The 121896-nt window shown below is 41.2% G+C and overlaps 1 protein-coding gene and 1 pseudogene across 1 annotated transcript; one reads left to right on the top strand and one right to left on the bottom strand.

Moving 5' to 3' along the window:
* Window positions 1-213: 213 nt before the first annotated feature.
* On the bottom strand, window positions 214-65071 carry iqck (IQ motif containing K). Its single transcript, XM_067377490.1, has 8 exons — window positions 64941-65071; window positions 64661-64739; window positions 64358-64484; window positions 63759-63811; window positions 63565-63642; window positions 19633-19717; window positions 9899-10013; window positions 214-554 (listed from the first exon to the last, which is right to left on the bottom strand). The coding sequence occupies exons 2-8, from the start codon at window positions 64729-64731 to the stop codon at window positions 382-384; spliced, it is 702 nt and encodes a 233-aa protein (XP_067233591.1). The 5' UTR covers window positions 64732-64739; window positions 64941-65071; the 3' UTR covers window positions 214-381.
* Window positions 65072-73643: 8572 nt separating this feature from the next.
* On the top strand, window positions 73644-78731 carry LOC137004941 (putative nuclease HARBI1; annotated as a pseudogene).
* Window positions 78732-121896: the final 43165 nt, after the last annotated feature.

Below are 121896 nucleotides of genomic sequence, written 5' to 3'. Positions count from 1 at the left end.
TACTGCCTTTAGTTATTACTTAGGAATAAATGTAATGTGTAAAAACACAACAAAAAAAAAACAACAACCTGGCAATAAGAAGAAATCTGGAAACACCAAGATATATGCATGCGAGGATCCATTTTCATTTCCCATCTAATGCAGGCGTGTCCAGTCCTGCTCCTGAAGCACCACTGTGCCACAGTTGAGCTCCAGCAGATCTGCCTGGACATTATAGTGATTCTGAAGCCCATGGTTCAGGTGTGTTTAATCAATGCTGGAAAGTGGCCCTCCAGAAGCAGGATTGGACAGACCTGATCTAATGCAAAATAACGTTAATAACAAATAGAGCAATGACAGTGAGTTCTCTCCGTCACTCTGCACTTATACTGTGCTTGGGAATCAAATCTGGGACGAGAGGTTCGGTGTGAGTAGCTCTTTTCTCTCTGCGGTGCTCTGAGGAGCCGGTGTATACAGGACCCTGCTCTGGGGTGTGGGAGGGACCACCTCAATGGACACACCAGCCACCACATGCTGCTCAGCATCGCCATCAAGCTCAACCAGCTCTGACCAAACTGAAAAAAACAAACAACGATAGGAGATAATTCAGAATTTGACTGTTTGTGACTGTAGAGCTGCACAAACACAAATGAGACTTCTCAAAAAGAGAAAAGTTCTAAACTATACAAAGTGAAAAAATGGAGATAAAAAAATAAATATTTATTGTGTAAAGACATGTCAGATTTTTTATAAAACTGATTATGTCAGATTATGGGTTGATGAAAGATCATGGAAAGTCAGTCGGGCTGCCACAGAATTTACTAGCAGAACTTTGGTTCTGCTTACAAGCACTTCTGCGTTACTCAGGCACAAGGTAATCAAGGTAGTTTCAGGTAATCGAGCAAGGAACAACCGAGAAACACCAATTAAAGTAAATTTGTTGGTACTTAAATGTTTCCTAAAGTAACAAATAGAAAGTTAGAAATCCAGCATGACTAAGCATCTGCAGATGACCAAGGGAAGACTTTAAACCTTATAAACTCCTGTGGTGAAGGCTGCAGGATATAATTAAAAGTAAATTTAATTAGTTTATTTATTTAATTATCAATTAATATTTAATTAATAATTAAACAAAATATTATTTATGCCACCATATATTTCAGCAAAATTATAAAACCATACAGTTTTAAAGACTCTCAAGGTAAAACAAGGTAATTAAACAAGGTAATTTATATGCATGTGTTTGATCTTGAATAATAAAATGAAACTGAGTTTTTGAGATCTTGGAGTTCTAAGTTCTACATTTATGCATTAAATTCACATTAATGCATTTAGCTGTCACTTTTATCTAAAGTGACTTACAGTAATATACAATATTCGCATTATACAATGCCACTAATCTAGCTTTCTAATAAAAGTGGCATTGTGAATATTGTATATTATTAGATAAAAGTGCCTGCTAAATGCAATGTTAATGTAATGCATAAATGTATTATTACAATACAGACAAATACCTGTAGATAAACAGATAGATAACCCTGTTATATACCTCTAGTGTGTACTATATTCTACTTGTAACCCATGTAACATTCAAAAAATGTCATCATGGGCACATTAAGCTGCAGTTATTTATTTGTACCTAAATGCTCTACTATTACTTTTTTTAGCTGTCATGCACTGAGGTAGTGTTGTAGACTTGTTTTAGATGTAGATTTTGTGTGCTGCTAGGATGAACAAGGTATTTTGTCTGTCTATTTAGAAATAAAATGATTCACTTATATTGTATATCGCAATAAGCATTTATTTCTGAAATATCTCTCCAATACTGGTTTTCCCTGTTGTGCATGACTCTCTCCATCTTCATGCCACTGTTTGAGCTGCTGTTGTAGTAAATGTGGCATGACGGCTCATGTGACAACATAATAAACACGGTAAGTTCAGTAAAAACCGATGCATTTTTTCCTGAAAAATCTAACATTAATCTTTTCTGTTATTTCTGTATGTGACTGTCACCATCTACATGCCACTGTTTGAGCTCCTGTACCAGTAGAAGAAGAGTCACGTGACAGCAATCAAATCAAAGGTAGCCTCATTGTTGCTGTTTACTTGAACTGAAGCTTTAAAGACTTAAATGGAGCGCTGAAATTAACTCTGCACAATGTGTTGGACATCTAATGATGTCATTGTGGGTCATGTGACAACAGTAAATTGACACGGTAATTTCAGTAACCCACATTTGTACAGAGTAAGGGCAGAAGGTAAGCTACCGGATGTTTTATTATTACAGCTCTAATTAATTACACTGGTTAGGTTCTATACAGAAAAGAACATGGCGATTTTCTCATTGGTCTGCAGAAAAACAGCAATTAACTGAATTAAAATGTAATCGACTCTCTGACAGTAGGTGGTGCTGGAACAGCAGAAATAAAGAGTTTCCTCTGTAACTTCTGTACACAAAGCAGCTGTGCTTATCTAATAGCAGTCTAATAGCTCAAAAGACTTTTTTAGCCTACTTCCCTTATCAGAATTAACTTCTAGGTTACTAATGTAACCCCCGTTCCCAGGGAACGGAGACGTTACGTCGATACTGACGTAATGGGGTCTCGCTAGGGAGCCCAATCACCTCCAAGGATACAAAACAAGCCAATGGGAATTGGCCTGTGAGATTTACATGCCGGGCCCCTCCCCCGGCATCCAGGTATAAATAGGGCCGGCATACTCACCTTCATTCATATTTTTGCTGAGGAACCGAGATAGGTATCTGGCCGCTCAGCGGTGGCACAAAGCTATGGCAAGGGAATGTAACGTCTCCGTTCCCTCCTGGGAATGGGGGTTACATTAGTAACCTAGACGTTCCCATTCAGTCAGTCACGTTCGACGTTACGTCGATACTGACGTAATGGGGTCCCGCGGAAAACGCCATAGCAACTGAACCACATTACGAGTGTTAGGGAGGCAGGTGCTGGCAGGCTGAGGCGTGCCAAATGCAAATGCGGCCCATACTCGCAACCCTCCAGCGCCCAGAGTAAGCCCAGGAATGTCTTCCATACCGGTGGGATGGAGAGGACAGGGCGTTACCGTGGAGAAGTCGAAGCTGCTGTTCCTACCCCACGGGGGAGAGTGCTTCAGAACTCAATCCCTCGTTTTCCAGCAACGAAAGGAGGGAAATGGCACAGCAAGCGAACACCCATGGCTACCTACGAGTAGAAAGCACACGGGTGGACACCGGTTCCACTCGGAGGTTATAATACCTCGCGAATGGAACAGCAGAAATAAAGAGTTTCCTCTGTAACTTCTGTACACAAAGCAGCTGTGCTTATCTAATAGCAGTCTAATAGCTCAAAAGACTTTTTTAGCCTACTTCCCTTATCAGAATTAACTTCTAGGTTACTAATGTAACCCCCGTTCCCAGGGAACGGAGACGTTACGTCGATACTGACGTAATGGGGTCTCGCTAGGGAGCCCAATCACCTCCAAGGATACAAAACAAGCCAATGGGAATTGGCCTGTGAGATTTACATGCCGGTCCCCTCCCCCGGCATCCAGGTATAAATAGGGCCGGCATACTCACCTTCATTCATATTTTTGCTGAGGAACCGAGATAGGTATCTGGCCGCTCAGCGGTGGCACAAAGCTATGGCAAGGGAATGTAACGTCTCCGTTCCCTCCTGGGAATGGGGGTTACATTAGTAACCTAGACGTTCCCATTCAGTCAGTCACGTTCGACGTTACGTCGATACTGACGTAATGGGGTCCCGTGGAAAACGCCATAGCAACTGAACCACATTACGAGTGTTAGGGAGGCAGGTGCTGGCAGGCTGAGGCGTGCCAAATGCAAATGCGGCCCATACTCGCAACCCTCCAGCGCCCAGAGTAAGCCCAGGAATGTCTTCCATACAGGTGGGATGGAGAGGACAGGGCGTTACCGTGGAGAAGTCGAAGCTGCTGTTCCTACCCCACGGGGGAGAGTGCTTCAGAACTCAATCCCTCGTTTTCCAGCAACGAAAGGAGGGAAATGGCACAGCAAGCGAACACCCATGGCTACCTACGAGTAGAAAGCACACGGGTGGACACCGGTTCCACTCGGAGGTTATAATACCTCGCGAATGTGTGTGGTGTCGCCCAGCCTGCAGCTCTGCAGATGTCTGCAACAGAGGCGCCGTGCGCCAACGCCCACGAGGAAGCAACACCCCGAGTGGAGTGAGCTCGCAACCCGAGAGGGCACGGCTCGCCTTGGGACTGGTACGCCAAGGCGACGGCATCCACTATCCAGTGGGCCAACCTCTGTTTGGAGACAGCCTTTCCCTTCTGCTGACCTCCAAAACAGACAAAGAGCTGCTCAGAGCTTCTGACGCTCTGCATGCGGTCCACGTAAACGCGCAGAGCACGAACGGGACACAGCAACGCAAGGGCTGGGTCTGCCTCCTCCGGGGGCAGTGCTTGCAGGTTCACCACCAGGTCCCTGAAGGGAGTGGTGGGAACCTTGGGCACATATCCAGGCCGGGGTCTCAAGATGACTTGAGAGTAGTCCGGCCCGAAATCCAGGCACGAATCGCTGACCGAAAATGCTTGCAGGTCCCCAACCCTCTTGAAGGAGGCGAGCGCGGTCAGGAGCACTGTCTTAAGAGACAGATGTTTCAGCTCGACTGACTCAAGGGGCTCGAAGGGAGCTCCCCGAAGGCCCAAGAGGGCGATGGAGAGATCCCAGGAGGGAATGAGGCGAGGCCTAGGGGGATTCAACCTCCTGGCGCCTCTGAGGAACCTGATGATCAGGTCGTGCTTCCCTAGTGACTTGCCGTCGAGCACATCGTGATGTGCTGCGATGGCGGCCACATAGACCTTCAGGGTGGAAGGGGACAGCCTCCGTTCCAAACCCTCTTGAAGGAAGGAAAGCACAACACCGACGGGCATTTCCGGGGGTCCTCCCTGCAGGAGGAACACCACTCAGCAAACAGACTCCACTTCAAGGCGTAAGCGCGCCTCGTTGAGGGGGCTCGGGCTCGGGCCGAAGTGATGGTGTCGACTACCGCGGGCGGTAGGTCACTCAAGTCTGCCGCGTCCCGTCCAGGAACCACACGTGGAGGTTCCACAGGTCGGGACGCGGGTGCCATATGGTGCCCTGCCCCTGAGAGAGGAGATCCTGCCTCAGGGGGATGCGCCAGGGATGGGCTGTCGCGAGGAGCATGAGTTCCGGGAACCAGGTCCGGTAGGGCCAGTACGGCGCAACTAGCAGGACCTGCTCCTCGTCCTCCCTGATCTTGCACAGTGTCTGTGCAAGGAGGCTCACTGGGGGAAACGCATACTTGCGTAGGCCCCGGGGCCAGCTGTGTGCCAGTGCATCCGTGCCGAGGGTCCCCTCGGTCAGTGAATAAAACAACTGGCAATGGGCGGATTCCAGAGAAGCGAACAGGTCCACCTGTGCTTCCCCGAACCGGCTCCATATCAGCTGGACCGCCTGGGGGTGGAGTCTCCATTCCCCCGGGAGCGTGAGCTGTCGTGAGAGCGCGTCGGCCGCACGATTGAGCTCGCCCGGGATGTAGGAGGCGCGCAGCGACCTGAGTCGGCGCTGACTCCACAGAAGGAGATGGTGGGCGAGTTGCGACATGCGACGGGAGCGTAGACCACGCTACCGCCGATGTGTTGTCCGTCCGGACCAGTACATGCTTGCCCTGCAGCAGCGGTCGAAACCGGCGCAGCGCAAGGAGTACTGCCAGCAACTCGAGGCAGTTGATATGCAAATGGCGATGGGGTCCCGTCCAGGACCCCGACGCCGACTGGCCACTGCATATGGCACCCCAGCCAGTGGCAGAGGCATCTGTTGTGACAACAACATGACTGGACACTTGCACTAGGGGCACCCCGGCCCCTAGTGGCGCGATCACACCCACCGCTGAGCGTGCCTTCCCAACCAGCTAGAGAGATTCGAGCAGCCACCAGAGAGAAACAGGAAGAGCAATTAAAATTGCTGTTGAAGGAACTTGTCCTTAGCAATTAAAATTGCTGTTTGCTCTCTCAATTCAGGAAATTCACTCTTGAAGAGGTGAAGGATGATCAGCCGATCGGCTCCGAAGCAAAAGTATGAATGAAGGTGAGTATGCCGGCCCTATTTATACCCGGATGCCGGGGGAGGGGCCGGCATGTAAATCTCACAGGCCAATTCCCATTGGCTTGTTTTGTATCCTTGGAGGTGATTGGGCTCCCTAGCGAGACCCCATTACGTCAGTATCGACGTAACGTCGAACGTGACTGACTGAATGGGAACCATGGTTTTATTACAAATAAAACTAAAAACATGGTTATTGTAGTTAACCATGGTAACCACAAATTAACCATGGTTTTGCTACACTATAGTTTATGGTATTTGTAGTAAAACTATTGTTATACAAGTAAATTAATTTTCGTAAGTGTTCACGATAGCTTGTAATGCAAGCTAGTTGCAATGTGTTATTTAGCTACATTTTTTTTTACATGCAAATAAAACTAGCGAATACAAATTTAGAAAATAATTTCAGTGTAATATGTTTTATACAACTTTGTGTAACATTTAAAGGTGCCCTAGAACTTTTAAAAAAAAAAGATGTAATATAAGTCTAAGGTGTCCCCTGAATGTGTCTGTGAAGTTTCAGCTCAAAATACCACATACATTTTTTTTATTCATTTTTTTAACTGCCTATTTTGGGACATCATTATAAATGAGCCGATTCAGGGCTACTGGCCCTTTAATTCTCGTGCTCCACGCCCATGGAGCTCGTGCTTGCCTTGAACAGTGCATAAACAAAGTTTACACAGCTCATATAGCCCTCAAATGGATCTTTACAAAGTGTTCGTCATGCATGCGTCGGATTATGTGAGTATTGTATACTATTATATTTTTTACATTGATTCTGAATGAATTTGAGGCTGTGCTCCGTGGCTAATGGCTAATGCTACACTGTTGGAGAGATTTATAAACAATGAAGTTGTGTTTATGAATTATACAGACTGCAAGTGTTTAATAATGAAAATAGCGACGCCTCTTGTCTCCGTGAATACAGTAAGAAACGATGGTAACTTTAAACACATTTAACAGTACATTAGCAACATGCTAACGAAACATTTAGAAAGACAGATTACAAATATCACTAAAAATATCATGATAACATGGATCATGTCAGTTATTATTGCTCCATCTGCCATTTTTCGCTATTGTTCTTGCTTGCTTAGCTAGTCTGTTGATTCAGCTCTGCACATTCAGACGTTAATCTAAATCAACTGGCACGGTGCTAAAAGTTCGGAAGACCGAATTCATGTTTCACATGGTGTATTCGGAGAATTTTTTGTCCTGAATTACCGCTGGGTGTGACTAGTGCTAAAAAAAAATCACCTCATCTTCTCTGACAGGCATTATGCACATGCAGCTGACATAAACCAGTTTCAATAAACAGAAAAAAAAATCCTATTCAGTGATAAGGTGTTTTCTGTGTTGACAAATCTTTTGCAATGTTCTGACAGCCGGGATTCGCACAAATAGCGTCCACATCCGTTAATGTCCGCTTCACAACCTAATGACTCATTTGAAACGATTCATTTTAATGAATGGTTAAAACAACTGATCTGTCCAACACCGACACTGAACTCACGGGGCGTCTGTCTAAATCAGTGTATAACAAATTATTTACTCAGAACACCTTTGAAATGAGAACGTAAGTGAACTTACCCCGAGAGTGGTTAGTAAGATTTAGCCTTAATAATCCACAGTATTAACAGGTTATTTATTTGACAACATGCAGTAAATTACCTATAAAATAGGGCTGTAAGATTAACTGAAAAGTAATCAAAACCGAAATTCAGAACCTTTAACCGACGTAATTTTCCCATGTCGGTTATTTCGTTTTTTTTAAACCTGTAAATACTTCCCCCTTAAAAACATACAACCGCATGTAGCCACGTGACTATGCCCCGTCCAGTCAGCAGCATGGAAGCAACTGGGAGGTGAACGGCAAGTTAACACACAAGGCTTGTTCGAGATGCAGCGGCGCTGCGCAAACTGATCGGTGTATGACATCAAAGTACCACAAGAGCGTTTGGAGAGCATACCACTCCTTATGCTTTTGAAACATTCTCACGGTACTTTGATGTCATACACCGATCGGTCTGCGCAGCGCCGATGCATCTCGAACATGCCTACAGAGACGCCGCGCAAGCGGTGAACCTAGAGATTACTTTCACTTGCATGTGTTTTAAGGTTTGCCAATTTGGACATTCAAGTGATTTTAGAAGAATCGGATGTGCATTATTATATCAAGCTACCGTGTTTGCGCAGCTATATTGTGGCATGAACACTCATACAAACAGTAGCTGCACAAAACGTGAAGATCGCGTAGAAAGGCATACTATAAATAAAATGTATTATTATTATTATTATTATTATGAAAATCATACAGAATTTATTTGCAAGACACCAGTAAACAGAAGCACTGCAGATTGCAAATTTTGCAAAACAACAATTACTGATGTGCAGTGTTGGGGTAAGTTATTTTTAAAAGTAATGCATTACAATATTGTGTTACTCCCTAAAAAAGTAACTAATTGTATTAGTTAATTTTTATAGAAAGTAATGTTACATTACTTTTGCGTTACTTTTTCTCATCTGGGCTGTTTGTTTGTTTTTGTAACTATTCTATTTTTTATTCTATTTCTGGCAAATGTAAAGGTCCTTTCACACCAAAAGTGAAATAAATAAGCCTCAGGCTGAAAGAAATGCCTTTCAGTAGAGGGTGCAGTTCAAACAAACAAGCCTTTCAACTGTGCTGCCATTCCGGAATACAGAAGAATAGGACGTGGGAGAAGAAGTACATGAGTAAATGTATGCTCACATTTAGTTTAAAACTTGTCTAGTTAATGTTCACACAGCACACACAACACCTCTGCGTTATTCCGGATTTCTCTCAACACGGGGACAGGAGAGGTGTCAGTCAAAGAATGGCAAAACAAAGTAACTTGTGTAACTTGACTGAAAAATTAACTCAGATATTTTGTTGTAAATTTAAATGTGCTCATTTACTTGAAAAAAGTAATCTGATTACATAACTCATGTTACTTGTAATGCGTTACCCCCAACATTGCTGATGTGTCTGGCACAACTTCAAATTGTTGAAATGTTGAAATAAAACAAAGAAATGCTTATAATAACATAACATTCTCCTCATTTCCAGTTTACACTCTTGATGTTTGGTGTCAGTATAATAATAATAATAATAGCATGGAGTTTAAAAATAATAACACTAGAATACCAAGGTTTTTGTGAATATAAAAGTTTGCAGTATTGATTCGGACAGGAGGGGAGGCCTTGGAGTAAAAAAGGTTGAGAACAACATCTTTAGATTGTATCACCAGTATATGATTTGAATGGCTGATATCAGTAGATAACAATATTTTAATTATTTGTTTACTGTGGAATAAAGTTATTCACCTTATTAGTTTCAGAGAAACAACAGTTTATATTTTTATATGGAAATATGATAACTTCACCTCTTCCATAGCAAGACTTAATTAATCACTTACATTTTATGCATCTGATGCACTATTTCTTTACATTCATTTAGTAGTTGTGTTAGTTACTTGTTTATATTTTTGTTAATAAAGGATATTTTATCACAATTGTGACTTCCTTGTGCTGATAACATGGTAACGAGCTCTACCAGTTATCTGATATCTCACAAATAGTTCAGAATAGTCAGCTGAGAAACTCACTCCATTTTTTTTTTATTCAACATTTCCTCCTCGATTGTTTTTTACAGTCCTCACTGGTGATAAAACAAGGACACAGCAATCCCAATGCATTTGGCTTTATCAGTCAGTCTTAAATGTGTGTTTGTGCATTTGAATAATGGAGTTTAGTTGTGGATTTTCAGAGAGAGCATTAGCATGTGTTTTTGACCTCTGTTCTCCTGGCGTGCCCAAAAGTCTTGAACTGTTTTGTTGATGTCACAATTCTCTTCCCGCAGTTCCCTCTGCCACTGCCTCAACTCTTGCACATCTGGACGCACACGCACCTGAAGATAAATATGTTGGCATAATTCAGTATTCAGGGATATGATTATTCAAAATATCTTTATTTGATTACTCAAAACAGATGTGGCCATTGAGAATGTGCATCAAAGGAAAAGGGATCTTACAAGATCAAGCAGTACCACATAGAAAGACAAGGGATGATCTGGCACAGCAAAGACATGATAAGCAGGGGACAGTCATGTCACATACTGAATGATCTGCTTGGCCAGCAGATGTGAATCTTTCTCAGAACTGCATTAAGGGTGGCAGAGCACATTAAGCATGGGTGAACCATATGCAAGTTTATTGTGCACAAATGCTGGTAAAGTTATTAATTGTATTTTACATGTTGGTCGTGCACATTTTACGTCAAGGTTTTTCTCCCCCTCAGAAATCTCGGTCTGTCATGGAAGACAAAGTTAAGAATCCATAATCGAAAAACACCAAAAACACCAAATATGAGGTCAAAGGAAACGGGTTTCCAGAAAGCAACAACTTTACTTTAAATAATTTACTTTAAATAATTTTATCATTAGAAGGTGTTCTTTCTGGCACTAGAAGAGGAGAATCATCAGGGCTGGACTGGAGCTAAAATTTGGCCTGCTTTGCCAATTGGCTTAACATCTAGTGGCTTGACTTATGTCTGACTGGGCTAGCGAATGTGTCCCTGCCATACCCTTAGGTTTGATTAACTATAGACCTAAACCTGCTATGTGCCTGAGCCAATATGGCTCAAACTTATCCAATTAGAATGCACATTTTTTGTTTAGTGTTTTGAAATAAAAAACAGGGTTCACTTTTTTTAAGTGGTTGAATTTCAAAGGAACTGTGATAACATACTGCTTTTTTGTATGAGGGATCATACAAAATGCATATCATTTTTCACTTAGTACTGTCCTGAATAAGATATTTTACATAAACGATGTTTACATAAAGTCCACAAGACAAAAAATATAGCTGAATTTATAAATATGACCCCACTCCAAAGTTGCATTCAAGGGTTAGTTAACCCATATTTAAAATTCTGTCATTAATTACTCACCTTCGTGCCATTTTACACCCATAAAACCTTTGTTGATCTTCGGAACACAAATTAAGATATTTTGGTTGAAATCCGATGACTCAGTGAGGCCTCCATAGCCAGCAGTGACATTTCCTCTCTCAAGATCCATTAATGTACTAAAAACATATTTAAATCAGTTCACGTGAGTACAGTTGTTCAATATTAATATTATAAAGTGACGAGAATATTTTTGGTGCACCAAAAAAAAACAAAATAACGACATAGTGAATCATGATGATTCTGATCGCGTGTCAAACCACAAACTGCTGAAATCACGTGACTTTGGAGCTCCGACACACTGATTCATTATGCTCCAAAGCTTCCTTAAGGTGTGTTTTGAAATCGGCCATCACTATATATTTCATTATTTTGTTTTTTTTGGCACACCAAAAATATTCTCGTAGCTTTATAATATTAATTTTGAACCACTGTACATACATGAACTGATTTAAATATGTTTTTAGTACATTAATGGATCTTGAGAGAGGAAATGTCATTGCTCCCTATGAAGGCCTCAAAGAGCCATCGGATTTCAACAAAAATATCTCAATTTGCGTTCCGAAGATTAACGAAGGTCTTACGAAGCTCTAGAACGGCATGAGCATGAGTAATAAATGACAGAATTTTCATTTTTGGGTGAACTAACCCTTTAAGTTTTCACCCCTACAATGCATTTAGTTTCATTAAAATGGTTATTTGTGCTAATTTGTTTAATTTTTTATTTTCTCGTTTACTTACTTATTTTTTTCAATTAATTTCAAAGACTAAAATAAAGCTCTACTCCACCGCACAACTTCAGGCCCATTATAGGATGCATGAACACACGCACAGACCCCCCCTTTCTTTCCACTTCCAGGTATCAAAAATGAAAACAAACTAGCAAAATAAAGAAAACTGAAGAGCTGACTAAGAAGCAACATGAAAAGAAAAAAAGACAGTGGCAGGAAAGCTCAAAGCATTGTTAAAAAAGAAAGAAACAGCTTAAAGCTGTACACAACACCATCTAGTGAGGAAAGATGATTCACTTCAGCTTATTCAAGTTATTGAAGAAGCAAATGAAGTTCAAGAAAATCTTCAAGAAGCTGACCCAAAAGAACAGCCATTCTTGTCTCAGCAGGTAAATGTCCCAGTAAAAAAAAAAAAAATCCAGTTTCCAATTTTGTCAAATCTATTTTAAAGGTTGACCGTAGAAGTCAACATTAAAAAGATGTAAATTTATAGTTAATTTATTTGGAACAACTTATATTATTAAAATATTAAAAAGCAAGAGCTTAAAATGTCAGGTTTTATGGTCAGGTGCAACTAATACAGTTGTGGCCAGAATTATTAGACCCCTTCATAAATATGATCAAAGGTGACTCTAAAAATAAATCTGCATTGTTTATCCTTTTGATCTTTAATTTATAAAATTAGCAAAAATCTAACCTTTCATTGAAGGAAAAGAATTGAAAGTAGGGGGGAAATAACATTATGAAATAAATGTTTTTCTCCAAAACACGTTGCCCACAATTATTAGCACCCTTTTATTCAATTCTTTTTGCAACCTCCTTTTGCCAAGATAACAGCTCTGAGTCTTCTTCTATAATGCCTGATGAGTTTGGAGAACACCTGAGAAGAGATCAGAGACCATTCCTCCATACAGAATCTCTCCAGAACCTTCAGATTCCCAGATCCATGCTGGTGCTTCTTCTCTTCAGTTCCCTCCACTCATTTCTTTAGGGTTCAGGTCAGGGAACTGGGAAGACAATGGCAGAAGCTTCATTTTGTGCTCAGTGACCCATTTTTGTGCTGGTTTTGATGTTTGTTTTGGATCATTGTCCCGACAGATGATCCAACCACAGCCCATTATAAGATTTCTAGCAGAAGTGGTCAGGTTTTGATTTTTTATCTGTTGGTATTTGATAGAATCCATGATACGATATATCTGAACAAGTTGTCCAGGACCTCCAGCACAAAAATAGGCCCACAACATTAAAGATCCAGCAGTATATTTAACCGTGGACATGGGGCACTTTTTATCCATGTGTGCACCAAAACCATCTGGTGGGTTTGCTGCCAAGAAGCTCTTGTTTTAGTTTCATCTGACCATAGAAGCCGGTCCCGTTTGAAGTTCCAGTCTTGTCTGACAACTGAATATGCTGGAGATTGTTTCTGGATGAGAGCAGAGGATTTTTCTTGAAACCCTCCCGAACAACTTGTGGGGGATGTAGGTGCTTTTGATAAAAAAATTTTAGGCTTTCTGAGACTCAAGACTCAACTAATCTCTGCAATTCTCCAGCTGTGATCCTTGGAGAGTCTTTGGCCACTCAAACTTTCCTCCTCACCACACATTAGGACGATTTAGACACATGTCCTCTTTCAGTCAGATTTGTAACATCTTTAGTTGATTGGAACTTCTCAATTTTTGCCCTGATGGTGGAAATGGGGATTTTCAATGCTTCAGCTATTTTCTTACAGCCACTTTCTATTTTGTGAAGCTCGACAATCATTTGCTACACATCAGAACTATATTCTTTGTTTTTTCTCATTGTGATGAATGATTAAGGGAATTTGGCCTTTGTGTTTCCTCATGTTTATACTCCTGTGGAACAGGAAGTCATGGCTGGCCAATTTCATGTTCATGATCACCAGATTGATCAGCAGATTGATCACAGATGATGCTCCTGAATAACTTTTTTTTTTTTTTTGTCAAAGTATTCAGAGTTATGATGACATGATGCTTTTTTTATAATTGTGTTTTGTTTCAAGTCACTTAATAGTGAATAAGGTTATTTTCAGTTAAGTTTCCATTTCACATAACTGTATGGTGGTCTACACAAGGTAGAGTAACTAAGGAAGTTTCACATCATTTGTATTAATGTAAGATTACTGAACTTAAACATTATTTTTAAAGCCAAAACAACAGTTAAACGTTAAAATAACTGTATAATTATAATTTTAATGTAATTAAGTTCAACTAACACAACATACACTATTCTCAAAAGTCTTTTTGAGTTTCCAACTTGTATAAATATATATATTTTTTTTTTTACAACGTAATGACATCAACTTAACTCCCCCCAAAAATGAGATACAGACACCAAGAGAAATAAAAACATCTACCCCAAAAGAATCACCCAAAACGAAGAAATGAAAAATAACATTGTCAAAATTGAGGGCAAAGTTGCACAACACAGAAGAGAAGCTTTTGGACAGGACTAAAGAGACTTTAAACCTAAGGAAAAGACTGAGAAGACTTGAGAAGAGGGAGAGAAAGCAGGGACTTATGAACATGGAAGGCAGAGAGGCCAAAAAAAAGATAGAAAGAGAGACCAGAGAATATTACCCAACAGCCAAAGAAAATTAATGCGCAGAATTGTTAGCCGCTTCTTCCACCAAGATGAAGTTTCTACTGTAATTAATGGCAAATCTGGTGAAATTCGAAAAAAGGGCCAGATATTTCACCAGAGAGCCTTGACAAACAACATGGCAAATCTTCATAGAAGATTTCAGACTGAGAATCCCAGGCACAAACTTTCTATGTCTCAGTTCTGTAAACTTAAGCCATTTTGGATCATCCACCGTAGAGTAACAGACAGATAAACATGTGCTTGTAAAACACATGAAAATTTTGGCCTGAAGATAAAAAGCTGGGAATCGTAGCCACATCCTCTCCAAGGGACATTGTGCAGGCCAGTGTGTGTTGCGACAACGACATGTCCTGCATGTACAGGACATGCAGCAATTGCAAACATTTCCCAAAACATAGGATCCTTCACTGAAAGAAAACATCATAGTATGGGAAGAGTGGGTTACAAAATCTGTACCAAAAAAAGATAGAGTTGGGCCCACTGAAGAGAAGGAAGTGAGGAAGTCTTTCCTTGAGAAGTGACATACCTCCATCGAAAAGCTTGTAGAACTGACACAGGACCACCTCTCAAACTTCTCAAGACACATATAAAACATCAAGCATCAGTCTGAAAGACTGAGGAAATTGAGAGAGTCCCTTACTCAGAGTGAAGTAGTAATTCATGTTGACTACAGTGAGAACTACGCTTGTAAATACAGCAGAGAAATAAAAGAAACTCACTTTGGAGGTGGCAACCAGCAGGTTCTCCATATTGGAGATATTTATCTCAGTGGGGGGAAGGTGAAGCCCTTTGCATCGCTTTCGGAGTGTCTTCAGCACAATGCCATAGCCACATGGGCTCACCTTGACCCAGTACCAAGGAGCATACCAAGAGGAGCATCCAAATGCAAGGGACATCCACTTTATTTCAGATGGGTCCACATCTCAATACCGGAACAAAACCAACTTTTATCTAGCCTCGACAGTGCCATTCATTAGAGGATTTAATCGTGTAACATGGAACTTCACAGAAGCATCCCATGGAAAGGGTGCTCCTGATGGAGTGGGTAGTGCTTTGAAAAACCTGGCTGACAGAATTGTGTCCTATGGTACCAGCATACCAGATGCCAACACTCTTTTTGAGTAGCTAAATCTCAATTTATCTGTAAGGCTCTTTAAAATTACGGAGGAAGATGTCAAAACAATTGCCGAATTAGTACCACCAGACCTGAAGACAGTACCTGGGAATGAGAATACATCAGGTGAGTAAACATGTTGAACAACATCTTCAAACTCAAAGCAAATAGACTAAAGTAACTATACCTAAAAAGAGAAAATGTTGTTTTTATGTTGAGTTGCTGGATGAAACATCCTTAAAGTTGTAAATAAGAGATGGTTTAAAACTAAAGTAAACTGAGTACTAAAATGTAGTTAATTACTGTGTAAAGGTCATTTTGTCCAAAATTTTCACACAAAAAAATAAATACGACCTCATGTTGTGTCAATCGAGTTTACACACTGCCTCCGAAACTTTCATCCGTCATAAAAAAAAAATTCTGATCAGGTTTGATTTTCTCCATTTTTGCATCCATAGCAAGCATTTTGATAGGAAAGGATAAAAAAAAAAAAACATGAAAAAAAATGCATACGATAATTTTGGACCCAGTGTACAAGGACCTTAAAGGGTTACTCCACTCCAAAATGAAAATTTTGTTATTGATCACTTACCCCCATGTCGTTCAAAACCCGTAAAAGTTTTATTCATCTTCGGATCACAAATTAAGATATTTTGGATGAAAACTGGGAGGCTTGTGACTGTCCCATTGACTATCAAGTAAATAACACTGTCAAAGCCCAGATGTATGAAGTATGAAAGACATCCTCAAAATAGTCCATCTGCCATCAGTGGTTCAATCTGAATTTTATGAAGCAACAAGAACACTTTTTGTGTGCAAAGAAAACAAAATATATCGACTTTATCACATGCGTACAGACCAAACATGCCAGACGAGCGTGTATTTTGTTTTCTTTGTGCACAAAAAGAGTTCTTGTCACTTCGTAAAATACAGATTGAACCACTGATGGCAGATGGACTATTTTGAGGATGTCTTTCATACTTTTCTGGGCCTTGACAGTGTTAATTACTTGCCACAGTTAATGGAGCAGTTACAAGCCTCCCGGTTTTCATCCAAAATATCTTAAATTGTGTTCCGAAGACGAACAAAGCTTTTACGGGTTTGGAACGACATGGGGGTAAGTGATTAAGTCATAGCTGTCAACCCTCCCGTTTTTTCTGGGTTTCTCACGTATTTTAGCTCTTTTCCCGCTGTCTTCCCGTTTTAGTATTTTCCCGTAAAATATCCCATATTTTTACACTCTGATTGTGTTAACTCAGAACACGCAACTATCTGTGTCTGTGAAGTGGTTTGCACTTGGGTTGCTAGACCTCTAGTCAAGCAAGTGGCAGTATATATACAGACAGTAGCTTAGGCTACTATCGCAGAAGAAGAAGACAGTTGCAGTGGTGGGCGGGAGGAAGAGGGAAAAAGTAGCGGGAAGTGAACTTCAAGGAGAGTAGAGTAGATGAGTGTGATGTGCGATGATGAATCAGGACGCCGACGTCCAAAATCACAGAATTACCCACCAACCAAAACCGAGGACATTATGCCGATATTTGACTAAATGGGAGACCACCTTCCACTACCTGACAAGCAGCCATGTAGGTCCAAATTATCATTGGTCTGTCATTCTTTAATATATATTGTGTAGTTATAAACTCTTTAGACTGTTAATGATTAGTGTTTTTTTTTTTAAAGTTTGTGGGTAATAATAATCATGTAAAAAAAAATCCCTTATTTTGGGGATGGATTCCGGGAAATCTCCCTTATTTTCAGTGTTCAATGTTGACAGCATAGGATTAATGACAATTTTCATTTTGAGGTGGTATGAGTATGGTCGGAACTAAGCAGTTATGTGGGTCCATTGATGTAATTACCTACAAACTCTAAAAGAGAGAAGTTTAAGATGAAAAGATATGTTATTTATCTGTTATTTGACATTAGTATTGATATTATTTGATATCCTGCTCTTGTGATTTTGCCTGTGGATGTTTCAGTCCAAAAGAGTTTGACTTCCGAGACAATGTGGAGCCAGAAAAGGAGAACACAGAGTCAGTTTTGGAAGCAGGAAAGTGGGTCCTTGTACAATATGATGGAGAACAGTTCCCTGGCACAATCACACAGGTATGAAGAAGTATATGGTGTTATGGATATTTGTTGTCGTTGATGAAAAATCCTTACATTTATTTATGTATTATTTGTTTATTTATTTTTACTCTCTAGATTGTAGATTACTCTCTAGATTGTGATCAGTATGAAGTTGTGCTTGACTGAACAAATTTTTCATTCCATCCATAAGATTTGAGGAAGAAAAAGTGTGGTACTACTTTGATGACATAAAAGCAATCATTCCAGAGCCACAACCTGCCACATCCTCAGCTCGACACTTCTGTGTGTTGCCTGAGATCTGGGCAAAGTAACAAACAAACATGTTCTGGACAAACAAACATGTGTAAAACACTCAATTGGTAAAGATGGTGGCAAAAGATGTTGGGGTGGTGATAGAACCACACCATAAAATGTTTGTTTGCAAGCTACCTCCAAGATGATCCCAATACATTAAACCAGAGTGTCATTTAACCTCCTGATGTATAGTTAACTGATTTTCTTCTATTAAATTTTCCTGTTTGCACCACAGCCAAATACCTTGCCAATATAATTAACTCATATTTGTTTTGAAACAACCACTAATCTACATTGAAAGTAAAATGTTTTTAGGCACACGCTGATATGTTGCCCTGTTTATTCCTGTTGTAATGTTTTTCTTTAATATATTTTTTTTTTTTTGTTTGGCATATGTATTTTTCAAACACTTCACAATAAAATTGTTTTGAACTTGAGTGCATGATTGTGCAAATATTATCTGTTTTTTCTACTTTAAAATTAGTTTTTAACAAAATCTCAGACTAGTATACATATGATCATTACCGAAATAATTAACCTATTAACCTATAAAAAACCTATGTATCATTACCGCAACAGATGTTCATTAAATGTTAATTGAATTGATGTAAACATAGTTCTTTGATTTTAAATGCATGTGCAGAATCTACAAACTTTCAGGTTTGTCATGTCATTTTGAAAATATTTCAGGTTTCATCTAAATATTTTTACAAAAATGGTTGTAAGTTGTGGAAGGTGTTGCGGCAATGAGAGAAATGAATCAAAATAAAAAAACTGTTAAATTAAAAATAAATATTATTTCAGAATTTCAAGTAACTGTGCATGACTATTAATAATCCATTTTTAAAAATGTGAAAATATATTAGCTTTTCTAACAATGCTGATGTTTTCAGACTGTTGCGGTAATGAGATTTTTTAGGACTTATTTTCGAAATGTTTAAAAAAATGTTCAATGATAAGTAAAAGTTTTTAAATTAATTTTCAGAAATACTCCAGACTTTGTTTCTAATGTCTGAAAAAAAAGTAAATTTAAGCATTTTTTACATTTTCATGCTTGACATTTTTAAAACGAAGTTTTCGTGAGAATCACCATACACTTGCAAGTAAAAGTATGTGAACCACTTGCAGAATCTGTGAAAATGTGCAAAATTTTTACAAAATAAGAGAGATTATACAAAATGCATGTTATATTTTATTTAGTACTGTCCTGAGTAAAATATTTTACATAAAAGATGTTTACATATAATCCATAAGACAAAAAAATAGCTGAATTTATTAAAATGACCCAGTTCAAAAGTTTGTGAACCATTGATTCTTAATACTGTGTGTGGTTACCTGGATGATCTACGACTGTTTTTTAGTTGTGTGATGGTTGTTCATGAGTCCCTTGTTAATTCTGAGCAGTTAAACTGAGCTCAGTTCTTCAGAAAAATTCTATAAATGTATGTTAATAAATAAATGTGGTTATTTTAATAAATTCAGCTATTTTTTTGTCTTGTGGATTATATGTAAACATATTTTATGTAAAATATCTTACTCAGTACTAAATAGTAAATAACATGCATTTTGTATTATCTCCCTTATTTTGTTAAAATTATTAACATTTTCACAGATTCTGCAAGTGGTTCACATACTTTTTCTTGCAACTGTATATAGCATCTCTGCATCCTTTCAGCCTCAAGAGCTCTCAGTTTTTGTATTATTCTTACCTTATATCCCCTCCAGAATGCCTGGATCAAAACTGCAGCTTGCTCATCTGTTAAAAGTAAAGAAACCGGATGCTGCTTCCTGGGGCTGACAAAGAAAAAAAAATTTAATTATTAAAAACAAACTTTATTTCACACAATCAATTTTCACAAATAATTAAAAAATTACAGTACATTAGGAGTCATAACACCACTGAATTTTAAACGGTCACATAATTTTTTTTTTTTTTTCATTACTTTAAAATATTTAAATATATGCTTTAAACAGAGACATAATATCATGGCCAAGTCTATTCTCTATCGTATTATTCGTACTTGTATAGATTGTAAGTTTTGCTTGACCAATTAAAGTTGTTTAGCTGCTATTTTACCCAGTTTTTGACTGTACACTGCCCCCCAAAATAAAAGCATTATGTGTTTGAAGAATCTAAATACTTGACTCAGCAAAACAAAAAGTCTCACACATTCTAAAAACAATGAAAAACCATAAACACAAAACACACTTGACATAACACTTGGATCAATAACAGAAATAAATGCAAGGAAATTGCTGTAAAGAATACAGCACCTGAAATAACCGTTTACCAGATCATTAATAATTTTAAGAAGAGAAGTTCAACTGCAGTGAAGAAGGCTTTAGGACGTTCCAGAGTCTCAAGCAGTTGAGTGCCAAATTAGGGGTCTGCTGTTGTAAGGATTTTGAAATAGTCCTGAAGAGGGCGCTTATGGACTGCTTTAGCATATGACTGCTAAAAAAACGTTCACATTCGAGGTCATCCTAGTTTTTAGTGAAGCAACTGGCATAAAGACCTGTATTTTGAGTGTTGCTAATGTAGTTATTTTTGTATTGGTGGATTTGTGCATGCAAAAAAATTAACCACATATCTATCTACTTGTCATATATGAGAAGTAAGTGTGGAATAAAATAAACTGTCGATGAAGAACAACAGACTCATGCCTAATAACAGTGATGACAACATTAAACTGGCAACACAGTTAAATCCTTCATTACAACCAACATGTCCACTGCTTCTGTTTCTACTACCAACCTGGCTGAAATATCTCTCTTAAAACAGTCTGCAACTCTCTAGTCTAATTCCCAAATGTCATTTGACAAGTTTTCAACCATTTCCTGTCTTTCTGGACAGGTGAGAATCAGATGTCCAGTTTCGCCGCAACCAAAACAACACAAATGCTCAAATTACATAGTTACAATTGTCACAGTTTATGTCAAAATTGTCAAGATCATGTAGACATAACGCCTAAATGATACATGTTTGATAGGACTGGGACAATACATCGATTCTCGATCGATACAATGAATCTGGATCAATCCTGATATTTCTCTCTCGAGTCGATTCTGAGCTTAGTTTTAACAGCAGATGGCGCTCCAGGCTAGTTTAACTGCACACCCTACAGCGCTCATGCGTTCGGTCACGTAAGTAGTTAAAGGTGCCCTAGATTCAAAAATTGAATTTACCTCGGCATAGTTAAATAACAAGAGTTCAGTACATGGAAATGACATACAGAGAGTCTTAAACTCCATTGTTTTCTCCTTCTTATATAAATCTAATTTGTTTAAAAGACCTCCGAAGAACAGGCGAATCTCAACATAACACCGACTGTTACGTAACAGTCTGGGCAGCCAGTAACGTCTGGATGTGCAGAGCTGAATCAACAGACTAGGTAAGCCAGCAAGAACAATAGCAAAAAATGGCAGATGGAGCAATAATAACTAACACGATCCATGATTACATGATATTTTTAGTGATATTTGTGAATTGTCTTTCTAAATGTTTTGTTAGCATGTTGCTAATGTACTGTTAAATGTGGTTAAAGTTACCATCATTTATTACTGTATTCATGGAGACAAGAGCCGTCGCTATTTTCATTTTTAAACACTTGCAGTCTGTATAATTCATAAACACAATTTCATTCTTTATAAATCTCTCCAACAGTGTAGCAATAGCCGTGAGCCACGGAGCACAGCTTCAAACTCATTCAGAATCAAATGTAAACATCAAAATAAACACTGTACTTGCGCAATTAGATATGCTGCATGACGAACACTTTGTAAAGATCCATTTTGAGGGTTATATTAACTGTGTGAACTTTTTTTATGTTGTTTAAGGCAAGCGCGAGCTCCGTGAGCGTGGAGCACGAGAATTAAAGGGCCACACACCCTGAATCGGCTCATTTCTAATTATGCCTCAAAATAAATGAATTTAAAAAAATCTATGGGGTATTTTGAGCTGAAACTTCACAGACACATTCAGGGGACACCTTAGACTTATATTACATCTTTTAAAAAAAACTTCTAGGGCACCTTTAAAATATACTTGCACCTCAGCTCAGAATGCTTTTATGATGCGAGATTTGTAATTCGCTTGAACCTTTTTGAACTTTATGAATGATTACTTTAGGTTTAACTGGTGTGTGTAAAGGAACTGGAAGCAGGCAGTGCATGAGTGTTTTCTAAGGCACGTATAGTAGTGCCATCTCCTGTTAAAAAACTAAGCTCAGAATCGACTCGAAAGAGAGTAGTACGGTACAGAGTCTGGCACGTCAACTATAGGAGAAAAATAAACAATCCGTGCACACGAATTCTTAAACTGTTCCCTCGGTTTAACAAATCATGCCCATGGATTAATAAACCATACCCACGAATTTCCAATCCGTGCGGTTTTTAAATTCGTTGCCACAAATTCATAATCCGTGCGCACGCTTTCGCAGTCCGTTCCCACGGTTTTGTAAAAACTGTACTCACAGATTTGTGGCCCCGCCTCCAATCCTTGCCGGCAGATTCAACCAGGCTATGGGCTATTATAAATAAAAAAAACTTTATTTTACAAAATGGAGAATTCCCTGAACTTCCATTAAGAATTCATTTGAGAATTTCCATTATTTTTATCTTTTAAAATCCATTTTGGGCAAAAAGCTTAGTATAATAAAATCAACAAAACAAGTCTTCCTGTTAAGAATGAATAGTAGCCTAGGCCTACACATTTCTAAAACTGTAAAAAGTTTTTTTTTTTTTTTTTTAAATAAAGCATTCATTAATTTATGATAAACATACGTCGGATTCTCCGTCTTAAGTGCACTCATTTATAGTCATATTATAGTCATAAAAATAATTGATAAATAAATAAATTTAAAAATAAATACAATAAATAATAATAATTGTTGTTGTTGTTGTTATTATTAGCTTATTGTTGCATTTAGGCTACATGCATTTAGAAGAAGAAAAGAGGAACAAAGAAATTAAAAGTCAGTCATAATACACAATGCCAGGTTTATTAGGCAATAATAATAAAGTGCTAAGATTATCACAAATAAACACAAGATTTTGACGCACATAATTCTTATTAAATCGTTGTATTCTGCTACCCGTTGATGGAGAATCACTGCAGTTAATATAATTTGATGAATGTTCCGTCAGCATAGTGGAATACTAGCGCGACTCGAATTAAGTGCACTCAATAGTTGTACATATGCCACAAATGTGGTTAAAGGATGACTGTAGTCGCCTGATTTCATGTAAATTCAAGGTGAGGTATTTGGCAGCTGCAGATCTCAAACGAACTTACCGATCGGCGTGATTTGCTGCTTGAAGTCGAATGGAGTCGAGGAGTTGAATACATACTTAAGCCATACATACACTTTCTGCTGCCCGTATCTTGCAAACTTTGTTGTCTTTATTGCAGATGAAGCTGTTTATATATATTTGTGAAATAAACGCATGTTTCCAACATTTAAGTGCAGTAAAAAACTTCTCATTCAAAGCTTAATGTACTAGGCCTACTTATTTAAGTGCACAGGCCTATGTACAATGAAGATCAAGCTTATTTTTTTTAATATCAAAGTCTATTTTTCCACTTTTATTTCGATAAATATGACATACAGGTGCTGTTCATATAATTAGAATATCCTCAAAAAGTTGATTTATTTCACTAATTCCATTCAAAAAGTGAAACTTGTATATTATATTCATTCATTACACACAGACTGATATATTTCAAATGTTTATTTCTTTTAATTTTGATGATTATAACTGACAACTAAGGAAAATCCCAAATTCAGTATCTCAGAAAATTAGAATATTACTTAAGACCAATACAAAGAAAGGATTTTTAGAAATCTTGGCCAACTAAAAAGTATGAACATGAAAAGTATGAGCATGTACTGCACTCAATACTTAGTTGGGGCTCCTTTTGCCTAAATTACTGCAGCAATGCAGCGTGGCATGGAGTCGATCAGTCTGTGGCACTGCTCAGGTGTTATGAGAGCCCAGGTTGCTCTGATAGTGGCCTTCAGCTCTTCTGCATTGTTGGGTCTGGCATATCGCATCTTCCTCTTCACAATACTCCATAGATTTTCTATGGGGTTAAGGTCAGACGAGTTTGCTGGCCAATTAAGAACAGGGATACCATGGTCCTTAAACCAGGTACTGGTAGTTTTGGCAATGTGTGCAGGTGCCAAGTCCTGTTGGAAAATGAAATCTGCATCTCCATAAAGTTGGTCAGCAGCAGGAAGCATGAAGTGCTCTAAAACTTCCTGGTATACGGCTGCGTTGACCTTGGACCTCAGAAAACACAGTGGACCAACACCAGCAGATGACATCACACCATCACTGACTGTGGAAACTTTACACTGGACCTCAAGCAATGTGAATTGTGTGCCTCCCCTCTCTTCCTCCAGACTCTGGGACCCTGATTTCAAAAGGAAATGCAAAATTTACTTTCATCAGAGAACATGACTTTGGACCACTCAGCAGCAGTCCAGTGCTTTTTGTCTTTAGACGCTTCTGACGCTGTCGGTTGTTCAAGAGTGGCTTGACACAAGGAATGCGACAGCTGAAACCAATGTCTTGTATATGTCTGTGTGTAGTGGTTCTTGAAGCACTGACTCCAGCTGCAGTCCACTCTTTGTGAATCTCCCCCACATTTCTGAATGGGTTTTGTTTCACAATCCTCTCCAGGGTGCGGTTATCCCTATTGCTTGTACACTTTTTTCTACCACATCTTTTCCTTCCCTTCGCCTCTCTATTAATGTGCTTGGACACAGAGCTCTGTGAACAGACAGCCTTTTTTACAATGACCTTTTGTGTCTTGCCCTCCTTGTGCAAGGTGTCAGTGGTCGTCTTTTGGACAACTGTCAAGTCAGCAGTCTTCCCCATGATTGTGTAGCCTACAGAACTAGAATGAGAGACCATTTAAAGGCCTTTGCATGTGTTTTTAGTTAATTAGCTGATTAGAGTGTGGCACCAGGTGTCTTCAATATTGAACCTTATCACAAAATTTGGGATTTTCCTTAGTTGTCTTAGTTATGAAAAGAAATAAACATTTGAAATATATCAGTCTGTGTGTAATGAATGAATATAATATACTTGATAAATTGATTTATTTCACTAATTCCATTCAAAAAGTGAAACTTGTATAGACTTCCATTCAAAACTTTTTTTTCAAACTGCAGGCACTGCAATGCAATCTCTATGGGTTCCGGGAGGGCTAGCACTAATGTGCCTTCGTCATCATACGTAGCCTTAACTTGTGCAGAGATTGGTGGGAACATATTTATAATCTTTAAGCTAAAGTGACATCCAGTCATTTCCTCAGTGCATAACTTCCTTTTCAGACATTTTCTGTAAATGTAAATCTGTAAATGTTAGAAAGTCAAGAAAATGTTTCCATTTTGCTGTCCAGGAGTCAGAAGTAGAAGCACAAACTTCCGTGAACGCGCACCACCGTGCGAATGCGCGCCAAACAGACTGAGCACAATAATTCTGACTAAAGTATACATTTAGCTAAAATATTTGTTGTTGATTATTTGTTTGTGTTTGCGAACATACAACTAAGTGTATTTTTATGATAGCAGTAACTGTAAAGTGACTATTGTAGGGTAATCAAATAATAATTAGTCTGTGCTTTTGTTTTTATTTTCATTTTTAGTTTAGTGAATTTAACTTCTGCTTTAAAAAACATTTTGTTTTTAGATTGTAGTGTTACATTGTTAGAATGTAGGCCTAATGTAATTTGTAGGAAAATAATTAAATACAGATTTAAAAAAAAAAAAATTTAGTTCAAATAGAAAAATGTACAAAATACAGAGATTATACATCATCATTCCGCCCAAAAATAGAGATATGAGTATTTGGCCATATCGCCCAGCCCTATGGCAAGCTTTAAATACTGAATTTTCCATGTTTTAGATAAGCAGTAATGATACATTACATCACTTGTTAAATTGTTATTTAACAATTTGCCTATTCATTCCTAAAAATGTAATTTTTTTTTTTTTTTGCCCCCCCCCAAAAAAAATATTAGCACAAGCCGCCACTGCAGTCAAAACATTATCCTTGATAAATGGAGACAGAATGACTCTTTTAGACGGCGTTGATAATAGGGTATATGTCGAACGTCACATGACCAAACCGGAAAACTGGTCTCATTGCATCCGCTTGTCAGAGAAAGTGTTAACAGCAGTGAACTCACAGCATATCTATGGACTTTTAAGGTAATCAGCGATTGATTACATTGGTATAGGTGTTTTATTCTATTAAATATCTAAAAGTTAGTGTGAAGAAGAAAAATGAAAAAAACGTTTAAATATCAATCTGCATATGCAGGGCAGGCCCGTGCTGGAGGTCCTGGACAACTTGTTCAGATATATCGTATCATGGATTCTATCAAATACCAACAGATAAAAAATCAAAACCTGACCACTTCTGCTAGAAATCTTATAATGGGCTGTGGTTGGATCATCTGTCGGGACAATGATCCAAAACAAACATCAAAACCAGCACAAAAATGGGTCACTGAGCACAAAATGAAGCTTCTGCCATTGTCTTCCCAGTTCCCTGACCTGAACCCTAAAGAAATGAGTGGAGGGAACTGAAGAGAAGAAGCACCAGCATGGAGCTGGGAATCTGAAGGTTCTGGAGAGATTCTGTATGGAGGAATGGTCTCTGATCTCTTCTCAGGTGTTCTCCAAACTCATCAGGCATTATTGAAGAAGACTCAGAGCTGTTATCTTGGCAAAAGGAGGTTGCAAAAAGAATTGAATAAAAGGGTGCTAATAATTGTGGGCAACGTGTTTTGGAGAAAAACATTTATTTCATAATGTTATTTCCCCCCTACTTTCAATTCTTTTCCTTCAATGAAAGGTTAGATTTTTGCTAATTTTATAAATTAAAGATCAAAAGGATAAACAATGCAGATTTATTTTTAGAGTCACCTTTGATCATATTTATGAAGGGGTCTAATAATTCTGGCCACAACTGTAAAATGAACAGTGGTTTGTGAACGTAGACACTTTATTACCAAATAATTTATCAGCAGTGTTTACTTGCAGTGGCAAGTAACTTAAAACTATTTCAAGGAAATTTATTTAAAAGTGCTTTTAAATGCGAATCGCATCTGTTTACCCTAGAGTTGGTTTACCCTTCGCCTATGATCAGAATAGTTAATGCACAACGCATAGTTAACAAACAAAAATCATAGTTATTACACAAAACGTAACTTGAATCATAATTAGGCTATATTTATAAATGCCTATCACTTGAGACCCATCACCTTCAATTATTTTAATGGTGAGTATTCCTACACTCAAGCCTTTGTTGCACATCAATATGCTACAAATGCAAGACGTTTATTGTGTGGTGTAAATATAACTTATTCTGAAGCAATATTTCATCAGTGTTTTATCAACTTTAACATTTAAATCTGCAGTTTTGTGATATTTACCCCGAAGGCTTTTTTTTTTTTTTTTTTTTACCTTTATAAAGGGTATTTCCCCCTAACCATATTAAAAGTATGCTGCATCTGTTTTGTTTTTTTATCAATAAATTCAATTAGAATAATTAGACACACAGGACTATTATCAATCAAATCAAATCATTGACACTTATAAATGACAGCTGAAAATACAAATAAGAAATATTGGGGAGAAAATGATGACTTTTAAACATGAAACTAAAACGGCAGTAGGTGGCAGCATTTGACCACCTTAATGATTGAGTCATTCATTCAAACGATTCATTCGAACGGTCGATTCATTCAAGAATGAGGCAGTTGTTTATGAATGGGTCATTGAATCTTTGATTCAACCGATTCGTTCAAAACACTGAATCATTCAGTAAAGAAAGATGGCTGAGTGTTGCTGTGAGGTACGTGCACAATGGTTCTGCTGTGATCTTTGTTTAGAACTGTTTTCGCTGCTGAAATAGAACAAAAACAGTCAATATTGCGTCTTTATGTAAGTGACTTAATATTAACTACTTGTTTATTGAACTGTCGTGAAAAAAAAATTGCATTTTCAATCGTGATGGTAACATAATTAGGAGGACAGCACTCTTGGTCGTGTGAAATAATACAATGTTTTAAAAATGGGGGAAAACAATATCTGTGTAAATAGGCGTCAACAAATAATATTAAAAAAAACACAATGTAAGGATGTTGCATGGGGAAAAATGTGTTAACATTTTAAGAGGAACACTATCTAAACACTAGTGTATATCATTTGAAACTGCTACAACAGCGGGGAAGATGCATGGGCATTAATTTGCATTTGTCTAACTCATTCAGATGGTGACACACAACTGAGGACATGTCCACATTTGAGTATTTCAGCTTCCCCTTTCACATCAAATTTAGTTCACAAATAACTGACATTCATGACCTATATATGATTTCATTTAAAATTGTCAATACTAAATTTCATTAGTAACTTACATTTTGCAGCATCAGTTGCATGCACATCCAAGATCTGATGATATCCCTGTTTATGGCTTATTTTTGACCAGATCATTCATTGAATCAGTGATTTCTTGATTCATGAACAGCAGCAAATGGATCAGTCCATTTCACTAATTAATCCTATAGGCTGCATCTAAAATCGCATACTTCCCTACAACAGGTATATAGTAGGTGAAAAATAGTGTGTGACAAAAGTAGTATGTCTGAATTCACAGTACTCAAAAGAGTAGGCAAAATGTCTCCGGATGACCTCTACGAGGTCTACGAGTGTGCATACGATGCACACTCGTCTTCTAAAGTGTGCACACGATGGACACTTTACTATCCCATGAGGCCACTATAGAGGATTTGTGACTGTCTCATTTCACAGGCTGCGTCCTCCGGAGGTCACATTTGAAGACTGCGTACGTCATCAAGGATGACTTATTTAAGAAAAGTAACCATAATAAAATTGACTGTTATTCCTTGTGAGGTTTAAAATATTGTAATTTCTTTCTTAAAACAATTGACACTGGTCCGAATTACATTCATACTACACACAGTACATAGTATGCGATTACGGACGCAGCCATAGTGTTATTTGTGAACCAAATCAGCAGGTTCATTGGTTCAACTCGTTCACAAATCAGATATCTCTTGTATCTCAGAGAGGGTGGCAATTTCTTTAGTTTGAAATAACAAGGAATAATATGTCTTTATGGAACGTAGTTGAGTAAAAAGTATGATATATGCTTTGAAATGTTGTAAAGTAAAAGTTTCTCAAAATAGAAATACTCTAAAATACGGACATTATAAAGTATAGAAACTTGAAAAATGTACTTAAAGGCATAGTTCTTGTCATTTTTACGTCTAACACTGTACATTTAACTTAGTTGGAAAATAACCCTTTCGCACGTAAGTGAGTTTTTCAAGGCGACCATTATTTAGAATGTATCACTTTTTTGTTTCCATGGTGACGCATCATTGCTTGTCATGTCACACACCGTGGCGCTGTATGACTGATAATCTGCTTTTATTTCAGTTTTCCTTTTTTATTCAAAATATTTACAAATTTGTTAATTATAACATGAAATATCTGATATTCCGATTGTCAAATATGAGCAAGTGGGTGTGTTTTGCTGTTTAAACACCTTTATAATGATCGCGTTTGTTGAGCTATACATGTTATGGGCGCTGCCATGTTAGTTTGCACCGCAGGTTCTGTTGGATTTACAACATGTGAATTCATCCAATTCTCCCGAAATACATGAAAGTAAGTAAGCTGGTGAACTGGGGAAGAATAGAGTCAACTTTAAAGGTACTTACACAATGTGTATCTGATATGAATAAAACGTGTCCTCTAATTATAATGGAAAGAATTGTTATTGCCGTTCTATATACATCAGTGTGTATTTTACAAACTCTAAATGTATTGTTTTGTTTGTACTTACATGTATTTAAACATCCGAAACCTAAAATAAACATTATGTGGTTGAAAACACTGCATATTTGTGATATATGAAAAGTGCTGCGCGCGTCTGTCTCTGGGTAAGCACCAGCCAAAGCGCACAAGCACATTTGAATTGCACTGAAAAAAAAAGGCCTTCTGAATTGAAGTGATGTAACATCTGCATCCGTCATCCATTCCTCCAATCTCCAGAGGGAGCCATCTCCCGAATACTGAACACTGCCGGTTCTTCTCTCTTCACTTCCTGTCTCCACCTGTTATAAGCCATGTTGTGAAGTATTACCAGTTTACCCTGTAGAGACAAGGTCATAAACGGGCAGAGAGACATACACGTGGCAAACAAACAGGAGACATACACGTTTGCCACGTGTATGTCTCTCTGCCTGTTTATGACCTTGACTTTTGGATTACTGTTTTGGATTAGTTTGCTGTCTGGACTGCCGCTATTGTTACTGACCCTTCGGTTGTTTGTTGACCATGCTTCCTGCTCTGCATCTAACCTCGTTTGTGCTGTTGTGCTGAAAAAAACTCCGTACATGGATTCAAATACTCAACTGAGTCAGTCATTGTTACAGAATACTTCGCCTGACCAGAATTCAACAGAGTTAATGCAACTACAGGCCACGTTTGCTGACCAGAATGAAATTATCAAGGATTTTCAAGGCCAACTCTCTTCACTACGAGCTGCAAACGAACTCGCGCGCTACATTCAATCTCTCCCACTGACCAGGCCTGATCCAGTAAGATTCTTTTTCCTGACAAGTTTGATGGTACAGCTGAATAATGCAGTTTTTTTGCGTCAGTGCACAATCTATTTTGATAACCAGCCTGAAGCTTTTCTTAGATTCAACTAAGTGCTCTTTCATGATGTCACTCTTAACGGGAAAAGCTCTCGAGTGCGCATCAGCTGTGTAGCAAATTAGCTCAAAATAAATATGAATAATTAATCATAACTAGTTATGATTAATTATTAATATTGGGATCAGTTAATAAAATTAACTTAATGTAATAAAATTAATATTACAATCAATTAACCCGTTGTCCAATGAACACACAGTGTTAATTGTTTATTAATTCTAAGAAATGTTCATTTCCAGGTTATGGGAAATAACAATCTTATTGTACAGTACTACTAAGAGACTGTAAGTCAGGATCGACATGAATAGGGACTCCAGCATATGAGCGCAAAACACAGACAACTTTACATGTGACATGAACGAGACATTATTAATTAGATTAAACACTTAAATTACTCTAACATTCACACACATACATACAGTTTACCAAGAGAGGGAGAGCTAAAGCAGAGTACAGGAAGCAAGAAGTTACAGCATTGTTTGACATTCAGCAGATCAACAGCCTTGAGCAAACCATCATTTTAGTTTTAACAGGCCCTTCTTTAAAAGGGGAAAGGATACACAATGTATCCGATAATGAGACTAAGTTTGATACTTGCATGTCTCTCCACGTTGAATTAAAACTGTCCTGATGCAATTTGTGGAGGCTTCCGTTGAATCTTTGCTGATATTGTCTTGACGAAAGAAAACCAGTTGGATTCAGAGGATCTTTGGTGAATGGAAGGTCTAGGCCGAGACCTGGCACAAGCTTGGGGTTCCTTAGAAGCTTCTAGCTTCTTACAGCGTCATCTTGACATCAGCATTTGTCAGTAAAAGAGAAGAAGAGAGGGTTTGATCTTGTGATCAGTGAATGTAAGGGGTGAAGATGTCACACCCTCTTAAGGTGTCTGAGCCAATAAGGAGTTGCCCCCTCGGAGGGAAGTTTTACGAGTCTTTGGCCCCGTCCACACGGAGACGCGTTTCAGTGAAACCGCACAAATTTTTTATCGGATAGGCGTTTCGTCCACACAGATCCGGCGTTTTCGAAAGGTGAAACCGGAATTTTTTGAAACCGGGTCCCAGAGTGGAAAAATTTGAAAACGCCGGCTTGGCGTTGTCGTGTGGACTGGGCAACAATGATGTCATCACCCCACGTGTCGACCCTCGTCAGACGCGCTAACGCCACAAAACGGCACCAACAACAGCAATAGCATATGCCTGAAACGCGTCTCCGTGTGGACGGGGCCAAAGACTCGTAAATCTTCCCTCCGAGGGGGCAACTCCTTACTCGTGCTGCAGAACCAAAATAAAGTGTTATTTCTAAGCTTTGCTAAAGTTTGTATTCAGCGCGCAAGGTTTATGCGCATGCTCCAAGTCTTCTTCGCTGCTTTAAGTGCATTTCTGCGGCAGAATTACAGCGCCACATAATGGCCTGGCATGTATACTACATTGTTTTGAGTCATTTCAGTGGTTTCGTGTGGACGCAGATATTTTTTGAGACGAGGAAAAAAAATATCGGTTTAGGGTAAGCTCCTGCTTCGTGTGGATGTAAGCCTTTGTTCTTTAGCAAGATATTAGCATAAGACACTGGATTGGATGAATGAGAAAAGAACCTTCTAGATTCTTATGATACTAATGTGTCACAGAGTTAGTAACATGTAACATAAATTGCCAAATAGGAAACGAAAGTTGGAGTCCGTAGATACCAAACATGCTACCAGTGTAATTTCGGTTAACTATACATTTGGAAACAACTATGGAACATTAATTAATTACCAAAATAGTTCAAAAGAGAGAATTAATACATAGAATAAAGCCTATAAAAGGAAAGTCATGAGATGGGAAAATTGGATACATGTTTATACATTTGCCAAGTGGTTATATAGAGAATGCCTAGGATAAGAGAGTTTATTTGTCCTTCTCAGAAAGAATGAAGTCAGAGTCACTAGTCTCTGCAAAATTCTTCCTGATCGTAAAAGGACCAAGTATCTGTAAAAGGGCACCTAGTTCTGCCTGTGGTTTAGCTACGTTTGGGATGTTAGTTGTAGTCTTAGGGGGATGGGTTCACAGTTTATGGGTAATTCATTAAATACAATGAATAATTGTGTGGCTGATTGATCCAGATGCTACAGCTGTTTGGGATCAGGATGACTGTTTAAGAAACTTGTTTGATTATTTCTCCAAGCAAATACGTGAAGTTTTTGAATATCCCACAGGAGGGAGAGATGTTTCGTTGCAGCCGTTACAGTTACGGCAAGGAAATCGCACAGCAGCCGATTATGCCGTTGAATTTCGCACCCTAGCAGCGCAAAGTGGCTGAAATGAGGTAGCGTTGAAAAAAGTGTTCAAGCAGGGCCTCAGTCAGACGTTACAGGCTGAACTTGCATGCAATGGATGTGGGCACAGATCTTCACCAATTGATTTCAATGGCTATAAAAATTGATAACCTTCTACGTAATAACCCACCAAGTTTGTTTGCAACCTCAACTTCTACCCCAGCCACCAATTTTCAGGAACCAGCTGAACCCATGCAGATCGTATATACTAAAGTGTCTGTAGAGGAACGTGAACGACGCCGAGTTAACCATCTTTGTTTCTAATGTGGTCAACCAGGTCATCAGTGACGTTCATGCCCTAATAAGCCCACCCAGACCAAAGTGAGTACTTTTTTAACTACAATGATGACTAAATGTTTTACTCTTCTCATAACACTCACCTATGCTAATTCTGCTCAATGTGTTCCAGTGCTAATTGATTCCGGCTCTGCACTGAATTTGATTCATCATGAGCTGGTCCATGAACTCAATATACCTGTTATCCCGTGCATACCACCTATTAATATAACCGCCATTAATAGCCAACCTATTGGTAGATGAATTACTCATCAAACTGTTCCAGTTACAGTCAGGATAGGCCTGTTCCACTCAGAAACCATCTCCTTGTATGTGACATCAACACCCCATCATCCTGTAGTCTTAGGGAATCCATGGCTAACTATTCATGATCCACAGTTTTCCTGGAATTTCCAAAGAGCTTACAGAATGGTCACCACATTGCTACAGCCATTGCCTCCAACTCCAGTTACAACTCCCCTGTTTAACCACAAGCATTGACAACCCGGTGACTAATCAGTTTTCAGCAAAACCAGTTACCTCCACATTGCCCCTGGGACAGCGCAATTGAACTATTACCAAACTTCTGTGAAATTCTGAACCACTATGTTATTGCTTACATAGATGACATTCTGATCTACTCAAAGACGCGTAAGTAACATATATATCATGTAAGAAACATCCTGTCTCGATTACTGGCAAACCATTTATATGTCAAAGCTGAGAAATGTGAATTTCACGTCTCAAGTACCACCTCCCTTGGCTACAAGATCAGTCAAAGGAGTGGAGATGGACACTGGAAAAGTCAAGGCAGTCACAGAGTGGCCAAGTCCTACCACGGTAAAGGAATTGCAAAGGTTATTGGGATTTGCTAATTTTTATAGGAGGTTTATCCATAATTACAGTTCCATTGCAGCCCCTCTATCCTCATTGCTTAAGGGTAAGCCAAATAAACTATCTTGGACTCAGCCTGCTCAGACAGCCTTTGAGGCCCTGAAAACCAGCTTCATTACTGCCCCAATCCTGAAACATCCAGATCCTACCTTACCATTCATTGTGGAAGTAGATGCTTCTGACTTTGGCATTGGAGCAGTTTTATCTCAGAGGCATGGAAACCCCGGTAAAATATTTCTGCAGAAAGCTATCCACTGCAAAGAAACTATGATGTAGGTAACAAGGAACTGTTGGCTATCAAAGCACCGCTGGCAGAATGGAGACACTGGTTGGAAGGAGCTCGCTATTGTTATTACTGACCACAAAAATTTGGAATCAAGTGTGCAAAGCGTCTCAACCCAAGACAAGCCCACTGGTCATCGTTCTTCACAAGGTTTCAGTTCATAGTCACTTATCACCCAGGAAGCAAGAACGGTAAAGCTGATGCTCTTCCCAAAGATTTGACTCAAATGAAACTTCTTGCTGCCAAGGGCCAATTCTACCTCTTTCAGTCATTGTGGCACCTGTGGGATTACAAATTTGTTCTATGTTATATCTAGGTTCCAATGTAATAGTATATGAACTGAAAACTTTATGTATATTGTGTCAAGGCAGGCAGACCAGGTGTCTGAGACACTAACCTTTTGTCTCATGCACTTCCTGACCATGTGGCATGACCAGCTCAAGATACAGCTGTGCTTTTGTCTCTATGATAATGTAAAGGTATAGGTGATACTGCCAGACTGATTGGATTAGCACCTATGCATTTGAATGACACAGTTATGTTGATTAGATCATGGCTGGGAAATGTAGGGAATGATCTGATTCCTGTACTGCATTTGCATCCTTTGTTTAGATTGTCTCCACCCCTACTCTATGTATCCCTCCCCCTTGAATGTATATGAACTGCCAAGTACAATGCCTTAGTCAGACTTGGATGCAGCGACACAACAGCACGTTTCTCAATAAAGAGTAACTTCTGTTGAAAGATATCCCAAAGTCTCCTGCTCTCCGCTTCAACGAGGGAAAAGGTTTCCAACAGTTTTGGTGCCGTGACCCGGATAGAGCTTCTCACCTCAATCCAGATTGAAACTTCAAGCACAACAAAGATTTGATCGAAAAGAAGATCCAGGCTGAATTTTCCTGTGCACCCAAGTGTTGGTGAGTGATACTCTATCCAAAAGAACCATTAAGACCAGTACAAATATGTTATCCTCTGCGCCATCAGAGAAGAGTTAACAGACAGCTGTAGGGTGTGGTTAACTAAGTTATCCTCTAAAAATGTTCTTTTAGAGATGAAGTTTATCCTCTGTTCAAGCAGGGAAGATTAGCATTAAGTGCTAATATTGGTAACCTCTGTTCAGGCAGGGAAGTTTGGCATCACGTGCTAATATTGGTTTATCCTCTGTGAAGTTAGGGAAGTTTTATCCTCTGCTTTATAAGGAAAGGTTGTTTATCCTCTGTTTAGGCAGGGAAGATTAGCATTAAGTGCTAATATTGGTAACCTCTGTTCAGGCAGGGAAGATTGGCATCAGGTGCTAATATTGGTTTATCCTCTGTAAAGTTAGGGAAGTTTTATCCTCTGCTTTATAAGGGAAGGTTGTTTATTCTCTGTTTAGACAGAGAAGATTTAGCATTACATGTTTTTACATCCTTTGTTCAGACAGGGAAGAATTAGTGTAAAGTGCTAATAATTTGTGTTGTCCTCTGTTCAACGAAGGTTGACAATAGTTGATCTGTATTAACAAGTGTACCCTCTGCTGATCAGAGAAGTTTTAGTGTTTTGATTGTGTGGTAACCAAGGAACTCACAAAATGTTTAGAAAAAATGCTAGACTGATCCCCACAACTGATAAAGGTGGTCTTGCGACTCCTTTGTGGTCAGATAGTGAATTCAAATCACAGTTAGGAGTGCAAATGAACCTAATAGTCACTGAGAAAGTTAGACAAGAACTCACTCAGAAATATGAAATACATCCAGACAAGATTTGGTCTGTAGATGAGTGTAAGAAGGTACTAGGAGCATGTATTCGCAAGAACAATGTGAAAGGCATTATCTGCTGCCATAGAGAATTTGATTTAGCGCTAGCTACACAACAGTCTCAGCGTAACTCAGAGCTAGAGGAACAGAACAAAGAACTCTGTGCTAGAGTAACTTCTTTGACTAAGAAATTGAACCGCTACAAAGCTGCAGCAAAAACTGATGTGGATGAAGTTAGTCAGTCTGATAACAATTATCCTGATTTACAAGCTTTCTTTGAAAAAGATGTAGCCATCCAATCAGTAACTGATGTGCCACTAAATTCAGTGAAGGTATGTGGTGCTAGGAGAAGATCTCAGGGAATTGAGGGAATTGACAGTGTTCCTCCAAATTCTTCTGTTGTCCAAGTACAAACTGTTGCCAAGGCGCTAAGACCTAAAGATGTAGAGAGACTATCCCAGAGCTTACCCTCAGCACACACAAATTTTCCTGAATTTAGAAGTGCATTGATAAGCAAAATGCGTCTCTATGACATGTCGTTGACAGAAGTCACACAGCTGATGTCACAAATTCTAAATGAAACTGAATTCAACAGTTTTGAGTCTGCTGTTACTTCTGAACTACAACATGTCAGTAAAGGCAATTTGAGAGAAGGTGTTTTGAAAATTATGAAGAATATCATGGGACCCAAAATAGACTGGTCCAGAATCACTAACTGTGTGCAAAGGAAAGAAGAACCTGTGAGTAAATACACTGAAAGGTTTTGTCAGTCAGCTGTGACTTACAGTGGAATAGTTGATGATTCTGAATGTGTGCTACATGACAAGGGACCCTTAGTCCCCATCTGGTCAGATGGCCTTTTAGTCGAGTACAGAAAAGCCTTGCCATTCCTAGACCTAACTTGGTCTAACAAAACCATCAGAACTAACCTAGACAGCTACATGCGAAAGAGATGCTGATGTTAAGGCAAAAGTGAAAGTAGCAGCAGCTACGTTTAGCACAACAAATCAAGACAATAGATGGCATAGAAAAGAAGGCAAATGCTACTACTGTGAAAAAGCAGGTCACTGGGAGAAAGAGTGTAGGAAGAAGTTGCAAGATAGTAAAAGAAACAATATGCATAACTCTGCTCCTTTTTAGCCCGCCTACAACCCTGAAGTAGTGCAGCCAAGTTACACTGAAACTTTAGGACAGCTCGCTCAGGCTCTTCTAAAAGCACATAAAGAAAAGGAAAAAAACTAATTGTTGGGGCTGTGAGTATCTACCTTTCCCCTGTAATCCACCACAATGACCAAAGAATTTTTGTGAAAGGTAGCATACAAGAGAAAGAGATTGACTTTTTGCTTGATACAGGTGCAGAAATTACAGTAATTCCTACAAAATTGGCTGAAGGTTTAAACATCCCATACAAGAAAACTGTTTGACTGGTGAAGATTCTGTTTTGTATGAAACCCCGTCCCTAGAGGTACAGTTAGGCCCAAAGACTCTGACTACGAAATTGCTATGGGCTCCATTAAATACAGGTGCAATTCTAGGCATGGATCTACTGAGACATGTGCATCTAACTTTAGACCTGTCCTCAGAATCTGCTAGCATAAAAATTTCCTCAGCACAAGTTTCTACTAATAATGCAACCACTCCTGAGTATGCTTTCTTACAGAAGCATCCAATTTGGGCTAAAGACAAGGATGATTGTGGGTTTTGACAGGTGTAGAACCAGTCAAATTGACAGGAACTCCACCTCCTGTTACCAAACAATATCCTATACAGGGAAGCTATACAGGGAATCAAACCTATTGTAGAAAAAATTGCTAAAGCAAGGAGTGCTAGTTAAGACTAACAGTCCCTGTAACTCACCCATATGGCCCATCAAGAAATCCAATGGGACATGGAGACTCACCATAGACTACAGAGTAGCCAATAAACATATTGATAAAATCGCCCCCCTAGTAGCAGATCCATCTACAATTTGTAATGGCCTACCATTAGATTGCAAGGTTTTTTCAGTAATTGATATGTCTAATGGATTATTTTCTGTACCATTGCACTCTGAAAGCCAGGCATGGTTAGCTTTCACAGTTGACTATGAGCAATACCAGTGGACATGGTTACCACAGGGATTTCAGAATTCCCCAACTATATACCATCAGGCTGTCAGACGTGACTTGTGTGACCCAGAATGTCCAGTCAAACAGTCCACTATGATTCAATATGTTGATGATATTTTGATTGCCTCTACAGATCACGAGGTGCATCAAACTGAATTGGCAGCATTGTTGGACTATTTGCAGAAAAGAGGACACAAATGCAGCTTTCACAAAGCTCAAATAGCTAAAATCCAAGTCACATTTCTGGGTCAAACAATTGGTGCAGGAAATAGATCCATTACACAGGATCGAGCTGCTTCAGTCAAAGCCATAACTCCACCTACTAACATTAAAACACTCCGGTCATTTTTAGGAACAGCAGATTACTGTAGACCTTGGATTGAAGACTATGCCTCGATTGCTCAGCCACTCTATGACTTGTTGAAAGGCCAGGTTAAAGATTCTGATACTGTTTGTATGGAAGAAATTCATCTCAAAGCTTTCAATGATTTGAAGAGAGCACTGTGTCAAGCACCAGCATTAGGAATTGCCCAATCTAATAGGCCCTTTGTGCTTTATGTCCATGAACACTTAGGCTTTATGACTGCATGTCTAATGCAGGATCATGGGGGCAGTTTATGCCCCATTCATTATTATTCTGGTTAGTCCGCACTAATGAATCAAGCAAAAGTCACTTCTGTCACCTCCTCTCGTTGGGGAAATTGGTTAACAACTCTCACAGCCCCGAACATTGTTTTACAGCATGCGCCAGTCACAAACCCATCCTCATGTATGATGTATGCAATGACTGAAGTTGTGTAAGAGGATGAAGGAGAAATGACTCACGATTGTGTTACGCTTACATTTGCAGCTACAAGTGAAATAAAAGAAACTCCTATAGAGAATGCAGAATTGGAGTTGTTTGTTGATGGTTCAGCTCAAGTTATTAAGGTTAACAGACGAGCAGGCTATGCAGTAACTTCCATCACTGAAGTGATAGCTTCAGTTCGACTTCCAGATAATTTTTCAGCTCAAGCTGCAGAACTAGTAGCCTTAACTAGAGCATGCACGCTAGCTTCAGGATCGGTAGCAAATATCTACACTGATTCCAGGTATTCTTTTGGGATAGCTCATGATTTTGGTGTCATTTGGCAGAGTAGACAGTTTCTAACTTCTGCTGGATCCCCCATTAAGCATGCTGGATTAGTGAAAGATCTAATGTTTGCCATGAAACTTCCAAAGAAATTAGCGGTGATCAAAGTGAAAGCACATCTCACAACTAATACTACGGAAGCTAAAGGAAATGCTCTTGCTGATGTAGCTGCTAAACAGGCTTGTTATTATGCAACAGTACAAGTGTGTTCAGGTAGTACAGCACAGAAAACAATTCTGCCTCCTGAATCAATAATTGATCAGTACAAAGACGTTCCTCTATATGAAGCATGGACATGGTTAGACAAAGGAGCCACAGCGGATTCATCTGGTTGCTGGAACAAAGGGGGAAAGTATGTTGCTCCCGAATCACTGCTGCCATATTTGGCTCAACAAATACACAATTTGGGTCACAGTGGTCCAGCAACGATGAATCACAGGTTCTCAAATCAATGGTGGAATCCAAAATTCAGAAATGTAGCTACCGAAAAAGTCAAAAGATGCATTACATGTCAGAAAAATAATGATGTGCCAGCAGCAACTACAGCAGCAACACATACCCCAGCTCCACCAGGACCATTTCATCACCTGCAAATTGATTACATATCGTTGCCTCCTTGTAAGGGAAAAACTGATGTTTTGGTAGTAATAGACAAGTTCTCAAGATGGATAGAAGCTTATCCAACAGGGCGTGCTACAGCTACACATACTGCTAAATGTCTTGTCACTGATTTTATTCCCAGGTGGGGATTACCAGATTACATTGACTCAGATCAAGGTACACACTTTCAGGACAGGTAGTCAAGGAAGTGTCTAAAATGATGAAAATTAAGTGGAATCTTCACTGCCCCTACAGGCCACAAGCATCAGGACAGGTTGAGAGAGCTAACAGAACAATCAAAACCAGGCTAAGCAAAATGCATCAGGAAGGAGTACCATGGGTCGAGGCACTGCCAGCGGTACTGTGTAGCATGAGAGCATCACCTAACAGATCAGTAGGACTGAGCCCTCATGAGATTATTACAGGACGCCCAATGCAGGCCAGGTGTGATTGATCTTAGAAATGCTGATGTACACATTGCCTCAGATGCTCTGATCTCTTACTGTGAAAACCTCACAAAGGCAGTACAGAGTGCCAGAGAGAGAGTTGAGTCTTGTTGGCAGACTCCACCAGAAGGTGGACACACAATCATCCCAGGTCAGTGGGTCATCATAAAGTCATTCAGAAACAAGCCGTTAGAGCCTAAGTGGCAAGGACCACATCAAGTGATGCTGATTACAGCTGCTGTCAGGGAAGGAAAACCTGGACTCATGTGTCACACTGTAAAGTTGTTCCCCCACCTACAGGGATAGGATAGGACACACGGACCAGTGAGGAGCACGGGAAAGAACCGAATGCAATAGGCATCGGGGGCCAATCCTGCGGTGAAGAATACCTCATAGGCCTTCCCCCACTCACTAGTCCATCCTTACCTCATTGTTCTTTAGGTGTCACAGGAATTAAGAAATAGGGAAAGAAGGAACAACAATAGCAGACTTAGATTGAACAGAGGATACAACCCTAGTGTTTGCGGACTTTTACAACACATACTGCTCTGTTGTCTTTTGTTTTCTTTCTTACTCTGTGCAGATACCACTTGATAGCTGTCCCGAGACCCATACGCATCGCCCTCCTGACCTGCGTATGAAGACAACTAGACCCACTACCGAGCCAACTGTCAAGGAAGAAAAAAATAAAATAAAATAAAATAAATATATACACAACGCAGAGAATCACATACGGGAACTTCAGTCATCCATCAACATGATCAAGATTGCCATACTAGTAATCATCATAGACATCGCACAAAGTGTAGACTCCAGAAACAACATATTCTTAGAGTTGATGAATATGTCAAGAAATGCCTTGTTTGCTGGAAAGAACATTTGCATGCCACACCCACATTCAGTAGGAGCAGGAATTGTATGGGTGGCACACCCCATCTCCAACTGTGACACATGTACCTTATTCGAAGTTCATACTAGTGGAATATACAACAAGAATTCATGTCACAACATCACAACTTCTCCAGCTTCTCCATGTTGCATTCCTGGATTTACCATCCTGCAACCTAACTTCAGCTACTCCCATCTACTCTTGCCAATTATTTTTCCTTGGTGCGTGGAAAATTATGTTCCAGCCTCGACTCCATTGGGTGAAATTCCCCGTGAACGTTGCAACCTTGTGGTCGAAAAGAGAACAGAGATGGTAAGATGGACATTACTCCATCAGCAGGGAGAGAGGAAAAGGACTCCAGGGTGTCTCCAACAGACACCATCTCTCCCAAAACTCTTTGCAATAAATCAGTGGTGTATGATTCCTTCACCTTCATTTATATAGCGCTTTTTACAATGCAGATTGTGTCAAAGCAGCTTTACATTGATAATTGGTATATAATTTTTCCTTTAAAAGAATAGTGTCGATGCAGGCAGATCAAAAGCACTGTTGAATAAATGTCAAGGATACTGTTGAATATCAAATGTCAAGTCAAATTAAATTAAATTAGGGCTGCACGATTAATCATATTTTATCACGATAACGATATCTGCTTCTCTCGATTGATTTTAAATAATCGTCACAATATTGGCCCGCTCTATGAAAATGGACATAATTTGGAAATATTTGAAGTAATATTAGGAATTTCGCTGTTTTATCTTTTGAAGTTCCTAAAGGTTTTACCAGTTTTCATAATGTTGATCAGCTAGAAATGATTTTTCTTTGCTTTACGAATTTGCCGGGCAATTTGAATCTGATTTGTCTTATTGCAAACGATTTGTGTTGCTTTAAAATGTAATGTGAATACATATTACAAAGCGCTCACCAAAACTATGTTTTTTATTGATTTACCATCTAACGAACTTATCATAGTTGGTTAAATTTAAGTCTTTGTGTCACCTACAGGCCTTTTGGGTGAAGTGTAGGTTGGTAAAGAACTTGCAAAATAGCCATAGTTACATTACTCTTTTGATAGAATAAACATGATTAATAATCGTGATTATAATTTTGAGGAAACTGTGGCACTGGCTGTTGATGTGTCTTCACAATGGATGATCTAGTCGACTCGACCTCTGCTGATACTTCAGGGCTGCGTTGTGACTACGGTAAACCTCGGGATAAACAGAAAGACTAATATTAGCGTAGATGCCATTCTTTTTCTGATGTAACAAGTACATCTGGTGTTATATATAGTTGCGGTACTCCATATTTAACTTGTGATCGATATGATTTCTCATCGTTTACTACTACAAACTGATAACGGTCAGATAAGTATGATTTGAACCATGCCAATGCAATTCCACTAATGCCAACATAATTTTCAAGTCTATTTAAGAGAATATTGTGATCGATAGCGTCAAATGCAGCACTAAGATCCAATAACACTAATGAGAGATACAACCACGATCTGATGATAAGAGCAAATCATTAGTAACTCTAATGAGAGCAGTCTCAGTACTATGGTACGGACTAAATCCTGACTGGAAATCCTCACAGATATTATTTCTTTCTAAAAAGGAACATGTAACGAGGTTAGTAGATGTGGGAAGAAGGAGGCGGGAACCAGCGAACGTTGAACCAAAATTTAATATAAAATAAACAAAGAACAAAACGAAAGTAATGGTGCGCCTCCCAGGTGAAGCTCATTAACACTCGCGCCACCGGCCTCGCGCCGTTCCCTCACGGCTCTCGCCCGCCCTGCTCGTCACATACCCCCAACGCCCCTCGCAGGCCGGAGGGTACTCCTGCGACTGGGCTTCATCCCCCCCCCGGGGCCTATCTCGGCGGCCGCAGCACCTGGGGGTGAAGACAGACGAGACGAGAGAAAGGAGACGGAAGCAAGTGGAGCGACAGGACGAGAGAGGGGAGAGAGGAAAAAGAAAGAGAGAAAAAAAAAAAATTCTTGGTCCGGTTCCCCAACACACTGCCGCTCGGTCCTGAGCCTGCCAAGAGGCTCTTCCTCGCGGTGCCACATGCGATGGCACTGGACGCTTGGTGGACGGCCCGAACCTCGACCGCCTCCTGGCAGCCGGCGATGGCTCCTCCGGCTGAGGGCAGCCGGCAGCGAGTCCCCCGTCCCCTGCTCCTCCCCTTCATGGCGGACGGCAGCAGGCTCCGGCCCACAGCGGACGGCGGCGACTCCTCCGCTCCCTCCTGGACGGCAGCCACCCCACCTCGTCCCAGGACCACGGCATCCGGGTCTCCGTCCCACCTTTCACTAGGCTCCAGTACCACCGCCTCGGGCAGCCTCTCGCGGTCCTCACTTCCGCGCTGCCCGAACTCCGCAGCACCGCGATCCCCCTCAGCAGCGAGGGCTCTCCGACAGCATGTCCCTCCTTCCTCCCGGGTTTCGGCACCAATGTAACGTGGTCAGTAGATGTGGGAAGAAGGAGGCGGGAACCGGCGAACATTCAACAAAACTTTAATCTCAAAATAAACAAACAACAACACGAAAGTAATGCCGGCAGACGTCTTGTGTTGTTGTGGCCACACAAACATAATAAAACATAACAAAGTCCAGGCCTGGTCCTCTCTCGTCCTTCACTCTAGTCGCTCCTCCTTTTATGCTCCCGGAGCTCCTCCGTGAGGCTCTCGCCCGCCCTGGTCGCCACAGAACATAGTTGCGATGAAACGTCTCGGTTACGTATGTAACCCTCGTTCCCTGAAGGAGGGAACGGAGACGTACGTCAGTAGTGACCGACGAATTGGGATATCGCTAGAGAGCCCCTATCAGCTTCGAGAGAACTAAAACAGGCCAATGGAATTGGCGTGCGATATTTGCATAATGCGCACCTCCCCTAACAGGTGGATATAAAAAGGGGGGCAGATGCAATCGCACTCTGTTTTTCGCTGAGGAGACAACCGGTGTCCGCACTGCAGCGAGGGTACAGAAACTGTGGCGACGGGACGTACGTCTCCGTTCCCTCCTTCAGGGAACGAGGGTTACATACGTAACCGAGACGTTCCCTTTCAGTCGGTCACGTTCAACGTACGTCAGTAGTGACCGACGAATTGGGATCCCAACTAAAACGCCACAGTTACGAAACCCCTTCCAGTGCCCAGCGCAGGCTCTAGCCGCCCGTCGCACCAAGGGGACGGAGAAGGGGCGAGCTTACGCCGGGAAGTCTACTGCTGTTCCGATATACCCACTAAGTAAACTAGACTACACTGGGGAAGCGAACCCGTAAGGAACGCTGCGGAACCACTACCTACCCAGAGGGGAAGGAATTTACATGGAAAACATATGGACTGGCCCGCAGGGCAGAACGCATATGAGTCCCTGGGATGGCTCCACCTGAGTAGGGGGAGACTCATCTGACAGGAGAAAGCAGAAGCTCTGCTAAGGGAAAGACACGGGCTCACCGTAGGGAGTAACCGTGGACAATACACATATGGAATCACTCACGTAGAGGGATTGCAACATATGGAACCCAACCAACAGACAACATCGAAGATGGATGTTGGTCTGGCATCAGACACTCCGCAATGCCCGAGCCGAAGGTGGAGGTGGAGGAACTCGACAGGGTTCACCGAACGGGGAACACGACTGGAGTCAACAGATGCACATATCCTGCCCAGGGGGCGGGAGTGGCATTGCAAGCCGACACGAGCACAGGTTCAACGCGTCTACCGGCTGGTGGAAGCGAGTACACGGGAAGAACCAGCTTACACGTAAGCTAAAAACCCTAGCAAACGTGTTGGGTGTCGCCCAGCCCACAGCTCTAAAATCTGTCAGCGAGGCGCCATGAGCCAGCGCCCAGGAAGAGGCCACTCAGGTGGAGTGGGCTCTCAACCCGAACGGGCAAGGCACGCCCTGGGAACATAAGCCAGGGCGATGGCATCCACTAACCAGTGGGCCATCCTCTGCTTGGAGACAGCCTTTCCCTTCTGCTGGTCTCCGTAACAGACAAAGAGCTGATCTGAGGTCCTAAGCTTCAAGTTCTATCCACGTAAACACGCAGGGCGTGAAGTGGAAAGAGCGAAGCTAGGGCTGGGTCTGCCTCCTCCGAAGGCAGCGCTTGCAGGTTCACTACCTGATCTCTGAAGGGAGTGGTAGGAACCTTGGGCACATATCCAGGCCGGGGTCTCAGGAAGACGTGAGAATCCCCAGGCCCAAATTCCAGGCACGATTCGTCGACTGAAAATGCGTGCAGGTCCCCTACCCTCTTAACATGAGGCCAATACAACCAGGAGGACGGTCTAAGAGACAGTACTTTTAACTCGATTAATTGCAAAGGCTCAAGGGATGACGCCGAAGTTAGCTAAGAACTAAGGTGAGATCCCTAGAGGGTAAGGAGGGTGGGCAAGGAGGAATCAGTCCCCTCGCCCCCTCAGGAACCTGATGGTCAGACCGTGTTTCCCCAGGGCTTGCCATCAACTGCATGGAGATGTGCAGCGAAGCGGCAACATACACCTTGAGGGTGGAGGGAGACAGCCTTCGCTCCAAGCCCTCTTGCAGGAAGGAAAGCACAGATCTGACCGAGCATGATCGGGGGTCCTCTCGTCTTGCGAGAGGAGCACCATTCAACGAATAGGTTCGACTTCAACGCATAGAGGCTCCTCGTGAAGGAGCTCTAGCGGAAGTGATGGTGTCTACGACCGCCTGCGGGAGATCACCCAGAACCTCCGCATCCCGTCCAGGGACCACACGTGGAGGTTCCACAGGTCGGGACGCGGGTGCCATAGGAAGCCCCATCTCTGAGTCAGGAGGTCCTTCCTCAGAGGAATCGGCCAAGGAGGGGCTGTCGTGAGGAGCATTAGGTCCGAAACCCGGGTCCGAGTGACCAATATGGAGCCACTAACAAGACCTGCTCCTCATCCTCCCTGACCTAGCACAGGAGCTGTGCGAGAAGGCTCACTGGGGGAAAACGCATATTGCGTAGGCCCCGGGGCCAGCTGAGTGCCAGGGTATCCGTGCCGAGCGACTCGCCGGTCAGGGAAAACCACTGGCCGAGGGCAGTTCCTGGGGAGGCAACAGGACTACCTGGGCCTCGCCGAAGTAGTGCCAGATCAGCTGGACCGCCTGGGGATGGAGCCGCCACTTGCCCGCAAGTGGAGGCTGCCGTAAGAGCTCGTAGGCTGCACGGTTAAGCACACCTGGGACATGAGTGGCCTGAAGCGACCTCAGATGCTTCTGACTCCATAGCAAGAGATGGCAGGCGAGTTGCGATATGCGACGGGAGCGTAGACCAGCCTGATGGTTGATGTACGCAACGGCCGCCGTGCTTGTCCGAGCGGACCAGTACATGCTTGTCTGACAGCAGCTCCTTGAAGCGGCCCAGTGCAAGACATACTGCTAGCAACTCGAGGCAATTGATATGCCAATGCAGTCGAGGCCCCGTCCAAGACCCGAACCGCATGCCCGTTGTACATGGCCCCCCATCCGGTGGTAGAGGCATCTGTGTGGACCACAGCGTCCAAGGGGTACTCCCGCCCGCAGGAACAAAGGGTCCGACCACCGGATGAGGGTAGGGCGGCAGCTCCGTGTCACGAGGACACTGAGCGTGCTGCGCTGCCATGGCCATCTCGGGACCCAGTCGCGGAGCCGGTGTTGAAGCGGCCTCATATGGAGCAACCTGAGCGGCGAAACGCGGCTGCAGATGCCACATGCCCCAGGAGCCTCTGAAGTCTTTCAGTGGGGCCGCCATCCTGCGCTTGAGCGAACTCAGGCAGTTCAACACCGACTGGACGCGCTCCTCAGAGAGGCGCACAATCCAGGCGACCGAGTCTAGCTCGAGACTGAGAAAAGAGATCCTCTGCCCGGGGGCGAGTTTGCTCTTGTCCCAGCTGACCCAAAGACCCAACAGGCTGAGGTGAGCTAAACCATCTCCCTGTGTACGCACAACTGCTTCGCGAGCTGGCCAGGAACAACCAGTCGTCGAGGCAGTCGAGAATGCGAACGCCCTGTTCCTTGAGGGGAACAATGGCCACCTCCGCAACCGTGTAAGGCGTGGAGCGACAGGGCCAGCCCGAAGGGTAGGAGTTTGTACTGACATGCTAGACCCGAGCGCAGAATCGAGACATGAAAGTATGCATCCTTCAGGTCGAATGCTGCAAACCAAACCCCGGGACGGACGCACTCGAAAATGCGCTTCTGCATGAGCACCTTAAACGGCAGCCTGAAGGTACCGGTTCAAGACGCGCAGATCCAGGATTGGCCATAGCCCACCGCCCTTTAGGGTACAATGAAGTAGGGCTGAACCTGACTTCAAATCGGCTGGAGGGACCGGCTCGATTGTATCCCTCGCCAGGAGGACAGCAATCTCCACTCGGAGAACAGGTGCAATGTCCAACGACACCTAAGTGAAGTGGACACCCCTGGACGCCGGAGGACACCGGGCGAAATGAATCGCATAGCCGAGTCTGATAGTACGCATGAGCCAGCGGAACGGGCTGGGGGCACTAACCAGGCCTCCAGACACCGAGCCAGCAGAACCAAACGCACCACAGACGTACCGGGGGTGGGGCAGCGAACCAGAGTACGGGGACCCGACTCGGGCGGCGTGGTAGCGGCCCAGAGTGTGATCAGACTCTGCGAGGTAGCAGTGCGTATGGGAGACAGCACACGGGGCGCGGCCTGCACCAACACACTGACACCTGCTGGCGAGGTGAGAGGGGGCTGGGAGTAGCAACACGGGGCGCTGCACATCGCCAGCCACACTCTTGGGACGTAGAGGATCGGAAAACAGTTCTTAGTGGGTACCGCTGGACTCCGGAGAGCCAGCGGCGGAACAGACCAATTCTCCACCCGGCCCTCCTCCGGGGAGAAAGAACCGTTTACGTCAGCTCCAGGTCGCCATATCTCCAGGACCGTCTCCCGCTAGTCAGGTGACTGCGGGTTGAGCGGGCTGGGTTCAAGGCCAGTTTGTGAGATGAGCGCATTGAGAAAGCACACTTTGACGACGGCACATCCCAGCAAGACTCGCCAGGGGTGTTTCTGGACCACCATGGTGGACATTGTCTGGCCAGGGGCCTGCGCTTTGATTTGCATCCTGCGTAGCTCAACCCCGACTCAGAACTACCCACATGCAATGAGTGCTTTGACCTACTGCAGACTTGCCAGGGGCCAAGACTCATGCAGGGCAGAGGTGGTGTGCCCGTAGCACTGCCACCCCACCCTAGGGGGTAGTGAGAGAAAAAACTTGTAGTGCAGATTATGACCCTCTTGGCGTTCCATATTAACGCCAAAAAAGGCCACAAACTGCCAAGTTTTTTCATGCACATCCGGGCTAAGCCAGGGGCGCGGCAAGGCGAGTACGCGTCGCACGACACCCCCAGGGGCCCGGGAAAGCATGGTTGCCAAGTCTGAATCCGATTCGGCATGAGCACGCCACAACCGTGGGACGCTCAGCCTCATCTTCATGTTCAGAGCCCAACAATACTCTCTCCAATGTAGCAGTCGACATCTGATCCTCTGCTGGAGCCCTGACTAAGATGTTAGGTCCTCCATATTTATTTTAAGGAGGACCAGCAACACATGCAGAAGCTACCAGCCATGTTGGACAGTGAACGTGGCCGCCCAACTGGACGACACACGGCACCCTGGGCACCGACGTGGCCATGTATCTAAACATGATCCACCCACGAACATAGTCACAACATGTTTGCGATGCACTAGAGGAGTGGGGGGCCCACGGAGAATGAGTCGGCGGGTATTGCCCCACTGTGATCCTCTGGTCACCCAGGCTTATTAACCAAAGTAGCACTTTTCTGATTCAGAAAAATAACTAGATCGGGGAATAAGTGAGGGGACTCCACCTCATTAAAGGCAGCCGAGTCTCGACCGTGCATCTAGAGCGCCAGACAGCGCGCAGGGTTGCCGTGGCAACGCGCGCTGTCAGCCGGCAATTCGACGGCACACGGCGCGCTGAGCGCTCAAGCCCTTACGAGAAAGGTGAGCAAACAACGCGCCGACGTGGACATATTTCCATAAGAAAATATGACCACCCACAAACACAGTCTCAGCACGCTAAGCAGACATGAGAGAAAGTGATCGTGGCCGTCAGAGAGGATAGGAAACGACCGCCTCCAGAAACGCACAGACAGAATGACATCTTGAAAAAGACGCAGTGTCTGTCTGTGAAGCTCTTTTAGAAGGGGAAACTTCAGCTCTTTTGTGTCGAGACACACAGGGAGCGTCACGACGTGTTTAGAAAAACACAGGAGGAACCAGACCAAATCGCAGACCAACCAGTGGAATTACAGCGGAACGCTGGGAAAACATTGGATGTTTCCACCCGGCTCACTCCAACTCGCGACCTCGCTGCAGGCGTCGTCACACCAACACAAGCGCCGAAACTTCTTCAGAGGCTTGAAGTTCAAACAGCCGCAGGACACCAGGTAGGCTCCGAAGCGAAAGACAGAGTGCGATTGCATCTGCCCCCCTTTTTATATCCACCTGTTAGGGGAGGTGCGCATTATGCAAATATCGCACGCCAATTCCATTGGCTTGTTTTAGTTCTCTCGAAGCTGATAGGGGCTCTCTAGCGATATCCCAATTCGTCGGTCACTACTGACGTACGTCGAACGTGACCGACTGAAAGGGAACTGCCTTTTCTAGTATTTTTGACAGAAAAGTAAGATTTGAGATCGGCCTGTAATTGACTAATTCTTTAGGATCTAGTTGTGGTTTTTTAATAAGAGGTTTAATAATAGCCAGCTTAAAAGTTTTTGGTACGTATCCTAATAACAAAGATGAATTAACAATATTAAGAAGGGGATCTATGACTTCTGGAAGCATCTCTTTCAATAGCTTAGTTGGTATAGGGTCTAACATACATGTTGTTGATTTTGATGATTTAACAAGTTTAGACAATTCTTCCTCTCCTAAAGCAGTAAATGAAATGAATTTTTCCTCAGGGACACTACAATGCAATGTCTGACACGATACTGTAGTAGACGGTTGCATGGTTATAATTTTCTCTCTCTATAATTTTCTATTATCAGTCTTGCAAGTAAAGAAGTTCATAAAGTCGTTACTAATGTGCTCTTTGGGAACATCAGAAGTTGAAGCTTTATTTCTTGTTAATTTAGCCACTGTATCAAATAAATACCTAGGGTTGGGTTTATTTTCTTCTAAGAGTTTTGAAAAATAGGCAGATCTGGCAGTTTTTAAGGCCTTTTTGTACTCAATCATTTTCTCTCTCCACGAAATGCGAAATACTTCTAGTTTGGTTTTCTTCCAGATACGCTCCATTTTTCTGGCTGCAATTTTAGGTCCCGAGTCTGCTCACTGTACCATGGCATTGGATTAAATTCCTTAATCTTTTTTAAACGCAAAGGAGCGACTGAATCTAATGTGCTGGAAAAGACAGAGGCAATAGTTTCTGTTGCAACATCGAGGTCTTCTAAGCTGTCTGGTATGCTAAGGCGATGAAACTGATCAGGAAGGTTATTTCCTCCACCAACTGGCACCTTTTGGTTATGTGGAACTTCTGTCTACAACATTCTACCTAGCCAATTCAACGGCAGGTGCACCCTGGTTTATGTTCTACCAGCTATCAGAGAAAATACACACTCCACCCCAAGCTCTCCACATCTATATAATTCAGCTCCTACCACAAACAAAGAAGATGGCTGCATTCCAGGACTCACTTGTGCTCAAACATGGTGGTCAAGAACTCTTGGTGCATTAATCACGTTTTACGGTGTCATGCAGGCCCTTGATCAAGTCAGAAGCTTATCGAATTCTGTACAGAAACTGGCCAATGATACGGCTTTGGCTCTAGGTAACATTACAGACACTCTCGCTTCGCACAAGATAATGATCTTACAGAACAGAGTGGCTTTGGATTACATTCTTGCAACGCAAGGGGGAGCATGCGCCATTATCGGACCTGAGTGCTGCACCGTGTTAATGGATCCAACAGAGAACTTGAACAAAATCCAACAAGACATTCTTGATCTTTCAGCAAAATTACACCAGATGACTGAAGATAATTCTTCATGGTTCGGAAACCTGTTAGGTAAACCTTGGCTGTGGATCAAGGAAATAGCAATTCTGCTGTTGTTTTTCCTATTAGTTTACTATCTATGCGTCCACAGTATCAAGTGTTTCATTCAACAAATGACTCACACTCATCATGAAGACTGTTCCAACCAGAAAAGACTATTACCCGTAATAACTACAAGGGCCCTAGCTGCATGTTTGTTTCTGTGTCAACATGCCATTCATCACTAAAGACAATCAACACAGAGCAAGTGCTATGTGCCTGTAACGATCAAAGGTTACAAGAATGAAACTTTTAAGTGTCTAAATTTGTATTTTGTGAGAGTTATTAGAACTCTCAAAGGGGGAACTGTGGGATTACAAATTTGTTCTATGTTATATCTAGGTTCCAATGTAATAGAACTGAAAACTTTATGTATATTGTGTCAAGGCAGGCAGACCAGGTGTCTGAGACACTAACCTTTTGTCTCATGCACTTCCTGACCATGTGGCATGACCAGCTCAAGATACAGCTGTGCTTTTGTCTCTATGATAATGTAAAGGTATAGGTGATACTGCCAGACTGATTGGATTAGCACCTATGCATTTGAATGACACAGTTATGCTGATTAGATCATGGCTGGGAAATGTAGGGAATGATCTGATTCCTGTACTGCATTTGCATCCTTTGTTTAGATTGTCTCCACCCCTACTCTATGTATCCCTCCCCCTTGAATGTATATGAACTGCCAGGTACAATGCCTTAGTCAGACTTGGATGACTGCAGCGACACAACAGCACATTTCTCAATAAAGAGTAACTTCTGTTGAAAGATATCCCAACGCCTCCTGGTCTCTGCTTCAACGAGGGAAAAAGTTTCCAACACACCCATTCATTGGGATCTAATGGAAGAAGCAGAAGAAAGCTATCAGCCAAGCCACGGAGATGTACTCTTTTGACGGTGAGTCTGTCGTTCGTCATGTGAAATCAGTGGCGTACGGGACACCCCCGCAGCCCCCGCGGTGCGTGGGGGCCCCCACCCTATGATGGGCCCCGTCGCAGGTTCACCTATTTAGGCTAGACTACTTTATAGCCTTTGCTTTTTTTTTTTAGAACTGAACTCAATTGACTAAAGATAAAAATAAAGCATCCAACTGAAGCCCAAAAATGCAAGCAGAAGATCATAGAAACTAGTGCTAAATTACCACAAAAGGGGGAAAATTCACTGTTGTTTCCATCGCCGTTTGTAAGGTAGCCAAGACAACAGCGCTGTGCTACTGTTAGCGGATGTGTGCCGAGATAAATAAATATGTTCGGTCATTGCTAAAACATTATTATTGTTATTTATATTATTATATATTGCCCAAATGTATTTACCCCATCGCCAGCTCTGATAATGGTCAGCTACCGGAATGTCTTAAGTTCTTTTCCAAATGTAGCCTAGCCAATAAGTCTAGTTATTTCTTTATTATTTTACTGTAACTACATGAATTTAGTTTAGGCCTATACATCATTTGATGCACCGATAGAAATTACTGAAAATTTGCGGCCGAAACAGCAATTTACGTGCTTGTCTAGAAGGGAACCTTATATACACGCCTATACGCAAATTTGTGTCTAACTTAGAATTTAGACCAGCTAAAATATATTGTTAGACCAAAAATATCTTATCAATTAATTAAGTAATAAAGACATCTAATAAAGTAATAAAGAAATTTAATAAAAACAGAAAACATCTATTGCGCAGAAACATGAGTTTGTTTGTTACAATATCCATTCCACACCCGACATTCTTGGTTTATCGTTATTTATTAAATATAGGCAATTGGTTGATGAAACATTGATTGAAATTAAGATACAATTTCTACAAAACGAAATTCACTTTAAAGAAAGACTTACTATAAAACAAAACTTAATGAAGTGGTCAAACATGTCTAACCCGCTGCATATGTCTCCCGACTATTCACTTTTCATAATCAACATTGGTGACATCTTACAAAAAATATATTAGGCAATAGCCCAATATTTAAATATATATAAAACTAAATTGGTTACATTTTTACCCCTCTGGCCGACGAAAGCGCCGGCGCGTTCTGATTTTCTCCTCATGACAGCTGAAACAACTCAAAACAGGCCTTCTGTCATTTTTGGCGATAGCCTACAGATTAGTGCAAGACTACAAATGGTCTACTTTTTTCTCTCTGCGAGAATCTTTCTGAAACGTCTCAAACATTAATTTAAACTTGGCGAATAACTGTACCTAATAGAAAGAAACATCTCCATTATATAATAAATGTGTAGGTTTGTGTTAAATAAGAGGCGATCTATCCGCTGGAATGTGTTGTTTCTGAAATCGTGGCCAGTGCTCGTTGCGGCTGTTGTCCATTCTCTTGGCGCTCCTTTGGTTTTAATGAATAAATTATCCTAAATATTTATTCCTGCCGGTATTTTAGTCTACGATATCAAAATCACTAAACATTATATAGGCCTATCATATGGCTATAGCTAGGATAATATTATTCGATAACAACATCAAATGATGCAATGATAATGATAATTCACCACATGATTCACTGTTAAATCAGTTTTTGTAAACTGTGGGGCAGATGGACGCAGGTGCACAACAAATTTTAACACATGACATCACTGCTTGTGGGAGGGGCCCCATTTCATTCTTTGCGGGGGGGCCTCACAGACTTGCGGTACGCCATGATTGTAGATTTAGTTCATACACTGTATATAAAACAGTGTGGTAGCTAACATTATCACTTCTAAATATTCTGTACACAGACTGTTAAAACCAGCTTCAACTGGAAGTAAGTAAAACTGATAAATGTTTAAAACCAGACTGTTTTTTGATCATTAAAAAATATATACTTTTGATGTGCAATTGTTTAGTCATTGAGACTGTAATCTAAGGCTTTTTTTAACATAATCCCTTCTGGAAAATGATTTATACAGCCCACATACATAGAACAGGCAGATATTTTGCTATTGAATGTTGTGTAAGTGTAGTTTATAGGAAATGGGTCTAATATCCAGTTCATTTTCAAAATCAAAATATCGGCTTATAAATCGGCTCTTTTCGAGTTAATATTGGCATCGGCCCCCAAAAATCCATATCGGTCGGGCTCTACTGCCAAGACACCCCGAGAACTTCCAACTGGTCTCCTAGAATCCCTGCCAATTCCTCAGCGCCCCTGGTCTCACCTGGCTGTGGGCTTTGTTACAGATCTGCCCAGTTCCAATGGCTACACCACAATTCTGGTAATTTTTGATCGCTTCTCTAGATCATGTTGTCTTATCCCACTAAAGGGCTTACCCACAGCAGTGGAAACTGCACAAGCATTGTTTCACCATGTTTTCTATGTCTATGAAATACCTGAGGATATAGTCTCTGACAGGTGTTCACAGTTCATATCTTGTGTATGGCAAGCTTTCTGCAAACAATTGGACATAAATGTGAGCTTAACATCTGGCTATCAAGAATTGAGAACAACGACGTTGGAGTGACTTTTTACCTTGGGCAGAATATGCACAGAATTCACTCATTCATTCATCTACAGGACTCACCCCCTTCAAGTGTGTTCTAGGTTATCAGCCTCCCATGTTCCCTTGGTCTGGAGAACCTTCTGAAGTGCCTGCAGTAGACAACTGGGTCAGAAGAAGTGAAGGGGTGTGGGACAGTGCCCATGTGAGGCTGCAGAGGGCAATCAGAGCCCAGAGAATCATGGCAGACTGCAGGAGGCGTCCCCATCCGAACTGGTTGTCGACTTGAGATCTACGGTTGCGGCTGCCCAGCAGGAAGCTCGGCCCACGGTATGTAGGCCCATTTTGTATCTTACGACAGATTAATCCAGTAACCTACAAGTTGGAGCTTCCTGCTCATTACCGTATTTCTCCTTCTTTTCATGCGTCTCTGTTGAAACCAGTCCACCCTGTTTCCGGCCCCACTACATAGACATGTGCCGATATTCGGTAATACGATATATCACGATAATGGATATGCACGATATTGTTACCGCAGGCACCTCAAAATACAGCGAATAATTATTTATTAGGAATTATTCAAATTTTTATATTATATTTTAAGAATATTTTACCCATCAACCGCATAAAATGCACAACATGCCCAACGCGCATGAGAACCACATGGTGGAACGTGTGAAGGAGACATGCTGAATGACGCACGTTCACTCTCTGACAGCAGAGGGTGCTGATGGAACAGCAGAAATGCTGCGGTTACCCTGGAAACCCAGTTAATGAATCAGCATTTAAAATGCTTCAGCCATTGAATATTTTTTGTCTTCCCAATGTTGTTCATCACAGCTCTAAATTTTTCATACTTAAAGGGATAGTTCACCCAAAAATGAAAATTTGATGTTTATCTGCTTACCCCCAGCACATCCAAGATGTAGGTGACTTTGTTTCTTCAGTAGAACACAAATGATGATTCTTTAACTCCAACCATTGCATAGACAAATCCAAATTAAGCCCTGCGGCTCGTGACGACACATTGATGTCTTAAGACACAAAACGATCGGTTTGTGCGAGAAACCGAACAGTTTTTATATCATTTTTCGTGCTCTGACAGCAAAAGTGATGTCTCGCACTCATTGAAGTATAAGCACGAGACCTCACTAAGCGAGTGCTGAACGCAGTTGGACATTGTGGTGTATTAGAGGTAAAAAATGATATAAATACTGTTTTTTTTACTCTTATTGTTCGAGTTCCCATTCACTCCCATTATTTGACTGACAGACGGCAGCAGTTGGAGTTAAAAATCATCATTTTTGTTCTACTAAAGAAACAAAGTCACCTACATCTTGGATGCGCTGGGGGTAAGCAGATAAACATCAGATTTTCATTTTTGGGTGAACTATCCCTTTAAAGACTTAATGAGCTATTTATTTTCATTTTTATATTTTAATATGGACTACAACATGATTGAAAATGTTCTGATTATTTGTTATTGCTCAGTAACACTTGATGACCTAAGGCTTCATTACTTAACATGTCAATTCATTATTACCTAACTGACAAGAAAAAAATCAGTTTATTATAGCATTTATTAGCATTTGAAATAGCATTTATTAATCTTAGTTAATGTTAATATCTAGTTAATGTTTATTAACCTTACTAAAATCATAAGTTGTGATTATTATTTAATGGACCTAAAACTAACAATGATCAGTTGCATTTTTTTAACTAATATTAACAAAAACAAATACCTTCTGTAACAAATGTAGCTATTGCTCATTCTTAATGTTAGTTAATGCATTAACTAACGTTAAATAAAGAGACCTTATATAGTGTTACCTGTTCTTCTTTATAATTCTTTTGCACTTTAATAAAAACATTAATTTATTTTTTATTGTACTATGTTATTGTATTTAAATGTTCAGAGTTCTTTTTGTTATAAGAAAATTAGTTCTTAAACCTGTTATACTATGACAACACTATTTTTTGCAACTTATTTCAATATCATGATAATACCATTTACCGTGATAAAAGCTTCAGCAATTATCGCAACATGAAAATTTGATACCGTCACATGCCTACTACTGAGGAGAGGGAACCCCCTCCACCACTTGACATTGGTGGAGCTCCAGCTTACCTGGTTAAGGAGATTCTGGATTCCAGGCGTCATGGGGGCCAGTCACAATACCTGGTGGACTAGGAGGGCTCTGGTCCAGAAGAGAGATCATGGTTGGCCGCCAAGGACATCTTAGGCCCATCTTTGACCCAGGATTTCCACCAGGCACACCTCGATCGGGGCACCCAGACCAAGGGGACGACCATGAAGAACACCTGGAGGTGTTCATAGGAGGAGGGATTCTGTAACTTCTGCATCCACCATCCATTCCTCCAACCGCCAGAGGGAGCCATCTCCCTAATACTGAACAGTCAGTTCTTCTCTCTTCACTTCTTGTCTCCACCTGTTATATGCCATGTTGTTTGTACATCATGTTGCGAAGTATTGCCAGTTTACCCTGTCTCTACCAAGCATTTTCATTACCCTGTTTGTTTGTCACATGTATGTCTCTCTGCCTGTTTATGACCTTGACTTTGGATTACTGTAGGAGTAGGGAATGGAGGCGGGTATAACGAGCGCAGTGTGGCGATCAAGCAGCTTCTGAATGCTGGAAGGTGTATTTGAAAGACATGGTCTAATCTGAAATGTATCCCTATTGAATGGCATGGATCAGCTGAATGTCAGCTGACACGAGCTTGACTGACATGTCTGCCAGAACTGATGCTATATGCTTGATATCTGTCAGACCACTATCGTCAAAGATTATTAATAACAAATAATGTTAGCAATAAAACAATTTAAACGATAGTAATAAGCAATAGCAATAGTGATAGCAATTTAAGGTTGGAAATGGAACTGTTCTGGGAAAAACTCCCCGCTCATTCAAGCAGCCATGCCTGGACAGAGCAGGGAGTGCAGCAATACATTTCCCCCAAAACAAAACCTCCCCAAACCGTAATAAATGATAAAGGTAAATGAGCAGCCTTAAGCGAACACGATTAATACGGACAGCTGCGAATTGCGCATAGCATCCTAAGCGAGCCAACCGAAGGTGGTATGATTCTTGCAACAAGCATGTTGCTAAGCGCATAGCAACAAGCATGTTGCCAATTGAGTATCGTGCACATTGGCAGCAAGCATGTTGCCAAAACACAGATCAGCAATAAGTAAAAAGCATGTTGCAAATTCAGATGAGCTTGCAACAGCATGAAACTGTACCTTGGTGAACTGTAATAATACGTGGTTGTCGGTTTACTCCTGCAGAAACCCAAATTTGTTTTTGTTTTTTTTCTCTTCTTCTCTAATGGGGGAAGCTTATACCTCTAGCAGCAGCAAATCTGATACAAGCCTGTTGTAAATCACAGACTAATATTAAACTAGTGGCAATCTGGTCGGGGAAGCATACACCCGTTGCCTAATACATAAAATAGGTTTGTTTTTATTTGTTTTTTTTGTTTTTTAATTGTCTAATTTGTGTATTTAAGAACAAGCATGTTACAATACTTTAAGTTAAGCTGCAGAAAAGTTGCTAACTTAACATGTTGCAATATGATCAGATAGCATAAGAAGCATAAAGTCTAAAACAGCAGTTTATGAGCTATCATAAGCTGCTGTTTTAGACTTTATGCTTCAGGTATATGCTAATTCAGGTATATGCTAATATACCTGAATAAACTTACCACAGCATGTGCTTATAGTAGCGGCAATGACACTGGAATCTTCGGAATCAAGCATTTTTTGATACATTTGCAACTAGATAGATTTAGAACAAGCGTGTTTCCAATAGCAACCATAACTTTAAGGCCGTGTGTCCAACAAAGTGTTTTTAGCCAGCTGAAAACGCTAGGCGATCTGCTTAAAACGCCTATCTATGAGCACCTGAGAGTGCTTCAGCTACGCAGCGGTTTGTTTTTTTTTTTCAGTTGAGACGCTTTGTTGCTATGATATGGAATATCCGTGGCACTGTAACTTATAACTGATTTTGCAGGTAATTTGTTTCAGACTAAAAATGTCGACACAATGTGGAATTACTTGCTATATATGTTCGGAGACCAGCAATATTAATTTCTCATAAATTTTGTTTCATTCTCTGTTTGTTTGATGTCGCTGTACACCAAGAATGTTGTGACAGTTGGTCGCTGTTGTATTTGTCCCGCCCCTCTTCCACTCTGATTGGACGTCTGGCTAAAAAGTGACAGTGATGAGCACAGAGTTTTACTCAAAGTTGAACATTCTTCAACTCGAGGCGACCGGTAAAAAACGCAGAGCTCTCAGCGCTTGAGCGTGAAAAAGTTATGCTCCTGGCTTTTAAAAAACGCTGCGTTCCCATTGAAAACAATTGAAAAAGTACTTGAAAAGTACTGGAAAAAATGCTCTGGTGGACACACGGCCTAAGGGTGTACTCACACTAGGCACGGTTGAGCCTGAGCGCGATTGTCCCCACTCCCTCGCTGGCCTGTACTCACATTGCCCTTAACGTTCCGAGCCAGAGCACGCTTGCATCATAAACGATGCAGCTTTTTGAATGGAAGAAAATGGGAAGAAATGCACTTTCGCTAAGATACTGCCTAATATATTTATCATTTACGCTGCGCAGCGATTTTTTACTTCCACGTATTAGAGGATTATTACGAAGGCAGCTGACGTTAATTATGTTCATCAATAAGGTGAGAATCAGACCCTTATAAACCCAAATACACTTGAATTAATTACATGAATTGATAAGTGTACTATCAAAGTAGTAATAAAGATGTTTGCCATCGTAATGATGACAGTAGCACACAAAAAAGTAGTAGCTGTTCCGTGCTCTGGCACGGTTAGCGCTCACACTGCATGCGAACCTCACTCATGCCCAAACGAACAGCACTCTGGCCCACCTCTTCCAAGTGGGCCAGGGCCGGCTAAACGAACCGTGCCCAGGCACGGAATGGAGCAATCACACTTGTCAAACGAACCGGGCTTTGGGGGTCAAACATTGTCGGGCACGGTTCAGAGCGCCAAGTGTGAGTACACCCTAAAGGTGGAGTCAGTAGAATTTCAAAAACACTGTTTGGAAGTTAGTCGGGCCGACACCAACAACAAACGTGTAACCAATCAGCATTAGGTGGCATAAGACAGTCGAGGAGAGAGAACGAGCAAGAGAGAGATTTGAAAAAAGAAAAAAAAAGTTCTTAAAGCTATAGTTATATGGCTTCAAGAACACTGTTCCCAATAGCAACTATAGATTTAAGACAGAGCGTTTTTTTCCATGGCAACTATAGCTTAAGAATAGCATGTTTTAGCGACTAAACAGCTTCTGAATGCTGGAAGGTGTATTTGAAAGACGCAGTCTAATCTGAAATGCAGGGGCGGAGCCAGAGGGGTGGCTTGGGGTGGCTCACGCCACCCCTGAGATTCGATTGGCCACCCCAGGTGCCACCCCAAAATCCTACTCTACGATTGGCCATCAAGGCGGAACCTTTGTTGACGCACTTTGCTGCCTTTAAATCAGCGCTGGAGCTTGGACAGTCAGACACCAGAACTCAGAAATGTAAGCAGCAAGTGTTTGATATAAGCTAACAAACGATACATGGCTTATTGTTTTTTAGCATGTGAGTTTACAGCACTACTACTTGTGCTAGCACGCAAAGATATCTATTTACCTATCACATCTGACTTGATATCTAATCACACACACAGCCCAGTATCACGTCTGTTGAATCACGTCATGTAGGCTAATTTATCTACTGTAAGTTACCTGCCTATTCTGCCTACTCAGTCGACATTTTGCTGGGTCATTAACTGTTAACTGTAGGCTACTTTTGTAAAAAGCATTTAAAGATTTATCATTAGCAGATTAGCAGACGCAATTTTGTGCAAAAAAACGTAGCCTACATTATATTTTAACCAAATTAAACACGCCATAGCTCGCCCCAACCTTCAGTAAGTTAGGCTTAGGCTATATTCCCAGATAAATTCCTCGCAGGGTTTCGTTTTTGTTCTATAAGCTATACAGTCAATGTTTTCAAGCCCTGTGTTGCTAACATACCTATGCTGTGAAATTGGTCTAGCCTATTGGTGGGTTTAGTTGAATTTGAGTAATAGGATATGCAACCATTTACATCTGGAGATAGTTATTTGTGCTCACCAAAATCATAGAAATTATCATTACAAGACACTTACAGTATCTCCTGTAATCCAAGACAGATTTTCTTCGAGTTGTTAGGCTTTAGAGCATTTATTTTAACAAATGACATCCACCATCAGCACCACCATCATGCCTTTAGTAGTACATATGCAGCACGCGCTATTGTGCTTTCACATATGCCGCGTTTTCTAGTGTGCAACTGATCTGTGGCTATATATCACAAACAATACATTTACTTATTTTTATTTCAAATCCAAAAGTTGTTACTGAACATGGCGTGTCAGCATTGCTATTCTCTTTGTATAGCCTACATATTTCATAGATGTCACGTTTAAACGCACTACATTTAAACGTTTTATTAATTTCATTACATAATATATAAATCTAAAGTATTTATATAAATATAATATTGCTCACGCAAAGTGGCAAAACATTTAAACATATGCTTTGTTAAAATGACAAATTTTAAATTAAAACTTAAAATAGACAAAAACAGGCAACTCACATCTTTTCTTTCCTTTTAAATCTTTTCACAAGAAATCCCTCAGATCATAAATAACTTTGTTTTTCCACCTTCATGAAGAGACAAGTGCTATCGTTTATGTCTCCTTGTTCACCTAAATGCCACCTAAATTTGTGAACAAATGACCGATTTCAGCCGCAGCTTCAGTGTCTGTTGATAGTGTAGTAGGAGGTGGCAGGACTTCAGATTCTAGAGAGCATTTGATTGGACAGAAGATTTGATGAGAAGCTGAAGCCTGTGGCGATGTCATGAAAATCCGTGATCCATTTTAGCGGAAGTGAGAGACTTTAAAGGATTAGTCCACTTTTAAATAAACTTTTCCTGATAATTTACTCACCCTCATGTCATCCAAGATGTCCATGTCTTTCTTTTTTCAGTCAAAAAGAAATTTAAGTTTTTGATGAAAACATTCCAGGAGTTTTAACCTTAAATGCTCATCTTGAACTAGCTGTCTTCTTCTCCTCTATTAGAATTCTGGCAGTGTAGACACTGCTAAGTCTATTACTGCCCTCCACAGGCCAAAGTTTGAACTAAATGTTATATACTATTGAACTAGCATATAGAGTGCCCCAGGGATGATGCATTTTTGTAGGCAAAACCCGGAAGCGAGTTAGCATTTTAGGACTTCCGGTTCCAACGCCGTAAAGTCTAAATCACCTGAAATAAGGTCTGTGGTAAACAAAGCCTCTAAATACTTTCACGTTTTGATCTATGACATAAAACACACCAGTTATAACCCACTTGTGATTTTTTTAAACTTACTGTGTCTTAAAATCGGCAGTTGCTAACAAGTTGCTAAAAGGAACTACTTCCTTTGGCGGAGACTTTAGACGTCATCATTAAAAACGGGACATTTGGACAGCATTTCCATGAAAAAGTGGATAAGTATTCATAACAGCACAGATCATAATCAGCGATGTGCTGGTGTGCTGTAGTCCGTTTATAGCCTACTGTTAGCCTTTTATATCTGACGACTTTATTTAGCCTTCAAAATCTATAAATGTTGTGTTAACTAGTAAAGATTATCTTGATAGACAAAACGTGTAAGTGTCATAACGCTTTATTAAACACAGAGCTTATTTTCTGCGATTTTCCAAAAGTCTAAGGGAAAAATGCATTTCACCCGAGGGAACCCGTGCACCGCTAACTTCCGGGTTGGCTTACAAAAACGCGTCATCCCTGGGGCACTCTATTGCATATAAAAATTAGTTTAAACTTTGACCTGTGGAAGGCAGTAATATGCTTAGCAGCGTCTACACTGCTGGAATTCTAATAGAGGAGATGAAGAAGAGAGCTAGTTCAAGATGAGCATTTCTGGTTAAAACTTATATAATTTTCTTTTTTTTTTCAGAAAATGAGTGATGGTTTCACTAGATAAGACCCTTATTTCTCATCTGGGATCGTGTTGAACAATTTGAAGCTGCAGTGAAACTAATTATGACCTTCAACTATTTGGTGCCCATTGAAGTCCACTATAAGGAGAAAAATCCTGGAATGTTTTCATCAAAAACTTTAATTTCTTTTCGACTGAAGAAAGAAAGACATGGACATCTTGGATGACATGGGGGTGAGTAAATTATCAGGAAAAGTTTATTTAAAATTGGACTAATCCTTTAAGTTTTGAATGCTTATATCTCCTAAATGCAAATTTTGTCATTGTTTTGGAACATACCAGCTTATTCATAACCTTAAAGTTAACATTCATATTAAAAGCTAAAAAAAAAAAAAAAACTTTAATTTTGATTTCACAGGGATTTTATCTCAGATTGTGTTTGTCTGAAAAAAGATATATAAGAAGTCTGAAAGAAGTCATATATACCTAGGATGACTTGAGGGTAAGTAAATCATGGGATAATGTTCATGTTTGAGTGAACTATCCACCACTGCCCCTCAAACACTCAGAACATGATAGAGAGAGAGACGCCTGATAGTGATAACGAAATGTGCAACAAGTACACCAGAGTATGTTTATTAGCAGTATACTTACTGTTTAAGAAACCAGTCCTGGACAAAAGGAATCTTATGAAAATTTGCAGGCATTCGTTCTGTCCATTGAGGGTTTTTACTGTTGAACAAGAGAATAAAGAATAGATTTAAACACACTTAACCATTTTTAATATATGTATAAAAGTCACAACAAAATAACCATAAAATATTGGCAATACACAAATGGCCACTCACTTGTATAGCCATTCAGTGAGGAAGTCACAGCCATTAAATGCCGTCTTTTTCCTCTAGATTGACAATGAAGCATGTAAAATAAAAAGAATGAAAAATGTTATTATAAGATTATATTATCGTTATAATATTGCTGATCAGTGGAGGATCCTGGCATATGTTATGCAGTTGCCTAGGTTGCATTTTGACTGCATTGTGCCCCCCATCTCACCTATCATTAAAAAAAATTAATTGTGCCCTGTTATTTGTCTACACCACAGAAATCGCTTGCAGAGTTATTCAGATGACAAGGAAACCGATGGCAGTTTTTTTTTTTTTTTTTTTTTTTAAACAAACAAAAAAATCAATAATTATTTAATTAAGAAATACAAGACCTTTATCGTTGTTATTTTACTGAAATTCTCACCTTCAATGAGATGGGTTTTTTTTTTTCATAGTTAAATTTAAATGTTTTATTTAAATGTATTATTATTTGAAGTCAGATCATTTAAATAATAACAAATACAGGTACAGTACATTACTTATATTCAATCAATTAATTGTTTTAAATATACTGTAAGAGCCTGACCCCGCACCTATAGGACAACATGTTTGAAGCTGACCTCAAAGCACTGGTGCTTCTGTGCTTCTGTAAGCAAAGCTTCCAGTCCGGGCAGCAGCACAGGAAATACATGTTCCTCCAAATAACATCTGCTGAGCCCTCGACAGAGCTGGGGTCTCACTAAAAACCTATTTGGATAAAAGTGCATTTTATACAAGTTAAATAGACTGTATACACACAATTCTACATTATGGGAAATAAAATGACTGGGAAAAAAAGTAAAATCAAGTAAAGACCGTTAACGTTACATTGAAATAGCAAGCAGAAAAGCACAAATAGTAGGAAATAGTAACTGTTCAATTACTCTGTTTGAGCTGAGCATCTCATGAAGAGTAGGTAGAAACTAGAGTTTGTTAAACTGGATGACTCGTTCATGTCTTCCTCTGCAAAACAGAGAAAAAAAAATTACAACTAATTTACAACTGTTTCATTACCCCCGCGTTGTTAACAGCTCGCATCTACTTAATTACGATTTTTCCACTGACATATAACGTTAAGTCTACCAATCGCATTTTCGCTGTGAATGATACTTAGTGAGAGAAAATAACAACCCGTTTTCTAGCTGGAGATCAGTGTTTTCTCACCTGTGCAGCGTTTCAGTGAGCGATCAGCGTCCGTCACTTTCAAACAAGACGAAAGCGCAGCCTGTTTGTTTGACTAAAGTATGCGAATCAGCGGGCCTCACCGTCGCGAATGCTTCTGCCCCATGTTCTGCCCAGTCTGTTTTCCGTAACCATAGTGACGGTACCTATGGTAACGACATAAGAGTCATTCTACGAAACGGGTGCCATTTGGGTCCGCAACATTTGATAAGATGCATAAGGCACAAAAAATGTCCCAAAGTCTGTTTCCAAAGCTTATAGTTATTGATTCAAGTGTTCTTTTTAACATGATATATGATCAAATGTTTTTTTGTTTTTTTTTTGAAGATTAGCATACTATTTTTAATCATTTTTCATTATTACATAGCCAATTTCACATGTCCGTGTTAATCAACATGACACTTGCATCTAAAATATCACCAAATAAGTTATATATTTTTTCAAACATATACTATTTTCAGTATTATATGTGTGTCCCTGTTTACACAAAATATATTTATTCACAATAAACCTTTTTTTTTTTTTGTAAATATTTTATGATTTGTGCACGTCCCTCAGTTTGACTTACCACCCTATCACACTAACTTGTTTTATCTATAAATAATGCTCTGGTCCTTTAAATGACATCACAAAGCCTAAGTAACATCATTTGAGCCTTATAGCCACCAAGAACAAAAGCAGGCAACTATGTACGTTTTTTTTTTACATTGTTTATTTGTTGCTTTTTCATGTTAGGCAGGGCCCATCAAGCTTAAACTTACCACCCCGTCACGCAAAATAGATAGGGAAAACTGTTTTTTATTATAATTTTTTTTTTACATTATTAATACAAAGATAATTATATTTCAGATTGAATGCATGTATGCTAGTTGCGAAACTTGACCACATGGGAGATTGGTGGACATTTTGGGATGAAATTTACCACCCCGTCACATACCACCCTGTCACAAAAACGTGACGGGGTGGTAAATTTCATCCCAAAATGTCCCCTGATAAAAATCACATTCTGGGGGTAAAACTTTTTTTTTTGGCAGGGTTTAATGTGCATTCCAAGGGCTAAATATCATGTTATTGGGGCTCACTTCATACCCGTGGATATGACAAACAACCCACTGCAACAGTGTAAAAGTAGCCTAGCCCAATTTCGCAGGAAAAATGCAGACTTGGCAACACTGTTTGGTTTATTAATTCACTCATTCACTCATATCACTCACACACTTTTTAGTCAATTTGAAAGTCTCCCCTCCCCCAGTTTTTAAAGTTTAAAAACAGGAGAACGTATAGAGAAACACTTTGTCCATACCACCCCGTCACATCAGTTACCACCCGGTCACATTTACCACCCTGTCACAGGGTCATTTTGTTAAAGGTTTATTGAAAGAAAATGAAATATTACATAGATTAATGTTGAATAATGTTCTTGTTGTGTGGACTGTTCAGATAAATGTAACTTTTTTTGTATTTTTTAAGTAAATTAATTTTTCAGTACAAACAATGAGGCCATTGAAAGGTAAAATTCATGTTTCAAGATCAAAAATCAAAAAAAAAATATATATATATATATATATGAGCAATATCACACTCGTAGCCGTGAGATATGGCTGTATATCAGCACGCTGTGATTCGTCCGTAGGTAATCACAGCGTGCTGATATACAGCCATATCGCACGGCTACGAGTGTGATATTGCGTTTATACAAAAGTTGGACGGCACGAGTGTGTAAATAAATAAGAACAACAACTGAGTGTCTTTAAAACCCTCTTTTGTGCAGCACTACTTCCTTCCGCCACGGATTCAAATCTCAATTTGACAGTTGGACCAAGCCTCCGTTGCTAACTCTAAAACGTCACTTTAGAACTAGTAAAGAAGGAACGTTGAGTCGCTTCATTGAAACACATTGAATTTTCTACAGTATTAGAGAGAGAGAGAGCGCGCGAGAGAGAGTAGGCTATTACCTGTGTCTGGTATATTGCATTACATTCCTTCATCAAGTCGATGTCCATAATATTATATCCTTTATACAAGTCCGTTTGAATGTCTGCTGAGGAAAGCAATCTTTTTTTACAGCTTTGGGAATTTTCCATAGCACCACAGCGCTAAAACAACTTCCTTTTGCAAAAGTTCCTTTCAATTTAAAAGTCTCTTGTGCTTCACTGACTCATTCTCCTGTAAAGTGTTGCCGCCATCTAATGGCTTATTAATGTAATGTTCACTCAATCCATATTACTTAATGGACATATTTATATAAAATAATATTTATTGAACAACAAATAAGCACAATTGTACAGTTCAGTCAAACATAAAGCACTAGTTATTAAAAAAAAAAAAATAGGTCACCATTTACGCTTGGGTTTTACAAATATTTAACGAATGAAAAGGATTTTAAAGAGCTTGTGACAAAACCTCCTAACTCCATTGGATCCTCAAACTGTCAATCAAACCTCATTAATCTGCCTCACCTCCTGAATGAAGTGCGCATGCAGTTTGGACATCTCCTCTGTGCAATGCAAAGGTAAATAAAGATCTGATGTTTGAAAAAAAAAATTGTAAAGCGTTTTCTTTACTCAAAAAACCATATGTTTATAAAGTTTAATGTTTTACGTATTTAAAGAGCGGAGAAGAGTCTGATATGTCCCGTCTAGTTGTAGCCAATATGCTATATAAGGATGTAACGTAACGTTTATTATTATCAAATTTAATATAGCACAATTCGACTTGCTCTGGAACAAATAATAGATTAATAAGACCAAAGATTGCCCGTTCTATGTACTCAAATCCCAGAGGCATGGCCGAGATGAAGCTGTTCTCGGCGGTTACAGAAGCACTGAACGGCCGCTGACGCACTCGAGCTCGCATCTCCGAAAAACAAATTGTAAAATAGGCGCTGTTATTAAATATGAGTCACATATTTCAGGTATAAACAACTACATTCTCGCCTAAAAAACTATTAAAACTACAGTTCGTGGTACAAGAAGTAGTATTTGTAAAAATTACGGTTGATTTGATCAGCCGCCATGACGGTCACTTCAAGCGGAGTGATACAAACGGTGAAAAGGCCGTAGGAGTGCTGTTATCACTGAAATATCGCATGGCTATCAGCCAATCAGATTCGAGAACCAGACAGAACTGTTGTATAAATATATATATATATATATACACGCCCCCCTTGCCACATATATATATATATATATATATATATATATATATATATATATATATATATATATATATATATAAATAATGTGGCGAGGGGGGCGTGGTTTAGCGGGTTCTGCAACAGGAGGGAGCGTCTGGGGAAGCGCGGTGATTGAACGGGTTGAATGCAAATCACGAACACCTGTTTCTCGTTCCAGTATTTGGCGTGGAGACAGGATAAAACGCCAGGAGAAGCAGGAGCGGAGGAGAGAGAGAGAGTCTGCTGACAGTCAGCGTTTGAGCCCTGCTCGTTGCCTGGAGTGAAGACCGTCCTCGGATGTGGAGTTATTGAGTGTGCGTTGCACCGTCCTTTTGTTTGTTTTGTTTGATATTTTCTCTGGTGAGAATAAAAAGACTGTCAGCAGCCAAAGCCGATCCCTGTCCTCTTCCTTCCCTCTACACAAGAACTTTACCACAATATAAATATATATATATTAAATTACAGACTTTCTATTGATGGTTTCCAAAAAATGGAAATTTTTCTATTAGGAAAACATTAGATTTTAAAAATCTATTTCTTGTATACTACTCCAGTGGCATACATATTGTCCGAGACGGGGTGGTACAAGAATGGCTTCCTTGCCTGAATAAAAAGGATAATATTAATAAAGATTTTGTTGTGAGTCACCACTCGACATAGGATCCATTTGCAAGCTTTAATGAAGTATACAGGGTCGTACAGGCGATGGTCAGAAACAGCAAACAAGAGCAACGGAGAACAGACAATATCGTGGTCAGAGACAGGCAGGAAGTCAGGGTATCAGGCAAGTATCACAGTCCAGGTAAACAGGCGGGGGTCAATAGGCAGGCAGCGGAGAATCAGTAAACGATAAACAGACAAGAATGGCAACAGGAAGGTAAACTGGGAAATAACGCTTAGTAATGACAGCCGGAGCAATGATCAAGACTTCGCGTCAGTCTGTGTGAACAGGCAGCTTATATGGTAGTCCTAACAAGCTGCAGCTGGCGGATGATCAGAGTCCAAGGTATGGGGCTGATGGGAAATGTAGTGCGCGTCAGTGTAAGTGAGTGAGTGGATGCATGAGTGTCAGTATTCCGGAGATGGGGCCCTCTGCTGGCCTGCGGAGGGGATCACGGGGTTCGTCTCCGTGACAGAGCCCCCTCCCTGCGAGCGACTCCTGGCGCGAGGTGGCACACGACGTCGAGGTCTACCACGTGGTCGAGGGGCCGGTCTTTCTGGGTGGTTGCGGTGGAATTCATCGATGAGGTTGGGATCAAGTATGTCCTCGGCATTGACCCACGACTGTTCCTCTGGGCCATACCCCTCCCAATCGACCAGATATTGGATGAGTCGACCCCGACGTCTGGAGTTGAGTAGTTCACGTACTTGGTACGTTTCCTCGCCCTCTATCAGGATGGCCGGGGGACTCTGCTCACGGGACCTCCCCTCCCCCTCCTCGCCGGGGTCAGCAGCGGGTTTGAGCAGAGAAACATGAAAGGTGGGAGAGTTGCGATAAGTGTTAGGTAGGGCAAGACGAAATGAGACAGGTGTAATTTGACGTGTAATTTTGAATGGAACCACATACCTTGGACTCAACTTTCTGCAGGGAAGACGGAGGCGGAGGTCCCGGGTGGATAGCCAGACCCATTGACCAGGGTGATACTCGGGTCCGGGGCGGCGTCGACGATCCGCGTGCACTTTCTGGCGGCGGACAGCTTGTTGCAGGTGGACGTGGGCCTGGTTCCAGGTCTCCTCACTCTTGGTGAGCCAGTCGGTGACAGCTGGGACGTCGGAGGGTTCTCCCGACCAGGGGAACATTGGTGGTTGGTACCCCAGGATGCACTTGAAGGGTGTGATGCCAGTGGCTGGTTTTACCAGGGAATTTTGGGCGTATTCAGCCCATATAAGGTAGCGGGACCAATCCTCTTGGTTATGGCTGCAGTATGTTCTTAGGAAGCGAGTAAGTTCTTGGTTCAACCTCTCAGTCTGTCCATTGGCCTGAGGATGGTAGCCCGAGGTCAGGCTTACGTTGATGTCCAGAGCTTGAAAGAAGGCTTTCCACAATCGGGAAGTGAACTGTGGACCACGATCCGAGACAATGTCCTCGGGTAACCCGTAGAGGCGAAAGACCCAGTGGCACAGTAGTTCAGCGGTCTGCATGGCTGTGGGAAGTTTGGGCAGCGGAATCAGACGACATGCCTTGGAGAATCGATCTATGACAGTGAGTATGACAGTGTTACCCTGTGATATCGGAAGGTCCGTGATGTAATCGATCGCTATGTGTGACCAGGGACGCTGTGGTATGGGAAGAGGTTGTAGTAACCCGGCAGGGAATTGTCTTGGGCTTTTGTGCATGTTACACGTTTGACAGTTCTGGACGTAGATCGTGGCATCCCTGACTAAGGTCTCCCACCAGAAACGGTTCTGAAGCAGATGAATAGTAGCCGTGATACCAGGGTGACCTGAGGAGGGCAGACAGTGAATGAGACTCAGAACTTGGTCCCGGAGATTGGGAGACACGTATACCTTATCAGGTGGGCAGGCGGCCGGAATCTCCTGTTGAGCATTCTGCTGTTGTATCAGAGTCATAATGTCCCACTGAATGGGCGCTACCACGACTTGGAATGGGAGGATGGTTTCTAGTCCGTTGGAAGTCTCCTCCTCCTCAAACAGACGAGACAATGCATCGGCCTTCGTGTTCTTGGATCCCGGACGATAGGTGACTGTAAAGTTGAATCGGGTGAAGAATAGGGACCATCGAGCCTGGCGGGGATTGAGCCGTTTGGCGCTGCGCAGATACTCCAGATTTTTATGATCGGTAAAGACTGTGAAAGGGTAGTTAGCGCCCTCTAGCCAATGTCTCCACTCCTCGATGGCCGTCTTCATGGCGAGGAGTTCACGATCTCCCACATCGTAGTTGCGTTTGGCCGAGCTGAGTTTCCGGGAGTAGAAGGCACAGGGGTGGAGTTTGGACATGGGCCCCTGTCGCTGGGAGAGAACGGCCCCCACTCCAATATTCGAAGCATCCACTTCTAGGATGAAGGGGACTGACGGATCAGGGTGACGGAGTATGGGTGCGGTGACAAAGCGCTGTTTGATCTCTTTGAAGGCTTGATGGGCTGCGTCTGACCACAGGAGACGATGAATGCCTTTCTTGACCATGGAGGTAAGTGGACTGACCACTGAACTGAAGTTTCGGATGAAACGACGATAAAAGTTGGCAAATCCTAGGAAGCGTTGTAATTCCTTTAAGGTATTCGGTTCGGGCCAGTTGAGGACAGCGTTGACCTTACTTTCGTCCATGGTGACCCCCTCGGAGCTGATGATGTATCCAAGGAAGGCAGTGGACGTGGTGTGGAACTCACACTTCTCCGCTTTGGCGTAAAGTTGGTGATCAATTAAGCATTGCAGTACCGCTCTGACGTGATGGATGTGATCGTCCAGGGTGTTGGAGTAGATCAGTATATCATCAATGTACACAATTACTGACCTGTCCAGCATATCTCTGAATATGTCGTTCACGAAGGCCTGGAATATTGAAGGACTATTGACCAGGCCGAACGGCATAACCCGGTATTCATAGTGCCCATTGGTGGTTGAGAACGCCGTCTTCCACTCGTCTCCCTCCCGGATACGGATTAGATTGTAGGCGCAGCGTAAATCCAGTTTGGTGAAGTATTGTGCCGTTCTTAGCTGTTCAAGTGCGGATGGAACCAGAGGGAGTGGGTACCGGAATTTCACTGTGATTTCGTTGAGACCCCTATAGTCGATGCACCGCCGTAGACCCCCATCCTTTTTCCGCACGAAGAAGAAGCCCGCGGATGCAGGTGAAGTAGATGGCCGAATGAATCCCTTCTCTAGTTCCTCCTCGATATACTTGGCCATGGCCTCGGACTCTGGTTGTGACAGTGGGAAGATGCGACCCCTGGGAGGCGAATGACCTGGGAGAAGTTCAATGGCACAGTCATGTCTACGGTGTGGTGGTAGTGTGTTGGCTCGTTCTTTACTGAAAGCCAAGGCGAGGTCGTGGTATTCCCTAGGCAGGTTAGAAACGGCTGGAACCTCTGGGTTAACCCGGACAGCATGAACTGGCAGGGGAGTGATTGTGGATAGACATGTTTCTTGACATTGAGTGCTCCATCTGGTTATCTGTCCCTCTCTCCACGAGATCTGTGGGTCATGGAGCCGGAGCCAGGGTAATCCAAGGATGACTGGAGTATTAGATACAGGGAGCACGTAGAACTGAATATGTTCGTTATGGAGCAGGCCGGTTGACATCGGGAGTTTCTGAGTTAAGTGGGTGATCAGACCGGACCCCAAGGGGCGCCCATCTATCGTGGCTACAGAGAGGGAAGTGGAACATGGTATTAGCGACACGTTATTAGACCTGGCAAACTCCTCTGAAATGAAGTTTCCAGCTGCCCCTGAGTCCAGCAAGGCAGCGGTAACCACACGAACACCATTAATCCATAAAATGATTGGAACAGTGACACAGAATATGGAACTGACAGAGCTTAATGTGGCACTCACCGATTTAGCGGCGGCCGATGATGGACGTGAGGGGCATGAGATCCGTTGGTGTCCAGGCAATCCACAGTACAGACACAGACGATTGGTGAGGCGGCAATTTCTCTCCTCGGCAAACAGATGGTATGTGTTGACTTGCATGGGTTCAGGTGCTTCGTCGTGGCATGGGAGTACAGCTGAGGTAGGGCGTCGTGAGCTGATGTGGCGTGCGCGCTGCAGATTGTCAATACTAATAGCCAGATCGATCAAACTATTGAGGTCCCTGCCCTCATCACGGCAAGCGAGTTCAGACTGCAGTTCATGTGATAGACCCTTCCGAAACAAAACCTTGAGTGTATCATCTATCCAGTTAGTCTGTGCCGCCAGAGTCCGAAAGTTCATAGCGTATTCGGCTGCCGTAGACCTCCCTTGTAATAGCTCCAACAGGCGATCGCCTGCTCCCTTCCCCTCTCTGGGGTGATCAAAGACTTGGCGGAAACGTTCGAGAAAACCATGGAATGTGGTGAACGCAGTCCCGTCAGCGCGCCACACAGCCGTAATCCAATCTAAAGCCCTTCCCGTTAAAAGTGAGCAGACAAAGGCGATCTTACCAGTCTCAGTAGTATAAAGTGCAGGTTGCTGTTCGACAAAGAGGGAGCACTGGAGTAGAAAGCCTTTACATTTGGACGCATCACCATCAAACTTCTCAGGGAACGCTAGGCGGGGATTAACATGAGACGCCGTCTCTGCCGCGTGGGTAATGGCGGCCGCTGCGGGAGGTGGCGTCGCGGCGGCGGCGCCGTGGATGCTCTGAATTGCCTTTACCAATTCCTCCGTTACTGTCGTTAAACGGTTCAATTGGTGCTGGTTGGCCGCGATCTGACTAGCCTGAGCAGCCATGTTGGCAAACAGATGATCAAAAGCTGCTGGATCGTCTCTTGGCGAAGTCTTCTGTTGTGAGTCACCACTCGACATAGGATCCATTTGCAAGCTTTAATGAAGTATACAGGGTCGTACAGGCGATGGTCAGAAACAGCAAACAAGAGCAACGGAGAACAGACAATATCGTGGTCAGAGACAGGCAGGAAGTCAGGGTATCAGGCAAGTATCACAGTCCAGGTAAACAGGCGGGGGTCAATAGGCAGGCAGCGGAGAATCAGTAAACGATAAACAGACAAGAATGGCAACAGGAAGGTAAACTGGGAAATAACGCTTAGTAATGACAGCCGGAGCAATGATCAAGACTTCGCGTCAGTCTGTGTGAACAGGCAGCTTATATGGTAGTCCTAACAAGCTGCAGCTGGCGGATGATCAGAGTTCAAGGTATGGGGCTGATGGGAAATGTAGTGCGAGTCAGTGTAAGTGAGTGAGTGGATGCATGAGTGTCAGTATTCCGGAGATGGGGCCCTCTGCTGGCCCGCGGAGGGGATCACGGGGTTCGTCTCCGTGACAGATTTTGTGCCTGAGGTGGGAAAATGTGTTTTTTGGAGGATTAACATATCTTTCAATTTGTAGGTTTGTTTAAAAAAAAGTTTGTTCATAATGAAAATTTTGAAAAATGCAAAGTGGAAATGGCTCCTGTTTCGTAGAATGACTCATAACAGGAGTACATTTGACCTAGGAGTACATTTTACCAGTTGTTACCTACAGTTTATACAAACATTATGGTCATCGACCAGTGGTTGATATCTCAAACACAATAATAGCGCGTTGAATAATATGATCGCATTATGATTCATTAAATAAATAGAACCGAATGTCAGGGCTTTACTGAGTCATATGTAAACCTAGTATTTATATTTAAACCTGTAAATTCATCTGAAACTCACGCACATGTTTATTATGTGTTAAAATTGTAATGTTAGTTCAAAAGGAACATTATGTATTATTACAACTGTATACATTATTTAAATAAGTATGTATATATTGCCCAGGTGGAATAAGTAAAAAGCAGGCTGTGTAGTTGACATAGAGATAATATTTTGCAAAAGAAAAGAAACCTGTTCTCGATGCTAAATCCCCGAACCTGCAGCCAAGGATACATCTATGCTTCCTTCAAAAATCGATCTGAGGAAGGTATCTCATGAGAGAGGAAGTGAAGCTAACATTGGATTTGGACGTGCCTTGATGCCTTACTACCTTGAAATGTGTCCTCGGAAGGCAGCATTTTCCAGTTTTCGGACGCAGCCAGTGAAAGGCTCACTATGAACGCAATAATACATTTTTTTGTTTTTTTTTTTGTTTTTTTTTAATTGGGTACAATTAGATGAATAATATTCTACTATTCTACTAATAATATTCTACTATTCTACTACTACTATTCTAATATTCTATTCTACTCACCCTTCAACCAACGAACATTAAAAGGACATTTGTATCAACAAGGTACATTCAACAGGCCATGAAAAAGCACGATTCTTTACACAGCAATAACGGAGGGGTTAAATATGACTATAGTGATATATCTGTATTATGTAATATACGCTCCTTAAAGCTGCAGTCTGTTATTTTTTCTCTTTGTCGCCATCTCTTGTTTGAAACCTGCAATTGCAGTCATATGCGGAACAGTTATCTGTACGTGCGTTGTGCCTCGAAACAGCTCGTCGGCGCGGATGAATCTAATGCTTGCTATCAGTCACCACATCGGTGTGGATACTGTACTTCAGAATCACAGATTCTACATCTTGAAAGTATGACCAATATAAGAATTTTAACTGGAAAATATCATCTGAACAAGTAAGTAACATGTCTGCCACTTTTGTTCTGACCAACTGAGGAAAAAAGCATTAGGCCTGCCTACAATAAATCGCGCTGCCAATGGTGATTAAATCTAACGATCGCTTGGCTCGGATCATGCCAAACCGTGCAAATTATTATTACTGTTATACTTTGCACTCAAATTGTTAATGTTAACAACATCAGCATTGCGTGACTGTGTATTTAGTGTATATTAGCGTTACCTGTAGATTTCAATTTCTGTATCCACTCCACAGTCCAAAGTCTTTTGCTTTTTGACTACGGGTAAATCTCCAGTTGTGACTGATGATTGTCATCTGGATCTTTCTGGATTACGATCCGCCATCAAAATGAAAAGTTTAATTATTTCAGCTGCTGTGAGAACAGGCTATAAATGATCCGCTACCAGCTGCGCCCTCATGTGATAAAACCGATTAGCCTGGACTCCTTGGCCGTTTCTCAAAACCAAGTTCGCAAACTTGGGACTTGCGTCCTTGGTGGTTCGGACTTGGCAAGTTCGACTCAGGGGAAGGAACTCCCGTGGACGGGAGAACACAAGTCAGGTTTTTCTGAAATGGAACAGCAGCGTACTTGATTGCATCACGTGTTTGGCAATACATACGCCTATTCATTCTATGTCCAACAAAATGTGCTGTATAAAATAAAACACATGTTTCTTTTCTTGTTTTATTTTTAAATTACTGAACACTAATACTGTGGTTTAGGCAACACATGCCAACTCAGCTTTATGTTCATAAATTAAAATATGACTTAAAAATGAAAAAAATACTATACTATAGTGTTTGTGAACCATACTATAGTAAATTGTAGTAGTATGCTGTATATATTATAGTATTTACAACACTTTGTTAATGAATGCTACAGCATACTGTACATTAATAAACTGTAGTGTATATTGTATTTGTATAATAAACCTTACAGTTGTACAAAACGGTAATTTGTTTATATTACTATAGTTGTTATATCACAGGAACTATAGAATTACCACAACAAATTAAAAGTATTTTACATGGTTCAAAAACACTATAGTATTTACTATTAATTACTCTAGTATTTTTTTCACCTGGGTTAGAAGGCGGGGAAAACCGTGGGAAGTTGGACATTGCCAGGATACATTTCCAGACAAAAAGGTGAAACAACTACATTAATTAATAAGCAAAATGGAAAAGATTGCCATTGCACTTAGTATAGGCCTACTTTATCAAAATGCTGAAGAGGAGGCTTCCCAACTGAGGCGGCGAATTCGCCGAACAAGAGCCAGGATGCAGCGTGGGATGCAGAAGAGACGTGCCTTATTAGCATCTCTCTCTACCTTTGTACGTTTGTCTAAACATTATACCTTCTTCAGAAATTATCCATATGTGGACTAGACAATTTACTAGGTATATCTAAACAAAAAATAACACAAACATAATACAGTGTAGTAACCCAAGTGAAAAATACTATAGTAATTTATAGTAAATACTATACTACAGTGTTTCAAAAACACTAAAGTACTTTATTTTCTTGTGGTAATTCTATAGTTGGTGTGATAATATAACAACTATAGTAATATAAACAAATTACTTTACCCAATACAGTACTAAGTTTTCTACAACTATAATATACAATACACTAGTTTACTGTAGTAAAAACTAAAGTATACTTCAGTATTTATTACAGTTTATCAGTTCACTACAGTTAATACTACAATATGCTACAATTTGTTTATTTACTTATTTAGGTGTACCAAACAAACTGACAAGTAAAAGGGAGGTCTGACAGTTCATTCCACACACACATACACACACATACACACATTTGTCCTTTTTGGAGCTAAAATATCAAGAGGTTCATACTCAGTTGGTCAGGCTTTGTACAGCTAGATGCACATACATCAAATAAATGCATTAACACTCCCAGGACATTTCATGTCTATGATTCAGAAATCATATATAGGTAACAATAACTTTATGACTCTGGGAAGAGAGGTGTTCATAAAAAAAATAAACAAAAACCTTCAAGTATAGACAAGCACCTCACCAAACAGATTAATTGTTAAATGGAAATTTAATACAGGCAGACTGAAACAATTTTCCGACATGTTCAGAATATAGTTGAATACATATTTGACAGTAAAGACAATGAAATAAGCAATACATATGTAATAAATACATACTAAAAAAACAATGTTAAAACATTCTAAAAATTGTTTTTTTTTTAACAGGAACAACATCCAATAACAAGGTATACCCAGATCAATGACCAGGTACCCATCCTGGTCAAGTTTTTTTCTGGAGATGATTTAAAACCAGCCCTCAGGCTCTCCAGAAACAGCATCAACATGCTCCTCCAGATGCTGCCCCATCAGAAAGCCCATGGATGGAGCCATGAAATCGAAGTGCTGGTATTGGCTTGCCTGTGGAGCGTCCTACAGGGTCACTTCAGACACCTTCAGCATGCCACTTGCGACGGTTTGTAGGACTGTTCACAACATTGTGGAGGAGATGATGAACATCCTCCACAAACTTATTAATTTCCCAAAACCAGAGGAGATGGAGGAGTTGGGGGCTGGCTTTGCTGACCTTGCTGGTCATGAGGCATTCCGGCATGCAGCTGGTGCCATCGATGGGTGCCACATCAGAATTCTTCCTCCTGCAGAGCCACAAAAAAAAGGTTACATTAATAGGAAACTGTTTCCTTCTATAATATTGCAGGGCACCTGTGATGCCAAGGGAGCATTTATAGATGTGTACATTGGCAATCCAGGCTCTGTTCATGATGCCCTTGTCCTGCGTAGATCACCGATTTACCAGCAGGCTCTGTATCCACCAGCTGGATACTTCCTGTTGGGAGATGGTGGATACCCATGCCTGCAGCATCCTGTTGCAATCATGACACCATACCGCCAGCCTGTCGTAGGTAAGAACACACACACAGAAGACAGAAAATGGTTACTTTCATGACTTTGAAATATACCACACATTTTTGTACATGATTTTTGTATAACAGGTCAAGTTGAAGCCCGGTACAACAGGCATCATTCAAGGGTAAGGAACATCATCGAGTGCACCTTCGGCATGTTGAAGACGCGCTGGCGAGCCATTTTCTTAAGGGCCCTGGAGATAAGGCCTCTGTTCGCCCCAAAGGTGATTGCTGCCTGCTGCATCCTCCACAACATTTGTGTGACAGCAGGTGATATGATGGAAGAGGAAGGGGAAAGCCACGGAGAAGACGACAACGAGGAGGACACGGGTAATGCAGCAGTGGATGAGAGGGACCTGTCTGGGAACCGTCTCCGTGAACGACTTGCTGCTCAGCTTTCTGCTCCTGAACAGCTGCCTGTGTGTCTGGGTGAACATGACTACATCTAGACAGTAAACCTCTCCAGATTGTGTGAACATAAACAAGTGTAACATAGTTAAAATATTACACCGTATATTGTATTGAAAAATAGATATGAATAGATGTATAAATTATTAATTTGTCTTACTTTCAAGAACATACCTACATCAAGAATTTAACCAATTAATAATGATTAATTAAATGAGTTGTACATCTTTTTTGAGTTTTGTTGTAAATGGGGGCCTCCTCTATTGCTCCCCGCAGCGCAATAAATGGCTGACCACTGCTCCAGATGTGTGTTCACGTTGTGTGTGTGTTCAGTACTCACTGCTGTGTGTGCACTTGAATGCAGAGCACAAATTCAAAGTATGGGACAGCATACTTGGCTTTCCATACTTCCCATCACTTTAAATACATATATATATATATATATATATATATATATATGTATGTATATATAATACACTGTTACTTTCAAGAATGAATTGCCTATGTTGAATGACACCTGGTAATTTATTTACAATTTATCAATAAGCTTTTCAAATAGAGACAGATATCTCTCCGCTCTGGCTGTTGCAGCTCTTTCTCTCTCCTCTTCTCTCTCCAATGCTCGGCTCTCCCTCTCTTCATCCCTCTCTGCCTGTTCTTTTAGAAAGTCCAGAAGCGACTGACTGTCCCTTGACCTCTTGCGAGGTTGCTGGCTGCTCCTGGGTTCTTCTGAAGAGGTAGAGGCTGCTGTGCTGACCGAGCCACCTGCAGTGGCAGACAGGTTTGATGCAACAACCAGAGGCGGACTAATTGAGTGCTGCCCCTGGAGTGCAGCATCCATTGCAGTGTACCACTGCCAGGTGGCAGCGGTCACACTACCAGCCTCTACCCCTTTTCCTGTGGGTGGGTTCCTAAGCTCCTGAAAATGGAGTGAAACTTTTCATTTATGTGTATCTATAACAGAAACCATGAATTATTATTATTTTGTTTCCTCAAGATCTCAACAAAAACACCTAATATATTCTCTGGCAGCATTATTAACCTTATCCTAGGAGTGCTATATATTTACTGTAGACTAATAAAATGAAGAGTAAAAATAAACACAAAAACCATTAGGTTACTTCTGTTTCTTAATAAATAAAGCATTAATTGATGTCATCAAATCACAAGTTCATTTTGCTCAGAAAGCTGTTAAACCCCCCACCAATAAAAACATCACATAATGAAGCAGTGATATGGTGTATATACAAAATTATGCAACAAAAACATTTTTTAAAATAATAAATAAATAATGTATGGTCTCTGTGGCCTTCAGTAATTCACACTGTCAAAAGTACATAACACAGCAGAGAAACAGGAAGAAACAGCAGAAACCTTGTATTTGTCTTTGAGGTTATTCCATTTCTTTTTGGCTTGTTTGGCAGTTATAGCCAAACCAGCACTGGACACAAATTGCCTGGATAAAACAAAACCAAGACTGACATACTAGCACTTAAATAACATATGAATTATGGATTAAGAAGACTACCCAAATCTGGCAATACAAGATTACAAGGCATTACATTCAGGCAATACAAACACTCAAAATCAATAATACTCATTCCCATCCACATTTGGAGGATTTGCGCCTCCCAGTAAAAAGGCTCTCGTTGGCCGTCCGCCACTCAGTCAGAGCGCGAATTTCCTCAGCAGTCCCTTGATGAAATATAATGCTTACATGTTAGATTTAATGAACAATAATACAACTTCAAAAGATGTTGGTACTACTACAACGTTTAATAAATAAAGTTGTCAAAGTTAACTTTGCCCTATATGCCAAAACGTTTTGGGCAGGAACAAAAAATAGATTCGCGAGAACAACGATCGGCCGGTATACCCAAAATACAAATTGTGCCATGTTTAACCATTACAGACACACCAAAGGCAGCGGCAAAATTTCAGGAGGAATGCACAGAATAAGGCTGTTTTCGTCGGTGTACATGTGCACTGAGCTCTCGATGATGCCCTTGATGTCCCAACTCCGAATTCGTCGGAGCAAATTTTCAAATAGGCACTAACTTTATAAAATGAGTGTAAATTTTAAGTTTAAAACCATATATTCTCGCATCAAAAAAGATATAAAAGTACTTTTCGTCACACAACAACAATAGTATTGCGAAAATTATACTTACAGTTGTGAATTCTCTCCTCAGCCATTACGTCACGCGAGTTGGTCCGAAATGTGTTCTGGGATACCTGGCTGTCTCAAGTCTGCACCTATGGTCTGCACAAGTCACCTCTCGATGCATCCTCGATAAAAGGGGCGGATCAAGAACACATCCGGGAATTTGAACTGAACTTGGCTAGATGCAAACTTTGAATTGGAACAGTACTTGGACAGCGACTGATGACGTTTCACAAGTCCACGAGAGCACAAGTACAGACAAGTACGCACATTGAGAAACGGCCCTTCTTTCTGTTCACAGATGTGACGTAATGACGCACACACACAGAGGAACTGCTGCATGCTTAAATTTCCCAAAGAATCCACCATGTCACTCTTATTATAAAACATTATTACAAGCTTACCGTTGTGAATCGAGCTAAGATAATGAGATAGTTTTGAACACTGGCTGGTTATGTACTTGCTCAAAAATTGATTTGGGATAATTTTTAACCGAAAAAAGTTGCAGCTTTAATTAAAAGAAAAATGTTCATGAACTTCAGCTTTGCTTGATACTATTTCAAAGTGATTTCTGTCATTTTGACAGATAATAAATTGTATTTACCTGTGATAACAAACCTGGAAAGAGATGAGAGGCTTTGATGAGAAAAACAAGAGATTCTTTGTGCATTCCAGTGAATTATTAATGGGATATATCGTAAATTACATAGGGAGAACAGACCACAGATGTGCAGTAATATGTTGTCCTTTTTCATACTATTACAATGGTATGCAAAGAGACAAAAGAAAATAATCACGAGGATAGAAAGCAGTGACTGAAAAGAGCTCTTGCCATAGGTATTCTTGTTATAACATGTTATGTTAAAATACCAAGCGTTACGCAATTCTCATGATTTCTGAAAATAAAACATGAAAGAAAAATTGACGGATAAGCTTTATTTGTAGGGTAACCTTATGATTTGAAATGATTCGTTTCAGTCTTTTTAAATGGAAGTTCCCCAAACCGGAAGTGCAACCCATAATTCGAAATGCAGTAGGCTAGTCAGGAATAAGGTGGATACACTAACAAGAAGCTACATTCAATAGAACGTTCCATTGCAACAAAAAGTATAGAACCCAAGAGGCGACACTTTGGGTAACAGCCACTAGATGGCGCTCCGGTAGCGCGGCCGCCATTATGGGCTGAAAATACAATACGGTCAAGCCAGCCGCAGTTTGAAAATACACGGTCAAGCCAGCCGCCAAAAAAAAGTGTGTGCGCCTATTACTATAAATACGGTAATTTCAGGAACAGAGAGAGAACGTCTCGGTTACAAAGGTAACCCTCGTTCCCTGAAGGAGGGAACGGAGACGTACGTCGGACAGACCGACGAATAGGAATCTCGCTAGAGAGGCCAATCTACTTCGAGTGTAACTAAACGAGCCAATGCACATTGGCATGCAATCATATGCATCAGCTGCTCGCCTCGCAGCGCGGGTATATAATGAGCAGCAGGTGCGTTGCATCTTCAGGTTTTCGCTGAGGAGCCGAACCGGATAGGCGGCAGCATCAGCGGGGTACAGCGACTGTGGCGACGGGACGTACGTCTCCGTTCCCTCCTTCAGGGAACGAGGGTTACCTTTGTAACCGAGACGTTCCCATTCAGTCGGTCACGTTCGACGTACGTCGGACAGACCGACGAATAGGAATCCCTACCAAAGCGCCACAGGAGCTGCCCCCTTCCAGCGCTCTGTTGCAAGCCACCTGAACCCCCTTGCCTGAGGATGGTGGGACAGGGCTAACACAGAGAGAGTCGATCACTGCTGTTCCCCAAAACCCATTCAGTGAGACTATTGGATAACGCTGGGAAGCGTACCCTTCGCTGGGAAAGGAACGCTGCGGAAGCCACATCCTTCCCCGAAGGAGTTATGTGGAGAAGTACATATGGACTAACCCTGTAGGGCTGTGCTACATATGGAAGAGCTGGGGTGACTCCAACCCGATGAAGGGTAGGTTCTCCCAGAGGGAAAGAAACGGGCTTCGTTTAGGAGCAACCGTGGAACCAACCATATGGGATCCCCGTAGGGTCACACATATGGAACCCAGCCTAAACCCGGTTCTCAAGGATACAACGGAGTATAGGCCTGGCGCCAGACGCTCCGCCACGTCGGCTGCCGAAGGGATATCGGAGGACTCGACAGGGTCTGCCTTGTAGGGACTCTCTGGAGAAAAGAAGCGCATGTAGCGCAGCAAGCCGACACTAAGCCGGGGCCTCTCCGTGCCTCTGACCTGTGGCGAGAACATGGGAGGAGACCGGCTCGACACGAAGGCTATAGTATCTAGCGAACGTGTTAGGTGTCGCCCAGCCCGCAGCTCTACAAATGTCTGTCAGCGAGGCGCCACGAGCCAGCGCCCAGGAGGATGCGACACCTCTCGTGGAGTGAGCATGCAACCTGAGCGGGCAGGGCACACCCTGAGCTTGGTAAGCCAGGGCGATGGCATCCACTATCCAGTGGGCCATCCCCTGCTTGGAGACAGCCTTTCCCTTCTGCTGGCCTCCATAACAGACAAGAGCTGGTCTGAGGTCCTGAGGCTTTAGGTTCTGTCTATGTACAGTCGCAAAGCGCGGACTGGACAGAGTAAAGCCAGGGCTGGGTCTGCCTCCTCCGAGGGCAGCGCTTGCAGGCTCACCACCTGGTCCCTGAAGGGAGTGGTAGGAACCTTGGGCACATAGCCAGGCCGGGGTCCTAGTACCACGTGGCTATCACCCGGCCCGAACTCCAGGCACGATTCGTCGACCGAAAAGACTGCAGGTCCCCTACCCTCTTGATGGAGGCCAATGCCACCAGCAGCAAAGTCTTCATAGACAGAATCTTTAAGTCTGCTGACAGCAAAGGCTCAAAGGGAGCAATCTGAAGTGCTCTCAGCACCAGAGTGAGGTCCCAAGAGGGTATGGAGAGGGGACGAGAAGGATTTAACCGTCTCGCCCCCTAAGGAACCTGATGACCAGGTCGTGCTGACCAACAGATTTGCCATCTAAGTGGTCGTGGTAAGCGGATATAGCAGCAGTATGGACTTTTGAGGGTGGAGGGGGACAGCCTACGCTCCAACCCTACTGCAAGAAGGAAAGCACGACTCTGATCGAGCATCTTCGGGGGTCTTCCCGGCGAGAAGAGCACCACTCGACGAACAGGTTCCACTTTGGAGGCGTAAGCACGTCACGTAGACAGTGCACGTGCCGAAGTGATGGTGTTAAGTACCTCAGGGGGTAAGTCACCTAGAACCTCCGCATCCCGTCCAAGGGACCAGACATGGAGTTTCCAGAGGTCTGGACGCGGGTGCCAAAGAGTGCCCCGTCTCTGAGAAAGAAGGTCTTTCCTCAGAGGGATGGGCCAGGGAGGGGCTGTCGCGAGGAGTGAGAGTTCTGGGAACCAGGTCCGGTTGGGCCAGTAAGGCGCAACTAACAAGACCTGCTCCTCGTCCTCCCTGACTTTGCACAGGGTCTGTGCAAGTAGGCTCACTGGGGGAAACGCATATTTGCGCAGGCCCCGGGGCCAGCTGTGAGCCAGTGCATCTGTCCCGAGTGTCCCCTCGGTCAGAGAGTAAAACAACTGGCAGTGGGAGGTTTCTGGTGAGGCAAACAGGTCTACCTGAGCCTTTCCGAATTCTCTCCAGATCAGCTGAACCACCTGGGGGTGGAGTCGCCACTCTCCTGGCAGCGCAGCTCGTGATAGCTCGTCGGCCACACGGTTGAGCACACCGGAGACATGAATGGCGCGAAGCGACCTCAGATGCTTCCGACTCCACAGGAGGAGATGGCGGGCGAGTTGTGACATGCGACGGGAGCGTAGACCACCTTGACGGTTGATGTACGCAACGGTCGCAGTGTTGTCCATACGGACCAGTACATGCTTGCCCTGAAGCAGGCCTTTGAGGCGGCTCAGAGCAAGGCGTACTGCCAGCAACTCGAGGCAATTGATGTGCCAATGCAGATGGGGTCCCGTCCAAACCCCTGAGACTGCATGCCCGTATTACGTGGCACCCCAGCCGGTGGCAGAAGCATCTGTGAACACCACAGCATGCCGGGACACCTGTTCTAGGGGCACTCCTGCCCGAAGAAACAAGGGGTCCGACCACGGACTGAAGGTTAGGCGGCACTCCTGAGTGATTGACACCCGGAATGTGCCGCGCTGCCACGCCCATCTCGGGACTCGGCCGTGAAGCCAGTGCTGAAGCGGTCTCATATGAAGCAGACCGAGCGGTGTTACAGCCGCAGCAGCCGCCATATGCCCCAGGAGCCTCTGAAAGAACTTCAGTGGGACCGCTGTCCTGCCATTGAATGTATTCAGGCAGTTCAACACTGACCGAGCACGTTCCTCTGTGAGGCGTGCTATCTGCTCGACCGAATCCAACTCCATACCGAGAAAAGAGATCCTCTGCACCGGGGCGAGTTTGCTCTTTTCCCAGTTGACCTGAAGCCCCAACTGGCTGAGGTGTCTGAGCACCAAATCCCTGTGTTTGCACAACTGATCCCGGGACTGTGCTAGAATGAGCCAGTCATCGAGATAGTTGAGAATGCGAACACCCCGTTCTCTCATGGGAACAAGGGCTCCCTCCACGACTTTCGTGAAGACGCGGGGAGACAGGGCCAGCCCGAAGGGTAGGACTCTGTACTGATATGCTCGACCTTCGAACGCGAATCTCAGGAATGGCCTGTGTCGCGGAAGAATTGAAACATGGAAGTACGCGTCCTTCAGGTCAATCGCTGCAAACCAATCTCGGGGACGGATGCACTCGAAAATGCGTTTCTGCGTGAGCATTTTGAATGGTAGCTTGTGGAGGCTCCGATTCAAAACTCGCAGGTCCAAGATCGGTCGTAACCCGCCGCTTTTCCTGGGTACAATGAAGTAGGGGCTATAGAACCCCGACCTCAAATCGGCTGGAGGGACCGGCTCTATCGCGTCCTTCGCCAGTAGGACTGCGATCTCCGCACGCAGGACAGGGGCATCGGCATCTTTCACTGTAGTGAAGAGGACGTCCCTGAACTTGGGGGAGCCGGGCGAACTGAATCGCAAAGCCGACCCTGATGGTCCGAAGGAGCCAACGAGACGGACTGGGGAGCGCTAACCCGGCTCGCAGAGACCGTACAAGCAGGACCAAAGGGACCACTGGTGTACCCGCAGCAGGGCAGCGAGGTGGAACACAGGGACGCGGCTCGGGGGGCTCTCTTTGTGAGGCGGCCCGAAGCGGCGTCACAGTGTGCTAGGCAACACTTACCTGGCTCCACGGATGGACAGAGGGAGCAGTCGAGGCTTTGGCTGCCCGCTGCTCGCTGCTGTCCGCTGGCGACAGAAGAGGGGGATGAGAGTGGTGAGGTTTTTCTCCTCCCACTGCTCTCCAAACCCTCTTCAGACCTGGAAATGGAGGAACTGCTCTTTAAAATTTGGGTACCGCTGCCTCTCTTGGGTCAGTGGCGGAACAGAAACAAACCCAATAAAGGATTTACCACCTGGCCCTCCTCCAGGGGTGGAAGAGCAGCCCCACCCATCTCTAGGTCGCCCGTCTCAGGGGTGATTCTCACCAACCAGTTAAACAGCTGCAGAGACGGGAGGCGTCATCTCCCCGCAATGGATACAGCAGAGCCTGCTGGGCCGGAGTTTCTTGCAGGGGACGACACCCTTGGCGACGAGCAGACTGAGGGGCGGCCCAAGAGGAACTCAATGGTTTGTCATGGGAAGCTCCCCTATCCGCTACTAACTGAGGAGAACCGCTGGGCTCAGTCCTCGACAGTGTCACCGAAAGGCCACCTCGTAAGATGGGAGCATTGAGAAAGCATTTAGCTTGACAACCTCTCACACCTCACAAGGTAAGCCAGGGGGCACTTCTGGACCACGGAGGTGGACATCGTCTGGCTGAGGGCCTGCGCCGTGACTTTGATCACGGTTAGTCAACAAGCGCAGCTCAACCCCAGCACAGAACTACCCTCATGCAAAAAGAGTGCCTTGGCCTCACATGCAGGGTGGGTGTGGTCTGTGTACAGCCACCCCATCCAAGAGGGTAGTGAGAGAGGAAAAACTTATGCAGATTGGCACCTTTGGCATTCCATATTTATGGCACCAATATACCCCCATACTGCCAAGTTTTCCATGCACATCTGGAAGACCCAGGAAAGCATGGCTGTAAACTCTGAATCTGAGTCAGCATAAGCACACACCATTACAGTGGGCAGCGTCACCCTCATTTCCAGAGCATAACAGCACTCTCTCCGATGCTGCAATCGACGTCTGTCCCTCAGCTGGAGCTCTGAATGAAATGCTAGGTTCCCCTATGAAAAGGACCAGCAATCCAATCCAGAAACTGCACAGCTTGCAATGCGCAAGAGAGGGAGGGGCCCTAGGGGGTTGGTTCCCCGAAGGAACCCCTCAACCTCATGTCACCCAAGCCATATCAGCAAAGTAGACCTCTTCTGGTGCACCAGAGAGGGCGCTACAATGGAGATTACGCAAGGGAACCGCGCATCTAGAGCGCCGAGCGAGCGCTGGGTTGCCGTGACAACCCGCGCTGCAGCCCGGCAGCTCGACGGCACACGACACGCAGAGGAGCGAGAGGTTTGCTCTCGCTGATCTCCGCGGTCTCCCAGAGTGTCGGGCAGAGCCGCGGCTGTGCTTTTACACACAAGCGGCAGCTGGCCAACAACAGAGGGGACTCAAGCTTCCCGGAGAAAGAAGAGTCACGACCGGCGTGTCGACGTGATCATGTTCTCATATGAAAGCATGAACACCCACGAACATCATTTCAGCACGCGCCCAGACATGCGAAACGGTGATCGTGGCCGTCAGTGAGGACAGGAACGATCGCATCCAGAAACACAAGTAGGATGTCGTCTTTAAAAAGACGCGAATCTACTTGTGTAAGCTCTTTCAGGGACTTTACTCTTTTAGAAGTGCTGAAGCACGCAGGGGAACGGCCACCGCAACACAGACAGGGATTGTGTGCAGCCTGTCATGTGCTTTCTCTCTCTTTGAAGGCGCTCACTCTTACCAGCCGTAAAAACGGCTTTTCAGCGCTCAAAAGCGCACCGTACCGGCCGTGAGAACAGCCTTCTGACGCTGTCAAACAGCTATTTGCTCAAAAACGGCAAACGAAACAGAGAGGACGTCGACCCCGCTGCTGTGCTGTTCGCCCGCACTCGGAAAAAAAGAGAAGTTCAACCAAAAGCTTGACTCGTCTTCTAGCAGACACTCGCTTGCAGAGAACAGGAACAAACACCGTTCGGCTCCGAAGCGAAAAGCTGAAGATGCAACGCACCTGCTGCTCATTATATACCCGCGCTGCGAGGCGAGCAGCTGATGCATATGATTGCATGCCAATGTGCATTGGCTCGTTTAGTTACACTCGAAGTAGATTGGCCTCTCTAGCGAGATTCCTATTCGTCGGTCTGTCCGACGTACGTCGAACGTGACCGACTGAATGGGAACGCGCTTTCAGAGCGCTTGAGTTGCCCATATCTATCTATCTATCTATCTATCTATCTATCTATCTATCTATCTATCTATCTATCTATCTTTATTCAGTCTAATATATAAAACATCTTTCTTTTTTCTTTCTAATGTTTCTTTCTCTTACTATATCTTTCTTTTTTTTAATATATCTGTCTTTTTTCTTTCTAATGTCTTTCTTTCTAATATTTCTTTCTTTCTCTTAACATCTTTCTTTTTTTGTATTATATCTTTCTTTTTTCTAATATATCTCTTTCCTTTTTCTTTGTAATGTCTATCTTTCTAATATTTCTTTCTATCTGTTGTTATTTTCATATGTATGTACGTATATATATATGACAATTACTCTTGAATTAAATTGTGTTACTGTCTTACTGCATAAGGATTACTGTCTGATTAGGCCTATAAAGACCTCACTTTAAATAAGTAGAAAATACCAATGGTCTGTTTCTATAGGGGACGCCCCATACAGTATGCATACCTAATGAATATCCCTTTTACTGCATATCTTTTGGAGATATGCTAAATTATTTGACTTCAAACGCCTATAAACACTTCATTTCAAATAAGTAGAAAAAACAAATGGTCTGTTTCTATAGGGGACATCCCATAGAGTATGCATACCTCATATGAGTACATTTTACTGCAGCATTTCAGAGATATGCCACATTATTCAACTTCAAAGGCCTATAAACACCTCATTTCAAATAAGCAGAAAAAAACAATGAACTGTTTCTATAGGGGACATCCCATAGACTATGCATACCCCATATGAGTACATTTTACTGCAGTATTTTGGAGATATGCCACATTATTCAACTTCAAAGGCCTATAAACACCTCATTTCAAATAAGTAGAAAAAACAAATGGTCTGTTTTATAGGGGACATCCCATAGAGTATGCATACCCCATATGAGTACATTTTACTGCAGCATTTTGGAGATATGCCACATTATTCAACTTCAAAGGCCTATAAACACCTCATTTCAAATAAGCAGAAAAAAACAATGAACTGTTTCTATAGGGGACATCCCATAGAGTATGCATACCCCATATGAGTACATTTTACTGCAGCATTTCAGAGATATGCCACATTATTCAACTTCAAAGGCCTATAAACACCTAATTTCAAATAAGTAGAAAAAAACAAATGGTCTGTTTCTATAGGGGACATCCCATAGAGTATGCATACCTCATATGAGTACATTTTACTGCAGCATTTTGGAGATATGCCACATTATTTGACTTTGGAGGCCTATAAAGACTCCATTTCAAATAAGTAGAAAAAAATAATGGTCAGTTTCTATAGGGGGCGTCCGATAGAGTATGCATACCCCATATGAGTACATTTTACTGCAGCATTTTGGAGATATGCCACATTATTCAACTTCAAAGGCCTATAAACACCTCATTTCAAATAAGCAGAAAAAAACAATGAACTGTTTCTATAGGGGACATCCCATAGACTATGCATACCCCATATGAGTACATTTTACTGCAGCATTTTGGAGATATGCCACATTATTCAACTTCAAAGGCCTATAAACACCTCATTTCAAATAAGCAGAAAAAAACAATGAACTGTTTCTATAGGGGACATCCCATAGAGTATGCATACCCCATATGAGTACATTTTACTGCAGCATTTCAGAGATATGCCACATTATTCAACTTCAAAGGCCTATAAACACCTAATTTCAAATAAGTAGAAAAAAACAAATGGTCTGTTTCTATAGGGGACATCCCATAGAGTATGCATACCTCATATGAGTACATTTTACTGCAGCATTTTGGAGATATGCCACATTATTTGACTTTGGAGGCCTATAAAGACTCCATTTCAAATAAGTAGAAAAAAATAATGGTCAGTTTCTATAGGGGGCGTCCGATAGAGTATGCATACCCCATATGAGTACATTTTACTGCAGCATTTTGGAGATATGCCACATTATTCAACTTCAAAGGCCTATAAACACCTCATTTCAAATAAGCAGAAAAAAACAATGAACTGTTTCTATAGGGGACATCCCATAGAGTATGCATACCCCATATGAGTACATTTTACTGCAGCATTTCAGAGATATGCCACATTATTCAACTTCAAAGGCCTATAAACACCTCATTTCAAATAAGCAGAAAAAAACAATGAACTGTTTCTATAGGGGACATCCCATAGAGTATGCATACCCCATATGAGTACATTTTACTGCAGTATTTTGGAGATATGCCACATTATTCAACTTCAAAGGCCTATAAACACCTCATTTCAAATAAGTAGAAAAAACAAATGGTCTGTTTCTATAGGGGACATCCCATAGAGTATGCATACCTCATATGAGTACATTTTACTGCAGCATTTTGGAGATATGCCACATTATTTGACTTTGGAGGCCTATAAAGACTCCATTTCAAATAAGTAAAAAAAAATAATGGTCAGTTTCTATAGGGGGCGTCCGATAGAGTATGCATACCCCATATGAGTACATTTTACTGCAGCATTTTGGAGATATGCCACATTATTTGACTTTGGAGGCCTATAAAGACTCCATTTCAAATAAGTAGAAAAAAAGAATGGTCAGTTTCTATAGGGGGCGTCCGATAGAGTATGCATACCCCATATGAGTACATTTTACTGCAGCATTTTGGAGATATGCCACATTATTCAACTTCAAAGGCCTATAAACACCTCATTTCAAATAAGCAGAAAAAAACAATGAACTGTTTCTATAGGGGACATCCCATAGAGTATGCATACCCCATATGAGTACATTTTACTGCAGTATTTTGGAGATATGCCACATTATTCAACTTCAAAGGCCTATAAACACCTCATTTCAAATAAGTAGAAAAAACAAATGGTCTGTTTCTATAGGGGACATCCCATAGAGTATGCATACCTCATATGAGTACATTTTACTGCAGCATTTTGGAGATATGCCACATTATTTGACTTTGGAGGCCTATAAAGACTCCATTTCAAATAAGCAGAAAAAAATAATGGTCAGTTTCTATAGGGGGCGTCCGATAGAGTATGCATACCCCATATGAGTACATTTTACTGCAGCATTTTGGAGATATGCCACATTATTCGACTTCAAACGCCTATAAACACCTCATTTCTAATAAGTAGAAAAAAATAATGGTTTGTTTCTATAGGGGGCATCCCATAGAGTATGCATACCTCATATGAGTACATTTTACTGTAGCATTTTGGAGATATACCACATTAATCTACTTCAAAGGCCTATAAACACCTCATTTGTAATAAGTAGAAAAAAGGTACATTTCTATAGGGGACATAGGGGAGTATGCATACCTCATATGAGTACTGTGACACGTCCCCAGTGCAAGGAGAGATTTAAGCTGCCACAAAACACAACCACAAGAGAAGCAGGAGCAGGGTTAACATAAATTGTCTTTTATTTAATCAAGAACTGAGGAGGGCCAAAAGGAATCAAAACAGGAACTTAGGTTCTTCCCGGTCTGGGGTGTCTGTAACAGCTGTGTTCTCCTCGTCAGCTTGAACACTAGGCCACCTTAAAGGGGGAAGACAGAAAAAATAGAAGGCAACGTTGATAAAGCAGAGGTTACAAGTCTAACCGTGTCCTTTTCCACCGTGTCTATCTCACTCAAGGCCTCCCTTTGTTTCCACGCCACATCCTGGGGTTGTCTGCACCCAGGACCATTCCACCTTGAGTGGAGCAAAGTTCCCAGATTTATACTGACCTACATTGGGCCATTATTGGCTACAGCTGTGAGTGATTCCATGCTTGGAGTGTGAACAGGTGGAAGTATACTCACAGTTGATGACTTTTCCTAATTTGGACCTACTCCTTTGTTCCTGGGCTCCTTTCTCCACCATTGGATTGCCACAGTACATTTTACTGCAGCATTTTGGAGATATGCCACATTATTCGACTTCAAAGGCCTATAAACACCTCAATTCAAATAAGTAGAAAAAAAGAAAGGTACGTTTCTATAGGGGACATCCTATAGAGTATGCATACCTCATATGAGTACATTTTACTGCAGCATTTTGGAGATTTACCACATTATTCGACTTTGGAGGCCTATAAAAACTTCATTTCAAATAAGTATAAAGAACTAATGGTCTGTTTCTATAGGGGACATCCCATAGAGTATGCATACCTCATATTTATCATTTTTACTGCAGCATTTTGGAGATATATCACATTATTCGACTACAAAGGCCTATAAACACCTCATTTAAAATAAGTAGAAAAAAACAAAGGTCTGTTTCTATAAGGGGCATCCCATACAGCATGCATACCTCATACCTCATTTTTACTGCAGCATTTTGGAAATATGCCATATTATTTGACTTCAGAGTCCTTTAAACACCTACTTTCAAATATATAGGAAAAAACAATGGTCTTCTTTTATAGGGACGTATGCATACCTCACATCTATTATTTGTTATTGTTCTGTTTTATACACCTATAAAAACCTCATTTCTAATATTTAGAAAAAAACTATTGGTTCTGTAAGACTTGATTTTCAGTTTTAGACAAAAACTGAGATCAAGCACCCTGCAATAAAGCAATAAAACTCAGAGAAATAGCATAGGACAACGCCTTGCCCTAAACTGTTCTCACACGTCTACAGGAAACACACACATACACGAGCCCTCCTTCCTTTCCCCCTGACACAAGTTACTGAAAGTTCTCCAAGATGTATAATGTATCTGGTATATCTATTGTTTTTTCCTTTCATGTTTGGTATCATTTTAAATGTCTAACTTATTAGCTAACTTATTACACCCTCTGACGAAGATCAGACTGGCATGTTTATGTTTGTGAGTTTACCGCAAAAGCCGGGAAGAGTACCTCTGTGTGGCATTGGGTCCTTGATGAATGAATAATTGAAAGGATACCCAGAATAATCAAATATCTAAGTTAATACATAACCAATGATTAATTTCTTATTGGAAACACAACCTAAGACTAATAATCATTTGAAATCGGAGTAAGATTAAACAAGTGAAACTAAGTGAACTTCACAGGGGCACTGAAAAGACATACATGCATTAACCTTCGCCCAGGCCGTCGGATTCCGTTTTTGGGTTCCCTATACAGTTCGTTTCTAAAGGGGATGTTCCATACAATATGCATACCTCATATGGAACCATTTTACTGCAGCATTTTAGAGAAATGTCACATTAATCGACTTCAGAGGCCTATAAAGTCCTCATTTCTAATAAGTAGAAAAATATAAAGGTCACTTTCTATAGGAGATATCCCAAATACACACCACATATGAAAACATCTTACCGCAGCGTTTTGGAGATATGTCACATTTTACTACTTCAAATGCATATAAAGTCCTCATTTCTTATAAGTTGAAAAAATAATGCCCAGTTCTCATAAGGGATGTGCCTTACTATATGCACAACACACATGAAACCATTTTACTGCAGCGTTTTGGAGACACACATCTTTATTCACCTATAAAAACCTCATTTCTAATAAGTAGAAAAAACGAATGGCCAGTTCTTATAGGGGACATCCTGTACCATATACACACACCACATATGAAAACATTTTACTGCAGCATTTTGGAAATATATCACATTTTACTACTTCAGATGCCTATAAAGTCCCCATTTCTAATAAGTAACAGAAAAACTAATGGTCAGTTTCAGTGGAGGTGTGTCAGGCATTAATGCCCAGCCAATCCCTGTTTCCTATCAGTCAAAAAAAATGGATGGTATATTCCTGTAGGGGTCATTCCACATTATATACGCACTTCATATGTAGCAATCTGACTGTGGTGTTTGGGAGAAATATGCAATTTTTCAAGGACATTATGAAGTCCTTATAAGTAAAAAAAAAAAAAAAAAAAAAAACCCATAGTCAGCTCTTGTAGGGGACCTAAAGAAACGTCTCAGGTTACGTATGTAACCTTGGTTCCCTGAGAGGGAACAAGACGCTGCATCAAATGCTTTGTGAATGATCTGCATGATTGCGTCGTGAAGCACATGTGAAATCAGTCCAATGGCATCATGACGTCATGACCAGGAAACTATAAAGCGCACCTAAACCAAACAGAGTCAGCTTCTGATAGGTCAAAGTCGGTCACGGGTACGCCCGTTACCTCTCAGGGAACCATGGTCAGGCCTGGACTGGTAATCTGGCATACCGGCAGGGCCGCGTTATCCTAATGGGCAACATGGGCTGCAGCCCAGGGCCCCGAACACTTGGGGGGGGCCGCGATACAATCCTCTTTTGTGTTTTAAAACGCATCGTTGTCACACCCGAATCAAGAGTCACAGGCGCGCAGCGGACACGCACGCAGGAATAAAACCAGGACAGTGTGCGTAGCGTTTGGGTATGCACGTGCATATGGCTGGATTGGTGGCCCGCTATTACAGGCTTAACACCAAGGTATACTTCGGGCGTTCGCATCGCGTAATTTTCGTCATCAAGAGGGTTCGCAGACGTCCGCGCTCCCCGTCCAGCCCAATTTTTGTGATGGCACGGACCGTGTGTGTACTGTACAACATCCCATGCGAAAGTGAATTGAGTGCTTGACAACAAAAGTCCACTATATAGTGCGCAGTGCACACGCCGAACGCATCTTTCCGCAGCCAAATACTTTTAGCACGCGCGTCTGTGCGCGAGACAGAAGCCGTGTGCATGTTCATAAAATGAAGCATAATAGAAATAATGTTGTCAATAACTTGTTAAAGCTTATCTATGCTGTTACTACTAAAATCATTAAGGAGCTGAATAAATGGACAAAGAATGGGTCCATACAATATCTTAACGATGATCTATTGCATTTGACCGTCATTTTTAAGGTGGGTTTCTGTAATGTTAGTACAGAATTTTAAATGAGTCATATTGGTTTTCTGAAAAAAAAAAACAAAAAAAAAAACGGCCACATCTGCACATTTTAAGATACTGCAATAAATGTAACTCGTACACTCGTTGGGGTGGATTCTTTTTATTGAACGAAATAAAATGCACATAAAACGTGATGGAAACATATTTAGAGAAGAAACTTATAGTGCATTAAACAAAGTCTGTGACAATAATTAATCAACTAGAATAATCTTCAGACACACCGCATCTGAAATGATGATATGACCGTTCTGAAATTCCAAAGCCAGAGTCGAATCGCTCGAATTTAAACTTGGACTTGTTAAAAAGGGCTTTGCGTTCGTTAGCCCAGGGCCCCGCGAAGGCTTAACGCGGCACTGCATACCGGGCAAATGCCCGGTGGGCCGACACACTTGGGGGCGGGGCCGCGATATAATATGATTTTTTTTTTTTTTTTATAGACATAAAATTGGCCAACGACCGGCCCATAAAGCAGAGACAGCGGCCCATTGGTTCATTTTCCATACTGACACTGGGCTGGCCCAATCACATCTCTTAACAGACTCCACCCCGTCCCCTGTGTTTCGTGTGTCATATGCAGTGTCACAGAGCCAAAACATCTGTGGATTAGGATGGAGAAACAAAAGCGCAAGTGCAAGGGGGGTGCGGAGAAGTTGCGGGCAAAAAAAATAAAATAAAAAATGTTGAGGTTGATGCCTCAACGTGCAAACATTACTGACATGTTTAGTACGGTTACAGTAGCTTCAGTTTACAGTACCTGACGACGTGCAAGAACATAGAAGAGACACCTGTCAGGCAGAGGAGCAGCAGGTGTTTGACAGTGAAGCCAATGAGGGACAGAGTAAGCAGGAGAGTATAATACAAGCGGTAAGCAGGGTAGTTACATGATTAACAGGGAGGCAGGGAGCGAGGGACTCACGATGCGACGACGACGATGATGATGCTTTACCTAAATTAATGAATATTAGGCTAGAAGACAACATAATCGTCGTCGTTATTATAAAGTCAGACTGTCACCTACTGCTCTGGTCACTCAGTCAGCTAAAGTCAAATAGCACAGCAAAAGCTATTTTGCACTGTTTTTTTTTTTTTTTTTTTTTTTGTAGCTAGCAGTGTGCCCTTGTAGCTATCAGAGTTCACTTATGCAGTAACGCCCCTTCTCGTTAACTAGAAAAACCTGAAATGATGCAATTTGGTTTTTCAAAAAAAAAAAAAAAAAAATTCAGGTTATTATTTTAATGTAATATTACTGATGATGTGTTTATTTCACAACGAGACTATAGGTGTCTATTTATAGCCGTTAGTCGTGATGATGGTCTACTAGATCTCACTTTTCAGCTATAAAAAGTTATGTTTTGTAGCTCTTGTACCCCATTACTCTGGTATGAACACTTGGTTGTTTATGGCAAGTGAATGACATGTATATCATTTTATTAGGACGTTTTTTGCGAGTAATTTGGTAGTAGGCTATAGTTTTTTTCATTGTTTTTAATGGGGAGTATCTAAACAATAAGAGGTAAATGTTTGACACTTAAAGAGGGGTTTGTGCTCTTTAAAACAAAGTATATTTGTAATTATAGTTTTTCTTCTGTCTGTTTCGTTGAAAAAAAAATGAAAAAAATATTTCTTTATAGAATTATCAGTATACTACATCCATGTTCTAAGGGTTAACTAGCTTTTATAACATGGAGCACATTGTCCATCAAGATTATAATGCAAAGTTAAACACTTAAAATAAGATTTTTTTTTTCTGATCTTTGCTGTCTATTGGTGTGTAGGCCTTACTCCACTGCCACTTTTGATCACCAGGGAGTCAGTCAAGCGAGAGTGAGTCTGGTCCACTTGCACTTACTACTCAGCTTTGTAGGGGCTTTGGGGAATGGAACAGTAGGTATGCATATTTACAGGGACTGCAAGGATGGTGTACATGGTGTCCGACCGATTGTGGTGGGCCGGTCTGAGCAAAAATGCCAGGGCCATTTTTTTGTCCCAGTCCAGCCCTGACCATGGTTACATACATACTGAGATGTTTCCTTTCAAGGGAACTCGTTTTAGGAATGAATTCAGCTCAAATTAAATAATTGATTTATAGTGAATTATAGAGTCATTTAGTTTACAGCCGAGCAACTGAATCATACAGCGTTCATCTGCTCAGGCCATAATAAGCTCTTGTAGCGAATATTAATATTCGCTATCGTAAAAACTCTAATTAGAGTGCGGTAACTTTAAGATTGACAGTTTAAGACATTACATTTTCGAGCACATAATACAAGACACTTTCTTTTAAAATCTACAAGAGACTTTATTTATTCTAACACAAACACGCAAACACACGCAAACATTCATACACGTTGCAGAAAGAAAGGACATGAGAGAAAGAGTTTTGAGAGAGAATGAACTGATGAGCATGATTTTTAGCAAAATATGAACGACCTGAACGAACTATGAATCATTAATTTAATGCACCAGTTCAGTGTTAGAATCTGGTGGTACTTGCTTGTTGACTTCAAATGGAGAGAAGGGTTTTTCAGAGTCGATGATTTGTTGCAGAATCTTTTCAGGTCCGGATTGTATTAGGTAAAAACCAATCACGTTTGAGCATGCTAGCAAATGAAATTAAGTCTCTTGTTGTGGCTGGAATTAAAGTTGAGGCGGCAAAAGTCGTTAGAAGGCGGCAAAATAACCCTTATCTATCGTTATCGGTCTCTGGAATCACCGGCTTTGCCAGAGAGCACCATTTAGACATGATTTCTATTAAATGGAATATGATACATTTTACACAGATTTCATTCAAGCCATGATTTAAACATACATTTGAGATTTAAATTAATTTCAAACCAGACCAGACATGCTTTCAATCAATCATTCAAAAGTTATCACACGAATTCATGAATTGTGGGTGTTCTAAAGCATAACAGCTTACATGTAGCATGTTTAGACATGATATAAAATTTATGCAGTTGAAAGATGTTTTATACAAATTGTTTGGAACAATTCAATGCTGTTTTAGTTGTAGAAACAGTCTCTGTGTGTTTTTCTGTAAAGTTAGGTAACTCAGAGAAACAGGCCTGCATAGTCTCTGTCTCTTTTGATCTGGAGATCAAAGATTCTTTATTTTCTGGTGACCATTTGGTTTCTACAAATGACTTAAAGGTTTGTCTCCTCTCCTTCAGTCAGGAAGCATGGGTGCCATAAAAGTACCTAGCAGGGGTGGTTCTGTAGATGGAATGGAGCCGAAAATTCGATTCTTTTGAGTTTCTGGAATTATGTTTTGAAATAATCATCTAAATGATTAATTTGTCTGGTTCGTCCTTAGTCCTTACATTGTGCTGCGTCAAGCACTTTGGGAACGATATACCCACGCCGCCGTGAAACCAAGTGCCTGTCTGTGTGAAATCGTGACCCCAGGGTCAAGGTCAGGTCCAGGTTATAAAACCTGACAAACGTTTACGGCGAGGACCAACCTGCCACATCACACACTTCTTGAAGAGAGACTCCAAAAAGCAAATCCTTAGAGGCATCCATTCTCCGAGTAGAGTGGGCTCTGATCATAAGAGGTGACGGTTGGCCAGCCAACTTGTAAGCAAATGAGATAGCCTCGACTATCCACTTACTTAAAATTTGTTTAGATGCAGGTTGGCCTCTTCAAGGGGACCCGAAACACACAAAGAGTTGTTCAGATTCACACCACAGGGCAGCTCTGTGAATGTAAGCATCTAAAGCTCTGAAAGGACAGAGAAAATTAAGTTTCTCCTGGTCTGAATCCTGGAAAGGAGGAGGACAGGAGGCCTGCAGCATAATAGGGCCTGCCACATTAGTGGGAACCTTAGGAACATAACCTTCCCAAGGAAACAAGAAGGCTTTAACCATGCCTGGAGCAAAGTCCAGGCAGGAGGGAGAGACCAACAGAGCTTGAAGGTCTCCAATTCTGGAGACAAAATAGCGAGCAGAACAGAGTCTTGAGAGTGAGGAACTTCTCAGGAACCTCTTCAATGGGCTCAAATGGAGAAAGAGATAGGCCTTCTAAGACTATGGCCAAATCCCAAGTCAGCACCCTCTGATGTACCTTAGGTCTTAGCCTCAAAGTGCCACAAAGGAAGCGAGTTACCTATGGGTGTCTCCTCACTGATGTACCATCCAGAGGAGTATGGTAAGCTGAGATGGCTGCCACATATACCTTCAAGGTGGAAGGAGATAACCAACATACAACCTCTACAACATGCAGCGAACACATTCCACTTATACAGATGCAGCCTCTGCCATGTCTGTACCATTGCATCCAACCCCAGAGGGGCCGGATACGTGAGGGAGTAAAACAATGGACAGTGTGTTATCTCTCGAGATGCAAACAGAGTGCTCCCACAGGAGCTCCACCACCACGAGGTGAAGTCTTCACTCCACAGGCATCAGCCCCTGCCTCAACAGGATGTCAAATAATGTGCCATATCTCCAAAATGCTGCAGTAAAAAGGATAGATATGCATACTGTATGGGACATCCCCTATAGAATCAGACCATTGTTTTTTTCTACTTATTTCAAATGAGGTGTTCATAGGCCTTTAAAGTCAAATTATGTGAAATATCTCCAAGATTCTACAGTAAAATTGACTCATATGAGGTATACATACACTATGGGATGTATCCTATGGAAACTGAACATTAGTTTTTTCTACTTCTTTAAAATGAGGTGTTATAGGCCTTTGAAGTCGAATAATGTGGCATATCTCCGAAATGCTGCAGTAAAATGTACTCATATGGGGTATGCATACTCTATGGGACGCCCCCTATAGAAACTGACCATTATTTTTTTCTACTTATTTGAAATGGAGTCTTTATAGGCCTCCAAGGTCAAATAATGTGGCATATCTCCAAAATGCTGCAGAGAAATGTACTCATATGGGGTATGCATACTCTATGGGACATCCCCTATAGAAACAGACCATTCGTTTTTTCTACTTATTTAAAATGAGGTGTTTATAGGCCTCTGAAGTCAAATAATGTGGCATATCTCCAAAATTCTGCAGTAAATTGACTCATATGAGGTATGAATACTGTATGGGACGCCCCCAATAAAAAGAGACCATTGTTTTTTCTACTTATTTGAAATAGGCCCCTGATGTCGAATAATGTGGCATATCTCCGATGTAGCGTCTGGACCAATCAGCCACACAATTATTCATGGTATTTAATGAATTACCCATAAACTCACTCTCACTATCAAAGTTCTCTGAACTCATCCCCCTAAAACTGCAACCAACATCCCAAGTGTAGCTAGCACACAGGCACAACTAGGTGTCCTGTTACAGTTATATGGTACTTTTATGATCCATAAGAATGCTGTAGAGACTAGTGACTCATCCTTCCTGAGAAGGACAAATAAACTCTCTTAATCCTACGTATTCTCTATATAACCACTTGGGAAATGTATAAACATGTATCCAAGTTTCCCATCTCATGACTTTCCTTTTATAGGCTTTATTCTATGTATTAATTCTCTCTTTTGAACTATTTTGGTATTAATGTTCCATAGTTGCAAATGTATAGTTAACTGAGATCACATTGGCAGCATGCTTGGTATCTACGGACTCCAACTTTCATTTCCTATTTGGTAATTTATGTTACATGTTACTAACTCTGTGACACATTAGTATTATAAGAATCTAGAGGGTTCTTCTCTCAAACATCCAATCCAGTGTCTTATGCTAATATCTTGCTACAGAACAAAGACTCGTAAAACTTCCCTCCGAGGGGCAACTCCTTATTGGCTCAGACACCTTAAGAGGGTGTGATGTCTCCACCCCTTATATTCATGGATCACAAGATAAAACCTCTCTCTTCCTGCTCTTCCTCCTCTTCTTCTCTTTTACTGATGAATGCTGACGTCAAGATGATGCTTTAAGAAGCTAGAAGCTTCTAAGGAACCCCAAGCTTGTGCCAGGCCTCGGCCTAGACCTTCCATTCACCAAAGATCCTCTGAATCCAGCCGGTTCTCTTTCGTCAAGAAAATATCAGCAAAGATTCAACGGGAGCCTCCACAAATTGCATCAGGACAGTTTTAATTCAACTTGGAGAGACATGCAAGTATCAAACTTAGTCTCATTATCGGATACATTGAGTATCCCTTACCCCTTTTAAAGAAGGGCCTGTTAAAACTAAACTGATGGTTTGCGCAAGGCTGTTGATCTGCTGAATGTCCAACAATGCTGTAACTTCTTGCTTCCTGTACTCTGCTTTCTCTCTCTCTCTTGGTAAACTGTATGCATGTATGTGTGTGAATGTTAGAGTAGTTTAAGTGTTTAGTCTAGTTAATAAAGTCTTGTTCATGTCACACGTAAGGTTGTCCGTGTTTTGCGCTCATGTACGGGAGTCCCTATTCATGTCGGTCCTGACTACAGGCTTTTAGTAGAATAAGATTGTTATTTCCCATAACCTGGAAATGAACATTTCTTAGTTAATAAACAATTAACACTGTGTGTTCATTGAACAACAGGTTAATTGATTGTAATATTAATTTTATTACATTAAGTTAATTTTATTGACTGATTAAAATATTAATAATTAATTATAACTAGTTATGATTAATTATTCATATTTATTTTGAGCTAATTTGCTACAAATGGTGGAGAATGCGGGGCATGAATAAACAAATGTTATGAGCTTAAACCACTGTCAACTTAAAAGTGTGCATTTGATAATTCCAGTCAGAATATGTCAGACGATGCGCATTTTGGTCACTAATTGCTGGCTTGTTAGATGCTGATAAAGTGATGGCTTGAATTGTCATCTCTACTGTAACTGAAAGAGTCTACTCTTGACACATTTTAGCATATGTTCAAATGGTATCAGTGTAAAGTTAATCTGATTTTAGCGAAGAAATCCTGATCTCAGTATTAGAGCGTAAGCCTGTGTTGACGAAGGAATCTCAGCTCAGCGGCATGTAAACTGTACCAGAATTGATTATTCTGCTTTGGTTGGAGAAATACCAATTGCAGTATTGCTTAACCTGTTTCTGATGAATGAATCTCAGTACAGTGTTATATAAATGTAGATTTGGGTAATGCTCCCCTGTTATAGTTAAGAGTGATGTCATTCATCTAAACTTTGCCTGCACCTACAAGCATAGCTACCTTTTGACCAAAACTGTGTTTCACTCGCTGAAAGGAATATCAGTATTCATGCACAAGACGGACTTAACTATATATGCTTAAACAAGCTTTGACTTACAGCAAACTGTGTAATTACCCTTTAAACAAATACAAGATGTTGTTTAAAGTAGAGAGAAGAGTTTACATGAGTAAAATTTGCAAATGCCAAAACATATTTGCATTTTACTGAATGTAATATCAAGTTTTTGAAAATCTGAAAGTATAAGCGTCACATTTTAACTCTATACGTAACTTGTTTGAAATGAGCAGACAGTCTCTATAAACTGTTTGAATTGCCCAAATGTGCATTGGTTCCCATGACAACGACTTGTCACAGGAAGTGCTAACTCATCACCCTGTGATGCCATATTGTAAACAAACCAGGCTAGGTGGCTAAGCTAACCTCACCTAGCAGCCCTGCACCTCAGGCTAAGCTAACTAATAGCTTCTACAGTTAGTGGTTAGCATCATTTACGTGAAGCCTTTAACTATAGCTTGTGTGTATGCAGTGTGAACTGATCTAAACCAATTTCCCTTAACCACATTCCTGGTTTTCTGATTTCTTTCTTTCCTTACCTTTAATTCTTCTCAGCTAATTTCACCTGCACTTAGGTGCATTTCTCCCTGAACACTGTTCAGCTAAATCTGCAGTTACTAGGGTGATTAAATCTAAATTTAATTACATGTAAAGTGTTTAACTAAAGAAGAATTCTAGGATTTATTGAGATATTTCAATAACACGTTGACTAAACTTCTGGGAGGGACACACACATGGTGTGGTCCTGAACACGCTGCAGCTGTGACCAACTATAGAGTGATTTCCAAAGCTAATCTAATTGTTAATCACTAGTGCTATTGACTATTCCCAATACCAGGTCATTCTGCTGTTTTAATCACTTCTTTAAATATTTTATTGATTTTAATTATAATAGCAGTCAGCTATTTGTTTTTACTAGTATTTCTTTCATCTATGTGATTTATTTACATTTTCCTGTTTAGTCTTGTGTGGTTTAATTTCCCAATATAACCACAAGCAACTAGACATACTCTTCTTCTTGATTTTGTTTATTTACAACAGTTGCTTCAATTTTATGAGCCAGTTACAAAGGAATCCGAATGATTGCTATGGCATAATTTTGAGCACCACTAATAAGCACAATCTAATAGGAAAACTCTCCTCTTCCTCTCTCTTTCTCTTTTCCATTTGTTCGGAGGTCAAGCCTGTTGTGAGCCATCAGTAAGAAATACTAAGAAATAATCTGACCACAAGAACCATCTTAAGTCATTTATTAAAGCTAGCTGTATTTTATACACCTGGCTGCTCACTGTGCCTTTAGCCCTAAATTCTGTTTGATCTTGCAGTAGTCTCTTGCCCTTACTCTCACCACAAGCGTGCCTAAATGTTGCAGATGCTCAGCCTAACTGCCCAGATGGCAGACCAAAAGGACTGGCTATGTGTCGTGAGGAACACCCTCCTAACCAGTGCTGCTGAGCAATTACGGCACCAGAGCCAAAAGCAACTGGACAAAGATGGAAGAGAAGTAAAGGCAGACGACTCAAACCAGAGGTGTGATCACAATGATCTGACTGAAGTCAACTTCTTCCTGGCCCACATCCTCGCTGTTTTGAAACAGGAGGTGAACAACCTCAAACTCCAGATCACAGAGACTCACAAGGAGCTGATGCATGCTAAAAGCCACATAGACCAGCTAGAGATGGAGGCTTGGGACAGACGCAAGGACCCTGACAAAATAGAGACACAGAAGAAAAGAGAACTGAGACTCTCTTACCTGCAGCAAACAGAACCATTGCAGGAGAAACGTCTCACTTCACCGCATGGAGTCAGCAGAAGAACCTCCCCCAGCCAAGCACAGAGGTACAGAGGGGGAGGCCAAAGCCTTCTGCTTGACACCTTATCAGCCATTTTCCTGAAATCCTCTGCAGCTGCAGGAAGGAGAAGGATTAATTCAGACAGACCCAGGTACCAGACCTACCACAGGGAGAAGCCAGGGATGGGAGCATCCTCTCCCTGCAGACACAGCAGGATCTCCAACAGCAGGCAGCCCAAGGACGACTGGACACGCCTGCATCGGACCTGCAGGAGCTTCTAACGCTAGTAAGATAGCTCCTTGAACAGTTCTTACCTGAGGAGTACTCAGCAGTACAAGCTTCTGACCACTCACACAACACCAGCTCAGAGACCTGAGCTTGTCTACTGTCTACATCAACCGCAATGGAACGACCACCACTCCAGGAGACACATACAACCAGAGCCCATCACAGCCTTCCAGCCTTGTGTGCCAGTGGTGTGTCTGATCTCTCTACACCTTCAACGTCGTTCGCTGTTGTCCATAGAAAGAACAACAACGATCGAAAGGGGGGATGTAGCGTCTGGACCAATCAGCCACACAATTATTCATGGTATTTAATGAATTACCCATAAACTCACTCTCACTATCAAAGTTCTCTGAACTCATCCCCCTAAAACTGCAACCAACATCCCAAGTGTAGCTAGCACACAGGCACAACTAGGTGTCCTGTTACAGTTATATGGTACTTTTATGATCCATAAGAATGCTGTAGAGACTAGTGACTCATCCTTCCTGAGAAGGACAAATAAACTCTCTTAATCCTACGTATTCTCTATATAACCACTTGGGAAATGTATAAACATGTATCCAAGTTTCCCATCTCATGACTTTCCTTTTATAGGCTTTATTCTATGTATTAATTCTCTCTTTTGAACTATTTTGGTATTAATGTTCCATAGTTGCAAATGTATAGTTAACTGAGATCACATTGGCAGCATGCTTGGTATCTACGGACTCCAACTTTCATTTCCTATTTGGTAATTTATGTTACATGTTACTAACTCTGTGACACATTAGTATTATAAGAATCTAGAGGGTTCTTCTCTCAAACATCCAATCCAGTGTCTTATGCTAATATCTTGCTACAGAACAAAGACTCGTAAAACTTCCCTCCGAGGGGCAACTCCTTATTGGCTCAGACACCTTAAGAGGGTGTGATGTCTCCACCCCTTATATTCATGGATCACAAGATAAAACCTCTCTCTTCCTGCTCTTCCTCCTCTTCTTCTCTTTTACTGATGAATGCTGACGTCAAGATGATGCTTTAAGAAGCTAGAAGCTTCTAAGGAACCCCAAGCTTGTGCCAGGCCTCGGCCTAGACCTTCCATTCACCAAAGATCCTCTGAATCCAGCCGGTTCTCTTTCGTCAAGAAAATATCAGCAAAGATTCAACGGGAGCCTCCACAAATTGCATCAGGACAGTTTTAATTCAACTTGGAGAGACATGCAAGTATCAAACTTAGTCTCATTATCGGATACATTGAGTATCCTTACCCCTTTTAAAGAAGGGCCTGTTAAAACTAAACTGATGGTTTGCGCAAGGCTGTTGATCTGCTGAATGTCCAACAATGCTGTAACTTCTTGCTTCCTGTACTCTGCTTTCTCTCTCTCTCTTGGTAAACTGTATGCATGTATGTGTGTGAATGTTAGAGTAGTTTAAGTGTTTAGTCTAGTTAATAAAGTCTTGTTCATGTCACACGTAAGGTTGTCCGTGTTTTGCGCTCATGTACGGGAGTCCCTATTCATGTCGGTCCTGACTACAGGCTTTTAGTAGAATAAGATTGTTATTTCCCATAACCTGGAAATGAACATTTCTTAGTTAATAAACAATTAACACTGTGTGTTCATTGAACAACAGGTTAATTGATTGTAATATTAATTTTATTACATTAAGTTAATTTTATTGACTGATTAAAATATTAATAATTAATTATAACTAGTTATGATTAATTATTCATATTTATTTTGAGCTAATTTGCTACACCGAAATGCTACAGTAAAATGTATTGATATGGGGTATGCATACTCTATGGGACGTCCCCTATAGAAACAGACCATTTGTTTTTTGTACTTATTTGAAATGAAGTGTTTATAGGCCTTTGAAGTGGAATATCTCCATAATGCTGCAGTAAAAAAGGATAGATATGAGGTATGCATACTCTATGGGACGTCCCCTATAGAAATAGACCATTGTATTTTTCTACTTATTTGAAATGAGGTGTTTATAGGCCTTTGAAGTCGAATAATGTGACATATCTCCAAAATGCTGCAGTAAAATGTACTCATATGAGGTATGCATACTCTATGGGATGTCCCCTATAGAAACAGACCATATGTTTTTTCTACTTGTTTGAAATGAGGTGTTTATAGGCCTTTGAAGTCGAATAATGTGGTATATCTCCAAAATGCTGCTGTAAAATGTACTCATATGGGGTATGCATACTCTATGGGACGTCCCCTATAGAAACAGACCATTTGTTTTTTCTACTTATTTGAAATTAGGTGTTTATAGGCCTCTGAAGTCAAATAATGTGGCATATCTCCAAAATTCTGCAGTAAAATGTACTCATATGAGGAATGCATACTCTATGGGATGTCCCCTATAGAAACAGTTCATTGTTTTTTCTACTTATTTGAAATGAGGTGTTTATAGGCCTTTGAAGTTGAATAATGTGGCATATCTCCAAAATGCTGCAGTAAAATGTATTCATATGGGGTATGCATACTCTATGGGACGTCCCCTATAGAAACAGACCATTCGTTTTTTCTACTTATTTGAAATGAGGTGTTTATAGGCCTTTGAAGTCGAATAATGTGGCATATCTCCGAAATGCTGCAGTATGTACTCATATGGGGTATGCATACTCTATGGGACGTCCCTTATAGAAACAAACCATTAGTTTTTTCTACTTATTTGAAATGAGGTGTTTATAGGCCTTTGAAGTGGAATATCTCCATAATGCTGCAGTAAAAAGGATAGATATGAGGTATGCATACTCTATGGGACGCCCCCTATAGAAACAGAACATAATTTTTTTCTACTTATTTGAAATGAAGTCTTTATAGGCCTCCAAAGTCAAATAATGTGGCATATCTCCGAAATGCTGCAGTATGTACTCATATGGGGTATGCATACTCTATGGGACGTCCCTTATAGAAACAAACCATTAGTTTTTTCTACTTATTTGAAATGAGGTGTTTATATGCCTTTGAAGTCGAATAATGTGGCATATCTCCGAAATGCTGCAGTAAAATGTACTCATGTGTAGGGCTGGGTATCGTTCAAAAATTTTCGATACCGAGACGATACCGATACCTTGACTTCGATACCGATACCTAAACGATACCTTTTTCGGTACCAGTTTTAAAAAATCTGTTTAAACAAGATTACATAACCTCAAAAAAATCTTTGGTTTTATATTTTAACTTTGTTGACTTTTTATCAGACTCAAAGACTCATCTCCTGTCCTGAGCCACTGCGGGGAATAAAAAAAGCACAAATTAACAAAATTTACCCAACACAATAAATCAGTGCAAATAGTTTTAATAAAGTTTAGTTTTCAATGCAAAAAATTAAGTATGTGAGGCTCTTTTTAAATCACTCAGCAATTGTTCTTCAAAAAATTAATTATTATTAACAAGATCAAAGCGGAAGTAAGAGTGAAGCAAGTTCGTTGCGTCTTACTGTGAAATAAGAGTTCTGTGTCTTCATTAAAATCAACACATTAATGATTCATCTCTCATCCACCCGCAATTAATTTTAATGTTTTTTTTTTTTAATTACTTGGCCCGACCCGCAAATTATCCGCAGTATCAGGAGGGCGCTGATACCTCTTTTTCAGCAGAATTGTTCGCGTTCTGGAGCCAGAGGCAGAGCCTGTGCTCGTGCAGGTGAACGAGCCTGTCATGAACCGGTCGCGTGTTTCCATAGACTTGAGGGACGAACGCTGATGTAAAGCTGCTGTGTGTTGTACCTGTCCATAACTAGTCTAAAAAACATTGCGCGTTCCGCTGTTTCTGCAGGCAGTGCTACACTTTTGTGTTAACAGTATCTGTAGTGAACCGGCTGCTCACATAAACAGCCGTTTCTCACCCGTCCATTCGGAGATAAACTGAAAACGAAACCGTTGATTCAATCGCCCTCTCGCACATAGGGTCTCTCTCGCACGTATAGTTTTATATATTTAGATATAAATAACAATGTAGCGCAACGTTACTTGCTCTTCAACGAGACAGCGAAAGCATTTCTCCGCGCCTCTCCTCGATCGGCTCCATTCTGAGGTACCGAATGACAAGACACTTTTCGATACTCGGTAGTATCGAGGCAGTTCGATCGGTACCTAAAAAGTATCAAGTTCGGTACCCAGCCCTAATCAAAACTGCAGAAAACGCAAACAGTGACTAGCTTCATCTTAAGATTATCCGACTCAAACTTGAGCCTGATCAGATGAAAGCTCAAAGTAGTATGTACGGTGGAAATTGCAATCACAGTGTGCATTTCATTAGAAGGGGAAAAATAATTATTTCTAGGCCACTTGGTTCAAAAGTTATTAGCTAAGGGTACGTGAGAAATTGAGCTGCTGGGAGCACTCAAAGGAAAAGAAAAACTCAATTTTATTAAGGCTGCAGATAAGAAGGCAGCACAAATCTCTCATTTTTCTCAGAGCTGTGAGCGTGCTGTCAAATCAGCAATGAGTTATAAACCTCTTATTCTTAATGACAGCTCTGCGTTTGTGCTCTAAAGGGCTGGACCCCGAGGATGCTGGAGACGCTGTCAGTGCCAATTACAAGACACACACTCTAACACATTACAACCACTGACATTTGAATATTTGCACTTCCTGTCTCTTCAGACTGTATCGTATTGATTTGAATCACAGATTAATGAACTGCCTGTGGGTCATGTACACTGTAAAAAGTAATACCTAGATCTAACTTATAAAAAGTGAGGCAAGTGGCTGCATTGGATGTTTTAAGTTGAATCAACTTGCAGCCTTTTTTAAGTATAATAAACACTGTAACATTACTTAATACAAACACAACAAAATTAAGTTGAGTTAACTAATAGTACTAGTAATACTCAGTTGAATAAACCTACTTTTATTGGTACAGGTCACTTATTTATGGGTTGCTACAAGTTACCTGTACTCATTTTAATTAGGTTTTATTAACTTAATGTTCTTAGTGAAATTAACCTAATCATAACCTAACCTCAGAAAAGAAATCTAAATATCTATATTCTAAGCACTACAGTGAATACATTTACATAAACAGACTTTGTCAATAACAATTACAAATTCAACTGAAGAAGAAAAAGATGGGAAGATAGATTGAAGATAATAACATTTATTCAATGTCAACCAGTGATTTTTTTTTACAGTGACTACAAAACAGCCAATAAATGTGGCCGTACATGTACACAATAATATAAAACAAACACTGTAAAAAAGTGTATTTTCAACCTGTTCTGAACAGTAAAGTGAAATATCCAAACTGCCCAATCTACAATGTTTAGATGAAGGTAAATATGAGCTATAACATCACATTGTATCACACTGGAACTGCAATGTCAAAAAGGATTACAGTGTTTCTATATTTTGAACAACTAGTCTTAAGGTCAAAAACAAACAAAAATCAAAAGTACTGGTAAAAGTTGATATTTGGTAAGCTCAACTACCAAAGTGATTGCATTTTTTAAATTATGGCAAACAATTCCATATGCCATTAATAAATCATCTAAAACAACTTGGTGAGGACATTTGCATACTTGGATGATGGCTTAGGATGCATGGGGTCCAATCCCACAAAGAGCCTCTGATATACAGTATCTCAAAAGTGTTCACCAGTTTTGAGGGAAACATGAGGTCGAGGGCATAGGTATGTCCAAACAGGAGGCAGCATGCTTTCGACAGATTTGGCACCTCTGGCCACGGGCTGTCCTTCCTTCTATGATAATCCCAATCGTTTTGGGCTGATGGCACATGTAAATTTTCAGTGAGCAACTGCCAAGCTCAGCGTGCACCTCTGTTTCATCATGACTCTATTGGTGGAGACAAAAAAGAATCAAGAGTTTGGTCAGACAAACAGGTAATGAGATGAATATAGCAGACAGGTAGAAGACAGATAAGACACAAAGTCAAAATTGTACTTTTGTTGCTAAAGGTGGTGGATACTAGATGGACACTGTGGCTAGAGCATGTGACCAGAGTGAAGTCTACCATGACAATGCCATAGTGTGGGTACTAAACTATCATGATCTACTGTAGCATGAGTGTTGTCTTTTTCTGGTTCAAAGGATGCATTACAATAAAACAATGCAATTGTCCTTGCCTGTACCCGATTGGTCATCACATAACTGTTTATTAAGCTACAGAGTTTAAATATCTTTCAAGAGCAAACATAATAACCCCATATCATCTCAATATTAATACATACAGACAGAAAAATAGACAAGTAGCTTTAAGCCCAATACATACGTGGTGGACACTGATGTGGTCTTCCTGTCTCTCCCCCATGTACTCAATCAGGCATCTCAGGACCACTTCTCTCCTTTTCTCCACAAAGGCATATGGTTCATGTCAAAAAGTACACTTTGATGATGTTGCCTTAAAAAGATGACAAAACAACATATTATTTTTACATTCAGTCTGGCATTGTTTATCAAGCAAACTGCCTCAGAGAAACACTGGTTGGTAATAAGAAACTGCTCTATTTGGTGATTTTTACCGTTTTTTTTTTTTGTTGTTTTTTTTTGTGGGGAGAAGGAGACGATCATAGATGATCATATCTGCCTGGTAGGTACATAAAAACATCTTCAGAAATGTAATTGTATGGAGCTCAGCTCACACTATTGTTTGCATTTTTTTTCTATGTTTTACTTACCTGGGAGTAGTTATAGCTGTAATTGTATTTATTCTGAAGTTTTTCTTACCTGGATGTGAAGATTGAAGACCTCAGGTAACAAAAGTGCTTTGGTATCTAAAGACCAGGAAAATGCATGTTAGAATAAGGTTAAGGTAAATGTAACTTATTTAAGAAATAGGTTAGAAATTAATTGTTATTAATTGACTATGCAGCATAAAAAATATCTAAAATCAGACGACTATCTGTTGCTGATAACACGATCACCCCACAACAGCGGCATTCCCCCACCAGAGACTGTGTTGTTAAAAGTGCTGTAGTCATTTCTACTATGTGTTTTAAGGCTACTTTGGCTTTAATTTTACAAATAATATATCTTTTAATCATTAGTTAGCGTTAACTTAAACTAATATTTGACAAATGATAAGGTAAAAGTAGAAAAAAAAACTAGGAAAAAAAACACGTTAATATTAGTACTACTATAGTAGCTAACTAACGATTAAAATATATATTATTGGTAAAATTAAAGCCAAAGTAGACTTAAAACACATAGTAGGCATGACTACAGCACTTATTTAATTTCATATTAACAACAGTCTCAACTGCCGTTGTCTGCCGATCGTTGCCTACAAGACCACACTGTTTAGCACTGTGCAGCCATCTTAACATGCCATGTACGTGTGCAGGATAGCCAGCTATAGAGTACAATTTGCAAACCTAACCTCAGCTCCCTAGTGGAGTAATCAACAATCAACATCAACAATAATTCGGCTAAATTTGCTCAACTTACCGTGTTATCAGTCCCTGAAATTCAGATCCGCTGCAGCAAACAAACAGTTGAAGTGCCGAGAAAGATGCTGCATCTGCCTGGGAGTCCCGCGCCAGTGAAAAACGGATAATGCCAACTTAAAAAATTTAAAATATTTATGTTTGATGAACACACCTGCCACACCGACAGCTGCTCTAATAAATTGTGTTATGTCAACTCACTTTTTTAACATTTCTTGTACACAACAACCATATACAAATAACTACTCAAATAAATTGCAATAATTTTATATAAAATATATTGTTATATAAAAACTGAGGTATTTTAAGTAATGAGGAAGTATATTGATACTTTTTAGTATAAAACAAATAAAATAAACTAGATTACAACTATTTAAAGTATATAAAACCTACTTTGTGGGTGTAGCACTTTTTACAGTGTATGTAGACCAGAGAGTGGACGTCCACCAGAACACTGACAGTAATGAAACTTCCCAGCACAAACAGACCTCGTTCACACATTAATAAGCATCTGTGTGTGCACAGTCTTAATAAAGTGCCATTTAAAGGCCAGACATGTAGCAGACATCACTGCTCAGGGAGGAAAATCCAAACCACAGAGGCTGGAATGATAACAGTGAAAGAGAAAAAAGTTAGTTAGTGGAACGGCAGTGATGCATTACTATACGTTTGACTATCGGCTAAAGTCTGTACCAATTTACAGCTTATTCTGCCCAAGAATAACAGGAAAAGACTTAAACTGTTTGTTTAATCCTAGAACTATGTTACAGTAAACAAGTCATTTTGGTATGGCTTTCCAGATTATGTTCTATACCCCACATGACAGCATGAAACAATATTTTACTATCCTTTCTTAATTCATTCATTCTCTATCAAAATGTGCTGCAGCAAACACACCAAGCCAGCATTATTATATACCCGCGCGATACATCTGAAGGCACACGTTTTCATCACCCATTGGAAAAGTGCTGATAAATAACTGAACAACAAACAGTAACAATATATCCAAGTCTTACCTTGTGATCATCTTTGTGGCATTTAATAAAAAAAAAAGCGATCAATTAATCCAAAGAGGAGCTGCAGTGTTGCACAGCTGTCAAAAGAATTGCTTGCTGTCCCTTTTCAATAAGTACACATTTCCATGTCCTTTTCATGCTAACCAAGATAACTAGCAAATGGACTGAACGGACAATTCCATACGCATTTTATGACCCTCTCCGACTCATTTCCACATATTGGTTTGTTGAGTCGGGGTGCCTTATTATATCGCCTTATCACAAACGACACATATACGGGAATATTGTTCTTTGTGTTATTAACTGTAATACTTGTTTATACATGGGTTGTGTTACCGCCGACATTCCATTACCCATCATTGCTTGAGAACAGCAACTTAAATAGCTCAAAATACACAGCACTTGTTTTTTCTCATGACTGTCCCTGCATTCCAAATGGTATAATGTTATATAATTTCAAAATAATAGTTTTTAATTAAATTAATGATTCAAGTAATATTTTGTGTGCTTTATTAGACATTTTTGAAGTAGAAATCAGTTTTGATATTTCAAAGCCCTGTTAATTACAATAACTAGCTGAAAGAACTATTGCTAAAAATGTTGCAAGACTTGACTGGGACCCCAAAGACGTGAGCCATGACTTGGACCTCAAAGACTTGAACCTTGACTTGGACCCCAAAGACTTGAGCCATCACTTGGACCCCAAAGACTCGAGCCATGACTTGGACCCCAAGGGCTTGAGCCTTGGCTTGGACCCCAAAGACTTGAGCCATGACTTGGACCCCAAAGACTCGAGCCATGACTTGGACCCCAAGGGCTTGAGCCTTGGCTTGGACCCCAAAGACTCGAGCCATGACTTGGACCCCAAAGACTCGAGCCATGACTTGGACCCCAAGGGCTTGAGCCTTGGCTTGGACCCCAAAGGCTTGGACCTTGACTTGGATTGTACCTTTAAGAGACTTGTGAACATGTCTGTTTCAAAGTAGGGCTGGCCAATATAGCTATATACTGTATAACATTTGCTCAAAAAGTGAAATGTAAAAAGGTATTTTCCACACTGGTTTTGACTAAATTAACAGGAAGAATGATGTTTCATCATTTTAATTTCTATCCACCAATAGAACAATGTATAATTATTAGGGTTGGGCATTGGTTTCACAAAACAATTTGATTCCAATTCACAAGCTCTTGATTCAATTACATTTAGATTTCTTTAGATTAGGGCTGGGCAGGATATCGAGTCTGTAATCGATATTTTTTTTTATAAACGATATAGGATGAGGCAATACTGTTTATCGATATAAGTTAATATTATTAGTGCAAATGAAAAATAAAAGAGGACACAGAGTGAGCTGCTGCAGAGAACGTGCATAATCCAAATTGTCCTAAGCATGAGACATGCTTTATATTAAGGGCTTCAAACTAACTCATAATATATAGTTAACACAGAGTTTAAAGCGCATTGCCTCGTCAGATGCTGTGACAAATTCTTGCGCTGTTTAAAACATTTGAAACGTAGTGTTTTCCTCAGTGCATAACTTACATTTTACAGGTATATTCTGCAGCTTTAAATGTTAGAAAGTCTTGCAAATACTTCCATTTTGCTGTCAGGAGTGGACAAGCCTTCTGCAAGCGAATCTCCACTAAACTTCACAGACATCAGTGAACGAGCAAACTCAATAATTCTGACTAAAATATACATTTTGCTAAAATATTTGCTAAAACATTTTCGTGTTTTTTTTAAGCTTTGATTGTGTTTATAGTGTGCAATATAACATGTGTTCATGTTTCGCGTGTAAAAAAACACAGTATTTTTCACATAATTTACTTATCTGTATACCGCTGTTTCCACTGTCATAAAAACGGGCTGATGACTTCCTTGTTCTATGAAGTCCCTCCTTCAGAAATACGTAACGAGTTCTGATTGTGTCAGCGGTTCCTGTGTTGTGATTCGACAGCAGCTTAGCGCTCCTTGCCCGGAAAGGTCACGCCTCTTACCATAACGTGTGCTGCACATAGTTTTACATGTGGATTATTGTGGTGTTGTGCCGAATAGGGCTGGGTATCGTTCAAAAATTTTCGATACCGAGACGATACCAATACCTTGACTTCGATACCGATACCTAAATGATACCTTTTTCGGTACCAGTTTTATAAAATATGTTTAAACAAGATTACATAACCTCAAAAAAAAATATTTGGTTTTATATTTTAACTTTGTTGACTTTTTTTCAGACTCAAAGACTCATCTCCTGAGCCACTGCGGGGAATAAAAAAAGCACAAATTAAAAAAATTTACCCAACACAATAAATCAGTGCAAATAGTTTTAATAAAGTTTAGTTTTCAATGCAAAAATTAAGTATGTGAGGCTCCTTTTAAATCACTCAGCAATTGTTCTTCAAAAAATTAATTATTATTAACAAGATCAAAGTGGAAGTAAGAGTGACGCAAGTTCGTTGCGTCTTACCGTGAAATAAGAGTTCTGTGTCTTTATTAAAATCAACACATTAATGATTCATCTCTCATCCACCCGCAATAAATTTGAATGTCATTTTTTTTTTTTTTTTTATTACTTGGCCCGACCCGCAAATTATCCGCAGTATCAGGAGGACGCTGATACCTCTTTTTCAGCAGAATTGTTCGCGTTCTGGAGCCAGAGGCAGAGTCATGAACCGGTCGCGTGTTTCCATAGACTTGAGGGACGAACGCTGATGTAAAGCTGCTGTGTGTTGTACCTTAGACTACAAAAAACATTGCGTGTTCCGCTGTTTCTGCAGGCAGTGCGACACTTTTGTTTTCTGTTAACAGTATCTGTAGTGAACCGGCTGCTCACATAAACAGCCGTTTCTCACCCGTCCATTCGGAGATAAACTGAAAACGAAACCGTTGATTCAATCGCCCTCTCGCACATAGGATCTCTCTCGCGCGTATAGTTTTATATATTTAGATATAAATAACAATGTAGCGCAACGTTACTTGCTCCTCAACGAGACAGCGAAAGCATTTCTCCGCCCCTCTACTCTGCTCCATTCTGAGGTACCGAAATTTGGTACCGAATGACAAGACACTTTTCGATACTCGGTAGTATCGAGGCAGTTCGATCGGTACCTAAAAAGTATCGAGTTCGGTACCCAGCCCTACTCATGTGAGGTATGCATACTCTATGGGATGTCCCCTATAGAAACAGACCATTACTTTTTTCTACTTATTTGAAATGGAGTCTTTATAGGCCTCCAAAGTCAAATAATGTGACATATCCCCAAAATGCTGCAGTAAAATGTACTCATATGAGGTATGCATGCTCTATGGGATGTCCCCTATAGAAACAAACCATTAGTTTTTTCTACTTATTTGAAATGAGGTGTTTATAGGCCTTTGAAGTCGAATAATGTGGCATATCTCCAAAATGCTGCAGTAAAATGTACTCATATGGGAATGCATACTGTATGGGACGTCCCCTATAGAAACAGACCATTTGTTTTTTCAGCTTATTTGAAATGAGGTGTTTATAGGCCTTTGAAGTCAAATAATGTGGCATATCTCCAAAATGAGGTATGCATATTGTATGGGACGTCCCCTATAGAAACAGACCATTGGTATTTTCCACTTATTTAAAATGAGGTCTTTATAGGCCTAATCAGACAGTAATCCTAATGCAGTAAGACAGTAACACAATTTAATTCAAGAGTAATTGTCATTTTATATATATATATATATATATATATATATATATATATATATATATATATATATATATATATATATATATATATGAAAATAACAACAGAGAGATAGAAAGAAATATTAGAAAGATAGACATTACAAAGAAAAAGGAAAAAGATATATTAGAAAAAAGAAATAGATATATTAGAAAAAAGAAAGATATAGTAAGAGAAAGAAACATTAGAAAGAAAAAAGAAGAGATGGATATATAATCGAAAAAAGAGATATATTAGAAAGAAAGAAAGAAAGAAAGAAAGAAAGAAAGAAAGAAAGAAAGAAAGAAAGAAAGAAAGAAAGAAAGAAAGAAAGAAAGAAAGAAAGAAAGAAAGATGTTTTATATATTAGACTGAATAAACATAGATTTTTTTTTTGGCGGCTGGCTTGACCGTGCATTTTCAAACTGCGGCTGGCTTGACCGCAGTGAAAAACACTTAACTGGACCATAGAATATTTCACACCTTACGCACCCAAAATCGGCTAATTTCACTGCGAAATCAGAAGCGCAATAGAACAGTTTTTTAAATTAAGTCCGTAAATTGTATGGCTCCCACAGTAAATTTTGTATTGTCTTATATATGTTTTATTTTACCAGTTGTGGAATCCAACCATTCATCCATCTGAGGTAAGGTAGTTAGCCTACTTTGAGTATTTCCATTTTATGTAACTTTACACATTTATTTATAGTAAATTAATAATAAATAAATGTCATCATCATCATGTTTGCAGCGAACAATATATTTCAGACCTAGTGGAGTAATAGTAATAATAGTTTCACTAGGTCTGAATTTAAATATTGTACATTTTAATGGATCACGCTATAAACATAAATTAATGTTACATAATGATCTTATAATACATGATGCATTGCTGTGTCCGTTATCGCATAATTCCCACTTTTGGACACTTTTGCTTTAACGGACATTAGACAACACTGCAAAATCAAGCTGTTATATTCATATATTTATTGTCCAACATTCCCAATTTTTCCTTAATTTAATATGTTGGTAATAATTCAGTGTACATATGAAATTAAATTAAGGACATGCATCAGAAAAATTGGGAATGTTGGACAATAAATTATATGAATATAACAGCTTGATTTTGCAGTGTTGTCTAATGTCCGTTAAAGCAAAAGTGTCCAAAAGTGGGAATTATGCGATAACGGACACAGCAATGCATCTTGTATTATCGCTATGTTTGTAGCGTGATCCATTAAAACGTACAATAGCCTAATGGAGTGATACTATTATTACTATTACTCCACTAGCTCTGATTAGCTCTGATTCACTAGCGAACAATTCATATTGTTCGCTGCAAACATGATCTTAAATGTATTAATTATTAATTCACTATTAATAAATGTGTAAAGTTGCATAAAATGAAATATTCATTTTAGTTACAGATGGTTGAATGGTTGGATTCCACAACTGGTAAAATAAAACATATGTAAGACAATACAACATTTACTGTGGGAACCATACAATTTACTGGTGACTTAATTTAAAAAACTGTTCTATTGCTTCTGATTTGGCAGTGAAATTCGCAGATTTTGGATGCTTAAAGGTGCTAAGCGATCCTGGGTGGAGTAACTTCCTGTTGACGGTCGAAGTGTTGTCAAACAAAACAGAGGCTAGCTAGACCCTCCCTCTTGAACACGCATTTAAAATCATTCTTGCCAGTTATTGGCTGGAGCATGTTTATTATCTTTCGTGGTCCAGACTGCAGTTTGTTTTTGTTGCCGTTTATGCCGTTGTGGTGACTACAGAGACCGCGTTTTTTACAGTGTGTTCAGGGGACAGGCAGCTAGCTGATAGTGAGGAGATGTTTGCTGTATGTGACAAAAAATGTTTTGCACAATTCTTTGCATCGCTGTTAACAACCATCATTTTTTTTTTTAAATGGCGGAGGTGGCAGCGGCAGGTGTACATACAAGCGAAGATGTGGTGTTTAAATGTAAGTAGTTTCAAGCTTGTCTTTTGTTTTTTTAAAAGTTGTATTATCTCATTTGGTAGTTGTGTGGTTCACATGTTTACAAGTGTTTAGTAACTTTGCGGCATGGCAAGAAATAGTTCATTTGTTTAACCCTCATATTGTACATATCGAGGTCACTTTCATATTCACTGTAGAAATGTACCAGAGACAATAATTTGATAATAAATTGATTTCTACTTTTAGTTTTATGAAATGAATGTTAATTGTATATAGTTCAATGACATTTCTTCTTTATGATTGGCAATATTCACATATTATGCACCTTTTAACTAAATCAAGTATAGAAATTAAATTAGTATTAATAAAATAAAACTATTTAAAAACTTTATATACTATTATAAAATTAATACATTATTTAAGAGGAAAAGGCTAAAACATTTAAAATACAATGAATGGAGGCAGGAATTGGTGCCATCTGGTGGAAAAAAATAAAGAATATCATACCATGGTGTAGCACTAGATCAAGATGGACTATCAATTGTTTTTTTTTTTTTTTTCAAAATGAAGTATTGGTGTTTGCAAATCTGTTTCAAATTTGAATTCAAAACAAACTACCTACAATGAAAAACACTACTAGAGGGTACATGGAAGGTGATCATGTTAAATTTTGTTTTGAATAGGGAGCAAGGAACCCTCTTCTTAAGCTACTAAAGGAAGACATGGCACGCCAGAAGGAGTGGGAAGAGAGGAGAGACATAGAAGACAGGGCAAGGAGTGACAGGCATCCATTCATTGTTCTAACTGATCATCGTAACCTGGAATATTTACGCTCTGCCAAACGTTTAAACCCCCGCCAAGCCAGATGGGCTTTGTTCTTCACTTGGTTCCAGTTCACTGTTACCTACAGACCCGGTTCCAAGAACACCAAGGCCGATGCTCTCTCACGCCAGTACGAGTCCACTCTTACACCGCCATCCAACGAACCCTTTCTACCTCCCACCATCATTCTCCCACCAGTTCAATGGGACATCATGACAGAGAGCACGGACGCTCGCCATGCAGAACCCTCATCTCTCCGCAGGAGGGTCATCCAATGGATACACACGTCACTCAGTTCCGGTCACCCAGGTATAGCAGCCAACACTCAACTCATCAGTAACTGTTTCTGGTGGCCTTCGTTACAGTCTGACATCATCACATTCATCCGTAACTGTGCCATCTGCCAAACTACCAAGTCATCACACCAACTACCCGCTGGTCTGCTACAGGCATTGCCCATTCCACAACACCCTGGACTTTGTCTCCGATCTACCCAACTCCCAGGGCCAGACCACCATACTCACAGTGGTTGACCGCTTCTCCGAGGCCTGTCGCTTCATTCCCCTTCCGAAGCTGCCTACCGCCCTTGAAACTGCTGAGCACCTTTGTAACTTTGTGTTCCGCTTCTATGGCCTTCCAGAAGACATTGTCTCCGATAGGGGTCCCCAGTTCACTTCACGACTATGGTCATCCTTCTTTCAAAGACTCAACGTCAATATCAGTCTGGCGTTCGGCTATCCCCAGGCCAATGGTCAAGTTGAATGGCTTAATCAGGAACTTACCCGATACCTACGCTTCTATTGTCATCAGAATCAGACCGTCTGGAGTCGGTATCTATTTTGGGCCGAATATGCACAGAACTCACTCCAAAACCCTTCCACAGGACTTGCACCCTTTAAATGCATACTGGGGTACCAACCTCCACTGTTCCCCTGGTCAGGAGAGCCATCAGATCTCCCAGCTGTCGATCATTGGCTCCAGCAGAGTGAGGCAGTTTGGAACGAAGCCCACGTTCATCTTCAAAGAGTCCGGTGACAGAAGGAACAGGCCAACCGTACCCACCGGCCGCATCCAGATTACCGCCCTGGTCAGTGGGCCTGGTTGTCCACCAGGGATCTTCGCCTCAGGCTACCCTGTAAAAAGCTCTGTCCCAGGTACGTGGGTCCATTCAAAATGTTCAGACAAATAACTCCAGTTTACTACCATTTATCGTTGCCCCCAGAGTACCGTATCTCACCCACTCTCCATGTCTCTTTGCTTAAGCCAACAGGTGGTCCGAGAGGAGAGGAGAACCTAGATGAGGCCAGTGACCAGAGACCTCCTCCCCTAATCGTGGAAGACGAGGAGGCCCATCAAGTACACAAACTCGTGGATTCCAGACGCAGAGGCAGAGTACTACAGTACTTTGTCGATTGGGAGGGGTATGGCCCGCTGACAACATCCTTGACCCGTCTCTCACCACTGAATTCCATAGGACCCACCCAGAGCGACCTGCCCCTCACCCTTGCGTCGACCGCCTCCTCACTTCAGGAGCTGCTCGCAGGGAGGGGGCTCTGTCACAAACTTGGCCTCTGTGGCTCCCTCTGATCACCACCAGAGGACTCCCTCACCTGAGTACTAACCTGTCCTGGACTACATTTCCCATAACCCCGTATCTGGGTTGATTACCCACGCACCTGATCCCTATAACCCGGACTATTTAAGCCGAAGCACACACTCACCCATTGCGAAGTCTTGTTTTGCCCTGGCTGATATTACCTAGCGCTTTCCCCTGTTTATTGTGATTCTGTGTATGACCTTGGACTGCCTTTTTACCTCCGTGTTTTGCTTGCTGCCTGCCTTGTGATTTATCTGACTGTTCCCTGGATTACTCTGCCTTGTCTGCCACCTGCCCTCTGCCCATTTGCCTGTCCCTGTTTCTGATTCCGTTTTGCCTTTTGACATTGCTGTTGCTGGTATCTGACCCCTGCCTGTACGGGTATGATTGTTTAATAAAGCTGCACATGGATCCCACAGAGTCTGCCGCTTGTTACAGTTGCACTGTTTAATTAATCAACTGAGTCAGTGTAATGGTGAAGGGATAAATCAAATAGGCCAATTGATGGAAGGTTTGCAATGATATTTCATGCTACCTTGTAAAAGTATTAAAATACAAAAATACAGTAGTTTATTTTGATACATGGTGTGGCTGCTGTATTTTGTAGTTTATTTTGATACACTTAAAATTAAGGTATTTGGTATTTTATTTTAAAATACTTTTTGATGTATTTTTGCCCAACCTTGCATGCAGACCACTAGTAGGCATGCAAGGTCCGCGGTCATGTTGAGTATCAAGGCAAAAGCCGAAGAAGAAGCAACCTGTCATGCACGTTGTCAGAGAAGCGGCAGAGATGGGACAAATAGGTAACGACTTTTGTTGCAGTATGACTGCATGTGTCCCCACAGAGCATTTTTTTAGTCCTATGTAATTTGAAAACCGTTGCTCTTCTCTGATTGCTCCGCGGCAGTTTTTAACGCGAGGGAGGGGTCAAAAAACAGACCAGT

The sequence above is a fragment of the Chanodichthys erythropterus genome, chromosome 3 (assembly GCF_024489055.1).
Source record: "Chanodichthys erythropterus isolate Z2021 chromosome 3, ASM2448905v1, whole genome shotgun sequence".
In the NCBI taxonomy this organism is placed as follows: domain Eukaryota; kingdom Metazoa; phylum Chordata; class Actinopteri; order Cypriniformes; family Xenocyprididae; genus Chanodichthys; species Chanodichthys erythropterus.
The sequence above is the reverse complement of the archived record's forward strand: the minus strand, read 5'-3'. Positions and strand labels throughout refer to the sequence as shown.

Bases quoted from the DNA above. Each gene is read 5' to 3' on its own strand.
- iqck (XM_067377490.1), bottom strand. From the start codon at position 64,731: ATGAACGAGTCATCCAGTTTAACAAACTCTAGTTTCTACCTACTCTTC. The intron at 63,812-64,357 runs GTCAGCTTCAAA...TTGTCAATCTAG, and splicing joins AGAAGCACCAGTGCTTTGAG to AGGAAAAAGACGGCATTTAA. The intron at 63,643-63,758 runs GTGAGTGGCCAT...CTTGTTCAACAG, and splicing joins CTCACTGAATGGCTATACAA to TAAAAACCCTCAATGGACAG.